The 144,179-nt window shown below is 41.6% G+C and overlaps 1 protein-coding gene across 2 annotated transcripts; it reads right to left on the bottom strand.

The window, feature by feature from the left end:
* Positions 1–85,213: 85,213 nt before the first annotated feature.
* Positions 85,214–128,021, bottom strand: AKR1D1 (aldo-keto reductase family 1 member D1). 2 transcript variants are annotated; one of them, XM_028525974.2, is made up of 10 exons: positions 127,998–128,020; positions 127,107–127,270; positions 112,650–112,817; positions 107,953–108,069; positions 103,303–103,380; positions 97,735–97,857; positions 96,482–96,591; positions 95,623–95,788; positions 88,248–88,330; positions 85,214–86,042 (listed from the first exon to the last, which is right to left on the bottom strand). In XM_028525974.2, the coding sequence occupies exons 2-10, from the start codon at positions 127,197–127,199 to the stop codon at positions 86,000–86,002; spliced, it is 981 nt and encodes a 326-aa protein (XP_028381775.1). In that variant the 5' UTR covers positions 127,200–127,270; positions 127,998–128,020; the 3' UTR covers positions 85,214–85,999. The 2 variants fall into 2 exon arrangements, with proteins under 2 accessions (XP_028381775.1, XP_035866837.1); XM_036010944.1 differs by lacking the exon at positions 112,650–112,817 and having other exon boundaries at positions 127,998–128,021.
* Between the last annotated feature and the right edge of the window lie 16,158 nt (positions 128,022–144,179).

Raw genomic sequence — 144,179 nt, 5'->3', positions numbered from 1 at the left:
GGTGGTATAATGATAAATAAAGTAAGGAAATGATTGTCATCAGTCACGTTAGAAACCACCTTTGGGGAGGGGTTGAGAGCCCAGTGTGAACAGAAAAGGGCTCTTGGAAGGTAGGGGATGCAGGCAATGTTGTCTTTCTTGACTTGGTGATGCAGACACTCCCGCAGTGTCCATGGCGTTATAGATGAGACAAAATAAATTCACATGGACTACCGAGTCCTGTGGAGAAAAAGGGATGGTGTGGCCACTCCCTTGAGGGGAGAGTGCTTCGACCCTTGTCTTGACAAGCTTTAATTGGCTTTCTAATAGCATACATCAAAGAAGGTTTTCATTCATTATGCTTAGGTTTGCTTTAGGTAATTACTTTTTACAGATAGCAACGGAAAGGATGTTACTGATTACTTCTTACAGATTAACAAGGAAAAAATGTTGCAAATGCAAGGGAACAATAAGAGTAATTGGTCTGGTTACACTTCAGTTCTGGGGAGAATTAGCACAGACTTCAGGAAGTTACTTTAAAGATATGCAGTAAACATTTGCTGCCTCAACTCCGGGTGAGCGAGTTTTAGCAAGAGCAAGTCACAAAGCAGCCTAGGTACAATGAAGGCCTGATCTCCCACGGGAGAACCTATCTGTGGGCGTGGCTCCTGTGTGCTGCACCTTGCTCCCCACTGGCCTTTCCAAGTAGGGGATGGGCTCCATTCCCATGCCACACGTAACGGCTCCCTACAGCTTGGGTGCAGTTACATAGGACTCTGCTTTCTAACTATTTATAAATTTATACATTTATATTTTGTGCCCATTTATGTCCCCTGTTTCTTTCAAAGTGAGAAAACTATTCTCTACCTTCATAGGTGAAAAAAGTTTCTTTTTAAAAAAGGAAATGACTTCTAATGCTGGAAATTTTGATGAGGCTTCCTAGGGGACCCTGGGGGGGCCAGGCATTACCATTCCATTTGCTCCCAGGGGAAAGGAAAAGTGAAGGTTGTCACTCGGTATACCCAAGTGGGCTTCTCAGTTATGTGGCGACTGCTCAGTGGTTCTTTTTGTAACCCATCTGGCCAGCATTTCAGCAGATCCAGGTTGATGCTGCTGCTAGACTGAATATAGCTCAGAATGGCCCTACTCCCAACTCTTTGAATAGTGTTTCGCTTGGTCTTGTGATTGCAACCTGTTTTCTATCTAAACAGACTCCAGTTTGCTAGCTGCTTAGATTACATAATGGTTTGCATCCGTAGTTAAGAAACATTAACTAGACCAGCAATCTTTCCTTTAGTATCCTCTGTGTGCCAGATACCTTTCTCGGCACTGGGGTCCAGAGACAAATAGCCCATAGTTCTTTCCTCAAGGGAACTATTGTGTCAGAGGGGAAGGTGTAAGAGTAGATAAGTAATCTTGTGAAAATATCCCTGTGAGCAATATATCACATGGGAACACAGAGGAAGGAGTGCCCAATGTTACCAGGGAGACAAAAAAAGACTTCCTGCAAGAGATAAATGGAATTATAGAGTCAGTGTGGGTTGATTTAGTAAGGAAGAAGGTATTTCAGGCAAAAGGAGAGCTTGTGGCAAGTTAGTGGGGTGAGAAGGGGCATGGCCCATTTCTGAACTTGCTTTAATTCTACTGGCTACATGCAATTGAGAGGCCTGGAGGAGATGACAGAGGGCAGACACAAGATATAGGCATCAGGTTAGAAATCTAGGTGTCAGCCCTGGCTGATGTGGCTTAGTGGATTGAGTGCTTACCTGTGAACCAAAGGGTCACTGGTTCAATTCCCAGTCAGGGCACATGCCTGGGTTGTGGGCCAGGTCCCCAGTATGGGGTGTACAAGAAGCAACCACACCTTGATGTTTCTCTCCCTCTGCTTCTCCCTCCTTTCCCCTCTCTTTAAAAATAAATAAATAAGATATTTTTTAAAAAAGAAATCTAGGTATCGGTGCCGAAGCACCAGACACTAGGGAATACTGGGTAGAAAGAAAAGCAAGAAGCAAGTTTTATGACTCTGAAGCCAACAATAGAGATGTAAGACCACCAGTTCTATTGGATTAGGGCCTCACCCTAATGACTTTATTGGACCTCATTTTCCTTCTTAAGACCCAGCCTCCAAATTCAGTCACACTGAGGGTTAGGGCTTCAACATACACATTATTTTGTATGTGGTGAGGAGTGGAGGGACACAATTCAATCCATAGTACATGTGCAACAAGCATGACCTGGCTCCTGCTTGCATCTCCACTCCTATCTCTTACCTCTCCCCCTCTGTCACTTCCCTCTAGCTGCACAGGGGCCATTTATGGCATTCTCCAGAGCCCCCGCCACAAAGATGTTGTGTTTGAATCCACTCAGTGCATGCTCTGCCCCCAGTGGTAGATTCTGATTCCTTGAAGGTCAACCCTTGCTTGAAGGCCAATCTGCCCTCAGACACAGACCGAAGCCATTGTGACATGGTGGTGTTCTCTGTCCTTGACAGTTGTTCCTGCTAAACGTACAACAGAGCCAGACAATGCCTGGCCAACAGAGCCGTCTTCTGGGAATAACAAATAATTTTGACAGTGCCCTATATTCCAGAAGGATGACATATCAAGAGCCATAAAAATATTCATGCACTCTGACCCACTTTGGTAATTCTGCAACTGGAGTTTTATCTCAGAGCAGTCATTTAAAATAAGAGAGAGAGAAAAAAAGGCTATCTGTATAAAGCTGTTTATAGCACATAATTTGAAACTGTAGGGGAATAGCTAAATACTTCTAAAATGTGAAATAGCAATATATTAGAAGAGTTTATAGCCATTGAAGTAAAAATATGATTACTGTGGAATACATAGAAAACGCTGTGAAATAAGTTTAGATAGATAAAGAAAATTAGAACTCAAAATTTAGACTACAGTATATTTCAGCTATGTAAAAGCTCTATTTCTGTTTGTAAGGACAATAATTGCTCTTTGTTTCTCAGATGGTATTCTAAGCCCCTGGCCTTATCTTTTATCCCTACAAACATTTTTTTTAAATGAACATTATGGTCTCCAGACAACAAATGAGAGGCTGCAAGAACTAGGGTTAACTTAATAAGCAGGTAGAAGAACAAAATTTAAATCCAGATTTGTCTGACTTAAAGCCTCATGCAGCCCTGGCTGGTGTAGCTCAGTGGGTTGAGTGCTGGACTTTGAAGCAAAGGGTTGCCTGTTTGATTCCCAGTCAGGGCACATGCCTGGGTTGAGGGCCAAGTCCCCAGTGTTGTGCGGGGCGGGGCACATGGGGGGCAACCACACATTGATGTTTCTCTCCCTTGTCCTCTCTCTAAAAAAATTAATAAAATATTTAAAAAATAAAAATAAATAAAACCTTATGCAATTTCCTCTCTCAAGAGCCACCTTTCCACACTTGAAAGTGAAAGTAAATAAGCAAATAAAAAACAAAAACCAAAGGAAACTAGCCATGTAAAGGTAGCATGGTTAAAGGAGAAATTTTATTTTTATATTTTAATATATTTTTATTGTATTTCAAAATTGATTCAATACTGTTCTAAAAGGTGCCCACACAAAACACTCAGGGTGAAGACCGTCCACTGCTGGAAACACACCAGGCCTGATGTGTACTTTCCTCTGCTCCGTTTGTCTTTGAATTCACATGCCAATCAGGGGCCAAGACAACAAGTGAAGAGCGTTATTGCAGAAGTACAACCCCCTTTCTGAACACGAACCAGATGACAGCTCCAAGTTCCGCCACGCAAACTGCCAGCACAGTTAGCCTGTTAGGGTCTCTGTCTGCACCTCCAGGGAGAGAGGGGGAGGGCTACTCATCCCAACTGCAGGCCAACAGAAGAAGTCTTCCACAAGATCATTCGGGGGGATTAAGGGTGCCTACAGGAAGAGGAAAGGGCCATTTCCCTGTCCTCCTGGGTGCCTAGTAAACTGCAGAAACTCATGGGTGCATCCCGGGGAAGTCACTGGTGTAGAGGAGGTGGGAAGGTTCTTGGGAGAGGCTGAGATGTGTGCGCTATCATCTGGGAGCATCCATGAGCTGGAAACTGGTGCCTCCTTTTTTGCTGAAGCACAGAAGGTAATAGAGGGGCTGCCTACATACACACCACCTTGTATTCCAAGTTTAAGTGTATTTCCCTTAGCTTAAATAGACAGCAAAGAATGATAACTGGGTCCTGAGTGATCTTCTAAGTAGCCTGTTCCAGCGATGCCTGCTTGGGTGAGGGGACATCAGCAATAGGAGACCATGATTCTAACCCCACGAGTAGTTGCTATGTGGAGAGCATTGCAATTCTATAGCCAGATAGTGTATTGCCCATGCCAGGGTCCAAGCAGAGCTTCTTAAAGAACTCACAGCCTGCATCCTACCAAGAGAGCCAGTATTGGGGCCACAGTACTAGCCAGCTTATAATAACACCAACTAGATAAGTTATTAGTCCCATCTTCTCTAAATTCTTTTTTTAAAAGACTTTATTATTTATTTTTAGAGAGAGGGGAAGGGAGGAAGAAAGAGAGGGAGGGAAACATCAATGTGTGGTTGCCTCTCACATCTCCCCTACTGGGAACCTGGTTTGCAACCCAGGCATGTGCCCAGACTGGGAGTTGAACTGGCAACCTTTGGGTTCTCAGGCCAGCACACAATCCACTGAGCCACACCAGCCAGGGCCCTTCCTAACTATTTTATGTTAAGACTAATAGTAGAATAAATATACAGTCCCTAAGACCATAAAAGTCACATGCTAGGTAGGTAAGAAGGAGGGGAGAGATAGGCATTTGTCACAGAAAACCCACGTACAGGATATATAAATCACTTATGCCAGTTAAGACCACATTCAGTTCCATTTGCCTTATTTATGATTAATACAACACAGGGATAGTACAGAAAATGAAGGCCACTCCTTCAACCTATATTTGCCAAGGGTCTTCATGTCTTTTTCTTGCACTACTTCTCTATAAAAAAAAAAAAAGACAAAAATGTTAGAAAGTCAGATGACGCCATAACCCCCTGTCTTTGGCAAAGTGCCAAAAGAGGGCCATAGCTTGAGGAAAGGAAGAAGAGAAAAGAAAATCAGATAGAACCGATAAGCAGAGACAAGGATCGAATCTGCATGGGCGCTTTATTCAGATGCCAGCCATCTGAGAAAAGGGCAGGTTCTGTGCCCTAAAAATCATCTTATCATCTCATCTTACCATCTTCATGAAAAGAAAAAGGTAGGTCGGTAAAGATTTGGGAAAAGGTTAACCAGATAAGAGCTGCAATCCGGCAGCAGCAATTTTCCTAGTATTTCTTTATTTGCCAGTCAACAATTCTTTACCTGAGTCAAGGATGTTCCTTCCCTGGAGCACAATGGCTCAGATACCATCACCTGCAGACCCTCCGGGGCACAAAGGCCGAAATGCGTGTGGATCTCCTGGAATCACATAGGCCATGCATTCCAGTCCCTGGAATAACAGCTTCCCACATGCATTAGTCACTGATGCCTATCAACTAAGGCTAACATCTTTAACTCTTGAATTCCCCTGTCATTATAACTAAAAGTAAGCCAAAAAAATCATAGGCAGAATGGCAGCTAGTGTTGAGGTCATTTTCTAAGAATAGTAGTACTGGCACTTTGACTGACGTTGGGCTCCTTTATATGAGTAGAATTTTCTCCAGGTATTACAGTAGATTTCTTTAATGTATAAATGACAGAGTGATGCTGTGTCACATTTGCTACCAAGTTACACAGTTTAAATCACTTACATGTGACACTTCAGAGTGACTATTTCTAGGCTCCAGATATGATATCGCTACAGTCCTCCAAAGTTCAGCACTACAAAATAGAGAGTACGGGCTCCTGGTGTCTGGACTGGGTACCATTCTCCAGCCAGAAAAAAAAAATCCTTCTCACCAGGTATCCCATTATGCCTCTATCAAAATCTTCCAAGAAACAAACTGTTAGAAGAAAATGTTTTGTTAACCTGTGGCTTCTATGATTGTGATCAAACAATAGAAAAACAATCGCACAGCATTGGAATGTCCAGCAAGCCCACTGTTGGGTCCTCAGGCAGTGAGAAGGTTGCTCCACTCTATAGACCCGAGACAGGCGAGCCAGCCAGGATAAATGGAATAGGGAAACTGAGACAGAGGGTTAAATTGCCAAGCAGTTTATAGCCAGCTAGCAAATGACAAAGTCCTATCTTCTGTAACTAAGGAGGCTTACGAGTAAATGGTTTACACTTCTCCCCAACCCAAGGGTAAATGGGTTAAATCACCCTACGGAGGGGGAAAGAGAGGAGAAATTCATTTAGTGCCGTGTGTGCCATCCACACCCAAGGAGAGGTGAGGATGAGGGAATAAATCTCATTTTGGCACACTTCAGGATACAGAGGATGAATATTCTATTGAGATCCACCCCTAAGACTTTCCCTAAACTCCCAGCCTTTAAAAATCTTCAAAGACAAAGGTCCCGGCACACTTTCTCCCTCCTGGGAGCACACCCCTGCCTTTCCCTTCTCCCTTTTCCTTCCCCAACAGGCAGGCATCTGCTAAAGTCCAAGGGACCCCAGGATGCGTGAAACCAGGGAGCAGTGGATAGTGGCAGTGCTTATGGGGTTAACTCCTAACCCTGTCCCTGAGGCCCCCTTTTCTCTGACTTCTTAGCCAAAGCAGCCCAGCCTGGGCTCATTTCCACACCTTGCCCCTCTCCTGTACTACTTCCTCTTCTGTCCTAGGCCCGTCCTTGTTTCACTGCCCCAGATCTCATAAACATCCTCTACAAATCACCTGGACTTGCATTGTGAAATCTTTCCTGCGTGAAGCCAAGAACCCACACAACTACTGGCCAGTGTTAGGCAGACCTGCTCGGGGGCAGGTTCCCTTTCTGGTAAAAAGTTATTTTGTCATGAGATTTCACTTAACTTTTACTTTTTAAAAATTGTCTACTCTGTTCAAATTGTCCACAGTCAGCATATGCAATGTTTTATAATCAGAGCAATCACTACAGCTCTTTCCGTTGAGAAAAATATAAGAAGAAAAAGAAGAGGAGGAGCAAGAAGTAATAACTCATTGTAGACAAGTGCCCACATTTAAATTGTTTCAGGGACGGGTAAAAGTTTCTTGTGAACCCACAGGGCCCTGACTGCCTTCAGCTCGAACTAATCCCCATGCCACAGTGGCACATCTTGGGGAGGCCTGCACTGTGCCCCTTTGCTAGCTCCTGAGGTATAGGTGTTGAGAACAAGAAGTGTATTTTCCAGAAAAGACTCAGTTCTAGCCCTGGATGAAGCTGGAAGGGAGAAACATGTCCTTATAGTGTTGTTTTCCTTGGCACACCCCTCTGGCTGTCCCCATTACTTCCTTTTTCCTTTTCCTCCACTTCCCTCTAGTTCTCATTTCACCTCTACACCCTACAGGATATCGCTCACGCTTTCTTTGTTCTCAAGATAAAAGCTCCTGTTATTTCTTTTCTTAATAGCTCTCAGGAAGGGCTTACATTTTCAGCATGCAAAATAGATTTCCTGTTCCTCCAGGGCAGGGAAGACTCCAGCAATTTGTTTAATCTGTCCAAGAGGAGGGAGGTTTCCTTTCCATCTGGAAAACAGTCCTCTCCTCTCCTCCTTCCTTCCTGCCCACGGGGCTGAGTGATTGCATCTATCAGAGAAAACAAGAAAGCAAAGCAAATATTTTTCATACGTAGAAAAACAAACCAATGGGACAATGATAACTGCAATCTTGGAAGCTCAAATAGGAGAGAACCCAATACAAAGCTTTGGGGGAACCTTTCAAGTTATGTTAAAAATAGCAATTTGGGGCGGGGAGCAGATTCTGTCCGTGTGTTTCTAACATTCACATAGCATCAGATGAGAAGGAATGCCAACTTCATCTCCAGAGTTCCAGTCCCACATACTCAACATCTTACAGAACAATTCTACTTTTATTCTTTACATGGGTAACAAGCTAAAAAATTTTTTTTAGGAGGGATGTAGCTGCCACCACATTCTCTTCTCTTTGGGGGGGAGAGATAAGAGACCCTGGCTTCGGATTATACCGTGGAAGCCCAGGACTGTGTGATCTTTGGAACTGTAAACACCTCCCCTTGAAATCAGTTCAGAAATCTCTCAGAAGGTAGAGAGGAGATAATCACAGCACATCCATTTTCTCCTAGGGAGATAAGAGGCATTTTCAATTTTTCTTCTCCTTAACTGTATAAAATTGTGTGAAATTTTTACCAGACTTTGCAGTCACTTTCCTGTTAGCTTACATGTGTGTCAATGTGATCAGGCTTACTCAGTACGTGTTTCCCTCTTTCTTCTATATTAGCACTATCAAAGTAACCACATTGGGCCCAAGAAGCAGTCTTCATGCTAAGCTCCAAATCAGCAAACCCAAACTTAACTCAGTTTCTATGCTCAGCTCTCCCGGAAAAGGAAGGCTTACGTCACTCTGTTGAGACAGCATAGGGACTTGGGTCCAGGAATAGAAAATACCAGGTGGCCAGGAAGCCAAGTGAAGACCAGGTGTTCAGCGAAATGTCACCACTCCTTTGCTACCTACTCAAAATGCAGAGGTAGCTGATTTTATGCCCCTTCTAACTTCCAATGTTAAAGTCACCGACTCCACATACACAGTTGATTGAGGTTTGACCATCATACAACCTTCCATACTGAGCACCCTGCCATCTTGCCTCCATAAAAGGAAGTGACCCAGTCCTGACATAGAAAATTCTAGAAGCTTGTCTTTCTCAAAAGCCTGCCTTTTTCAAAAAGCCCACTCACTTTGCCCCCAGCTTAGGAAAGCAGCCAGCCGAGCCAGCCCCTGAGCCAAGTCACGGGACCTTCTTTCCTCTGTGCTGCCTCCCTAGTGCTCGAGGGTAAGCTTAAAAAAACGTGTCAGGAAATTTCTCTGTGGCTTTCTTTTGATCTCTATCTTGGGGAACCCAAGAAACCCAGTGCCAGTAATACTGTTATCGATTGCCTGCTCAGCACAAGTTACCTAACTCAGCTTTAAGACTTTATTTTGCTCCATATAAGGAAAAAAAAATACCCAGTTTAACCAATCAGAAATGCCAAATATAACTTCCTTCCTTCTGATCACTTTGGTCTATAAAAATCTCTCACCCTGTACAACTCTTCAGAGCTTCTTTCTGTCTGCCAGATTGGATGCTACCCAATTCATGAACCACTGAATAAAGCTATGATGACCTTCAAAATTTACTCAGTTGGATTTTGTTCTTTAACAGTACAGTGGGCTATTCATTGGAAGGGTTGCTTTTATTTCTCCCCAAATTCTCAAATTCATCACTCAATGCACGTAAACCAGGATTCACTAATTTCCTTCTTATTCTAACAATATCTTCCTCATAAGCTTAAGAATGACAACATATCCACTCCTAGACACCAAAGATAAAAACCCACGTCATTCACGGCTTGTTATCTCCTTCATTCACTCAACAAATATTTACTGTGCACATTTTGTGCGCCAGACACTGTTCTGGGCACTAAGAGATAGAGCACTGAAAAAAGCAAAGTCCTTTCCGAGGAGAGAAAGACAATGAACCAATAGTCAATATAATATCAGGTAGTGTACAAGTTGCATGAAGTAAAAACAATCAGGTTGAGAGGACTAGAGAGTAATAGGGAACTAGTAGCTCAAAAAGTCTCCATGTGATATTGGATCAGAGACCAGAATACGCTGATGAATGAACCAGGCAAAGATCTGGAGTGTGGTGGGAGCTCCGTGAGGCCAAGGGAGAGTGGGTAAGGAAGTCTGAAAGATAGGCAGAGTCAAGCTCCATGGACAGGTACACTGTCCAAGGCCTTGACTTTCAATACAATTATATTGGAAACCAGTGGAGGGTTTTGACCAGGATAATAACATGATGTGACAGGGATTTAAAGTGCTTCCTGAATGTCTTCACGTTACTGAACCCAAATGGGGTTTGGCTGCTCACTGCCACTGAAAGGCAAACTCTAGAGGCAGAGGCTAGTGAGAAAGGAAAGAAGGTTTTTATCTGAATACTGAATGATCTGGGACAATGAGGGACTCCCCATCTTAAACCTCATCCCCTCTACAAAACCCAGACAAAACCCAGCTATCTTCAGCAAGACTGAAACCAAAGGCAGTGCCCAGAATTCCTGCTCCATCTTTAAAGTACCATCCTTCGGGACCCAAGGTAGCTGCTAAGTGGCCATCCAGGTAGCCCACTTATTCCCAGCTGCTGTCCAGCTTCAGGCTCCCTCCTGAAGGCAGTGCATGTGGAGCAGCGCTAACACTGACCATGCAGCTTCTAGGGCCACGAAGTCCCTCTACAAAGTCCTGGTCCAGAAAGCACTTGAAGGCACCAGCAAACGCTCTACCAGGTAAGTGAGAGAGAGAGAGAGAGAGAGAGAGACTCCTTCCTGGAGGCCATAGGCCACAGTACCTCCAGGTCAGAGAGAAGAGGGCAGTACAATGTTTGAGTGGAGTTTCCAAGCAGCTAATGATGAGCAAGAGAGAGGCTTCTTTGTTCCCCTGGGTTTATATTAGTTTCAGGTGTGGGACAGACCAGCCACTTTCTCAGAATGACCAATTAACTTCCTAAAATGTCATGCACTTTGGGTGGGTCCATTTCCCAACGAATCCCTTCTTTCCCCTGCCTAGACCGACAGGCCTCTTTGGTCAGAACCTCCCCCTGCCACTATTTTAATGTCTATTGTGTGTGTGTCCACCTCTAATCTGATACCAGAGGGTGGACGAGGGCTTTTGCCATCTTATCCAATTATCTTGCTATCCTTACAAGTGTTCAGTGTAAGAACTTCCTCTTGCCACCATCTTGCCCAGGGAAGGTGGAGCATTTGCTTGGTTATCGGAGCAACGAGGCCCTGCAGTCCCACAGAAGTGCTGCAAAACTCAGTGTGCTTGCCATGGCCATGGGCAGTTCACAAAGGTATTGTCTGGCTGTGCACCAGACCCGCCGTGCCCAGAGCTCTGTTGCAGAAGAGACTCCCAGGTTTCATCCCCGTGTGGATGGTCTATCTCCATTTCCCCCAGCGGCCCCTCCTATTTCCCCATCTGCAGCCTGCTCCCAGCTGTCTGGACAGCCTGTCTCTCGGTATCCATCGCTCCGCAACCAGAGTGCTCTTTTCCATTCTTCCTCTTCTTTCTCCGCCTCCTCCTCTCCTTTCTCTTCTTATTTCTTTTTAATGAAAAGAGCTTCGCTGATTGTTCTGATTGTAAAAATTTCATATGCTTTTCATAAAAAATGTAAACAGATTAGACAATTTCTTCAAAAAGTGTAAATTGAGTGAGATCTCATGTGTTACATTTTGGTACCTCTTACTAGTATTTTAGTAAACACAGAGAAGTTTCTCAGAGTGCAGATCTGCTCACTTGACTCTGTAAATGGAAGTTCTTTCGTACCTTTTCATTGTCTTTGGGTGTATAGATATAGATGTTGTGGCAGGCAAGGGAGGCATATTAACCTGGCAAGGCTGTGGGGAGGCCTGCATGGCGGCCGTACAGACTCAGAGACCTAAGGTAACCCCAGAGAACAGTCTGAAGTTAAAACTTTCTAACTAAAGGCAGTTTATGGCAGATAGTCATGTCCCAAGGGAGTATTTTTCCCTAACAAGGATCAACCTTCACCTTAAAAGAAGACTGTTGTCTTTTTGCATCCAGTATAACATACCTGATAAACAGGCCTTTGCCATAACAAAGTAATTTCTGTTTCTCACACCCCTCTCAGCCCCTCATTGTTATTATTATCATGTTAATGTTGGTTGTTAAATACCCTGTACCTGAAACCAGAAAAGACACCAGAGTTCCAGCTGCCTGTCACTACCAAACCCAATAAGCAATCTTTATGGGCACTTTATTCAGATGGCCCGTGATCTGAGAAGATGACGGGTTCATACCCTAACAGACCATCTTGTATTTTCTTTCCAGGTCAAGGTTTTTATTGCAGGGAATAAACAAGATAACGAGGTGCAGTGAGGGGTTTTGAAATTCAAGGAAAAGTTAATTGGATTAGATAAAAAAAAACCCTTCAGCATTCTCCCCCTGGGCGGTGGTCTTTAGCTGTGTCCTGGGCGGTGGCCATCTCACCCGGGAGCACAATGGCTCAGATATATCATCTTGAATGGCTTGCAGTCCTCCTGCGGAGCAAATGGGGAACTGCTTATGGTCTCCTGCAGTCAGGGTGGGTCATACCTTCAGTTCCTGGAACAAAAGCTTTTATGTGCATTGATTACTAAGCTCATCAGCTATTACTGAAACTAAAATTTCCAACTCTTAAGTCCCCTACCATTCCCACCTGTATAAAAAAGTATATCTATCATTTTACTTTTTAAAAAATAGATTTTATTTATTTATTTTTAGAGAGAGGGGAAATGAAGGAGAAAGGGCGAGAAACATCAATGTGCCAGAGAAACACCGATCAGCTGCCTCTCACACACCCCCAACTGGGGACCTGGCCTGCACCCCAGGCCGGTGCCCTGGCTGGGAATCTAACTGGCGACCCTCCATTTCATAGGCCAGCACTCAGTCCACTGAGCCACACCAGGCAGAGCATCATTTTACTTTTTTATACGATGCCAGAGGTTTCTCTGCTTTGCTTTCTCCCGCCTCCCTAATGGATCATCAGTGGATGTCATGTAACCCACTTATGCCTGCTTCTTTCATTGTAATGCATAAAAAAAGGTGCAAGACTGCCATTTTCTGGAGCGTTTTCTCAACCCATTGAGGTTTTGCTACCCGGCAACTGTCGTCAGTTTGGCTCAGATAAACTCACAAAAATTCTCTACAGCTCTGAATGTTTCTTACGTTGACAATATAGATATAAAACATACGTATCTTCTGTCCACAGCCTCCAGATTGAGCTATTCCCCTTCATCCTCCTCTCTTTTGCATTGAAACCTTGACAGAGACCCAATAGCCCACTCTCCTCCAGCCAGCTAGGCCTCCTTTTCTAGCGTCTCAAACCGTCTGCGCCCGCCTCAGTCCGCCTACCAGCCCAGCTCTCTCCCTGTGGACTGTGAGCTTGGAGGGCGTCAGGGAGTCTTGTCTGCCTTGGCATCCCAGGACCTAGCTAAGGGCCTGAAACATAAGAAGCACGATACATGTTTTTAAATAAGTGCTTGAGGGAGCTCCGATTCTAGATAACCCCTTCAGGTGTCAACTGAACGCCAGATTCTATACTGTTACCCAGATGAGAAAAGATGCTAGGGCGAGCCTCCCCTTCTCAAGCCTTTCATGGTTTCCTGTGGGTCCTTCAGACAGAAATGTCTCCAGACTAGAGAAAGTCAGTTCTTCGAGCCCCATCAGCTTGCTACCAACACCCTTTAAGGATATCACCCTTAGCTGTGATTCTGGGACGCCAAACACTCTTACGATCTGCTATTTTGTCTACGATCCATTTGAGATAAAACAGTACAATGAGCCTTCTCCCTATTTTAAAATTATATATATATATTATGTATAAATATTTTATATTTATCATATGCTATATATGTATATGATATATAATATTTTATATATATTTACCATATATGTGTATATACAACAAAATTTGCCTGTAACCATTTTAAATGTACAATTTCATTGGCATTAATTACATCCACAGGGTTGCATAACCATCACCACCGTCTGTTTCTAAAACGTTTTCATCACCCCAAACAGAAACTCTGTACCCATTAAGCAATAACTCCCCAACCCCCGTACCCCTGGATAACCTCTAATCTACTTTCTATCTCTATACATTTGCCTATTTCGTCTATATTTCATATATGTGGAATCAGAATATGTTTCCTTTGCTGCCTGGCTTATTTCCCTCAGCTGAATGTTCTCAAGATTGCAATGAGACTTTTTATTTTTATTTTCACTTTTTAAAAAAAAATATGTGAGAAAATGTTTTGGTGTACTACCCATTTAGAAATAAATCAATGCAATAATGTTTTCTATTTTCATTTTTGTTTTGAATGTTTTTTTTATAACAGGGAGTAAAAGCTCAAAAGCACTATTGGTTTTTTTTCTCCTTCCTTTAGAGAAAATTGAATTGGTTTTGGCTCACACAGTTATGTTGCTTGCTTTCTGCAGGGGCCTTAGCTTATCTCCCACCCCCATTCCACAGTTTTCTCCTGTTCCTGTGGATGTTTGTGTACACGAACCAGAGTAACAGGAGACCGTGACCCTGGATCTGGGGGAACAGGTGACAACATTACTCATTAGGTATCCTGTTTCCTGTCCCCAGATCTGGGAAAGAAATACCGTGAAGCTGAGCCTGAGAGAAGATTTTGGATTGTCTTCTGTTCATCGCCCTCTAGTTGCTCTTCATATTCAATCAATTCTTTTTTTATCAATGGTCAAGGCCAAGATTGTGGCCATCCTTCAGATTCTTCAGTCCTTTATCCGTGTTTTATGATCAGTTTTCATGAGCACAGACACAGCTGGCTAGCACAGCAATGGCTAAATCTGTCCCCCTGCTTTTTCTCCTTCTCAGCTGGCTTACCTGACTGTAACAGGGTGCAGCCAGGGGGCCCCCCAAAGAGGGATTTGTAATGGGGTACAGAGCTCAGGGTGTCCAGGATTAAAAATATAGTATATCCTCACCTCCACAAGTCTGAACTGGGGGATGGGACACGTGGAGCAGGGCCATTGAGTTATTTTGCATTCCAATAGTTTTGCAGATAACCTCTAGAATGGTCATTTAACATATCTATAGCTTTTAACTGGTTTCATGGATATGTTAAATAGCTGTGACCTTGCTTTGAGTCAGGGGGATGGGAGTGACTTTGACCCAGGACTTAACTGGGAGGCAACAACGCCTGGTTTCAGCACCTGCGGGAGAGCTAGGAGATGATTGGCTCCACACCACAGGGCCACACCTGCTTAGACTTACTCTGGCAGCCCGGAAAAGCTGGAAAAATACGGGAATGCTGGCAGGTGTAGTCAATTGTGGGAGGTGTCGGAAATGGGGCTGCAGAGGAAGGCTGGCGCTGGGATTTAAACGCAGGCGCAGCAGCCATTCAGGTCAGAACCATACAGTTTTGGGTGCCCCTTTTGCTATGTAGCTGAGGAAAAAGGAGGGACCTTGCAGAAAAGGAAAGGGGTAGAAGGACTCTTGCTATGGGCCATGAGAAGGTGACATGGTTTTGGATTAACTGGAGATCGTGGAGGTGACACAGCTGATGGGGCTGGGGACCACGGGAGACCTGCCAGCCGAACAGGATTAGTGGGAAGAACCGGGGATACCTGAGCCATAGACTTCTATGTCTTTTCCTGAGATACAGTACCCTGGACTAAGCAAAGGAGGGGAGGAAGGACCATGTGTTTGTGGGTGTTTTAAGGGACATGCGGATTTTAACGAAGACATTAAGTCATTACTCTAAGTCTGTATAATTTTTGAATAAATAGTTACTTTCTTTTCATCAATCTCTAGCATAGAGAGCTAGAATTCCCTGGTAGCAGGCAAGGCAGACCCAGTACAAGGGGACCCCAGGAAAAGAGGGGTCCATTCAGTAATAGTATATCGTCCCCCCCACAGGTCCATTCTGTAACATGACCCCTGCTCTAACTGTATGTCTTTTGGCAGCATCAGTAAAATAGTAGTGCTATTTGTGTGGAGAAGAAAAAAATAATTTCTCTTCTACCTTTTATTGTTCTTGTCTGAGACCACCCCCCTCCCATAATAAAGAGAAGATTAAAAGAGAAAAAAGAAATTGGAAGTTTATTATGTACATGTCATGTACACATGGTTGCTGCCCAGGAAAGTCTCAGCCCAAGACAAAAGAAAGATGTTCTGGGCAGAGGGAGGAGGGCAGTTACGGCAGGTTAGGGGGGATGCACAGCAAAGAAGGGTTGTGTCTGTTACTCAGATTTTCTTCTCTATTGACAAGATTCTCCCGTTATATAGAGCCAACCTGCTCTTCTGGGTCCAGGGAGGAGACACTATAAATGGAGATTTCCTTTATAAATGTACATTTCTCTTACAAAGGGGTAACTTCTACTGTATTTTTTGACCTCCTCAGGAGGGCTTCTTCTGCAAATAATCAGCTCAAAATATTTTAGGGCAGCATAGTCTGCTTACCTGTTAAAAAACAAACTTCAATTATAAGTATATTTGAATATCTAATTGGTTTTAATAAGTGATTATCGAACTGGGCAGCATCCCATTTAGCAAGCAGAAGGGTGGGGAAAAGGAGCTACTAGCAAAACATAAGAAAGGATTATTTTTGGACTGCAAAATATTTTTCACGGGAGACAGGTTTCTGTCATGCTGATTGCCTCTTCTTTCCGTGGGAGAGCGCCCCCTGGGGTGGGTCACCTTATTGGTGCTTGACCAGAAACTTTCAAACTGGTTGTTAAGATTGTTTCTTGGAGAGGCTGAAACTGCAATTAGATCAGGCAGTAAACCTAGATTTGGTATCATGGCATTTTAGCACGAGTGACACCATCTTGGGACTATGGTTTTTCCTGAACATATTCTTCAGTACCCGTTAATTTTATCCTCAGAACAACCTTGCAGAGGATGTAGGGTGCAGTTTACTTTTCTCCTTTTACAAATGATGAGACATCTATAGAGAATTTAGGTGATCTGCACAAATTCATGCAGCTAGTAAGTGACAGAGCATAAATGGCAACCATGGTTTGTGATTGGATGCTAAGACTTTAGGCCCCTAGGCCCCTTCTCAGCCAGACAAAGCAAGTACTTCCTAAATATTGTTGAATGAGTGAATAAATGAATTATTTCCTCTCATCTGATTGGCCATTCTATTGGCAGACTCTGCATACAAAAAGCCAGCTGTTTCTTTAGTGTAAGCAGAGCTCTCTGACCCCCTACTTACTTCCAGGTGTCTCAGGAATGCTGACTGTTATTTTGGAAAACTTTTGGATGGGAAGTTTATGTCACCCAAGCAGGATGAGATCCTTAACTTATTAAAATTCTCAGAAAATTGTTGGAGGAAAACAACATGAAAAAGTCGAGCACTTTGATCATTATTCATTCACAGAACACTTATATTTAAGAATATTTATCCATCATACTAGAGTGGAAAGGAGGAGGGATATGGGAGTTGAGTTTGAGCCTAAAGGATGAAATATTATTTATTTATTTTTATTTTAATTTTTTTAAAATTTATTCTTTTCTAGAGACAGGGGAAGGGAGAGAGAGAGAGGGAGAAACATTGACATGCAAGAGAAACATCAGTTGCCTCTTGCATGCCCCCTACTGGGGACCTGGTCTGCAACTTAGACATGTTGCCTGACTGGGAATCGAACCAGCAACCATTTGGTTCACAGGCTGGCACTCAACCCACTGAGCCACATCAGCTAGGGCCTTTTAAATTTATTTTTAGAAAGAGGGAAAGGCATGGAGAAAGAGAGAAACATCAATGTGTAAGAGAAATGCAATCAGTTGCCTCTTGCATTCCCTCAACCAGGGACTTGGCCCACAACACAGGTATGTACCCTGACCAGGAATCAAACTGGCAAACTTTTTGGTTTGCAAGAATGGTGTTCAACCCACTAAGCCACACTAGTTAGGGTGAAAATATTTGTATAATTAAGTAGAACAAAGCCATTTGTAGATATAGGGTGATAATGAACTATGAACGGAAGAATATGATAAAATTTTGGCACAACGAAACCATAAGGTGGTGTTTGTGCTGCTTGTCACTACTAGAACTGATGAGTAGAGACAGGAATTTAATTGTTATGGGCACGTTATTCAGATGCTGACAGCCTGAGAAGATGGCGGGTTATGTACCCTAAAAACCATCTTGACATCTAATCTCGAGCTGACCTTTTTGTAGGGATAAGGAAAGGGTAGGTAAGGGTTTGGGAAAAGGTTAATCAGATAAGAGTCACAATCCTACAGTGATTTTTCTAGTATTTATCTGCTGATCAACAATTCTTTATCTGCATCATGGACATTCCCTCCCTGGAACACGCTGGCTCAGATAGTAGGTCAGGCATTCTAGTTCCTGGAAAAACAGCTCTCCACCTGCATTAATCACTGAAGCCTATCAACTATAACTGAAGCTAAAAACTTTAACTCTTGAGTTCTTCTATCATATCCCTGCTGTTAGTTTTTAATTATCTCTATAAGATTAGTTTAATTAAATAAATACAAACTAAAACAACATAAAAGGTAAGATTAAACATTATTTTGCTGTTGAATAAACAGTCTTTCCACAAGTTAGAAACCACCCTGCAGGCAATTTGACATGACTAAAGGCATAAGATAAATAAGTGATGGTGCTGCAATTCATTTAAAACAGTTTTTAGTGCAGTGGACAAAAGTAGCACATTTTCCAGCTGGGACTACATTAGCATTTTTTTAAAGAAAATATTCCCCTGTCCTTTATGGTTACCATAGGTCCTCAATTATCTTTCCAGGGAAATACAAACTCCTACAAGTCATGAAATGAAAGTGTGTTTGACATAGGTTCAGTCCACTTCTAACTGGCTTTCTGGGGATCCTGTCTTCTAAGTCCTAAAGCACCTTATCTCTAGGCTCAGAGGAATTAGTGAACCTGTGGGGAAGAGATCTCTAATATAGCCACGGTCATCAATTACAGCTAAGGTCTGACTTACATGTTATACATATTTCTTTACCTTCACTTCTTTTTATAAAAACTTTTTTAAAAAAGATTTTATTTATTTATTTTTAGAGAGGGGAAGGGAGGGAGAACGAGAGGGTGAGAAATATCAATGTGGGGTTGCCTCTCGTGTGCCCCCTACTGGGGAATCGAACCGGCAACCCTTTGATTCACAGGCTGGCACTCAGTCCACTGAGCCACACCAGCCAGGGCTTTACTTTCACATCTTGATCTATACACATATCTTCTACCCCAACCACAGCCTGAAATGGTTGACCACACACAATTTCATGAGGGCTAATTCAATCCCATTCTGAGAAGTCACCCTCATCCTGAACAGAGCAATAAGTAAAGCTTGATCCCAATGGAGATGAGTTTCTTGGCACAGTTTGATTATACTTTTCTTCAAGGTGTGATTCTTCTTCTTTACTTTCCCAGAAACCTGAGGTCTCCATGCTGTGTGGAGTCTTCACCTGATTCCTAAAAATTCACTAATGTTTTGTGTGATTTCTGAAACAAAAGCAGGTCCATTATTGCTCTGAATGCTGCTGTGTAGACCAAAGCGAGGAATGATTCCCTATAGGAACTCTTTCATTACCTCTGAGGATTTCTCAGTTGTACTAGGATAGGCTTCTACCCATCCTGAAAAGGTATCATCAAAGACCAATAGACATTTCCATCTTTGGACCCTCAGCATCTGGGTAAGGTCTGTTTGCCAGTCCTCAAACAGGCACTGTCCTGGGTATTGTTTTCCTTTCTTCCTTCTGTCTTGGGGTTGTTCTTGTAGTACATAATACATCTAGTGATTGTTTTCCATATGACTTTAGAAATTCCAAGACCTGCAAGCCATGGTTTAATACAGGTGTTTAATGTGTCCCTTCCATAGTGAGTGGCCATGGAAATGCTTCATGACTGGCTCTACTAAATGTTCAGGAAGCAGTATAACTCCTTTCTTATTCTTTCTCCATTTCCTATTGGGGACTCCTTCATCAAAACCCCAGTTCTTAGCTTTCTCTAAGTCTGCAGTTGAATATGCAGGGTCGAATTGTGATGAGTCTAGAACAGATACCAAAGGCATTATCCTTGTTTCTTTAGCAGCCTCTTGCTACTTGATTGGCCAGATTGCTTCTTCTAGCCACTTCAGTGTCCTCTTGCTGATCCCCTGGGCAGTGCATAACTGCCACCTGAAAAGGTACTTGACTAACCTCTAATAATTTAAATTTTCTATTGCATGCTTAATTTCCTTTATACTGAAGGTTAATAGTCCTCTTTCCTTCTAGATACACATTCACTCGCTTTTAAATCAATGCTGCTAGAATAAATTTCATCAGTTATTTCAGAACAATCATGCATTAGCACAGTTGAGTCAGGTTCCAGCAGAAGGGAAGCAGGATTTAACTTACATTTTTTAAATTTATTTTTTATTGCATTTTTCCATTACATATATCCCCTTTATAACCCCTCCCCACTGTAATCACCACACCATTGTCCATGTCCATGAGTCTTTTTTTCCTTTTCGCTAACCCCCCCAATCCTGCTCCCAACTTTACTTTACGTACAGTTTTGAATTGCCCATTTTGTACATGCCCATTCTTCCAGCAGTGGGCCACAAATTTCCGTTTTGCTCCAGCAGACTCAACACTTGGTGGGGTACATAAATGACTATAGGCTGTTCCAAAGAAAACTTTTCAGCTTCCTGTAAACGCTTGCAGGTGGCTGCCACAGCTCTCAAACTGGCTGGCCACCCCCGGACAGTGTAATCTAATTTCTTTGGCAAGTCCAAGAAGATTCCTTTTGTTGGGTTCAAGCAGGAACCCAAGAAACGTGACTGCTTGTTGGCAAATCTGGGCCTTCGGTGCTGATACTTTATAGCCACAAGGTACCAAATGGTTCAAGGTAGCTATAGTCTACATATAGTCTACATATTATAACAGAGTTCCTCCTTCTAGTTTTAGCTCTTTTAAATCCTGGCTCAGGGTCTCCCCCCAAATCCTGAGTGAATTCTTGAACCCTTGTGGTAAGACAATCCTGCAGTACTACTAAGTGTCGACCTGTGATTCTGGGTCCTGCCATTCAGAAGCAAACAGCGGTTGAGAGTCTTGGTCAACCAGAGTGCAAAAGAAACATCTCATAAGTCCATTACTGAACACCAGTGGCTGTCCCCAGTTATATGTTTCTAAACAATGTCATTTACAGTCCATAAATCTTGTATTGTATGAGGAGCAACAAGGCCGAATGAGTCCACATTCCTGAAACTTCTGAATTATTGGGCATATTCCTTCTAGGGTCTCCTTTTGCAAGGGATACTGCTTCTCTTTGGGAGTCCTCACCCCTGGTTTGAGGTCAGCTTTAACAGGAGAGGCTCTCTTAGACTTCCCTGGCCTTCCAGCAGCCCACACAATGGGGTTTACCTGATTCTCAATTTCTTCTGGCAAGGGTCACTTTTCTTCTTCCCACGGTTTCATAAGGAACTGCTGGGCTTGCTCTGGGGGGACCTATAGATGGAGCTGTTGTTCTTCTGGAAGAAAAGTGATTTGAGAGTGGAGTTTTGACAATGAATCCCTTCCCAGAGGTGGACAACAGTGTCTCCCACAGCACGTTCTAATGGCTTCAAGAAAAAATGACTTTTGGAGATGTATTGATCATGTATTGACCATGGAATATGTCTCTCTGGTATCATCAAAAAGGTCTACAATTTGTGAGTTTTACCCAAGGTTCCTGAGGGTAAATTTAACAGGTCATCATCCATTGTCATTGTTCTTTCCTTTCCCAAGCAAAACTCTTGAGTGCTCAGACCCTGACCTCCTTTTCCCTCACTCGGGGCACTCATTTTTTCAGTACCCTTTTCCCTTGTGATATGATTGCTCTACCCCAGTAGGGGGTTGTCCTCCACCAAGTTTGATTTCCTGATGGGTCTGGGCCAGAGGGGCTGTGGGAACTCTGACCATGCTCACAGCAGCCATTCTGATCTTCCTGGTCCCTCTCTTCTGCTATCTGCCACAGGCCAATTCCCCTTTCTTGGGACCATTAATCTATTTCCTTTTTATTTTAAGATTTGATTTATTTACTTTTAGAGAGAGGGGGAAGGAGGGAGAAAGAGAAGGAAAGAAACATCAATGTGCAAGACATACATCAATCAGTTGTCTGTCACACGCCACCAACTGGGGACCTGGCCTGAAACCCAGGCATGTGCTCTGACCGGGAATCTAACCAGTGACCTTTCAGTTCGCAGGCTAACGCTCAACCCACTGAGCCACATCAGCCAGGGCCTATTTCCTTTTAATTCTTCATCTTTATTATGTACAGTCATAAAAGTCTGTACATAAGATATTTCATCCCATTTCCCCAATCTTTGACAAAACTAACTCTAATTGAAGTATAGTATAACAGTTTAAAGATCCATTCAGTGGCCAGCATTCTCCTGAGTACAGATTATGCACAATCTAAACAGTATTACAATAAAAAACCATTTTCTTAGGTTCATAAGCATAGGTTGACCAATCAGCCTGAATTCTCCCCAAAGGGCTGTTTCTTGGAATGGAGCCTCCTTCACTCATTCTACCAGACAGAGCTCTGTAATATCACAAAAACCAGAAGGCACCTTAATTCCTAACAACCATTCTAAGTTGGAATCCTGGACTGCAATATTACACAAACTGGAAGGAGATCAAAAAGAAAAAAAAATTCTGTGTATTAATTCCACTCCTCTTCTCCATACAATAATTAGGAAACAAACAAACAAACAAACAAAAAACCCTAAGCCCACCCCAAAAGATGCAGTTTTTGAATTTCACTTTTATTTTGTAAGTAGTGTCCTGGAGAAGCACAATCTCCAAAGAGAGAATGTTTTATTGGAGCTGCAGTCCTTTTTGTGCTGGTTGCTTGCAAATCCTTTCTGCCACCTGGGGAGTTGCTCTCAGTTGTATTGACTTTGTGTGGCCTTCCTTTATCATGCAAACTAGGACATCAAATGGACTGAACTGAGTCCTCCCCAGCAGATGGTCATTACTCATCACACACAGGCAAGTGAAGGGTAGGGTTATTGTTGGGCTCTCTCTCTCTTGCTACCGCTCTGTAAACCAATAAGCAGGTTCAAGGTTCCAAGATGAGGCAAACATTTGTGAAGGCTGATGTTTTGTCATTCTCTCTGGAATAGATTCCTATTTTAAAACTTTAAATGTTTCCAAATCACAGATGGGGGCTGATCCAATATATTATGTAAGAGCTGGTTTAAATTCTTAAATAATTAACATGTAACAGAAAAAACAAAATGCTATTTCAATACTAGTATAAACTAAAATTCTCAAAGAGATGCAGAAAAAAAGAGACTTTATTCAGGTGAAATACCATATTTTGCTGTATATAATACACACTCACATTTTTGGCCCAAACTTTCAGGAAAAAGACCTTTTGTTTTATGTTTAATTCAATTTCGTATTTATTTATATTTAGAAACAAAACCAATCATCGTATTCCAGGGTATTATTTTGCATACAGATATTGTTATTGCTTTCTGGAGTTACAGTTTTAATGCATAAGCATAAATAAAAGAATAAAAAACATTTAAATAGGTAGAGAATTAATACTACCCATGTATAATGTACATCCTTATTTTTCCCTTAAAAATTTGGGCAGAAAGTGTATTATATATGGCAAAATATAGTAGTTTGGACTCTGGGGAAACACAGCTTTCAGTGGAAACCAAAAGTGTGCTACACCAGAGACAAGGGGGACGGTCCCTTTTAAAGAAAGTTTCCAGCCGGGTCCACTATATGTAAATGAGGTAACCAAGTTTGTGTGGTTTGATTGGTCCAAATTGCACAGTCCTGATTAGTCAGAATTACCCATTCTGATTGGTTGTTATGAAGCAGTTCTGATTGGACCAGGCAGGTCTCTGTCCATTGATCCACAGATGAAACCAGGACTTCCCTGCAGTGGTTGACTGGCAGCTTAAACAAGGAGGTCATAGCATGGGAAGTCAAGAGTTCAGTGTGAAGTTTTCCCCAGTATACAGTGACATGAGGAGTCCCATGTCAGCAAATGACTACTAGGTTCTTACTATTTATAAAATGTGCGCCTTTGGCTGAACATGGGGAGCCCTTGCTTCTTGGGGTTCACATCAAATGAATCTTTCTTCTTGGGGTCCTCGCTAGTCATGAAAGAAAAGAGAAAGCCAACTTATTAATAAAGATACCTTTTTCTTGAAAGCTTTTTCATGAAACATCCCCAGCTTATAGCCAGAATGGTTGTGTGTGTTACATACTATTTCCCTGGAGCCATGCCTGTAGATCCATAGATTCCTGCTCTGTTTACTACAAGCAGTCCTAACCCACCAAGTTCATTTTGTTAGAAGCATTCACTAGAGAAGGACTCCCTGGAGATCAAATACCTTTAGTTCTATACTAATGAGGCAGGCTAGTAAGAAGCTAGGAAAATTCCTTGGCAAGTGGAATGGGGAAACCGAGGCAGATAGCTAAGCAAATGGCTGAGCAATTTATAGGCAGCTAATAAATCGCAAGATCTTATCTTCCCTAATGAAAGACACTTAGGAGCAAATGGTTTACACACTCCAGACTGTGCTAGGGAAGATCCGCCTTGGTCTGATCCCTCTTCCGTGACATTTTTAAAGGTGAAACTCATCAGAGAATGACCCTGATCCCTCTATACACTCATTTTGATGCATCAGCACATCAAAGGACACGCCTAGAAAGCTGATGAACATTCTGATTGAGACCTCCCCTAAAATGACCTCCTTTGGAAACTAGATAAAAACCTTCAAGACCAAGGACAAAATGCGCTCTCTCTTGAGCACACCAGTGCCTCTCCACCCTTCTTTCCTAAGGTATGTATCTTTGCTTTGTTTCTCCTAATCTCTAAGGGTTCCGACAAGACAGGCAACCAGGGGAGCAGCGAGCAATGGCTGCTCTTCCCAAGTTAATCCCTTGCACCTGTCTCCAAGGGCTCTCCCTTTGCCTCTGTTGTTTCCTGAATCCAGGCAGCCCAGCTGACTCGCTTCTGCCTGTGTGACTTCCTACATGAAGGGCCAAGACAGCCTCACCTGGCTAACTCCTGGTGCTATGACCTATCGTAAGCCCTTCCTTTGTTCACTGTCCTCAGCTTTAATAAACACACTCTGGAAATCATCTAGACTCGGGTGTTGAAATCTTTCCTTCACAACGTCAAGAACCCACACATTCTAGACTCTGCTGGGGCAGACCTACCTTGGTCCCTTTCTGGTGACGCTAGGAGGTGTTCGTTAACACTTTTACTAGGAGATTAGGCCTGGTTGTCTGCTTTGCTTCATCCCCACTCTGTTTTCCTCCAGTCGGAGGAGAGAAGAGACTCCTTACTGCTTAACTCTTTCCTTTCCTTAGACATCCCAAATATATTCTCATATTCCCTCTTGTCTATTAATTTCCCCCTAGCGTCCTCCTTTGAATAGAAATCCTCCACCTTGATACAATCGTATACCTCAATAGTTTGCTTTATGCTTGTACCTTTGAACTGTGTATATGGAATTGCTCCCCACCTCAGGTCACACAGATATTCTCCTTTATACTCTTCTGTTTCTCGTGGGTCATGTTTTCTAAATCTCCATTCAGAGTTGGAGCAGACCTCTGAGGGCTGCTTTAAGCGCATGGCGTTGGGCTGCACTCTCTTTCCTGCGTGGGTGTCGTGACTCCGGCCCTCGGCATTGAAGGCTCATCCAGCTCCAAGGACTCTGGGACCCATTGTGGCTTCAGCCTCCTCATGATGATTAGACTCTACATTCTCATTTTTTGGCATCTTGGGTTTTTGTTTTTAGCTGTGTTGTGTTTTTTCCTTTCCCACGTTTTTTCTGTTTAAAGTAAAAATTTTGCAGCATTTCTATATAGGCAGCCTTGGTGACAGGCAATGGTTTCACAAAGACCTTGCTTTTTATGTTGGTTAAGCAGTTCTAATTCCTTTGCGTATAACATCACAGAAGAGAAACCAGGTATCTCCAAGGATGAGAAGCTTTGGGGGGAAATGACAGAACTATCTAAGGAAGAATTTTATTAAGTTTTTGTCTAAAGTGGTATGTGATGTGAATTTCCCTCAATAACACCCCCCACCCCCACCACTCCCCTGAATCTTCAGTAAAATATTCTTTCATCAACAAGCGTGGACCTGGATGTCAGTGAGGACAGAGGCTGCTCACAGAACCCACTCAGGTTACAGTTTGAGGCTCAGATTCCACTTCTCTTACTAGCTGTGTGACCTTGGACAAATTATATAGTTTCTCATAGTTTCAGTTGCTTTATCTCTTCAAGCTGAATCATAACATGTACCTTACCTCGCCCAGCCGTGGAAAACCAGAAGAGTAGGGTGGAAAGATTTCGGGGAGGGTACAGCTCTGTTTTAACTCACATTGCAATTTTGGGCAGGTCCCTTGGCCCTAACCCACTTTAGTTTCTCCATGTATGAAACGACCTCTAGGATTCATTCCAAGTTGAAAAGTTCATGATTTAGGTTTTCCGATCATATTTAACATAACAGCTTGACGAGTTTCCCGTGTAGTTCAGTTTTCCTTTGCAAATATCTCTTTGTATCAGTAAATTTACTAAGTGAGAGAAGGAATTTCATTTGTGAGTTAAATGTCTCACAAGGGAGCATAGGGTATTTCTTAAATTCTCTGGTTTATCCGTATACACATATTGTGAGAGGTGTGTCAATTCATTTGTTTCTAAAATTATGAATCTCAGTGGTAATACAATGGAAGGAAAAAGGAGAGCCAGAAGTGGGGGTTCAGAAATGCTGGAGAATGGGGGGCGGGGAGGCCATGGCTGAAAAAGCTGCTTTCACTTTGGAAGTTTATGTAAACATTAATTTCTTAAAAAAACAACCTTGAGACCAATTTGAGTCTTCTGATGTTAATTTGCCTAACCTGATGATCATGGGAAAATTCTAGTCACTAGTAGAAACATTTTTTTTTTCTTTGCTTCTGGCTCAAAATGACAAAGAACCAAGGGAGACAGAACTGATAAAAGCTCTCTCTGGGTGTGTTTTTACTCGTTTACAAGTCATCCATCTTCAATGAGATTTTTTTTTCTTACAGGTGATCTAGATTGATCCATGGTGATTGAAAAATAACAGGTTATTCTTTAAAAACTGTGAACAGGAGGCCCCAAACCGGCTCCTGTTGGAAAGAGTTGCAGACTGTTCCAGGCCGAGGCGCACGCACACGTACACAAGGAGGCCCCGCTCGGCCATGCAGGAGCGGCCAGACTGCATTGCTGCAGAAGGCCATCCATCACATTTATTACACCGCCGACAGCAGCAATTTTAAGTGAGCCCGGGCTTCCCGAATGAATTCCAATAATTCAAGTTATGATTCCTAAACTGTGTGTCAGACTAATTCAATGTTACTTTTAGGCAAAAAAAAAAAAGTTAAAATTATTAGTCGCATAATATGGATGATGAACCTGATTTTATTACCTTACTCATTACTAGAGATTACAACCATGCGATTATTTAAAAAAAAATAAATAGAGAAATTGGGTGAATTTTACTTACTGCATCATGGTTGCATACATGGTCGAGTTGTTTTGTTTCTTTGTTTTAATATCAGAAGGGGGTTTACTTTGGGGTACACTTTAAACTTTAAAGAGCAGTTTTTTGAGTTCTTTTTCAAAATAGAAAAGTTTGTATTGTATTTGTTGATTATAAAAGTAATTCATGGTCATGAAAAAGAAAATAATACAAGATATGTAAAGTGATATTTTCCCCCAGATAACACCAATTTGGGATATGTAATTTAAAAAAGGTTTATGTTTCTCAGATTTTTAACATAGAGCCTTCTATCCATCTATCCATCCATCTATCCATCCTTCCTTCCTTCCTTTCTTCCTTCCCTCTTTCCTCCCTTCCTTCCCTCCTTCCTTCCTTCCCTCCTTCCTCCCTCCCTTCCTTCCTTCCATCCATACACCCATCCTCCCATCCATCCATCCATCCATCCACCCACCCATCCATGCCACCTTTCTATACTGAAAAGTAGAGAGCTGGGGAGGTGTCCCCTGTTCCCACGCAGGGGAAGACTCACACATAGCACATAGTCAGGGCACCGCTCAGGCTCCACTGCGAGCAAAGGAAGGCAGCCCTGCTGTGGGGTGGGCAGAGGTGAGTACTGGGAGTTTGGGTCTCCACCGCCTCATTTCAGCATGAGACTTTGGGCATATCCCATGACTCATTTGTAAAATGTATGTTCTTTGTCTGTTAGTACACCTTGAATTAGATTCTGCTTTATAAGTGTGTTTGAGCAAGGAATCATTACTTTTTGATGAGAAGTGAATTTCATTTAGAAGACCATCCAATTGGTACATGCTGTGAAGTACTTTAACAGGTGACAACATGTATTTTTTAAAAATATATATTGTTAGGCCACGTTTAAAGCAATTGATGTTTTTGAGGAATAGAGGTAAAATAGATGTCTCTGTCATTCTGAGGAAAAGCTTAAAAAACTGATCATGTCTTGTAATTGATAAAATGACTCTAGCATGGAGATCAGTAACACAGACACGGGTTTGGGAGTGGTTGTCTATGCGTGCTGAATTTCAAAGATGCGGTTTTCAGGAATATGGAGGTTTTTGTATGGAGCTGAATGAACCTTCCACAGTCTGAAAGCCCATCTTTGGGAAACAAATATCTGGTTGCCATGGTGACAACTCAAGGTGGATGAAGGATGGATTAATCAAAACACAGTAAATCCTTTTTACGAGCTTCCTAAGAAATCTGGTGTGACGTGAACCCTCTGGTCTGTCTCCTCTTATTCTTCCCTCCATCACGCAGGAAACCCACCGTGGACGTGCAATGACACACGTTTATTGTGCTGAGTTCTGCGCACACCCTGGTGAATGACACCCTCTCTTGCCGGAAAGGCATTGCTGTACAAGCAGGAAGCCTCCTTCAACGTTTGTGTTCTTTCTAAAAGTCGTACAGAAAAGCTGAGGGAACAAATGTATCCAAGTCTCTCTGTGACAACAAGAGAAGAAAAGGGTTAGGAGCAGCCTCTGAAAATCGTGATTATTTATTAACCGAGCTACATTCCCTGGGGAGTGAAGAATATGAAATACTTTGTGCTGGGATGGGGGCTGCGTTCTGCTCGAGTCTCAGTGCACAGCGAATGTGATCACTTTAACTATCCAGTTTAGTCCCGCACCGAGTCATCTCTGTCCCCCAATTCGTTAAATAAATAAATGAATGAACCTCAATAAATTATGAAGTTGAATAAATTAAGTGAGTAAATAGATTAAATGGCTATTTTCCTCCTTCCCAACAAGCTGACAAGTCAAATGAATCAAAACAGTTAATCCAGTTGTGGGAGACATTTCCAGAAGCCCCCAGTAAATCACCCGCAGGCAGCCAATTCCATAGTAAACCCTGGACTTGAGGGGCCATTGCATCATGTAGATTGGAGGAGCTGGCGCACAGAACCAAGCCGATGGAGGCTGACGTTGGACACCCGGTAAGAACAGATAAAGGTTCACAGTGAAGATGTCGGGTACCGCAGGCGAGGGGCCTGCAGAAGTCCAGAGGGACTCAGTCGAGGGTACCGGCAGGGAGGTTTTCTACACATGCTGTCACAGACTGAAGGGAAGACGGAGGATGCAAATTCCGAAGGAAATCAGTATAGCCTGAAACAGTGGTTCTCACCTGCTGTTGATTTCATTACAACTGGCGGGTAGGAAAGCCTAGGGGGTGGAGCTGGCGTCTAGTGGGTAGAAGCCAAAGACTCTGCTAAATATCCTGCAGGCTCAGGGCAGCCTCCTGCAAAAACAGAAAAGTGCGAATAGCGCTGCGGTTGAGAAATGCTGCAGGAGGAGAAGTAGATAGTTAGTAGATTCTAGGCAGCACCTCGTACTGAGCACAGCTTTGTGGGCTTACCTGAGCAGAAAAAAGGGCTGTAACTCCTGAGCTGAGCGATGTCAGCTCTGGACTTGGAATTTGCAGACCTAGATTGCAATCCAGGCCTTGCTATGTATTATTACCTATAATAAATCAGCTTCTTTGAGGCTCTGTTATTTAATTTGTTAAACAGTGACAGTAATATCAACAGATGGGAAAACAGGCAACCCAGGGCCGGTTCTCAGAAAATAACGACTAGAAACGAAAAAGCTAGTTTATCTTATCTTTATGATTTGTTTGAGGCAAGCCTGGTCAACTTTGACCAATGTGGATCATAAAAAGATTTAAAAAATTGATTTGAAATCTATTATTCATGCTGGACCTTAACATATTGTAGGGGAGGAAAAAGGTCCCTGGCTGGGTGTGAAAATTAAACTGACCTAAGACATTAATAGGAGAAACGCATACACATCGTGTTGAGTTGTTACGTGTACATGGGAGCCTGCACCCGAGAACGAAGACCCAGAGGAGTGACCAGAATAGGAGGCTTTTATACCTGGTGGACAAAGAAACAATAAATCTGTGGAGAACTGACAAGGCAGTGAAGTTTGGGCTGGGAGTAGTGAGTGGTGAAGGACTCACAAGGCAGATAAGGGTTAGTTGAACAAGGTTTATTTACAGAGATCGATCTCTCAGCCCCAAATTCCTAGTCTTTGATGATAAGAATGTTTTCCTCCCTCCGGTACGGGAGCATAGCTCTCACGTGGGAGGTTTATGACTCATTTCTAGAAGAAAGGTCGACGAGGTCAAAGTGACCTGCTTCTGTCGTTTTCTTCGGTGTAGGACATTCAGTATTCCAAAGGGCCACGTTTTGGGGCATCGTGTCTCCAACCCCATCAGTATAAAATGTCCTTTTTTTTTTTTCATAGGGGCTGTTGGGTGTGAGGCTGCAACACTGCAGAAGGCCATATTTCTTTGCACTAGAGAAAAGAAAAGGTAGGAGAAGTGTTAGGGAGAGCCAATGTGGGAGACCACAGCGGGCAAGCTGGAGAGAAAGTGCGCGGTGCAGGTATCCAGTGGGATCTCAAATATGAAGCTTCACTGGGAGTTTTGTGGTGTGACCCTCTCTTCCACTGAGGGGAAGCTGAATTTGCCACTCCCCAAATATGCCTTTTGGGATATTGATTTTCTAAGCTGGTTATTTTTATTTTAAGATTTTATTTATTTACTTTTAGACAGAGGGACAGAAACATCACTGTGTGATTGCCTCTTGCACGCCCCTGCTGGGGATCTGGCCCTGCAACCCAGGCACGTGCCCTGACTGGGAATCACACCGGTGATCCTTCGGTTCGAAGGCCAGCACTCAATCCACTGAGCCACACCAGCCAGGGCATCAGCTGGTTGTTTTTAAGAATTGGAAAGATGCAGGAAGAACCTTTGACCTTCTCGCCACCTGCCTGAAGGAACTGAGGTAGGGGATCTGCTCCAGGAAGGGAGTTATCATCACAGATAACTGCGGTTTAATGCGAACCAGATGTGATAGGGAGGAACCAGAAAGGCCCCTTCGGTAGAGTCCTCTTTGTGTCTCTTCTTTAAAGATGGCCCGGCATTTATTTACCAAATATTGGGTTTTTGGTCTCCACGCGAATTACCTTTTTCCATTTTGGAGTCCCAAACCAAAATCCCCTCTTTCTCCTTAGCTCAAGGTGGCATATGAGACTGAACTGTTTGACTTGTTCTAGGGTCCCAGATTCTTACGGAACCTCTATATGTACATATGTAATACATTTGGTTATTTTTCTCCTGTTAATGCCTTGTGTCAATCTGATTATTATTAGGCCAGCCGGAAGAACTTGGAAGGGTCGAAAGAAAATGTTTCTTTCTTCCCTATACCATGTCTGTTTAAATTCTTTATTAAAGTGTTCCTTATTCCTCTCTGATGCAGGCATTTGGATTTGTTTTGTTTTGTTTTTGATACAACCAAATGTGAATCCTGCTTCAGTGTGAATATGTGAGGCTGCTATAGGCCATGTTAAGAAATTTCCTCCCAACTTGCCCTGGCTGGTGTGGCTCAGTGGACTGAGTGCTGGCCTGTGAACTGAAGGGTCACCAGTGTGATTCTCAGTCAGGGCACATGCCTGGGTTGTGGGCCAGGTCCCTAGTGGGGGGTGCATGAAAGGCAACCACACACTGATGTTTCTCTCCCTCTCTTTCTCCCTCCTTTCTCCTCTCTCAAAAAATAAATAAATAAAATCTAAAAAAATAGAAATTTACCCCAGCTTGGATGTAAAAGTTCTTCTTTTTTAAAAATTTATTTTATTTTTTGACAAGAGACAGGAAAGGATGGAAAAAGAAAGGGAGAAAAATGTTGATCAGTTGCCTCCTATCTGTACCCTGACTGGGGATTGAACCGGTAACCTTTGGTGTATGGGACAATGCTCCAACCCACTGCACCACCTGGCCAGGGCTGAATTGGTTTTATTATCCTGCTAGTTGGCTTATTAATAGGTTTTTAAAATAAATCTTTGACATGTGCCTACTATGTATTTGTATAAGAATTATGTTTTTAGCCCTGGCTGGTATCACTCAGTGAACTGAGCACAGGCCTGTGAATCAAAGGGTCACTGGTTTGATTCCCAGTCAGGGCATATGCCTGGGTTTCGGGCCAGGTCCCCAGTCAGGGGCGCGAGAGGCAACCACACGTTCATATTTCTTTCTCTCTATTTCTCCTTCCCTTCCCCTCTCTCCAAAAATAAATAAATCTTTTAAAAAATTAAAAATTAAAAAAATTATGTTTTTAACATTTTGATACTATGCTCTGGCACCTATATGCAGCCTTTGTGTGAATTAGGAAAGATGTGCCCCTTTCATGAATACATTAGTTTTCTTTTCCTCAAGTACCATTTTAGGACATAGTATATTATTTATTTCTTAATAATAAAAATTACAGCAAGCCTGAAGTAATTCTGTATTAATTCTACAAATTAAATTATTGAACACATAATAAAGGAACTACAAGTTTTTAATCATAATAATACCTCTCTCAAATACGTATGAAATAAGTAGAAATTAATAATTTATTATAAAATAGTTATACATCTTGCTTTCACAGAGACAAAATCTTTTATGACAGTTTCAACGCCTACTTGCCTTACTGCTTAATTTTAAAGATGTGCAGTTTTTCTTGTGACATTGTATATCTTTAATACATTTTATTTTTGGGAAGCTATAAAATTCTCCATTGGCAATTGCTGCCGCAAGGTTAAATTTATTCAGAGAGCCACAAAGATTATCAGAAGTGTGTCGTATAAATTACCGTGGCAAATATACGGCCATCCTTCAGCTGGAATGTTGTAAGCGTCTATTTTAGAAATCAACTTAGGATTTCAGTTCCTTCTCCACTAAATTCCCATCAGTAGCACTTTCATTACTTTGTTCACCAGGCAATTTCGACCGTTAGTGTTTCCGTAATTGCAGTAGTTCATGTTCATTGGAATTCTTTAAATTACATTTGCCTTTTTATAACACTAAACCAGCACTATATTCTTTCCATATTTTAAAACTTTCCCTTGAAGATGGCATTATTATATCTTAGTATAGAAAAAAGAAAGTTTAATTTGAAATTTAGCTTTGGATAGAGAAGATTCCGAGTTTAATGTAAACTTCTTACTCCTTGATGGGTATTGCCAATAGTGGAATTGTCAATGTGAAGAGATCCTGTAATTTGTTTAATATCAGCATAGTTTTCATAAACATTATTTCTTCATTTGTCTTCAGGGAAAACATTAATTCCTTCGATGCTTTTAAGTGCATCGTGTATATTGAATGTTCACTCTTGTATCACTTTGCATTTAACATCAATTGTACTGAAGCTATTATTGCCAAACTGGCACTGAACGCATAAATATAAAAATGATGGTTTTTTCTAAACCATAATTTTGACTTGTATTGCAGAAAAAGATGATTAACATCGCAAATTATTTCTAACTGAGCATTACATTCTTTTTTTAAAAACGAGTCTCTCGTCACTATAGGTCCTGTTTGTCTCTCTTATCAGTTTTTCTAAAATGGCTTTGAATCTTTCTTTATTCAAATTGTTTTCAATAAACTACATCATCGATGCCAAAATATTTGTTGCATGTTTTCTATCAAGTTTTTCAAAAAGCAAGGACTATAGAATGCTTCGTAATTATTTTCGGGGGGGTTGCCGTTGGGATCTCTTACGTTTTCCGTCTGCGTCTGTGGCGTTGCCATGTTCCGAGTCACTCAGGTTATTTCGTCTGGGTTTAGTTCTCATGGGCATGCTACTGAGTTGATAGTATCTGTCAACATTGCTTAAATGTTTTCCTCAGAACAGTCTAGCCCGGGAAGATAAGATTGCAAACCAACTAATAACTGACTTCATCGTTTGCTTCAAGAAATTCCTGCCAGCCAGCCGACCAAGGCCAACAGTGGCCTCACAACGGTAAACAGCTGGTTTTATCAAGAGGGCTGTGTGCTTCCCACGAGGAACCGCTTGCTTATCAGGACTGGTTTCAAGACTTGCTGCGTCCACTAACCCTCAACTATTATGTCACATACTTTGCCCAATTCCCACCGGTTCCCTGCCTCGAAGGACTTGCCTTAAATTACCTGAGCCAGACCCCAGTGGTGTCTCCCCCACTCTGGACACACTAAGACTCCAGGAAGCTGGCACCCTCCCTTGCAGCTGTAAATCAAGTACACTTGACATACCTTCACCAACAGGTTATTCGGGTAATTTTTGTGGGAGTGCCAACAGTCAACAGTATGAAAATATATACAACCTCGGCCAAAGAGATCATCAAATAGTACTTTAAATGCAAAAAATGAACAGAGAAATTTGGCTTTTGTTTCTCAAATATATATATATATATACACACACATACATACTGTATGTCTTTTCTAGTCTTGTCATTTACAGAACAAACTCTCACAAAATGTTCACCTACAGACATGTTTGTCTTTTTGAAATCCAAAACCTGGTAATATAATTTGTTCTATGTAATTTGTATCAGGAGTTGTATCTGAAATGGGTAATATGTAGCAGTTCTTACCTTATTCAAATATTATAGTATATAATTTGCTATTGATGTTTGCATGCTAAGAAAATGCTCTGCATTTAACGTTATCCTTTGTTGTGGCTTCTGCCAGATGAAGAAAATTCCCATTATTGCACTCATGAAGTTCTTGGATCATCTGAATGCCAGCATTTTGCAACAAAATGAATCATTCAGATTGTATTTAATAATTGCACATGATACTTTATCTTATTTTTATATAGTTTCTGTTTTGTAGCATTAATAATTGCAGCTACCACTTGTGTGTTGATTTATTGATGATGGCCATTCTGACAGGTGTGAGGCGATGTCTCGTGGTTTTAATTTGTATCTTTCTGATGATTAGTGACATTGAGCATCTTTTCATATGCCTATTGGCCATCTGTATGTCCTCTTTGAAGAAGTGTCTATTTAGGCCCTTTGCCCATTTTTAATTAGATTGTTTTTTTGGTGCTGAGTTTTGTAACTTCTCTATAAATTTTGGATATTAACCCCTTATCACATGTATGGGCAGATATGTTCTCCCATTCCATAGGTTATCTTCTTATGTTTTTCTTTTCTTTTCTTTTTTAAAGTATTTTTATTGATTATGCTATTACAGTTGTCCCATTTTTTCCTCCCTTTTATCCCCCTCTGCTCTCCATCCCCCTTCCCCCACCATTCCTCCCCCTTAGTTCATGTGCATGGGTTGTACATATAAATTCTTTGGCTTCTACATTTCCTATACTATTTTCAACCTCCCCCTGTCTATTTTGTACCTACCAATTATGCTTCCTATTGTCTGTATCTTTCCCCCATTCTTGCCCCTTATCCTCCCCACTGATAACCCTCCATGTGATCTCCATTTCTGTGGTTCTGTTCCTGTTCTACTTGTTTGCTTGGTTGGTTTTTGTTTTTGTTTTCTAGGTTCAGTTACTGGTAGTTGTGGGTTTGTTGTCAACTTAGTGTTCATAGTTTTCATCTTCTTTTTCTTAGATAAGTCCCTTTAACATTGCATATAATAAAGGCTTGGTGATGATGAACTCCTTTATTTTTACCTGTCTGGGAAGCACTTTATTTGCCCTTCCATTCTAAACGATAGCTTTGCTGGATAGAGTAATTTTGGATGTAGGTCCTTGCCTTTCATGACTTGGAATACTTCTTTCCAGCCCCTTTTTGCCTACAAGGTTTATTTTGAGAAATCAGCTGATAGTCTTATGGGAACACCTTTGTAGGTAACTGTCTCCTTTTCTCTTGCTGCTTTTAAGATTCTCTTATCTTTAATCTTGGGTAATGTAATTCTGATGTGCCTCAGTGTGTGCTTCCTTGGATCCTACTTCTTTGGGACTCTCTGAGCTTCCTGGACTTGCATGTCTATTTCCTTCACCAGATTGGGGAAGGTTTCCTTCATTATTTTTTCAAATAAGTTTTCAATTTCTTGCTCTTCTCCTTCTGGCACCCCTATGATTTGGATGTTGGAACATTTAAAGTTGTCCCAGAGGTTCCTAAGCCTTTCCTTGTTTTTTTGAATTCTTGTTTCTTCATTCTGTTCTGGTTAAATGTTTATTTATTCCTCCTGTTTCAAATGATGGATTTGAGCCCCAGTTTCCTCCCCTTCATTGTTGGTTCCCTGTACATTTTGTTTTATTTCACTTTGCATAGCCTTCACTTCTCCCTTTATTTTGTACCCATACTCAATCATTTCTGTGAGAATCCTGATTACCATGTTTTGAACTATGCATCTGATAGGTTGGCTATGTCTTCATTGCTTAGTTCTTTTTCTGGAGTTTTGATCTGTTCTTTCATTTGGGCCACATTTCTTTGTCTGAGTGTACCTGTTACATTGTAAGGGGCAGAGCCTCAGGTATTCACCAGGGCAGAGAAACCCACTTAGTAGAGTTGGGGAGCTATATGTGGGGGAGGGGTCAGAGAGGAAACAATGTCACTTGCTCGGCTCTTGCCCCACTTTCAGTCACTTCCTCTGCTACCCACAAGTGAATTGGGCCCTTTGGTGCTGATTCCCAGGTGGGTGGGCTCGTGTACATTCTAGGATCCCTTGGGTCCCTCTAGCAGACTCTTCTGTGCGACTGGGAGTTTTCTCAGTATAAAACCCCTCCATGGGTTTTTATAGCTAGAGGTTTTGAGGCTTTAGTTCCCCATGCTGGAGCCCTAGGTTGCACCATCTGTCTTGCTCTCCTGTTGTTCCTCCTGGTTTATCCACACATGAATGTAGACCACCTGGTCTGCCAGCCACTGCCTTGCCACACATCCTCTTTGCCCAAGCTGCCTGTCCCTGCCCTCCTAGCAGTCTGGATGAATATTTCTTCTTTAACTCCTTGGTTGTCAGACTTCCATACAGTTCAGTTTTCTGTCAGTTCTGGTTGCTTTTTGTTTTTAATTGGTTGTTGTCCTTCTTTTGGTTGTGTGAAGAAGCAAAGAATATCTACCTACATCTCTATCTTGGCTGGAAGTCCTTGTCTTTTTATTTTGTCAATTGTTTCATTTGCTGTGCCTGTGAGGATGTGAAGAAAGGGAAACACTTTTGCATTGTTGGAGGGAATGCAATATGGAGATACCTCAAAAAATTTAAAATGAATCTGCCTTTTGGCCCAGCAATCCCACTTCCGGGAAGATAGCTGAAGAACCCAAAACACTAATTTGAAAGGACGTAAGCATCCCATGTTAATTGCAGGATTATTTACACTCACAAAGATATGGAAGTCCCCCAAGTGTCCAACAGTAGATGAGTGGATAAAACAACTATGGGACATTTACTCAATGGAATACTACTGGGTTATCAAAAAAAAAGAAAATTTTACCCTTTGTGACAGCATGGATGGGCCTGGAGAACATGCCAAATGAAATAAGCCAGTCAGAGAAGGACAAATACCATATGATTTCACTCATATGTGGAGTCTAATGATGAAACTGAACTAACAAGCAAAATAAAGGCAGATTCATAGATGGTAGGATGACAGCTATTGGGGTGGGGAGGTTAGGGGGTATAAGGAGGTTAGAGGGTTAGGGGGCGCCCTCTGATGTGACAAAATCCCCTCCCTATCCCCTTCTAGGCCTTGGGATGAATACACAGTCTTAAGGTTTTCCTTTTCCCAGCTGGTGGAGGTGATACACACAGACTTTCAAGGTCTTTCCCCTGCACTATCATAGTTTACTTGTGCTGTTTGGAATGTCTGGCAGCCTAATTGGACCAGGCTCAGGATTACTGGGTCAACTGGTGCCTTTGCTTTTAGCCTCCTGTATTAAGGTCTTCATTAGATTGCAGTGGTGAGGGCCCTGCCATTATTTCCCCTCTGGCCACTCGTTCTACCATAACACAATCGGTGATATTTCAGGGCAACATTCTACAATCTGCTAGTAAATATGAGGTCTTTTCCTTTTTAGCTCCTGCATTTCATTGATTTTCTCCAAAATTTTGTTTAATTATGCAAATCTTTTTCTTTTATTTTCTTTAACGCATTTCTATTTTCTTATACTGGTAATTTTAAAAAATTCTTTTTGACATCTGGGAAGAAGTTATAAATAGTTTAATATTTTATCTTAGAATTTGAAATATTTAAAAATAGTAGGCTCGGGGAAAACATAACTGTAGAGTGTAGGGACCCAGCAGACGGCCCCTTAGCCAAATGATCGAAGTTAATGTCCCAGTAATGAGACATGCCAACACTGTGTGCCTCCTGACACGGTGCACTGAGAGGGGTCAGCATCACCTCTGTGGCATCCTTACCCAAAGTCATAGTCTGAATTTATCATAAGCAGACATCAAATAACTCAGCATGTCACTTGCCAAGCCCAATTTTGTGACACCAGCTGAGTGCTCTTCAATTCAATTCAATTCAATTCAATTCTGACGCCAACTCCCTGGAGTTAGCACTTTAACCTATTGCCTGTAGGTTAGAGGAGCTCATTCCCACAACACTGCTCCCACTTTATTTATTTATTTTTCAAGTACCTTTGATTATTAATTTTTAAACCCTCACCTGAGGATATATTTATTGATTTTTAGAGAGAGGTATGTGCCCTAATTGGGAATTGAACCTGGCATGTTTTGGTGTTCTGGTTGATGCTCCAATCAACTGAGCCACCCGGCCAGGGTGAAGCTGTCTCCACTTTAGACACCAGCTGCATCTCTTGGGTGCTCATCACACTTCTCCCCAGCCAACCACAAATTTGAGGGTTCCCATAAGCACCCCTTCCTCCTCAGGCTTGGTAATTCTCTAGAATGGCTCACAGAACTCAGGAAAGTGCTATGTTTATAATTACAGTTTTATTTATAAAGAATACAACTCAGGAAGAGCCAACAGGAAGAGATGAATGGGGCAAGTATTGGGGGGGGGAGTTGGGGGTGTATAGAGCTTCCATGTCCTCTCCAGGTATAACCCCCCTCCCCGCGTATTAGCATGCTCGCCAACCCAGGAGCTCCCAACACCTTGTTGTTCAAAGGTGTTTATTTATTTTAAAATCAAGACTTCATTACATGGGTGAGGTTGATGAAATCATTGACCATTGGTTGAACTCAATCTCCAACCACTCTCCCATTCACAGAGGCTGCAGTGAACCTTCTAATCACTTGGCTGGTTTTGGGGGCAACAAGCCCCCATCCTACAGCTGCCTAAGATTAGGAGTAACCTTGTTAGCCTAACAAAGATACTTCTCAAGGAACCCCAAGGGTTTTAGCAGCTCAGTGACAAGAACTGGGAACAAAGACCAAACATATTATTTATTACGCCACAACCTTCAACTGCAGGTCACGCCACAAAATAGCTGGTAAGTGCTCTTCGAAATGATCAAAGTAAGAAAAATAAAAACAACAACAACAACAAAAACAGAACAAAACTGTTCCAAATTAGAAGAGACTTAAGAGGCATGATTACTCATTCAAGGTGAGACTGTGGAGTGGATTTGTTTTTCTTGGCCAGGAAACGACATTAGTGGAACAATTGGTAAAACTTGAATAACATCTTTAGATTAGTTAGTATTATTGTATCAATGTTAGTTCCCTGTTTATGATCATTGTATGATGGCTATGGAAGATGTTCACATTAGAGAAAAGTGTATATGAAAGAATTTATACCAGGGGTGTCAGACTCATTTTCATAGGGACCACATCAGCCTCATGGTTGCCTTTGAAGGGCTGAATGTGATTTCAGGACTGTATGAATGTAACTCCTCCTTAACTAGGGGCAGGGAGCTCAGCGCTGCCGCCAGGTAGAAGCAAGGCGCCAGGCCGGATAAAACAAGGTGGAGGGCTGGGTTCAGCCTCTGGGCCCTGAGTTTGCCACCTGTGCTTTATACCATTTTTGCTACCTCTTTCTGAGTCTGACATTGTGGGAGGCAGTGAGACAGGTGTGAGCAGAGCAAGGACAAGGGGCCAGGTAAAGAAGGTCACTAGGCTGGAAAGCCCCGGTTGCCTGGCAATGTGCAAAACTGGGAAAACAAGGACCTTGCCCCCACTTTAGAGCCCCTGACCTTGCTGGGCTTGCTTGACCCTTGTATTGCTGGTCATGTGATTCAGAACCCCTCTCCCCCAACCTTTCCTTCCGCTGGTGTTTTGCTAGTCATGAAGGTTAGGCCCCCTTAGAGAAGGAACCAACAAGTGGGCCAGAGAATAGCCCTTAAGCATTAAGCCCCCAGGTCCATGAGGTTCTGACCCGCATCAGATACATCCAGGCCTCAGCTGTGTTTCAGCTGCAGGCGCAGGGAAGCAGCAGAAGTGGAGAAGCCAAGCCTCAGCTGACCTCCGGGGACAACTGCACTGACTAACGGCCTCCCTGACGCCGGCCTACCCGTGGAGGCCATGACCCTGAAAGGACACCCCTGGGGAGCTGATGGATATTCTATTGAGATCCTCGCCTGGGACCTCCCTTAAAATCTCCACCCTTCAAAGCCCTTAGGATGGAGCACCCAGTGTGTTCTCCCCTTGGGAGCACACCCACAGTACCCTTCCGGTCCCCCCACTCTTTCCCCTGGTGTGTTACCTTCGCCCTTCTCTCTCCTAAGCTCCATGGGTCTGGTCTTTTGACTTTGTAACTTGTTTCCTGAGCCCATTCCTTCTACCGCCCACTTCTCCTACTTCTGTGACTTTCTAACTAAACTTTCGCTTATAGTTCGAGTCTTAGCTCTGAATTCTTTCTTAGCCAGAAGTTAAGTACCCAGGTTGCTGCCCTGAGGTCTGGTCTGACTCCGCCGATCTAACGCTGGTGCTATTTTTGCCACCGCCCACAACATTATTTAAAAATACAAATAAATCAAAAATAGTGTTCATTGTGCACTCTACATCTTAATGGTAGTTATTTTTATACTGATATAATTTTCATAATAAAGAAACACTTTCTGTGAAATACACCATGAATAATCATTTAGTGATGTCTTTATGTCTACAAAATCCTGCTTTGTGAATTTTTAGTGGTAAATGGGTAGTAATTAGTGCATGGTGATTCATGTCGTAATGAAAGAACTTAGAGATCTAAATTGGAAACTCGGTGCTTTGCTGGCACAATAAATAGCTGATGATTTGAACTGCAATAAGAAATGTAAGTTTTAGCCAGTGCCCTAGTACCAATAAGGAACTTTGTTTTAAATTTTATGATACTCCCTAATCAATACATTGGTTGGCAAAGTATATTAAAACACACTCTGTAACAATCAATTACAACAATTTCAGCCTTAAAATTGGTCTGCAGTATGAACAGCAATTGATCGAAAGTCAAAGAAACATTCTTTTATAATCAATTTTACTTATTATACCTGAATACTGTATTTCCGCTATGGCAAATTTAAGTCATTGTTTCCATGGTATGTGCTTTTCAGTTGTCTAACTTTTCCGTTAGACCGCTGACACAATTTTTCAATCATCAGGTAGTTTTCCCCAGGACAAACTGACTCTTCCAATGAATGTTCCAGTGGCCCTGGGACGCCAGATTATCCAGAGAGCTCCTTGGTGAAGCAAACGGGGTTAGCTGACGAACTAGGCTGGGACATTGAGGTATAGTCTCTGAGGATGCAGGATTGTCCATAAAAGCTACTGGGAAGTGTTGGGGACTGAGGTGAAGGGCTGATGGGAAACCCTTCCAATGGGAAATCTGGAACCTGGCTGCAGAGCAGCGAGGAGCGGTTTCAGGCAGGGATCTCCCTGGCAACTGCCAGAAGTCTTGGGTGTCCTCTGTGTCACACCCCCTCGCCACAGGCTGGATTCCAGGTCCCTTGTGGTTGCAGTCTTCTACTGGTGACACCCTTCCTTCCATTGTAGCCAGTGTTCTTGGGCAGCCGAGTGGATGGGGGAACTTGGGCTGGGGAACCAGAACATTCAGGAGGTTGCACTATTACTAGCAAAAATAGTGTGACATACCCAGACTCAGACATTTCACAATGGCCCTGAGGGGGCCATAGGAGAGCATAGCCTAGTACCCTATGGCAACAAGGGGAGGGGTTGGGTGATAGTCTCGAGCCCTGAACTAGAAACAGTCCAGATGCCCATCCTTAGTAGAACCAATACAGAAATAGAGGTGTATTTATATACAACAGAACACCATATGTTAATGACAAGGAATAAAATTCAACTAGAGGCAGATTTAGTTTAAGAGAGCACCACAAGATTATTCAACAAATAGCATTGACAAAACTGTTTTGAAAAATTATAATCCATATGTCTAATAAAATCTCATGCTGTGCACTTTAAAAATATAAGACACAGCTAATAAATTTTGTATATATGTAAACTCTCTGGGTAGATTGCAAACTTTTCAGGGACAGACAATGAATATTACACTTATTTGATTTCCTCCATCAGAATGTATATGGGGAAATGAATGATTAAATAAGAATGAGCAAATGAAGAATGAATTAATGCATGTAAAAAGGTGGGGGGCTCTGTTTCCTCCTCATCACTGCTGTTTTCATTGCCCTGGTCTAGCCGGGCTCTTTCAGTTCGGACGCCGTCGGCAGGCACACCGACAGCCACAGATGAGATGCTGCTGTCCAAAGCAGAGCTGTTGGCTGGAGTCCGGAGAGGAACCAGGGCTCCTGGGAAGTTCTACGAAATCTGATGCCCCATGCAGTGTGAAAATATGAACATTATGGTGCTGAGATGCCAATTAAGTGACCAAAGATGGGAGAAGGCAAAGACACTGAGGAGGAGTGAGAAGTCAAAGACTTCGGTTCCCTTTCTGGGTGTCTCACTAGGGTGGCAACAGGCAGATGACTTAATCTCCCTGAGGCTTTGTTTCCTCATCCGTCAAAAGTGGTCAATGATACCATAACAACAAAGTTCCACTGACAAATGGGAAAGTATATACCAAGGTCACCTAGGGCCCCATCGTATCTAACATACGCCTGCATAAACAGGCAGCCCAAATTCTGAAAGGACCACTTCTGGGTGCTACGAAACCTCTGGTACCCCAGTTGCCTATTGGGTACCCTATTTAGAGGAGGTTCCCACAGCAGGTGTGGCCTGCTCCACAGACAAATGGATTAGCGCCTGACCGGGTTGACTGGGCTACTGCTGCCGTATACCCTCAAGATGGACACAGCATCACCCACGAAGGATGAGCCCGAGAAACCCAGTGAGCAGAGCTGGAGGCTATGTGGTTAGCCATGCAAGCGGCCCTCAAATCCCCTTCATGCTACATCTTCATAGACTCCCCGGCAATGGCCTGTGACCTGGCCATATGGTCATGGAAATGACAAAAAGCCACTGGGCTATCAAAGGCATGCCAGTACAGGGACAAGATCTATGGCAAACATTGGCCTGGTAGGAAGACAAAATATGTGTCACCCAGAGAGGTGAACATGATAAGGGCCCCTACTCAGCTGAGAACAACTGGGACAAGCAAGCCTGTGTCCCCACTAAGGCCCTTGGCTGAACCAGTGGACCAGACATGGGACCGCAGCCCATATGCGGGGCTGAGTCCACGCCTGGAGTCTCCGTCGCCATGAAGCTGAGGCCAAGGACACCGTGGTCACCTGTGACTCCTGCCAAAAGACACACGAAATTTCTCATTAGGTATCCTGGTATATCAATGAACACAATTTTCATAGGAAATATGTGTCCGGGCACAAACCTGGGTCACTGCATGGGTCTCCATTTTTTTTTTTCACTCTCATCATTAAATGTGAAAAGCTGGGTATAATTTTGGTGAGCTTTGAACGCATAACTAGAAGGAAAGTTACATTTTCTTCCTTTCCAGCCATGAAAAATGCAAGAGAAGGATTAAGATTCAAGAGAGTAGCTTGGGAGACAGGGAGAAGGGATGGAGAGTAGTGGGCAAGTAGGTTAGAGACCTGGGTGCTCAGCCTGATTCTGCAGTTCACCCAGCATGACCTTGGACATGACACTTCACCTCCCTGAACCTCAGCTTCCTCAATGCCAAGTTCCCTTCCAGCTTAAACATCCCGTGACAGAGCAAGGTAACTCATGGCAATTTTTGCCTCCTCAAACCTTATCCTAAATGTATTTTAACTGTTTTTCTCATTATTATTTTAAAATGTACATCATGGGTGCTGCTCGTATGTTCCATGAGTGAGGTCCCGGTTCCTCCGCTGTTGGGGAAACTGGCGCCTGGCCACACAGAAGCCCAAGGAAGGAGGAGAGCAGTGAGGCTATTAATTTGAAGGTGACGGGATGCTGGGTGAGGTCACTGAGGGGACGCGACAGCAAGTTGACCTGAGAGCTGGATCCGGACAATCAGAGGCCCCTGGCCCGCCCCTGTGGTCTGTAGACAGGCGTGGTGCCTCCTCCCCCACTCCACTTTCCTTTGCAGCTAAACGCCCACTGGTGTGCTTTGATCAAATGGAGATGTGGGGATGGGGTGGGGAAACCTGACACTGGAAGAAAAGTAGGCCCCATATCCCACTTTTTCCATTTGTGGTATCTAGTTTAGCTTGTTTATTGGGTTGGCCAAAAAGTCCGTTATGTTTTTTTTTCTGTAAAATAAAAGACACATATTTCATTTTCACCAATAACCTGGTTGATTTGGATATTTTGAGTGTGTTGTCTGTCTCCTACTATTTATTGGCTTCTAGTGGGTGGAGGCCAGGGGTGCTGCTAAACGTCTTCCAATGCATAAGACAGCCCCACAGCAAAGAATTGTTTGCCCAAAATGTCAATAGTACCAAGAAACTTCACAAACCACATTTGACACATTTGATCAGTCACAGCACTTTTTCCATACGCTGAATAAATCTTTTGTGTGTGTTTCAGTTGTGTTTTTTACCTTTCTTGAAATAATAAAGCATAATATGCTGAAAATGTTGCATATTTTCTTGCATTTTCGATGTTAAAATGGCCACACAAAAATTCCACAGTTGTGATTTTTTTTATGCATGCTGATATGAGAGCTGTCACAATACAATAGAACAAAGCTGTTTTGAATAAAGATAAAGACAACTAAGCACTATTAGAACCATTGTACAGAAAAAACTAAACGAACTTTTTGGCTAACCCAATACTTTGTATTCCAATGAGTTATGTTGACTTCAAAAAACAAAACAGCTGGTTATTTTTACCAGCAAATGGATTTATTCAGAAATAGCAGAGGAATTGCAATTCAGAACAAGCAAACTGTGGCAACCAATAGGCAAGTTGGAAGGAGAGGAAAGAGGTTTGCTTTTAGAGGGAGAAAAAGAGAGGGTTGGGAAGGGCTCTTTGGAAGTGATCACGATGGTAACGGCTTCTCATTGGCTGAGTGTGGCAGTTGCTCATTGGCTGAGCTGCAAGCAGAAGCTCAAACCTGAAGGCAAGCAGCTTATAATGTTCCACTGATGACTGAGGTGTTTTTTGCTGGGCAAGGGAAAATTCATCTTTCCTCCTGCTGTGGTGTGTTCTCCTGTTTGGGTTCTGGGTGGCAATGTGTGAGAAAACCCCTTTGAAGGCTTCCTAACTTCATTTTAAATGAGGTTTCCTTTATTTATTTTTATCAGTTATTTTGTAATCACTGTTTACCACAACAATGCCAGGAGCAATCCTTGGGATGCTTGTTTCACTGGAGAATTTAAATTTTTTTTTTTTTTTTACTGATTACTATAAAACCAAGGACAATGTTATTACTTCTTTTGGTATGTAGCTGTTTTATGTAGAGCAATTGGCCTTTTGAAGGAGGGTAAATTACATTTTTTGAAAAAAGGAACCCTACGTAGGGTTTTGTTTAGGTCGATTGTGTTATTTAATTACAATTATTGTCTAAAAAATTACTTTTTAAAAAAGATTTTATTTATTTTTAGAGAGGGGGAAGGGAAGGAGAAAGAGAGGGAAATATCAATGTGTGGTTGCCTCTCAAGCACCCCCTACTGGGGACCTGACCCACAACTCAGGCATGTGCCCTGACTGGGAATCCAACTGGCGATGAGTTGGTTTGCAGCCTGCGCTCAATCCACTGAACCACACCAGCCAGGGTTAAAAAATTCTTATACAGAAACATAAAAATGTGAATCGACAGTGCTAAACCTAAAATTTTCTTAATGTTACTTTTTGTTAGATATTTCAAGAAAGATCTCAGGTTTTGTATTTTTTGATATTTCAATAGGAAGAACACTCCGTTTATCATGTTCATTGACAATCCCTAAGAGATACCTGACTGTCTCTCAGTCACTTTTAGGTGAGATTCCTTTGAAGCAACACATCTAGGGAGAAATAATTAACTTACAAGTGTTAATTGCAAATCCAAACTGCATCTGCATGAGCACTGGGTCAAGTTCAGGGCACCTGATTTGCTGATTTTTAGAATCTGAATCCATGAAAGCTTTGGCATCAAGAGTCATGGTATTACCACACACACAGCACGTGGTTCTGTCCAAAAGTGCAATCCATTTCCATGGAAATTCTTACATGTAATTTTTGAAGTTAAAATTTACGTGTTTATTAAGTAGTTATGATAGGGTGAGAAAAATGGCATTTTATCATTAGTATTCAGCTTAAATTCCAGGCTAAACTTTTTGTTCAAACCATGTGAAACAATTAAATTATTCTGAAGCAAGATAAAAATGGAGGAATTTCTTTTGGTGTGATTAGGCTCTATTAATTACCCTCTCATTCTATGTTTAGAACAAAAAGGTGGGCACCATCAGCCAAGTGCAGACAGAGTAACAAAAACAGTCTGCCCACAAAGGAGGGGGAGGGTTTGTCTCAGCCCTTTGAGGATCACGAGAGCTTTTGTGAGTATGCTGATCAGACCTTCTTGAACCCTGTGATGTCTCTGAGAAATAAATGTTCTGTCACTCTGAAAACATTCTTGAGGTGGGTCAAGCATGACCTAATCATAACACAATGGATTCTTTTTGTGAACTTCAGGAGAAAACATCCATGCTAACACGAATGCCTTGCACTATGTACTGCCATTTAAATTTGAAAGCCTGAGAAATTCACTGCCTAGCATGTAACCCAAACAGCATGAAGCAATGCTGGTAACTGCCAAGGTTTTCTTCCCATTCATCTTTAGGGAAGCTCCAAGAGGCAGTTTGCCTTTGGGATTTTTCTCTGTGTATTTGTTTAACAATAATTAAGATAGATTTTGTGGACACTATATTTTGCATTTTCTCCTTCTCTTTTTCCTTTTCCATTTCCTTTTTCCTCTTTCTCCTCTTTCTCTTCTCTTCCTTCTCCTTGGGAGTTTTGATTTCGATGATGTTGCTGTATTCAGTGCAATCTAAGATTGTCCACAGTGTGGGAGTTGGATTTAGGTCACAAGGGGAGCCTTCTAGCCATGAAATGGTAGAAAGAACATTACACTGGAATTTAGAAGATTTGAGTTGGTCCTGGTTTTTAAATATCTGTATCCATTTGGAAATGGAATTCAGGTTTGCTGATTTCACACTCTGCGCTCTCTCAGTCCCACCTTTATTTCTTCTGTTTTTCTGCTGTTGATCTTTGTATTGTTTGTATGTTAAATCCAACAGGCAACTACCAAGCATTGTGGAGTTTCTACCGGAGTAACTGGGTTAGCCCAGGAGAGTGTACAATTTCCTTGGGACGGATGGGTTTGGGTCGGTGCCTATTCAGAAGAGGTGTTTTCCAAAGCAGTTTCATTGTTGAGAGAAGCCCAGATGGGCTTCAGAGAAGCTGGGCTAACGAGAAGTTTGTTACCAGATCGCTTCCGCCCTGGGGGCTGGCCATTCCCTGGTGCATTCTGGGAATGTTCCCATGTCCAGTGACCTCCAGGTTCTTGACAGTCCCAGGAAAAATTTTAAGGAGTGGGAGTGGAAAGCAGCAAGTTTTATTCAGGTAGAGGAAAAGAAGGAGGCCCTGGCACAGGCTCCACTGTGAAAGAAGCAAAAGTGGGCGCTGGCCAGCTAGAGAGTGAGTAGCCCACATGGTCAATTAGTTCTTGGGATCTCATGGGTTTCCTTGGGACTTCATGTGTCTCCAAGCTTTGTGGTGCCCAACTCTGACTCTGTTGTCTGGTTGAGAAGGGGGTCTTGTTCCTCGGATGGAACATTCCAGAAGTGCCATGGTGTTTGTCCCCCTTGGCTCCCCACCTACTTGTTGTATCAGTTTTCATTATATGATGGTATAATGTGCTTTGGGGTTGTTCTCTGGTCAGTTTTCCCCCTCTCTTGGATTAGTCTGGACCTAACTCAGGGGTGTCAAACTCCTTTTCACCGGGGGCCACATCAGCCTCACAGTTACCTTCAAAGGGCCGAATGTAATTTCAACTCCTTAACAGTTAAGGAGTTACATTTATACAGTCCTAGAATTACATTCGGCCCTTTGAAGGTAACTGTGAGGCTGATGTGGCCCCCGGTGAAAAGGAGTTTGACATCCGTGATCTTACTGGTTTTTGTTACCCACCTCCCAGACCACGGTGATTTAAATCACCTGCTCTTCTGCACCTTCAGGTGGGGCGGGTCTTGTGATTTGTTAGTCACTCAGATGTCTGTTCAACCACGTGTCTGTTTCCTCATTTGACTCCACAGGAATTTTTTTATAGTTTCCTACTAACCTGCCTCATATTCTAAAGGGAAAGAGAACAAAAAACACATTAGAATGAACAGTGCGATTAGCTGGGAAGGTGTTGTGGCTTGCGTTGCATCCCCTGAAAAGATACCTTCAAGTCCTAACTCTGGTACCTGTAAAATGTGATGTTATGTGACAATAAGGGTCTTTGCAGATATAATCAAGATAAAATGAGGCCACACTGGATTGGGGTGGGCCCAGTCCAGTGACTAGTGTCCTCATAAAAAGAGTGAAATTTAGACCCAGAGAGCCCCACAGAGAGAATACCGTGTAGTGATAAAAGCAGAGGTTGGACTGATGTATCCACAAGCTGAAAAGGTCAAGAGTTTCCAGCAACTGTTAGAAACTGGGAAGATGAAGGAAAACTTCCCCTCCAGATCCTTGCCGATGCCTCGGTTTAGATCTTCTATCCTCCTTGTTGTCTGAGACAATATATTGCTATTTTTTAAACCACTCAGTTTGAAGTATTTGTTACAGCTGCTCTAGTAAAGTAATGCAGAGGTGATGCGTGGGTCACCGGCCAGCAGTGATCACGGAACGCTGAGGATGGCTCGACGATACCTGAGAAAAAACGTGCACAGAGACAAACTAGTTTCTGTGGAGAAGTAGAGACGAAATGGCCACCCTCTCTAGTGGGGAGCGCACCGATTTACTGTCCAAACCTGCTTTTATTGGGCTCATTTTGCATAATAATTCAGATAAAGTACAGTACTCATTACTAGGAAGTAAGGAACAATAGATAAAAGGAACTCTGCGGGTCTATTGTGAGTCAGGGTCAAAGAGCTGTAAGACTTTGAGGAACAAACTAACTTCCTCCTTGGACCCCTCTCATTCAACCGAGAGCATTCTAAACAAAGAAGGTTTCACAGTAATTTACATGTTCTTTCTTAGGCCTGATCACCCGGGGAATCCACCCTTTCAGCACAGAGCTGCACCACCCTGTCATTGTTCCAGGCTTAGGTGGAGCACGGGAACTAAGGCAACCAAGAGAAAAGGAGATTTTCTCCCAGACGATGAGAACTCAAGCTATGTCAAAGCCGAGGAGCGAGGGTCCATCACCCCCTTTTGCTGAAGCCCTCAAAGTCCTTCTTTTGGGGGGGCCTCCCACGTGATCGTGCCTGTCTTAGGTTGTTCCCCCCCTGGGGAATCTTATCCGTCTTTGGCTAACTGACCAAGCTTTGGGGTTCAATTATGAATGAAGCAGCAGAAGCAGCGTTCCTGCCAGGGAGATAAGCTTTTATCTCCTTGCTGGCTTACGGTTCCAAGGGTGTTCCCTTAGCCTTAGCCTTGGCAGGGGTTACAGCTTCTGATACCAGGCAGGGCAGTTCCCAGCACAGAGGTTTAGGAGTAGGGTGAAGGAGTCCATGGAAGAATTGAATGAAGTAGTTCAGAATTGTGGAAGAATGAAGCCTTGTGCTGTATTTATACTGGGATTTCTCACATAACTTTCTTTTTTTTGTCTAGTTTTATTGATATATAGTTGACATATAGCATCATAAGTTTGAAATGTACAATGTGATGATTGGATATGTGCACATATGGCAAAATGATTACCCCAATAAGGTTAGCTAACGTCCATGACTTCACAGTCAACATTGTGTGTGTGAGTGTGTTGAAAACTTTAAAAATTTACTGTCTTAGCAACTTTCAAGTAGACATGACAGTATTGTTAACAAGTAGACTTTACAGTATTGTTAACAAGTAGACTTTACAGTATTGTTAACTACGGTCACCATGCTGCGCACTGGGTGCCTAGACTTTATTCATCTATAACTGGAGTTTTATGCCCTTTGTCCGCTTTTACTCATTTCCCCAGCGCTCCCTCACCTACCCCAGGTACATTTCTTTATGAATTTGCATTTTGCAACGATATAGGAAGATAACACTTAGATCAGGGCTCTGAGATTTTCTGATAGCATGGAATCTTTCTTCTCAATAACTATCAGTACACCTAGGAAGAGAATTTTTATCTACAAAAACAATATGAAAACATTCATTTTTAATTTTATCACTTAAATAGTTTTAAAGTATTTAATAAAAAGTAATCACCGTCTGCCTTATTTCTGTCCTGCCCATCATTTCCAGTCCTCAGAGGCAGCCAATTTCAATTCATTCTGCTTTTGTTTAACAGTGTTTCCACTCTGTAAAAGAACATGCAGTAATGTTATTTCTTGACTTAGGAGTTTGAGGTATCATTTATTGACTTTCAACTGCAGAAAAGGAGGCATTATTTCTAGGAACTGTTCTACCTTTTCACTCCACATGTCTTCTTTCTCTATCCCCAATAATATTATTTCATTTCCAAATTCTTTGTGAGAAGTATAGATCTCTCAATACATTCACACACACACAAATCAATCAGAATAAAATGACTCAGGAATAAAAACAAAGGCCATGAAAAGACATTTCACAGAAAAGAAATATAAATGTGAAAATATTTATGAAAAGATGTTAAATCTGATTTATAGTTAGATAAATGCCGATTAAAATGGAATATACCAGTCTTACTTCTCAGATAAGCAATAATCTACAAGTTTTACAATGCATTCTGTTAGCCAAGCTGTGGGAAAATAGGCACTTCAGTACGTTGTCATTGTGATTGCAAAGTGTTAGAATCCCTATGTTAGAATTACCCAATTGGGTAATACCTATTAAAATTATAAATGCATGTATTATCTGGCCTGAAACTCCTACTTAAGAGAATTTATCCTAGCAATATACATATGCAATATTATTTTTAAAAATATTCACATTAAGGAAAATTAAAAGGACATGCAAAAATGATAAAAATAGTTATGTACATGGGTGAGGGTGGTCAGGGTGGATGGAGTCACGAGTGGGAATGAGGCACTCTCCTTGTTGCCTCATCAGGTTTATGAACCCTGACACTTGGTGTAGACATGGGCTGTGTAGTGATGTTTCAGTCAATGACAAACCACAAATATGATGGTAGTATACCATGTAGCCTAGTATGCAGTAGGCTGCACCGGCAAGGTTTGTGTAAGTGCACTCTATGATGTTTACATAATGATGAGACAGCTTAATGATGCATTTCTCAGAAGGTCTCCCTGTCATTCAGCAGCACAACTGTATTATCTCCAGTGACATTTCTGGATGAGCAGACGCAATCGTGTACCTGAAGGGGTTCAGAAAAGGCCCCTCCAGGACTTGACACTTTGGCATGAGGATTATTTTGAGCTAAAGGCAATCAAGAGCCTACTATTAGCTCTCCCTGAAATAATTGAGCTTGAGGGCCTTGCCCATAATAAGTGTAATGACCAGAAATGAATTTATATGACATATCTGTCTGGCAAAGCACAGTTCTAATTACAAACGTCTACCCTTCTTATCATCCCATGGATCACCCTTCTTCCTCTGAAGCCCCAAGCCCCTATCCTTTCCTTGGATAAAGATGGCATGTATGTATCTTATTTTACCTCTCTGTCTTCAGAGCTCTCATGTACGTGAGGTTCTCATACATAGGAAATTAAATTTGCTTTTCTGCTGTTAATGTGTCTCAAGTTGATTTGATGACCAATGAAAAGAACCCTTGCAGGGGAAAAAAATTCTTCCTCCACAGCATATTCAATTCACACATTCAACTGGAAACACGTTTGCATGATATAGTGTCAAAGAAAAACTTATTCATGCTTGTGTTAAAAAATAAACTAAGGCTAATTCTTTCTTTTCTTTTCTTTTCTTTTCTTTTCTTTTCTTTCTTTTCCTTTTCTTTTCTTTTCTTTCTTTTTCTTTTCTTTTCTTTTCTTTTCTTTTCTTTTCTTTTCTTTTCTTTCTTTTCTTTTCTTCTCTCACCTGTAGACATGCTTAGTAATTTTAGAGAGAGAGGAAAGGAGGGAGAGAGAAGGGGAGAGAAACATTGATGCAAGAGAGAAACATCAGTTGCCTCTCATAGGCACCCTGACTAGGGACCAAACCTGTATGTAACCTAGGCATGTGCCCTGACTGGGAATCAAACCCATGACCTTTTGGTTTATAGGCTAACACTCCAACCAACTGAACCATGCTGGCCAGGGCAGGCTAATTAAATTTTTAAGAGTTGATTTGAACAAAAATCTGTTATAATAAGGCAGCACTAAAACTGAAGTCATTGGGAGTTCCACTGTCAGAACCTACGGGAAAGACTTTTATAGGGAAGTGCAAAGAATGAAAGTTATCTGATAGGCTATAGGTTAAGGGTTTGCTTATTTGGAAAAACCTAGTTGGCTGTGATTGTCTCTAGGATTTGATCTCTTAACCTTGAGGCACTTTAGGTTTAGGTTTTGGTTTTCTTACATAGGCTACTAAGGAATTACAGCCACCTCAGTCTAATGGTCTGTCTCATTGTTAAATTAACTTAACACCTGTTACAGACACTAAGACAGATTAAATTCAGGACTTTCCCAGTAGGTATCAGGATTATGGTAATGGGGTTTTGCAGTAGAGGAGAGAGATGAGGCTCAGCTCTAAACACAAGGGAAAAAAATAGACATTTTTAGTTGAGAAGCAGGATGGGTGGGGTGGGGAGGGTGTCAGTAGTTGGAGAATTATAAGAGGCAGCAGGGTAATGCTTCTCCAAACTGACCTGACAGCATCCTTGCTAACACTGGGCAATGCGAAGATGGACATAGAAGTCCAAGGTCGACAGATGTCGTTGAGCAGAAGGCTCAGAGGGACCTCACTGAAGGTTGGTCAAGGAAAGAATCTGTTCCTAGTTCTGAAACTGAATCCAGGTCCATCTGCCTGCAGCAATGAAAGTCAAACTCAGGAGACCATTACTGGTGAGAAGGAACGTGATTTATTTGAGTGCCGGCATCGTGAGAAGATGGGGCACTCCTGTCCTGAAATACTCGTCTGTCCATTGCTGGTTCGACCAGCGATTCGTGTAGGGAGTTGGTGGGAATTCAGGAGGGGGACATCTCCCAGGGGGACCGCAGATATGCAGTTTCTGTTGAGAGAGGGAAGCGGGACTGTGGGGCGTGGGCTGCAGCGGGGCTGCGCAGCTCCGGCTTGGGCTTCCCTCGTTCCAATGTTGTCTTTTGATTTGCCTCAATCAGACATGTGTGGTCTCACTGCTGGCATCAGCATTCCTCCTCTTCCTGGTCACCTGTACTTCATCCCCAGGGTGAGCGTTTTTCACGGCTGCAGCCAGGACTCGGCCAGAGGTGAGAGCACAGGGTTGGTTACACACTGTGATTGGTTACAGAATACATAACTTGGGTTACTGAATACATAACTGGTTACAGAATACATAACTTGGATTACTAGCTGGAGTTACTAAATCATGGTTACAACTTAACATTTTAGTGTAGGCAGAGGGTTTTGTTCTAAATCCTCACTGGAGGATATGTTTATTGATTTTAGAGAGAGAGAGAGGAAGGGGTGGGGCATAGAGGGAAGAGAGAGGGAGAGGGAGAGAAACACTGATGTGAGAGAGAAACACTGATTGGTTGCCTCCTATTCTTGCCCTGACTCGGGATCCAACCCTCAGCCTAAGTATGTGTCCTGACTGGGAATCAAACCCGCAGTCTGTTGGTGTCATGGATGATGCTCCAACCAGCTGAGCCACCCGGCCAGGGCATGGGCAGGCAGAGGTTTCCAGGAGGAGGAAGGAGAGGGAGAGCAGAACAAAGAGAAGGGGCGGGGAGGGGCGGTGGACCTGCAGGAGGCAGTGCCCCTCCTGGCCCTGCTGTGGGTCTTTTTGGGGCTGCCTCCTCTCGCTGGCTTTTGTCAGCTCAGCAGGGTTCTGAGATAAGGCTGTTTTTTAGGTTTACACAGAAACTGAACCTGTTGATTCTAGTCAAGTATGCTTGCAAAAGAGACTTTTAACCTATAAACTCTAGTTTTGAAAAAAAAAATCAAATTAGAGTAACTAGCTGGGTTTAATATTTGCCAAGATTAATGTGGATAGCTTTACATGCCTAAAGGGTATTCATTCCTTGTTGCAGTCTTTTCTTTCTTTTTTTTTAAAAAATGGTTATCACCAGAAGGTAGACAATCTTTAGCCAACACTTCCTCATTTGTATTGAGAAAGGTCATGGGCAGCTCGGCATTGGGGATTCCATCAAACTTTTTATTAACTGTTACTGTAACCTAAATTTCTATTATTGTAGTCTGATGAAATCAAAGCTAACATCTTCTGAAATAACTCTGTCATTATCTGCTGTTCTCTGAAGCTTAAAGCCCTTCTGATACACTGTGTTTGAAGGCGGTGTGCAAGGGAAGCCGGCTAGCTTTCAGGGCAGGGTGGCTCTGGTATTAGGTGCTGGTTGCAGGGGCGAAGGAACCTCATAAATTCTTCAACAGAAAGCCGCAAGCTGAGTCCCTGCTGCCTTTGTGTCTGGAATTGAAAACTATTCCCAAAGTGTATGTGAACCTTGCTCTCTCTTCACAGCCCCCTCCCTCGAGCTACAGGGTGATTGCTCACAATCCGTTATCTGTTTTCTTTTGATAGAAAAAAAATTTTTTTTAGTGTTATAACTTTGATTTTTGCTTCTGCTCCATTTGTTCTGATTTCTTTGGTAATGTCCATGTTCCTTTCATCTTTATCGTCTCTTTTTACCAATTTTACTTCAGCTGCTGTGAGTTTTGTCATATTGTTTCTCTTATGAAAGTCAATTCTGATTTAATAAAAGAAAGCAGTGCGTTAGCTCACTGAGAATAAACTGCATGTATTTTATTTGAACAATGTTATGCTTGATGAGGGAACTCGGTTAGCGGCGGGGGTTGTGTGAGATTTTCACAGGAGCCTTTGCTAGCTTTCTCTTCTGTTGTTTGTCATACGGGGTTATTTTTGTTTGCAGTGCTAGGCTAATTTGTTTTTTATCCTATGTTTTTATTTGTTTATTTTGTTGAAATGACCTGCATGTTTTTTTTTCTGGTTTTAAGGCTGGTGACTTAAAATCTGTTTAACCATGGAAAGAGATATTCAGAGACAATATTAGAATAAACTTGGCTTTGAACATTTGCTTTTGGGTTCCCATTCACTTTGGAGGACTCCTTTCTTTCACCGGAGGGCCTCCCAGTGTCTTCTGGGGGAGCAGGAGCCATTCAGTGTTTCTTAGTTCCCTTTGTAGATGCAAATGATCAGTTCAAATCAGTGCAACAAAGAAAAAAGACCTTTCCAAATCTAATCTGAGAAGAAAATCTCAGTTCAGAGAACAAAGGGAGAATAGACCGGAGGCTTATTTACCTTTCACAGCTTCAGGGTGGAGGGAAGCCTGCAAGCATACAGAAGGGGAAAAAAAATCTCAAGGGCTACATATTCTTTATTCTGCTTTTTCTTTCTTCTTATTTTGAAAGATGAGATAGACCTGCCCAGAGGCAAGGGAGCTAAGAGATTCTAAACCTGGGCCACTGGCAATGTGATGGTAGAATTATGGAGGCCTTTGTTAGAGATGAAGGTCAAAGGGATGGTAAAATACAGACTCTGGACAGAAGTCCTGTGGGAATGCAGCCCATGAGTGGCTTGGTTTGGGAAGACGAGTTGTAACTTTCCCTTATTAAGAAACTCTGATCAACCCTGGCTGGCGTAGCTCAGTGGATTGAGCATGGGCTGCGAACCAAAGTGTTGCAGGTTCGATTCCCAGTCAGGGTACATGCCTGGGTTGCAGGCCATGACCCCCAGCAGCCACACATTGATGTTTCTCTCTCTCTCTTTCTCCTTCCCTTCCCTCTCTAAAAATAAATAAATAAAATCTTAAAAAACAAAAGAAAGAAACTCTGATCAGCCAAACTCGGAGTGGGATTCTCTTCCAGTATCTCACATCCTCTCGAGAGTCCCCGACTATATTGATTGGAGATTGTTGTTCATAAGACAAGGCAGGACATGGCTTCCTCTAGTGGTACCTGAGCCTTAACCAGATGTCATTAAAAGCAGGCGATAGTCTCATGGTCTACATGTAATGATGTAAATATTCATGTTGCCTTAAGTCAGACTAGGAGATATAAAACAGAATATCCCCAAGAAATCACCATAAAAAATGAAAGTCTGTGATTAGATTGATTAGATTATTGTACATTTACTTTAAAATGCTTCAGTGTAGATTGTGTGGTATAATGTATCTAAGTTAATTTTACTTTTTTTGTTTTTAAATATATTTTATTGATTATGCTATTACAGTTTCTTCATTTTTTTCTTCCCCTTTATTGCCCTCTTCCCTGTACCCCTCTCCCACCATCATTCCCCCCCTTAGTTCATGTCCATGGGTCATACATATAAGTGTTTTTGCTTCTCCATTTCCCATACTACTCTTAACCCCCCCCTTGTCTATTTTGTACCTACCATTTATGCTTCTTATTCCCTGTACCTTTTTCCCTATTCTCACCCCACCCCCTCCTCACTAATAACCCTCCATGTGATCTCCATTTCTGTGATTCTGTTCCTGTTCTAGTTGTTTGCTTAGTTTGTTTCTGTTTTCATGGTTTTTTTTTTTTTTTTTTTTAGGTCCAGTTGTTGATAGTTGTGAGTTTATTGTCATTTTACTGTTCATATTTTTATCTTCTTTTTCTTAGATAAGTCCCTTTAACATTTCATATAATAAGGGCTTGGTGATGATGAACCCCTTTCACTTGACCTTATCTGGGAAGCACTTTCTCAGCCCTTCCATTCTAGATGGTAGCTTTGCTGAATAGAGTAATCTTGGATGTAGGTCCTTGCCTTTCATGACTTTGAATACTTCTTCCCAATCCTTTCTCACCTACAATGTTTCTTTTGAGAAGTCAGCTGATAGTGTTATGCAAACTCTTTTGTAGGTAACCATTTCCTTTTCTCATGCTGCTTTTAAGATTCTCTCTTTATCTATAGTCTTGGGTCATATAACTATGATGTGCCTTGGTGTGTGCTTCCTTGGGTTCAACTTTTTGGGGACTCTCGGAGCTTCCTGGACTTCCTATTTTCTTTGCCAGAATTGGGAAGTTCTCTTTACTTGACATTTGAAGAACTCTAATTGGAAAACATTTGAAATTCTCAGCTCAGAAGCCACATTCGAGAGGAGTTAGGTCATGGTTTCAGCCAACTTTACCTTATATCTACATCAGAGGTTTTGTAAGTTAATTAGTATAATGAGGTTTGAAATAATTTCTCATTGGTGTGTTTATGCATGAAACGTCCAAACCTGTAAGAATTTTTAGGAGTTTATCTGAGCTAAATTGATAATTGCTGGAAGCAAAATCTCAATGGATTGAGAAAATGCTCCAAAGAATGGCAGTTTTGCACCTTATTTTATATATTACAATCAAAGGAGGAGGTGTGAGGTATTATGTGACATTCATTGGTGATAGATTAGAGAGGCAGGAGAAAGCAAAGTGGGGAACTCTCTGTGACTGGATAAAGAGTAAAACAGATACATACTTCTTTTACTTTGGTGGGTAAGGTATAATTAACAGTCAACAACTGACACAATAATAACAATGAAGGAATTCATGTTCTCTGCTTTGTCGCAGTGGTTTTGCCGTGAAGAATCTGGAAAAAAAAAAGGAAATTATCCTGATGTTCCAAAGGCATGTTATTGTAGATGCAATACGACAATAGACATGAAACCAGAAAAGTTGGTTTTCATGCCGTCTGTCACTACCAGAACCAATAAGCAGAGACAAGGATTGAATCTTTATGGGCACTTTATTCAGATGCCCGTGACTTGAGAAGATGGCGGGTTAGGTAGCCTAAAATCTGTCTTAAAATTTCATCTCAAGCCAACTGTTTTGAAAGCAGAAAAAGGTAGGTAAGAGGTTTGAAAAAAGGTTAATCAGATAAGAGTTGTAGTCTGATGGTGATTTTCCTAGTATCTCTTTATCTGCTGATCAACAATTCTTTATCTGCATCGGGGATGTTTCCTCCCTGAAACACTGTGTTTCAGATACTGTCTCCAGCTTACAGACTGCCTGGGGCACAAAGGTTTAATTGCCTGTCTACCTCTGGAGTTGTGTACTCCAGTTCTTGGAATAACAGCTTTCCACATACACGAACCATTTAAGCCTATCAACTCTAACTGAAGCTAAAATCTTTAACTCTTATGTTCCCCTATCAGACAGGCTCAGTGAAGGTAATGACTGACTTTTGTCAGGGAAGATACAGGCGTAGGACAAGACTACCCACCATGACTCGTGGCTTACTTTAGGTCTCTGAGTTTATAAGGCTGCCATGCAGGCCTCCCCTAAGCCTGTCAGGTTCAGAATTGATCCCTTTTTCATCTACAGGTAAAACGAGTTTCAATTTATGTGCACTGGCTAAAAATGTCTGGGGGGTACTCCTTCCTTTGCATAAAGGGGATTAAAAAAACCTAGCCGGCCTAATGGTTTGTACGCTTTGGATTTTCTCTCCATACTTGGGACACTAAACTGTGTCTAGGTTTATGGTGGGAAGACTTTGTAACGTGACTCCGACTTGAGAGTTGGTTCAGGCTCATCCCAAAGTTGGAACGTTGTTCTCCCTGCCACTAATGCCCGTAGGGTGCTGTTGGAGCACCTTACGGCCAGGGAGTTAAGACTTCATTAAGCTCGCTAAAGAGGCCATGATGTTTAGTGAGGGCTGTTAATAAAATATTTATACATGTGGTATAATGACCTCAGAATGAGGTCTAAGACTTGTTTTCATTATAATATACCATCTGGAAATGAGGTCCCGGTAGTTATCACCTTGTTACCGAGTAGAGTTCGTCCACCTGGCGCTGCAGCTAACCAGTTACACTGACACTGGGGTGCAGTGACAGAAAGTGACATTTATTGTACAGGGCTACACAGTGGAGAACAGGCAGCTTGTGCTGGAAAAAGTCCAAACCTTCCAATGGTTTACAGGCAAGGGGTTTTGTAGAGCAAAATCATGAGTAATTATGAGTAAGGGGTTTGGGGCCGTGGGCTGTGTTGATTGGTCAGTTCTTATGCCTGCTTCAACAATCTGATTTATTCAGCTCCTGGGGACGTTCTGTCTGGCCTATGGGACTATGGCCAGGTGGTCTCAGACAGAAAAAGAGGTTTGTAAGACATCTTGGGATTGTGAGTCAGTGATGTTATTTTAAGAGCAGAAAGAAAAGAAGAGAGCTATACATTTCATTCTTAACAGGCTACAGTCTTCTGTTATCTTAAGCAGAGTACACCTTCTGAAGCTTGCTTTGTAGGCAGGCTTACAGGCCCCATGACATGACTACATTCCAGTGTAGCTATGACTCTTCAGAAGAGCTAATTTAATAATTCTAACTAACAGTTAAATTCTAATATATCAAGTCTGTTATGATTTGCTGTCAGCTTCAACCTGCATCTAGTTATTGAAAGCATGAATATCCATCGAAAGGAAACTAATAACTGCATGGCCAAATTGGCCTTGGTACATTTGAAAGAGCATTGCAGCCCCTTTCTTATGTCACTCATGGTCTTCGGCCACAAATGCGTGTGATAACCAGATGAATGTCTGTAATGCCAATGTAATAAATGTCCAGACCTATAGGGAATTTTGACAACAGTGTATCTGAGGCAAACTGACAGCAACTGCCAGGGAGCAAGATCTGAAATGCTTCTGCAAAGTGAGAGTCTGGCAGTTTCTTTCCTGTCTTTGAAATTAGGGAGGAAATGTAAGGAAGATTACGTGAAGGTGGGAGGAAGCAAAGTAGGGATTGGATTGCAGGAAAGTTGACATGATTATGTGCTCTCTTGAGGGTGGCCACTCTTCCAAGGGGTCTGAAAGGGAGGCATTTCAAAGGTGTGATAACCTGGATGCACAAAAACAATGGACAGGGCTTGCTTAAGGCAAAGATAAACCTTTTACCAAAGAAGGTCCAGGCCTGAGGCTTGAGTGCCCATCATGTCCTGCCCAGTTAGGAAGGTAGGATTAGATCACCATGTGAGGTTACTGTTGGTTACTGGTAGATTTATCACAGTGCTCCCCCTTTTCATGCATCATTTCTTCTCTGGGTCATAAATTAACCTGAAGGAGGCCCTGATGGCCATCCTTTCAGTTGGACAGTGTGGTCTCACAACACTAGGAAGGCTGAGCTCAGCCAATTTATGAAGACATTTTATAAACTCTAGGAGCATAGCTGATAGATATCAAAATCAATTTATTTTTGTTACCCAGGTAGAATATGACTATTATATTTATTATCAATAACTCAAAAGCCAAGCCTATTCTACTTAAGCCAACAAATTTAAACTAACCTTTATTTACTAAAGGGTCATCTTAGCACATGTGTACTTCAGAAGCAGTTGGGTTAGCTTTTATATTTCTGAGAAGTTTAGAATACCTAATCCTTACCAGCACTTGCCTTCAAATCAATTAATTTTAACTTATTCAATTAATTTTAGCAATAAGTAGAAATGATCTCACATTGACAACATACATATATATAGGCACACACAGATAGGCACACACAGAGACCTTTGAGCTGTGAGAAAAACTCAGTAGTTCATAAAAGCACAATTGGAACCAAAATTCTTTTTGGAGGCATTTTCAATGTATATCCTTGACAAGTCATGTTCCAAATGACTTTCCCCTTGTATAACAAGAACAGCTGTTTTTAATACCTCAAGGAATTGGATTGCCACCTAAACAATATCATAGGTTGATCAGTTTATCTATATTCTCTTTTTGAAGCTTTGAGAGACCAATTAAATGTGCTTTAATTCATTCTGCTTAATTCTGTAGCTGGCTTTTTCTAATTGTGCACACAAAAGACTAATTGAGAAGTATCAACTCTGGCTGGTGTGGCTTAGTGGACTGAGCGCCAGCCTGTGAACCGAAAGGACACCAGTTCGATTAGGTCAGGGCACATGCCAGGGTTTCGGGCCAGCTCCCCGGTTGGGGGTGTGTGAGAGGCAACCAATGGATGTATCTCTTGCATATAAATGTTTCTCTCCTTCCCTTACTTTTTCCTCTTTTTCTTTCTCCCTTCTCCTCTCTCTAATAATAAATAAATAAAATCTTTCTTTTTATTAAAAAAGGAAGTATCGAAGAATCCTCCTTTCAGCCATCTTTCTGCAGGAGTATTCATTGGTCTTTCCAAGCTTCATCTGTGTAGGGAACTGATCTGCCTGGCAATGGCAATTGTAGTTTAGCCCTGTGGGAAAGCCCACAGGTATGTGGTGGCACGCCACAAACCCATGGATCAGTTCTCCCATGGGAAGTCAGGCCTGCATTGTACCTAGGCTGCTTTGTGAGTTGCTCTTGCTAAAACTCCCTCACCCTGAGTTGGAGCAGCAAATGCTTACTGCATATCTTTAAAGTAACTTCCTGAAGTCTGTGCTAATTCTCCCCAGGACTGAAGTGTAACCAGACCAATTACTCTTGTGGTTCCCTTGCATTTGCAACATTTTTCCCTTGTTAATCTGTAGGAAGTAATCAGTAACATCCTTTGCGTTGCTATCTGTAAAAAGTAATTACCTAGAGCAAACCTAAGTATAATGAATGAAAACCGTCTTTGATGTATGATCTTAGAAAGCCAATAAAAGCCTGTCAAGGCCCAGGTCGAGGCGCTCTCCCCTTAAGAGAGTGGCTGTGTCACAGGTGGGCACAGGTCACCAGGTTCTTAGTGATAGGGACAAAAAATTAAACCAAACACCCAGAGTTTATAGCAGAGAACATGGGAGCAGGCCAACTCCAAGCAGAGATTGACCTCATGGGCTGGAGGGACTCTCTTCTTATAGGGCAGATCCTTCCTGGCTAGTTTTGGTGGGCTTTAACTGTGCATGTACAATAGTTGTATTACTTTAAAGCTACTGCGCTTGTGGTCTCCCATGATCCTCCCCGATTGACCACCAGGGAAGAGGGGCCCACAATGCTACCGAATTGATCCCCATTTCTCCTGGGGTCCCTCTGTACTAGGTTTACCTTTCCCTAAGCCGGAGAATTATAGCTCTCCATGTTAGAGACTGGTGAAAAGGAAAGGAATTATTTATTCAAGTTATACAGACTAAAAGTAATGACTTAATGTTTTCGTTAAACTCCCAAAGTCCTTTAAAACACCCACAAAGGCACACAGTCCTTCCTTCCCCCCTTTGCCCAGTCTGGGGAACCATATCTCAGGAAAAGAAATAGAAGTCCATGGCTTAGGCAGCTCTCGGTTCTTCCTAGTAACTTGTGCTCAGCTGGCAGGACTCCCTCAGTTCCCAGCACCATCGGCTGTGTTGCCGGGATCTCCAGCTAAAGTGTGGTGGTTCTCTGCTGAAGCCGCATGGTGATTCTCATGATGGATGAGGGGGTGAGGGGTGATCCCCCTCTCTGGGAGAGCGATGCAGCCGTGGCGGCAGCAGTAGCAGCAGCAGCAGCGTGGAGAGGGCTAGCGGGGAGTTCCTCATGTCCTGGCCCCGGGCCTGGAGCAGGTGGCTGTGAGGTTGGCTGGGCCCAAGCAGTAAGAGCGCGGGCGCAGCACGCGGAGGCCTGCCGGTGGCTGCAGCGGCAGGGTGGTGACCTGGTGCTCCCAAGTCACTTACTGGTGGCCCCTTCTTGAGGCCGCTGCTGCAGAGCTGGCTGGGGCTTGGAGCCAGGCTGTAGAGGAGTCACAGGTGGCTACATCTCGGGTGGTGTCTGCGTGGCTGTGGGAGTCCCGACTCTGCTAAAACCGTGTGGTTCTCTCTTCAATGGCTGCCGCGCCTGAGTTTAAATCCCCCCCGCCAGTCTCCCTCTGCAGCCCCATTTCCAACTCCTCCCACACTTGGCCTCACATGCCAGAACTCTCAAAGCCTTCCAGCTTTAGTGGACTGCCACTGTGGGCCTGGGCAGGTGCAGCCCCATGTCATGGAACCAATCATCTCCAAGTTCTCACACAGGTACAGGCACTGTAACTAGGGGGAGTTGCCTCCCAGGAGCTGTAACTAGGGAAAGTTCCTTCCATCTCTCTGGCTCAGAGCCTGGCCACAGCTATTTAACATATCTATGCAACCAGTTAAAGGTTATAGATATGTTAAATGACCACACCAGAAGTTAGCCACAAGGCTGTTGATATGCAAAACAGCTTAAGGGCCCTGCTCCATTTGTCCCTTCCCTCAACTCACAACTGGGTGGGTAGGTGAGGACATCCTAAAATCTGGACACCTTGAGCTCTGGACCCTATTTTAAATGTCCATTTGGGGTCCCCCTCTTGGCTGCACCCTGTTACAGCTGTACTGTCCCTTTTTCTACACAGGACGTGGTAGTCCATGTGAATTTATTTTGTCTCATCCATAATGTTACGGACACTGTGGGCCAGTGTCCACATTGCATCTGCCCTGAAGTATAGATAGGTCAAAAAAGTGATATTGGGTAATCTGATATTATGGGTAAGGCCCCTAATTCAGATAGTTGATGGGGGTGGAGTGGGGTGGGGGAAACAAAGGTTTCTCTTGAGCTGCCAGGGTGTTGGTTGCCTTTAGCTCAAAATAATCCACATACCACAGAGGCACATTTTGGGGTGACTTCTTCCAAATTTCTACAGGTATGTAAAGTTTTATGCAGGTTTTTTTAATTGCATGGGGGTCAGCACTTCTAACCCCTGTGTTGTTTAAGGGTCAATTGTATGCCATCCTGAACTAAGGAAAGGGACAGGTATTTAGGGCTGAGAGGGGGTCAACTCCCAGAAAGGTGAGAGAGAGGAAACATGGTAAATAAAGGTAGCCCTTTAGTTTTAGAAACTAAAACTAGTTTAGAAACTAGTTTAGTTGAGAAACACTTTAGAAAGGTGTCATTCAGATAAGTCTCTCAGGTAAACAAACAAACAAACCAAAAAAAAAAAAAAAGCAAAAAGCAGCCCTGGCTAATGTGGCTCAGTGGATTGAGCACAGGCCTGAGAACCAAAGAGTCTCCAGTTTGATTCCCAGTCAGAGCACATGCCGCGTTACAGGCCAGGTCAGGTCTCCAGTAGGGGGTGCGTGAGAGGCAACCACACGTTGATGTTTCCCTCCCTCTCTGTCTCTCTCCCTCCCCTTCTGTCTAAAATAAAAAATAACAAAAACAACAGCAAAAAAATCAAACTTATCTCTGGTGGTAGCTCTCTTCCTGGTACAAGTGTTCTTTCAAACAGAAATTTTCTTTATAAACATAGATTTCCCCTAAAAATGGGGAAATTTGCACTTTCTTTTAGGGAATTAAGGGGGACATAAGAGCATTTCCTGAGTCTGATGGCTTTGACTGCGTTCAGCTAAAAAATAATCAACATATCAAAGTGGCATATTTGGAGGTGGCATGTTTTGAACCTTTTCAATAGTAATAATAGCCTTTTCCTCATTGCAAAATTACCTCTCAGCATATAAAGAAATGCATTTTACATATATTAAAGAAAGAAATACAAGCACTTTAAAAATCATAGAAGAAACTGATATGTTAATAATCTTGGGGTCAGGGAAGCCTTCTGAAGTATGACAGGAAACCCAGAATCCAAGAAAGAAAAGATTGAGAGATATAATTAGATAAAAGCAAAGCACTGAGGGATGACAAAAGATATCAGAAAAAAATGTTTTTAAAAGGCATCAACCCAGCCAAAAGTATTTGTAACATGTACAAAAGAAATCAGGAAATAATTGCTTCCCATTGCAGTAATCAAATTATGACAGAGATGATGGTCCTTCATCACTTAGAGGGTGCGTCTCTCTGTCATTTATCTCAATACCTTAATTTGTCTTCACTTAATGACATGCTTTAATGCATTTGCATATTCTTAAGTATGCTCCTAGAATGCAGTTGTTACAGCCCCACAGAGTTCCTCGGGCTGAGGGGGTGTGCCAGTTGTGGTTGCTGCATTGGCATTGCTTTGGTGGAAGGAAGCTAAGCATTTTCCTGGCGACCCTCCTCCATTCTTCCTCCAGACTGTGACCACAGCTCCTTTAAAGCAACACTGGACAAATATTCATGAAGTGGAGCCCAAATATTATCCTGTGTGGTGTGCTGGTTCTTCTGGACCAGTACTGCCTACCTCTCTGGGGTCAGTTTTATCAAAACCTTTCTTCTTTCTAAGCAGAAGATGGAAAAAACATACCATAATATGAAGCCAGGAAACGTGTGGAAGCTCCATGACTAATTTTCTCAAATAAGCAGCTTTCACAATAAATATATATGTAGCTGTTTTCATAAAATAATAGGAAACTGAGTTTGACATATAATCAAATGTAATAACTCCCCTCTTCTGATACCCATAATACTTTAATTCACAGAGAATAGTAGATAAAAATCATTTTAAGGGTAATTTCTTATAGATTTTGAAAAAGTTTTGTTAGTAGAGCAAATATATTAAAATTTATTTAACAAAAGGAATTAAAATTATTCTGTTCAGGAAGGTCACTATTTGAAATAATTTTGTTTTCAAATAAAATGTTAGAACTTTTATATTTGTAACATGTTAATTGAAAAGCAATGAGGTTGCTTTAATAAATTTAAAATGCATTCTAAAATACAATATTTCAACATTTTCATAAGTTTATGATGTAATTCTGATTAAAAATTAGGAAATACAATGTGGAAAAAATTCATTTAAAGTCTCCCAAATGTTAATATTTATTATATTTTTTTCAGTCATTTTCTCAGCAGAGGTTCCTCCTGTCTGTGCTTCATCATTGTTACATTACTTTTACAGTGTGAATTCTTCACTTTTCATGTGATATAGAATAATGCATTTTAACAGAATTTTAATTCTGTGAACAGGATTGTTCATGTAAATAATGCACTTTTAAGGCATGGCCCCTGGAACAAACAGCCAGAAATAATACCATGCTAAAGTAGATGTGTTTATAAGTGAATCCTTGTTCAGAACAAACCCTTCAGATTTGGGGGGAGACATTTGGATAACATTTCTCATCACAGCTCCCCTCCCAATGGCAAAGAGAATGACTTTTGGCAGCTCAGTTTGTGATATACTGCCGATCACCAGAGGCAATGCCTGACAATTAACCTAAAAAAACCTCATTGCTTTGGACTAGAAAAGGAAAGGGATACTTCCCAGTTTATAAATATTTGGCTTATTATTGCACGGCAGACGGAAAACAGATTTTGTGAGGAGGTACTGTTCCTGTCACATGCATTCTTCTAAGTAGGGTGGTAAACAGATATCTTCTGTCTCCAGATCAGTGGTAATGATAGTAGACACCCTCTAGGTTCAGGCAGCTCCTGGTATCCATGGCTGATTCAGGCGTTGACTTGGGCATTTACACTTGCTCTTAACCTTAAAGAGGAGTCACTCACTCCATCCCGCATTTCCCTTCAGTGAAGTCTAGCCTCCCTACAGAGAGCCTGCCGTGGAAGGTGTGGCCTTCTCAGATATCAGTGCCTGGACTGCTTCATGCAGACGTGATCAGTAATGCACAGAAAATACAATTTATGCCACTGACCCAAAATATTCATCTATCTCTGGCACTGGAATTCCCTTCCAAGAAGCAGAAACATTGACTCTATGAAGAATGAAAAGTACACCGTGTTAGGACAAAATTCACAGTGCGCACAAAGCACTGCTTTGGAATAAAAGATGGCAGCTGCAGAGAGGAAGGGTAGCTGGTTGCCATGGTTACCAAGGCTCTGATTCAGCCACCATATGCCACCTGGTGTTCTCAGCCTGCAAAAGCAGGCCTGTGGTGTCCTGGATTGGAGATGGAGTCTTGGACACAGTTCTTCAGGGGAACAGGTCTGGCCTTTGATGTGACACAGTGTTTGTACTCTTTCATCTGGTGATAGAAAGAAGATTATGGAGCTTAAAGTCTTATCACTTATAGTAGGGATTTAGGTGGGGAAACAGACATGCTCCTCCCCTTTAAAAAATCATTCTCTTTCTCTCATGGAAACATTGCTTCATGGACATTTATTCTCAAAGATCATTCTTTATCTTGTTCTCAGGGCAAATTTGATACTCAAAAACGTTAGGTCATGCAATATTGCAATAGCAACAAACTCAAAATGTTGGCTATAATGATTGCACAATATTAGATTATACCAATTTTCAGCCATCCCAAATCTTTAGCACCCTTCCCTCCTTCTAAAAGTGATATGTGGCAAATAACAGCCATGTGACTTTATTTTAAGGCTGAATTGTGTCCAAATTTAAATATATATTACAAATCTATAATAATTTTTACACTGCTCCACAATAGAAGATAGAGATTCTGTGCACTTGTCTTGGGATTCCTTGAGAATGTTCATAGTCATTTGTTTTCTGTCATTATGCAGGAGTAAGGAAATACACAGCACACCATGTAATGAGAATGTCATGTAAAAATTTCCGCCTCTATTGTAAGTTTTGGGGGCATATTTCATTTTTATATTTATGATAAAAGATACCACTTAGGTATAGATATTGCTAGTGATTCAACTTTGAAATAAACCCTTCATGTTACCCTTCTCTCCAGTTTTGAGAGGTATTAAAAAAGTGATGACTGATTTCATACTAATGATTTTGGCATTCAAAATTATATGTTATTTTGCTGTCATTTTTACCAATGTTATGGAAACAATTACAATAAAAAATAAGATGATTAAAATATTAGAAAAGTAACTGTTACTCATTACAACTATTCCTGCATGTGTCAATATTTTTAATACTGTGCAATTTAAAAAAATTGGTCTAGAGATTTCTATAAATCAGGGTGGGGAAAGGAGGTTTACAGTTGTATGTGAAACACAGGGTTTACTCTTGTATTATTATTTATTAATTATTGTATTTTCCATACAAACAACTGTAAACCTACTTTTAACCCACCCTGTATTTAGTATTTTTAATTTGGGGGTTCATTAAAACAGCTTTATTGTCCTAATTAACTGACTTTATAATAAGTAAATATTACAAATTTGAATTTGTAAACTGCATTATGTCCATTGAAAATAACTTTTATTTCTCATATATTGGAGTCTCCAGTGCAGTTTTTTTGCATCATCATGGGTTCTACTGCTAAAAATAAGTCTGAGAGTCACTAGACTCGATGTCAGGCCCCTAGTCAAACACCTTTTGAAAAAGAATTGACCTAGTCTCAGTGAACACATCAGTTGAGGGAATTTCAGGTGAGTTAGCCTCCTTTCTGATCCAGGTAGAAGTGCCAGGAGATTTAATCACCCCCAGAAGAAACTCTCTTAGCAGTCACTCCCTATTTCTTCGAATCTTCCAACCCTATGTTAATGGGAAAAATCTGGTTCTTCTTGCCGATGCAGTAAAGAATTACAGATCAGCAGGTCTATTTGATGTAAGCAAAGTTTATTAGTGATGCATTTTCATAGAAGAGAATGGGTCTTGCTGAGGTGGGAGTGAAAGGCAAGAGCATGAGCTCCTTTGTTCTGAGAACTTATATAGGTGGCAGGATGGGGGTGAAGAAGTTACACATTGATTGATGGGTAAAGGTGGTGCCAGCTATCCTGGAGTGGGGCACTACACAAAGTTAGGTATGTGTGGGGCGTCTGCTAGCCTGAATCCTCATCTTGCCCCAGATTTCATCTGTTCATTTTATTGTAAAACAGATATGTGACAGGAGGCAGTTAATTAAAGTTGGGGCAGTCACCCGAAGTTATTTATAGGCTCTTTCTGTAAGCATTAGGGACTCCCTCATAAAACAGATAGTGACCAGAGGTAGGCAATTAACCAGGGCTGTTTTATGTGCTTTTTTGGGCACTGTGGGCCCTTTCCCACCTTTCAGGCCTTGAGATGAAAGCACAGCTTCAAAGGCTTTCTTTCTCAGAAAGTGGAAACAATACACAGAATTTCAAGGACTTCCCTCCTCCCATGTCAGCATGGTGTTTCTTGTGATGTTGGAACACCTGGCAATATTGCTGGACCAGACTCAGGGCTGCTGAGTTAGTGGGTGAGACATGCCTTCCTCCTCCCCCCTGCCTTGGTTTGCTATCCATCCTACCTAAGTGCTAAAAGGTGTTGGCTGGAAACCAGGACACTGACTGCTGGCCAGCAACAGCAGCGCAGTCTCAGAGTTCTCCCTGTGCTGTCTCCTGCCTCAACTCCCCCCTGAGAGACATGGTTCTTAAAAATTATTTTTTGGGTTGCTGAGGGGTGGTGATGGTCCATCTTCTGTAGCTACTTCAGGCTTGGATGGAACATTAGACCTTGCCTATTGAGAACCATGAAACTCTCACCCTATTCTAACTAAGAGTTGGTGAGGAATTCCTAAGATTGTCAGGGATTCTGCATGTGGGTCAGAGGAGGTGGAGGGAAGTGTCCTTCCATTCATGGTCATGATAGTTGTCCAGAGCCTGAGATCTTAGGCCTAGATAGTAACCACCTAGAGGCAACAAATTTGATGAGAAGATTAGTGGAGGACTTGGAATCTTGTCTGATAAGGGTTGAAGCCAACAGAAACAGAGAAATTCCTCTCTGGGGAGGAGGCTGTGCATATTGACAGGCTGGTAGAGTATTTGAAATATGGGAAAGATGATTATATTGGGTTCAGTTTTTAGGTTACTTATCGTAACAGGTTTTTGTTTCTTGAAGAGGAGTGTGGGGTCCTTGATGGGTTCACAAGTGTAGGTCTCAGGTTGTGGTTCCTGTCAGCACAGCTGATGACCCGTTATGAGGTGTCCAGTGCCAGGATGTGGGGTGCTGGAAGGAGCACTAATTCAGCTAGTTATCCTTAGAGTCCTGTAGATTCTTGTCCTGTTTAAAGGTATGACTTGCAATTTTATTTTTGGAATAAGTCCAAGGATGTAATATTTTGTAAATGCATTAGTAAAACAATGTCCTTAAATGAGGAAATACCGAAAATGATATGGCTCTAGATTAGAATATCATGCAATTAACAAAGGAAATTGCTTTTTGTAACAACATTTTAAATCAATTAATTTGTTGCCCACAGACCCTCTGCAATATATACAATCCTTCAGAATTGCATTTTTCATACCTTATGCCTTCTATTATTAAAAGCATACACTTCTGCCAACTTAATTTGAACTGTTAATTCTTAGAAACCTTTATTTCCAATGATAGAATGTAAGCAACTGGCATCCCTTAGGTTGACTTTTATTAATGCTTTTTATGACCTTTAGAAACATAGGTTGCTCTCCTGACAAATGTGACATACTCTCACTTTAATTGAAGGAGGTCTCTTCTAAATAGGGGGGTCAGGCACTCTGGGACTTATGAGAAAAGAATGAGTGAAGGACTCCCTGGCAGGTGTGGCTCAGTGGATTGAGAACCAGCCTTCGAACCAAAGTCACCAGTTCAGTTCCCAGTTGAGGTGCATGCCTGGAGTGCGGGCCAGGTCATATCTCCAGTGCGGGGTGTGCAAGAGGCAGCCACATATTGATGTTTTCCTCCCTCTCTTTATCCTTCCCTTCCCCCCTGTCTAAAATAAAGAAATAAAATCTAAAAAAAAAAAAAAAAAAAAAAGAATGAGTGAAGTTAGTATCTGACCTAGAGGCAACTTAAAGAAAGGGTGAAGTTTCTCTTGGTGGGCTTTCCTGCTATACCCAGGACAGTGCAAGTTGGGAGGAAAGGGGTCCAGAGAAAAAAGTAAGGACAGAGTAGGTGGCTCCTATGTCCAATAAAAAGGTTATTGTTCTACCTGCCACATCCATGCATACTCCAGGCTCTAATCCAGTACTGGTGGCCTTTTGTGGTGAAGCCAACTGGTGTGGACAGCTTCAGTCTTGAGTTTCCATTTGCAAGTGTGCTGTAGCCTCAGGCCAGGGGCCCTGAGGCTCCAGGAGCAGAGGGCTGCCCAATGGCCTGCAGGCTTGCATTTGTAGCACGGTGTTTGAGGAGGCTTATTTCAACTAGGACGCTCCTTTGCCCAATGCCCTTTCTCTTGGCACACACGACACTGAGTGTCATTTGAAGCAGGCTGTGCAGGGCCCGTAGGATGGACTTGCCTAGTCTCCTTCCATCTCTCCTTTTCCTGAGCCCTGGCCTTCCTCTCCCACTTGTGGGTAACTTGGAAAATGTCATCTGTAATATCACTGACAAGCCCCGAAACAGATGTTTTCTTCCATCCAGAGCAAAGAGATGGAGCATGAGCAAGAAAAGCTCGCATGTAGGGAAACCCTGACTGCTGGCCTAACCTATATGACAGAATAGATGTAATTGGAGTACAGTGTTGTAATTCGTACTCTCATTTTTGGGCCATATTTCTCTATCCCCCAGCTTATACTGAGGCCAGGCTCTACTACACAAAAAAGTCAGCCCCCTTTTCTTGAGACTTTCAGGGTCAAACTTATCCTAGTTCCTAAGAATGCATCCCAATGGGAATCCTAGGGGGATAGAGGGTGTACTTCCCATCTGGTCCATGTGCACCTAGGAAAAGAAAACAAAGAATGCCTGGTCTCCAAGAGGCATCTCCCGTCTTTGCCCCAGGAGTCACCCAGAGGGTATAGGGCGACCCCAATTTTCCCACTGTAAAGCCACCAGGTGCCTCTGGTGACACGAAGCTCAGAGGTGCTGACCAGTGAAAGACTAAGACCTATACTTACCATGGACTATTTGTATCCCTTTTGCTACTGGTAAAGTCCACAGCTTTGATTAAACTGGACCCTTTTTGCAGATCTTAAGGCTTTTGTAAGTTTGTCTCCTCCCCCGTGAGCAGTCAGAGAGAGGGGATGGCACTGGTCATTTGGTGTATTTCCTGCAAGGACTGGAGGCCAATATAATATTGTTCAACCCAATAAGAGAGGACCTTACTGTGGCAAAGTATTTGCCATCTGTATGGTCCTGGCTTACTCAGGTGTTGGGGACCTACTGGATTAAAATACAGAAGGTGTCTAAGGAGGACAGGCAAGCCTATCTCTGTAAAATACCAGGGAGGTGGTGAGCTGGGAAGCAGGCTGTCCTGCCCTTAGAGTCGCCACCCCCCAACCCTCTGCTCTTCTCAGGGCAGAGGCTGGAGAAAAAGTGGCAGACATATTAGGCTTCAGTCTCAGGCAGTGGGTGAAAAACAGCCTGAGTTTTAATTAAAATGAGGCATTGGCCAACAGAGATGAATGGAGAACAAAACACAATGACGATAATGCTGTGGATGATAATTCTCATCCCCTGTCTGCCTTGGATGAGAATAAGTCTACCAAGACATGATCTGCCTGGGGAGGAAAGGTGGCCAATCTCTCAAAGGAGAAGGGCCAAAAGCCCGTTCCTCAGTCGGCGTTTATTGGGTTCAGTTTGCACAGGAATACAGATAAAACTCATCAATCATTGTCTGGCAGCAAGGATCAAACAATAGATAACACTCAAAGAACTATCAGGGCTTATTCTGAGTCAGGGTCAGATAGCTAAAGGGCCATAAAACTTTGGGAAACAAACTCATTTCATGCTTGGACCCTTATCAGAAAATTGAGGGCATTCTTAGCAAAGCAGTTTTAACGGGATTTTATGCATTCTTCCTTAGGTCTGATTGCCTTGGGAACCTCTCGTTCTTGCCCAGGGCTGCACCACCCTCCGGCATTGTTTCAGGCTTAAATCAGGCAGGGGAAATAAGGCAGCCAAGAGATTAGGAGACTTCTCACAGACAGAATGAGGACTCAGGCTATGTCAAAGCTGAGGGGCGAGGGTTCATCACCCCCTTTTCCTATAGTCCCCCAAGTCCTTCCTGAGGGCCCCTTCATGACCATGCCTGTCTTCCCTCCCTTGAGGAATCTTACCCATCATTGGCTAACTGGTCATCTTCCTGGGGCCAAGCAGGATAAAGTAAAAGGGGGCAGAGGCAGCATCCCTTCTGGGAGGATAAGTTTTGTCTCCTTAGTGACTTATGGTCCCAAGGTCTTTTTACTCAGCCTTAGCCATGAGGCGGGGGTGTTACACCTTCTTAAACCAGGCAGGGCGCTTCCCAACATAATGCTAGAAGTGAAATTTGAGTCAAACATGGAGTTATTAAAGAGATCCCGACTATAGGAATGTGGACACCATTTGAGAGCCTCCAGATATGCAGCACGGAGACAAATTTATCAGCATAAACAAGGACAGTGGTTGTGAGGACAAGGATGATGACCTAGAGGAAGTCACCAAAAAATCATATTAAAGGATCTCTCAGATGTTTCATGACATTGAAAGCATAAAGGATGAAATGCTGGGATCTGATCCAAATGTAGAAAGCAGTATGACAATTTTCCAAAGTACAGGAAAGTCTTTAGGTAAGAAAAAAAGAAAAAAGCTATTCAAATTACTCTTGATAGGCTTTCTACAAAGAAATAAAACACTTTAGTCCTCAATTAAAGTTTCTAAAGTTTAAAATTAAAGCATAGCAGTTAATATTAGTTCTATTTTTAATTTGACTATACATTTACAAACAAGAGTAAGAAATTTCTTTTTTTCTTTATTTGTTTTTAGAGAGTAGAGAAGGGAGGGAGAAAGAGAGAGAGAAATATTAATGTACGAGACATACCCCAAATGGGTTATCTCTCCCCACAACTGGGGACCTGGCCCACAACCCAGGCATGTGCCCTGACTGGGAATTGAACTGGCAAACTTTCGGTTTGCAGGTAAATACTCAATCCACTGAGCTATACCAGCCAGGGTAAAAATTTTTTGTTTTGACAAAAATTTTAAATGTTACAGGCAATTGTAAGTTTTTCTGTTAATTATTAATATTGCTCTGTATAGTTTTAGCTTGCATGGTCCTTTTTTAAATTCCATGCTAACAAGCAAAGGGAGGATTACCTAGTTGATCTAATATTGCTTATTGGTATAAATTTATGTACATTTGTCTTATTTAAAATAATTTAATATTATTTATGCTTTTTTACATTAAACTTTAAGCTTTTTTGTTGTGTCTGGCCTTGTGCTTTGTCCATAGAAGTTGCCTAATATATACAGCTGATTTATTTTATATATGAAGAAATTATTTTTCCAAATACCTCACTATGTTTATATTTACTTCTGAATATAACTTATATATTGGTGAACTAAATGCTTTAAAATTTTCCAGTGTTTAAACATTGGAAAAATTCTGCTTGTGTACATGTAAAATTGAAATAGTTTGAATCTAAATTCCCTTTTTTTCTTGCTTACTCTAAAAGGAAAACAATGACCAGTCATCTATCACCTTCTGAAAACTGAACATCCAAGATATTCAAACTTAAAAAAGACTGAAACCGAGCAAATCAGAGCTTGGCCACATGGCACCTTGACACATGACCCAACCATTAGTGTGGAAGGAAACAGGTTTTTATTAACAGGGTTCCAACCTGAGGGGAGGGGGTGGCAGAGAGCACTGCTGCTCAGAGTCCTCCTCTCCTGTGAGACCCAGCACTTCCCTTGCTCCCTGAAAAGCTATAAACCCAAACCATGCCCAGAAGTTCCCTATTTCCCTATCTGGTCTTAAGCTGGCTGTGCAAATAGGTCTCCACCCCCTGTGGAATGTGCACTTGTGGGTTTCAGAGTCGCCATCCTCTCACAGGAGCTCTCTCCTTCAGGATCTGGGGTGCGCTGTCCTCAGCCTCCGTGCATTGGTTCAGGGAAACATGTGCCGTGTTACACTGAGTCATGGTGGAGTCCAGGGAGCTCCATGTCCCAAGAAAATGACTTCTCCATAGGTTCTTTAGAGGAGCAGAAGTCTGCAACTTAGCATTCCTGGTCACAGTTCAGCTCCACGCATCTCCCATGAATCCATGCTTGGCTTGTCAGGTCCCTGCACAGCTCCCTCAGCCCTGCCGCTGTCTTCTCCAGGCAGGCTTCCCAGCTGGCCTCCGCTCTCTTACCCCAGACCTCTCCTCCCAAGCACCAGACCTCACGGCAGGCCCTCTCTCTTTCAGCCCACGCTCATTTAAATGCTGGGCCTGGAACTTCCTGTGTGACCTCATATCCGGCCCCTCCCATGATGTGCCACTTTTTCCAGTTCCCTCGTATTTTTTACCTTTTTTCGGCTGCCATCTTTAGTCAGGGCAAGAGTTCCCTGTGACACAGGGGTAATTGGGGTGGACATCCGGCTCCCCTGGCTATGTCACGAGTCACTATATGCTCTTAAAGTCACTACACCTTTTGCGCTGGGCAGCAGACCTCTTCCCTTCAGGAAAGGCACAGCTACTAACTTGCCATTGTTATGCAAACTGTCTTAAGTGCCGCATCATTCACTTTCCCTTTCCCCAATCATGGGTTATGGGGGATAAGCTCTGCTGTTTTCGGGGTACCCTCACCCTGTACCCTGTTACAGTACCAGCATAAAAATAGTCTTTTTATAATAGCATCTTAGTTATAAATGAAAATTTTAAAAAAATTTATAGTTAAAGTATAAACTACCCAAGAAAATATTAAACAAGAATTGTGAAATACTTGTCTGAGAAACACTATACAATTTCACTGGAAGACATAAAATAAAATGTGAACACAGAGACACACCATGTTTTTGGGTGTGAAAATTTAACATAATAAAGTTGTCAGTGTTTCCCAAAATAATATATACATTTTATACAGTTCCAAACAAAAGCCAAATGAAGCCTTTGGGGAGATCTTGAAAAGTTTCTACTTTTATCTGAAAGGAAAAAAATGTGGTAATTACCAAGAAAGTGTTGAAAAAGAATAATAGTGAGGGAGGACCTAGCAGACACTAAAATGTGTTATAAAGCAAGACTAATTAGTGGTTTGGTGGAGGAATAAACAGAAAGATCAGAGGAATAGAGGAGAACCCAGAAATAGACTTACGGACACATGGGAGAGAAGCGGCTGGTAAATGGGCATTGAATCAGTGAGGAAAGGACGGCCCCTTGAGTAAAGTGCATTGGGACAATGCGATTTCCATTAAAAAATGCAAAGTTATGACCGTATTGCGTAGTAAATGAAAAAGTGTTTTTTACATGAAATAAAGATATAAATGTAAAAACAAAACAACCAGAACTGATTAGAAAAATAAAGGTAATTTATACAATTTTAAAATTGGGTGAAAGAAGTCAGAATGTCTAAAGGAAAATACTGACACATTCAACTACAGGACGCTTTATTTCACATCTGTTTTTCTTAGTTGGACTTCACGCACAGGGGCTGAGTTAACCGTGTGCCTCAGTTTATGGCGCTAACATTAATAGCTTGTGTGAGGCTTTTCTTTGTTTTTTATATATGAACATATGTATTTTATATGATCACATCCCTTTTATCTTTTCCCTCCCCTACATATGTAACTGTTCTAATATTTTACTTATTTATTTTTAAAGATTTATTTATTTACTTTAGAGAAAGAAGGAGGGAGGGAGAAAGAGAGGGAGAGAAACCTCAGTGTGTGAGAGATACATGATCAGTTGCTTCTCACACGCCCCCTACTGGGGACCTGGCCGCCAGCCCAGGCATGTGCTCTGACTGGGAATTGATCTGGCAACCTTTTGGTCTACAGGCCAGAGCTTAGCCCACTGAGCCACACCAGCCAGGGCCTCTTTGGTTATTTTAAATACATATTCTTTTGTCTGTGCTGCTCTAAAATGGGTAATGTTGTTCAGAAGGCATGTCTCTAATTATGTAAAGTATATCATGTTATAGACTCTTCCCATTTCTTTTTGTAAATTTTAGAGTTGGTATATATTTTTATGACTTAAAGCTTTTTAAAAACTATTTTTAAGGTATAGTTGGCATACATTATTATATTGGTTTTCATTCCATTTCTTATTTTATTTTTCCCCCCACCATGATTTCAAGCTCCAAATTGCTATGTTTACAGTTAGCCTGTTGCTGCTTCTGGCTGCACAGTGCTCCATCGTGGCATTTACTGTGTTTTACTCAGCCTCTTCCCTGCGATAGGCTCCCAGATTGCTTCTAACGCTGAGCCACAGCAAGCCAATGCTTCTATGAATAGCCTTGTGCATGCAATCTCATGGACATAAGTGGCTATTTCTTTGGGATAAATCCTCAGATACTGTGGACTAGCTGCACCAGAGTGCTGCACAGATTTAATCTGGACAAGTGCCAGATTGCTCTCCAGAATGACTGTGCTGGTAGAATACACTTCTATCAGCTGTTCATTAAGGCTAGAATCCCCCAATTTTTCTAATTTAATAGGTGTAAAAGGATGTCGTATTTATTTATTTATTTATCTATTTTTAAAGATTTTATTTATTTATTTTTAGAGAGAGGGGAAGGGCAGGAGAAAGAGAAGGAGAGAGAAACATCGATGTGTGGTTGCCTCTCACATGCCCCCAACCAGGGACCTGGACCACAACCCAGGTACGTGCCCTGACCAGGAATCGAACCAGTGATCCTTCAGTTTTCAGGCTGGCACTCAACCTGCTGAGTCACACCAGCCAGGGCAGGGATATCATTTTTTTTTTTAATTTCTATTTAAAGTGAGTTGTCTGTAGGTAGCATATAGTTGGGTCTTATATTTGTATCAAGTCTGACAACCTCTGCCTTTTATTTTGAATTCTGGGACAAATTACATTAGTCATAATTATAAGTTTGACCTAGTTTGACTCTACCATCTTGTTTTAAACTTTCTATTCCACCTGTTTTTTTGGTCCTTTTACTTTCTTTTCTGCCTTCTTTGGGATTAACTAAATATTTTTAAGGTTCCACATTTCTTCACAATTGCCTTATTAGCTCAATTAAAAAAGAAATGGTTCCTCTAACTAGAATTTCCCTGATGCGTGTTTAACTTAAAGCAGGATATTGTCTAATGACTTCATGTTCCACAGAAAAGCCTATTACAGTGTACCTCCATTTCCCACAGGACAGTTACAGTCATGTGTAGTTTGTTATGTAAATTCCTCCCATGCCACCTCCCACTGATAAACACCTGAAGTTCTCTCCAGTGATTAATTTGTATCTTTCCCGGTAGAGAGGGAATAATGAACTCTTTGCAAATTTATGTCCTCCTTTTAGGCAAATAGAGCTTTTCTAGTGCTTATTTCTTCTCAGTTGCCTCCCGCTGAAAATAATTCTTATGCCGAAGTGGCATGTTTTTAGAGGTGGTAAATTCTGTTTCTTTCAGTCATAATGCACTAGTCCTTATGTAGCCAAGGGTCTCCTTTGATACTCTGTTCTTCTGTTTACTCCTTCTTTTAATATATTTTATTGATTATGTTATTACAGTTGTCCCATTTTTTTCCTCTCCTTTATTCCCTTCCATCCTGCACCCCACCTCCCACCAGCATCCCTCACCCTTCGTTCATGTCCATGTACATATAAGTTCTTTGCCTTCTCCATTTCCCATAGTATTCTTAACCTCCCCCTGTCTATTTTGTACCTACCATTTATGCTTCTTATTCCCTGTACCTTTTCCTCCATTCTCCTTCCACCCACTCCCTGCTGATAACTGTCCTTGTGATCTCCATTTCTGTGATTCTGTTCCTGGTCTAGTTGTCTGATTAGTTTGTTTTTGTTCTTAGGTTAAGTTATTGATAGTTGTGAGTTTGTTATCATTTTACTGTTCATATTTTTGATTATCTTCTTTTCATAGATAAGTCCCTTTAACATTTCATATAATAAGGACTTGGCGATGATGAACTCCCTTACCTTTACGTTATGGGGGAAGAGCTTTATCTGCCCTTCCATTTTAAATGATAGCTTTTTTTGTAAACTCATTTTTTGAAGATTTTATTTGTTTATTTTTAGAGAGAGAAGGGAGGGGGAGAGAGAGAGAGAAACATCAATGTGCGCTTGCTGGGGGTCATGGCCTGCAACCCAGGCATGTACCCTGACTGGGAATCGAACCTGCGACACTTTGGTTCGCAGCCTGCGCTCAATCCACTGAGCTATGCCAGCCAGGAAATGATGGCTTTGCTGGATAGAGTAATCTTGGATGTACATCCTTGCCTTTCATGACTTTGAATACTTCTTTCCAGCCTCTTCTTACCTGTAAGGTTTCTTTGGAGAAATGAGCTGATAGTCTTATGAGAACTTCTTTGTAGGTAAGTCTCTCCTTCTCTCTTGCTGCTTTTAAGATTCTCTCCTTATCTTTAATCTTGCATAATGTAATTATGATGTGTCTTGGTGAGTGCTTCCTTGGATCCCACTTCTTTGTGACTCTGAGCTTCCTGGACTTTCTGGAAGTCTATTTCCTTTGCTAGATTGGGAAAATTCCCGTTAATTATTTTTTTCAGATAAGTTTTCAATTTCTTGCTGTTCTTCTGCTCCTTCTGGCACCTCTATGACTTGGATGTTGAAACATTTAAAGTTGTCCTGGAGGTTCCTAAGCCACTCCCCATTTTTTTGAATTCTTGTTTCTTCATTGTGTTCTGGTTGAATGTTTATTTCTTCCTTCTGGTCCAAATTGTTTATTTGAGTTCCAGTTTCCTTCCTGTCACTGCTAGTTCCCTGTACATTTTCCTTTATTTTACTTTGCACAGCCTTTACTTCTTCCTCTATTTTGTGACCACACTCAACCGTTTCTGTGAGCATCCTGATTACCAGTGTTTTGAACTCTGCATTTGATAGGTCGGCTATCTCTTCATTGCTTAGTCCTATTTTTTGAGCTTTGATCTGTTCAGTCTGTTCTTTCATTTGGGCTGTATTTTTTTTGTCTGGGTGTGCCTGTGTGCCTGTTATGTTTTAAGGGGTGGAGCTTTAGGTATTTGGTGGAGCAGGGCAACTCTCCTCCCTGTGTTGTGGCTCTGCGTGTGTGGGAAGGGTCCAAGAAAGAACAATGCTACTTACTAGGCTCTGTGCTAGCTTTCAGTCACTTCCCCTGCAACCCACAAGTAAATTGGGCCCTTCTGGTGTTGATTCCTGGTGGGTGGGCTTGTATAGGTTCTAGGATCCTGTGGGTTTCTCCAACAAACTCTCCTGTAAGACTGCGGGTTTCTCCCACTACCACCTCAACCCCACAGGTGTTTTCAGTCAGAGGTTTTGAAGCTTTATTTCCCCGTACTGGAACCCTGCGTGGGTCTGTCTCACTCTCCAGTTGTTCCTCCCAGTTTATCTGCATGCAAATGTGGGACCGCCTGATCCACTAGCCACTGCCTTGCCACAAGTCCTCTGCACCCTGGCTGCCTGTCTCCGCTCCTCTGACTAGTCTGGGTGAACGTTTCTTCTTTAACTCCTTGGCTGTCAGACTTCCATACAGTCCAATTTTCTGGCAGTTCTGGTTATTTTTTGTTTTTTAGTTTGTTCTTGTCTTTCTTTTGGTTGCGCAAGGAGGCAAAGTGTATCTACCTATGCCTCCATCTTAGCAGGAAGTGCCGTTTCCTCCTGAAAGAGTCAGAATCGCTTTGATTTTCTTGTTTGAATCTTGTCTTTTGTGTGGTTCTTTGAAGTTATTGCAGGCTTGATCTGTTTCTCAATCCAGTTTTAATATTGTGGTTCCTGCCCTCTTCCAGAATAGCATTCACTTGGATTTGAAAGAAGTGGTTTCTCAAATGGTAATGACAAAATAGTCACAGGGAAGTAAAGTACAGCATAGGCAATACATGTATAGTCGATGACATTGCAGTAGCTGTGTACGGTGCCAGGCGGGAACTAGACTTTTGGGCGGAGTTACTTTGTAAATTATATGTGTCTAACCACTATGTCTAAGAACTGAAACCAATACAAAATAATGCTGAATGTCAACTGTAATTGAAAAATTATTATTATTGTTTTAAAGAAAGAAGTGGTTTCAGCCAGAAGAACAAACATGGGTGTTGGCAGCCTCTCAGGACAAAGTGTGTGTAGGAGGAAACAGCCGTGGTGCAGTGTGGGGTGATGGAAACTTCTACTTTTTTTTTTTTTTTTTACATTTTTTTGACTGTAAGTTCTAAGCCTGTCTAAAGTTGCTATTATCTTTGCAGCAGTCGTTTCCTGCAAGTACTTTGGCCTACAGTTTTTTACTCTTATTTCTTTGTCAATCCAATTACTTCTGCTCTCTATCCTTAGGGAATTTTGGGTCACTGACGTACCCTTTCTTTACTCTAGAGGTGCTATGGGTTTGGTCTGTTCAATTGGCCCTCTGCTTAGTTATTCAAGAAAATTGGGGCAGGAAAAAAAGTAGATTACCATCTTAATCTAATCTCTCTGGTTGCTTCTATTTTTCTATAGCCGTCAGAGCTATAGAAAGATAGCTCTGAAAGATAGCTCAGTTCTGATAAAGAAAATAAACGGATAAAATACATAAATTTTATTTATGAGAGCAATTTCCCCTTGACTTTACTGAAGGAATCATCATTTCTGTTTCCTGCATTAACTCACTTTCATCAGGACTCAGTTGCCCATGTGCTTTAAACTCTAATACTGACAGCATGAAACTCGTTATTAGTTTAATGATCTGGGAAAAGATAAAATGCATAAGAAAAAAAACAGATAAATTATAAAGAATGGGAGGGTTATTCTAAGCACTAAACATGAGCCTAATAAATGGGTTAGTTCCCAGTTATATGCAATTAACTGAAATTATGGCATGGGGATGAGCACGTTTTCACTTTTTCAAGAAAGACTGTCATGTTAGCAGGGTTTCCCATCCTCTGCACTATTGACACTTTGGCCCAGATGAGTCTTTGAAGGGGGGTGGAGCTGGGGGGGGGCTGCCCCATGGAGGATGTTTTGCGGCATCCCTGGCCTCCACCTGCTGAATGTCAGTATCACCTTCCCCCACCTCCCACTGGTTACCACCATCAAAACTGTGCCCAGACGCTGCCAAACATACTCTGGAGGAGGGCGGGACTAAATTGCCCCAGTTGAGAACCACTGTTAGGGGGGCAAAGGGGAAAAAAGTGGGGCAACTCTCATAGCATAAACAATAAAATATAAATGAAAAAACCCACTGTGGAATGAAAGAACCACTCACCCAAAAGAGCTTTTCTAATATTAGATGATAAACTATATAACACAGAATTGTATGTCCATTATATCCAACTCAATAATTTACAATAGACTGTGTCTTATCACAGTCCCATGAAATATTGAAAATACTGATGCTGTCTGAGTTCAGCATGGTTAAAAGTAGAATGTAAAAGCTAGGAAGAAAGCTCTAACACTAGAATTAAAGTAAGACAGGAACTCTTGTAAAGAACTATTAACCAAAGAATAAAGAAAAACCCAATTCGAGAATATCTAGAAAATAACAAAATTGATTTATAAAATCTTAACTAAATCAGTGCGCAAAGAAAATTAATGTAGTCAATGTTTATATTGTAAAACAAGAAAAAGAAAAACAGACAAACAAAAATTAATGAAATTGGCATTCAACCTGAAAAGTTAGAGGTCTATTGAAAAACTAAGAAAAATAGACAAATCAGTAAAAGAAAATGAGATATTAGTGAATTAGGAAACAGAAAAACAGCAGAACCAATTAATGAATTTGCTTTTCCTTTGGGTAATTTCCTCTAAGTGAAATCCAGAAGCAAGCAAAAATGACTTGATAAACTACTAATTAATTAACAGGAAAACAACAGAGAGACATACAAAATAAGATCAAAAAGGGGGAAATAACCACAGGTTTAGGAAAATTAAAGGAATCAAGAGAGTTCACATGTGTGGGAGAGCTTGGTGACTTTTGTTTACTGATCTGTCCCAACGGCCCAGGATAGAGGCCAGCAGAGTGGCACACGAAAAATGTTGGTTGACTAAATGAATGACTATATTTACATTTGCTAAACTATATACAACACTGAAAAATTTCAAGGAGAAAAATGTGAAAAATTGATCCTAGATGAGATAGAAAGTATACAGTTTCTTTGTTGACAGAGATGAAATTCTCAGGTACATTCCACCAACACTTTAAGGAACAAATAATTTACATTGAGTTTAATTTGTTCCAGAGCAGAGAGAGTGAAAGAAAATCTTGCTCTCTCTTTTTAACAATAGAGTGAGCACAACTTGATAATAGAAATGAATTAAAGAGTATACATAAAGAAAACTACAGAATAGCCTTATATATAAATATCAATACATAAATGCTCAATGGAGCATTATCAAATCGCAGCACAGTTGTTAAGAAACCTGGGCAGTTATTTCTGTGTGCTTCCGGTACAGCTGCCCCTCCCTGACCTCCATGTGGCCTTTGGCAGGACTTAACCTGAGGTCTATCCAGTCTCTAGTCTTCTGGCAACTTTCCCCCTTCCTGACCACCCCCACATGCTCCTAGAGATTCCACATAGCTCTGTACGGCCTTTGAAGGAAGTTTACCAATAGCCAAATCTAAGGGGGACCCTACAGAAGTCCATGTATTTACTACTCCTGGCCAGCATATGCTGCACCTCAAACTGGCTAAACCACTAGTGCCCAGAGGAGATTAGGATTAAAAGTGATTATCTATTCTTCCTCACCCCCAGCCCTAGCCAAGGTAAGTGAAAACTCAGGGATTTGGTATCTGGAGGTAGAAATATGAAGTCTACCGTTCAGATTTGGTGGGGGGGGGGGGGGAGGGGGATTCCCATTCAAGATTCAAGGGCCAGGGCTCCACAAAACATCCAGATTTAGTTAACCAGTCTACAGTGATCAGAGATGAGAGTCAGATGCCTGAAACTATTAGGGAGTTCCAGAGAAATACAAAGTGTGGGGAATTTGATTTTGCTCAACCTTCCTTAGTTCTCATCACTGTGGTCATCAAAGCATGCGCATCTCAAAGAGTTGAAGGCTGCAGACCTGGGATCGTTGTTTAGGTCCCCCTCTTGGCCTCTCCCTGCCCTCAGTGTCATTACCTAGGGAAGACGGAGCCTGAGGGAGGTCCCCTAGGAGCACAGTCAGGGTGGGCAGGTCAAGATGCCTGCTGCAGCCTGGGGCAGCAAGCCCTGGCTGCTCCTGTCCCTGTGTTTTTATGGCCCAGTGAGCACGGCATGCTTTCGGCCTCCTCTCCTTCTCCTGGCAGGTTACGTCCCTATTGATGTGTCTTACTGCCTAGCAGGTCAGAGGCACCCGATTGGACAGGAGATTGATTTGGGTTAATGAACATCTCTGGGGTCCCATAAGGCCCCAGGAGGGTCAACGTGATTGGTCGTCAGTGCCTGAGCTCAGCAAAGCTCTGACCGAGTGAGGCCACTTTTATCACTGATGTCAATCAGAGAGGCTGGAAATCTTGACAGAGGGATGGTGTGTTGGTGTGCTAGGGCTGCTGTAATAAAGCGCCGCAAACCTGGCGACTCACATAGCACAGGTATTACCTCACGGTTCTGGAGGCCAGGTCCGAGATCAGGGTGTCAGCCAGGCTGGCTCCTTCTGAGGGCTGTGAGGGAGAATTTGGTCTATGCCTCCTCCTGAGCTTCTGGTGGCGTGCGGTAAATCTCGGAGGTTCCTTTCCTTGTAAAAGCATCACCCTCACCTCCTCCTCGGTCCTCACATGGCATCCTTCCTGTGTGAGGGTCAGCGTTCAAATGTCCTCCCCTTACAAGGACACCAGTCACATTGGACTAGGGTCCACCCTGATGGCCTCACCTTAACTAATGACATCTGTAATAACCTTATTTCCAAATAACGTCACCTTCTGAGGTACTGGGGGCTAGGACTTTAACGTATACATTTTGGGGATATAATTCACCCGGACATAGAAGGGAAGCATGAGAGGACTGAGAGGGGAGGGGGAACTGACCTGCAGAAGCTCATACCAGACTGTCACTCTTCCCTGGCCTTCCTGCTTTCTGTCCCCGGCATCTCTGTGGTGACTAAGGGAGGGTTCCCCCCTTCCAGTCTTTAGAAACACATGCATTTTCCCTCTGACTATTGGTGGGACTCTTTTTCCACTGCTTGCCTTTTAAAAATGGTTGGATAGGTGTGGTCCCTCCTCCCCACCGGCCCCCTCAAAATACTTTGAAGGGGTTTGAGGACAGAGATCAGGACTCAGGTTTCTGCTCTCCTTCTCCTTCGCTCTCTTCCCAGAGCTCAGTGTGCAGTGGGAACCCGATCAGAGGCCTTTCCATGGAATGACGTCACACAACCAGCTTCGGCCACCTCCCCCACCCCCACCGCCTCCAGCAACAAAACAGAGATTCACATGGTGGTGCAAATCATCACACTTTAATATTAATTTTTTTGAACAGAACATTTTCCAGAGGACAACATTGGAAGTATTAATATTGGAACCAGTGGAAATAATTAGTAGAGATCATTTTTTTAAAGTGATAATTTCTCAGAAGTGTATATTTTCACATCATTGAAGATTATCTGTTTGCACAAACATTAATTTTTGAAATGATACCCTGTGAAGGTGACCTAATGTGAGTGAATCAAACATATTGCTTGAGTTGAATTGAAAATAACCATGTCTCTATTGAAAAATTCTAATAATCTTACTCACTTAAAAAAATTACATACGGGAAAATGGCCAGTGTTGTTTTGAACTTGCTATCTCGAAATGTACACAATTATCTCAAAAACACTTTAAAAAAGTCTTTAGTATAATAATTTTATAAAGTTTCTTTTTTCAATTTTCCCCCCAAAGCCCCCCTTTTAAAAATGCCTTCTTTTAAAATAGTCATCTTTGGACCATCTCACAACACAGGGTTTTATTTGCCTATGGGGATAGTCTCAAGACGGCTTGCATCATGGTGGTTGTGTGATGCGTGGGGGAAAGAGCAACAGAGGGTAAGTAAGGGGCACCAGATGTGTGAAGCTCAGGCCTTTTAAAGTATACAGGAGAGAACTAGTAGTTATCCATCCTTAAAGCTGGGTAAAAACTAATCAAACACTGGATGGAAATGGTCACCAAATCATTATGGCTTTGCTGATGCCCTAATTGCTTCCAAACCATTATTTCAACAGGTCTAAACCTTTTTCAATATAGCTAAGTCAAAGCCATATATTACCCAGAAGTTAAACCCACCACCACTTCGTCTGAGGGGAAGCACCGGCCAAAGGTTCTGGCACACACGGGAGGGAACAAGCGTTCCGGAGCTCTCGAAGTCAGTATTCCTCATGAAATGGGTATTCAGGATGGTCGCTCCACCTGCCAAATCAAGTCCCCAAAGGGAAAAATTTCACTCCAAAGTCGCACGGCTGCATCTGTTACCAGCATCCTTGGACCATTTCAATGACCACTCCCTGGCTCTCTTAATCATTCCCTCTGTTTCTGACGCACCCTCCGCCCCGTTTTCATCCAGCCAGCTCATCCACCAAAGCCCCAAACAGCACCTGGGTTTAAGTGTGTGTGTTTGGGGCTTGGTGGGGGCGGCACTGGCTGCCGCTACACCAACAGTTTGCTCAGAACAAAACCACAGGCGGTGAGTGATGCCCACCGCGTCCCCCCACCCCACCACTCCCTTCTGCTGCCCTGATACAGGCTGCCCCCCAGGCCAAGGGTCCACGGAGCGCTCCTCTTCACCACGCTGCCACCAGTCAGGGTCCCCTCTTCTCCTCATAGCCCTGCCTTGCCTCTCTTACTAGGCCTCCCAAGAGCTGATCGTTTGCGATCTGGAATGATGACCAGCAAAGTAAGTTTCTGCTATAGTGATGGCAGTGGTGATGGTGAACCTCTCTCTTAAACAGCGTTGGTGGAATAGCCTTTAAAAGGACAGGAGTGCATCTGTGCGCATGCGCATGTGCGCGTGCACATGCGTCTATTGTGGGCCGCGTCTAAGACTCAGTTCTTTACAAGTACTCTGAGCTTTAAAATAAAATATAAATTGAAATAAAATATAAATTAAATTAAAAGAAAAAAGGGCTCTGAAATTCAGTCAAGGATTAATTGAATGAAAGACAGAAAAGAATCATGCATTACCCTGCATACCTAAATAATACATTTTTTTGACCCCTGGGGCCTAATTTCTGTTCCTCTTTACTGATTTTTCCATTTATTCCTTGGGGCAATTAGTAATTTTTCTCAGTGTTTCTAGAATTAGGTATTAAATATGTCAACTGTCCAACCAAATAATGTCATCAATTAACTGTAAAATATATTAGTACTTGGTGGATTGACTATATCTTACTCTTATTAATGGAATAATATCTATTCACTAGAAATCATTCATCTTCAAGAGCTATTAATTAACCTATAAGTGTTTCTTAGCTCCAAGTTTGTGTTCACCCCTTCATTCTCAAGACCAGGTGGTACATTTGATGTTGATGATTCCCCCCCTCCCCCCGGGAGAATTCCCATTAGGAAGCTGTTCCATTAATTCAGAAATCTGATGTTAACACAGAGCAGTTTCTGACTCTGGAAAAAAAGTGAGGCCCAAAGTGTCCAAATTATATGAACCATTTTAATGAGCATTTATCACTGTTCCCTGAAAGAGCGAGAAAAAAAAAAGGTGACTATCCAGGTGATCTGAAGAACAGGAAATAGGAATAAAGAATGATTAAGAAGATAAAATATGTGTGCGTATCTGTACAATATCTATACAGATTGTGTGTGTGTGTAGAGGATATATATACTGGGTCTAGCAGAGGTAGTGCCTACTTGAGTGTGGTTGGTAAGGTAAATAATATGGGCATAATAATAATAATTTATCATTTTAATTTGAACATGTCACCTAAAATAGGGTGTGCTTGAGTGTGATATTATGTTACAGAATTCCATGTAACTTACTTGTACCAGAACCTGTATGTACATTTGGTTTTTCTTTTCAAGGACCCATGGCTGACTCTGGGAACATTTGAAGGAGGGTGGGCAATGCTGCTTGTGCAAAGTCCCCTGACAGGGGGAGCTAACCCCTTCGAATCTCACGGCGAGCATTCCTCTACAGCTGACTACTTTCTGGGCTCCCGCCCTGGTGCCGTTTCTACCACACTCTCATGTCTCTGCCCCAGGAACTGCTGTTTGCTGCTAACTTTGCTCTAACCTGTGCATCCCTTTGATTTTTAGGAAGAAATACATATGGCATTGGAATAATTGTGCCACTACTGTATTAATTTGTATTGTATTGTATGCACACTATGACTGCATTCTCCTCAAAGTCTTTAGCTTGCCATGCCTTCACCGGTCATGACATGTCCTAGAAATGCCAGAAATCTTTGAAATAAAAATGTAGACTTGCAGTAAGTTCCTAGAATGAATATAATTTACCCAGGTCTATTTAATATGCAGAATATGCTGCCCAGTGGCCTGTAGCCTGGGCTTCTGTGGACGTAGGTCCGGTTCCCAGAGCCCTCTTGGCCGACGCTGGACGACCCAGCACCCCATGTGGCACCTGCCCAGTGATCCCCCAGAACTCACATGCTCAGTTCCACAAAGCGGACATTTTTGTTCAAGGTTTCAATGCTCTTCATTTCTTCTTCAGTGAGAGAGAAGTCAAAGATCTGAAATAGCGACAATAAAAGACAGACTTTGGTAATAATAGAAAATGGGTCAAGCTTGGTGCCAGAGAGGGAGTGGAGCCAGCCGTCGGAAACCTTCAAAGATTTAGGACCATCTCTGCAAATTCTCAGGAGAGTCGGACGAGGGCTGGGGGGCTGCCCCACCCGTGTGGAGCAGGAATTTTCTTCTGCGCTTTGTCTTTAAGACAGGTCTGCTGGGGACACCTTGCAAGAAATTCCAAATGCCAGGAAACATTAGTTGAGGACATCTGGAATTCCAGGAATAAAGAGTTCTTATTATTTCTGGATAAGATACTGAACTTTTGATTCTGGATAGAGCCTTTGAATACTTAAATCATATTCCCTTGTGTCTAAATTCACTTCTGTACTTGGAAAAAACTTTTAGCTTGCTTTATTTTGTCCTCCTGATCACGTCTCCTGTCATTTTCAATGCCTCTTTTTCTAGCTTTTAATTCTTACTACATTTTTATTTTTATTTTTTAGCTGGTACACTTTGTACTCTGGTTTTATAATTGTCTTTTGTTAATATTTTATATTTTATTTTAGCTTATTTGTATTTCTAACACTTGGTTTATCTGTTTACAATTTATCTTTATCTTTTTTATCTTTCTATCATTTAAATTTTATTTTTGTATATTTAACCATTTCAGTCATTTATGTTAGTATGTTTCACCATTTCAATCACTTATATTAGTATATTTAACCATTTCAATCTTTTATGTAAGTACTACATAAGTAATACTTTTATATAAGTAATATGTATTACTCAAGGAATAAATAGTAAAAGTTGTTACCCACCACCCAGCCCTATTCTCTACCCTAGATATTCTTTCCAAACATTCAACCCACAGTAAGAGTAACCTGCAATAATTGTATTATATCTTTATTATTCTGCAACTTTCTTTCATTTATAGAATATGTCTTGGTGATTTTTCCTGTCAAAATATACAGACTGACTTTATCCATTGTTTACTACTGTACCCATAGTATAGATGTAACACAATTGACGTAATCATTCTACCACAGATTGCTTCCAAGTGCTTTTTCCCCCCAGGCAAACCTTTCTTCGATTATTTATTATCCAAATATTAAAAATAAAATAAAAAATTAAATAAAGTGAGTAAAATTACTTTCATAAATTTCAGTTTCCATTTTAACATAAATTTCTAAATTCCCTTTCCCTCCATTATTTCTGTGCAATGTGTTTCCTTCTCATGTGGATTGATTTCAGCAATCTTTTTTTTTTTTTATGGCCCAAATTATCCTACGTGAATGAGGATCTCATATTAGAAAACTGAGCTCCTGATGTTTCTTCCCAAACTTGCTTCTCTTACAGTAAATGATTCAAGGAGGAGAGAGTATTAACTGATTGAACTGCTCTGAAGGATCTGGCAGGACAGAACTGGGAACTAATGATCGGGCTTGGGAATGGGGGGGTCCCTGGAAACCTCAACGAGAGCCGTTTCAGTGGGACGCTCAGGGAGGAAGCGTGGTTTCAGTGGGTTTCTATGGGGGAAGGGGCTTGGAAGCCATGACAATAGAATGCTGCTGTAAGGGGTTGGCTGTCAACAGAGAGGAATGGACACTAGCTGGAGAGGAACTCGCATCTAGATTGGATCTGATTTTTTGAGACTGGAGGTGATAGCATGTGTATGTTGACGGCAGTTCAGCGGTAGAGAAAGACCATTGATAATGGAGAGAGGGCGGGAGAGAGGGCGGGACATCTGAGATTATGGAGAAGTCATGACACAAGAGTAATCATAGTTTCCAAGGAACACTGTGGGTGTCAGTGGCTGAACTATATAAAACAAGGTCATCGGGGGAGAGGAGGTCCAAAGACTGTCCCGCCAGGTGACGGAAAGGGCCATCTTCTCTGTGTTCACTAAGAGCTGTGACAGGGGGAGTGTTGGGGACAGTAACAGTGGGACAGGAAATAGAACCTTCAAGGAGTGGGGCCAGTGGAGGCTGCATTGTGGGTGGTGTAATTTGATATATTTTATTGTTGTTTTAACATTAAAAACGTTCTGCTTCTTTATTAGTTTCCTTCATTTTACCTTGAATTCTGTTTAGTTTTTTTAGCTGTTGCTAACTTATAGTTTAATTTTTCACTACATAATTTTTATTTCTCTGGCTTTCTCTTCTTTCACAGTAAATGCATTTAATGCTTCCTTTGCTCTTTCTGTCTTGTGGATCTTTACTATTCTTTTAAACTATTTTCAGGGTTTATTTCTACCTCAGTTCTAAAAGGGCACTGCGTTGGTTTTTGGTTTTAACACCCAGCGAAGTTCGTTGTTATCAGGTGAGCCTAGAACTTAAAGAGTGAAAATTGGCTGTGATTTCCACCCTCATTTTTCTAGTAAATCTGCCCCCCTTTCATATTTTCTCATGGTGTGTGAATCTCTGAACTCCATCCCTCATTCTCAGGGGTTTGGAAATCTATGAAATAAAACATCATTAGCTGCAATGAAAATTTTAAAGAGAATGACAGACCCTTCAGTACAAACGTGTATTAGCTAAGTGACTTTTCAAGTTCAAAGACTTTAACCTTCCGCTGCACAGACCATGTGTAACCACTCTCAATTTTTGAACAGGAAAACCGTGAATCCATGAAAACATCTGTTTCAGGTGCGTGCATCAGAATTTGTTTTTTTAAAAAATTTCAATGATTCTACACATTAGCCGTGCTGTGGTTCCCTTTTTCTGTTAAGTGGGCTGACAACAGTGTCAGTGACGTTTTACCGTGAGGTGATTTGGTGTTACTATACTGTCAGTAGTTGATACACATATCTAGCATCCCTTCCTCTCTTCGATAATCACAGAGTCCTTTCTTTTCCTTTTATGAACTTTCCACCACCTCATAGGGCTGTTTGTCACACCCTCAACTCCTGCCCAGGAATGGGGACGTAGCCCAGGGGACCAAATGAATTATCTCACTCACTGGACACAGTGAGCAATAGGGGGTGGCCCACAGCCCACCAAGGAACAATTGGGGATTGACAGAGCCCTGACAGAAGCCTTTCTCTGGGAATATCAACCCTATGAGACCGAGAGGCAGGTGGACTCACACTTGAGAAGGTTACTGATGAAAACCCAGGTGAGGGATTTGATGGAGGTGGACCACTGAGAGGATGTGAAGGCCCAGGAGCAGGGCCTGTGGAGCAAAGACAGACACAGTCCCAGGAACAGAGTTTTTGACTGTTTTGACCGGAGAGGGAAACAGGAATCTGAGACATATGGTGGGAATGACAAAACGGCAAGCAGAACTGAAGACAGCATGTGTGGGTGCAGGGTTTGCTCCTGGGGGTCAGGCAAAGACACCAGATACGGTGCAGGTGCGTGTGCACTGGGTGGCCCTCCAGTGAGGTGGAAATCTCATCTTTATTTTCCCCTCATGAAAGTGACGTCCTCCCTTGTGCTCGCGGTGTCTTTATACTGTGTTCCCTTAAGTAGAGACTAAGTAGAGACTGATTTTAGGCTTTTGTTTAGTGAGATGACTTCACAAAATGGGTTTGCTCTGTTGCAATAGATTTGAAAACTTTTTAGAATTCTTTCACCAAAATTTATAGAGAACTTACAAAACTCAACACCAAACGCCCCCCCCCCCCCCCCAAAACAATCCAATTTAAAAAATGGACAAAGGACCTGAATAGACACTTCTCCAAAGAGGGCTGACAGATGGTCAACAGACATGAGAAAAGATGCTCAGCGTCACTAATCATCAGAGAGATGCAAATTAAAACCACAATGAACTATCACCACACACCTGTCAGAATGGCTACCATCAGTGAATCAACAAACAACTGTTCGTGAGGATGTGGAGAAAAGGGAACCCTTGTGCACTGTTGGTGGGAATGCAGACTGGTGCAGCCACTGTGGAATGCAGTATGGGGTTTCCTCAAAAATTAAAAACAAAACTGCCTTATAGCCCAGTGATTCCACTTCTGGGAATTTATCTGAAAACCCCAAAACACTGATTAGAAAGAATGAATGCACCCCTATGTTATTTACAATAGCCAAGATTCGGAAGCAGCCCAAGTGTCCGTCAATAGTGTATAAAAAAAGCAGTGGTACATTTACACAATGGAATACTACTCAGTCATAAAAAGAAGGAAATCTTACCCTTTGCAATAGCGTAGATGGACTTGGAGAATCTTATGCCAAGTGAAATAAGCCAGTGAGAGAAAGACAAGTACCATGTGATCTCACTTATATGTGAAATCTAATGAACAAAATAAACTAACAATATAGAAAGAGACTCATGGACGCAGAGAACAAAGTGACAGTGGTCAGAGGGGAGGGGGTTGGGGGGCTGGGTGGAAAAGGTGATGGGATTAAACCCTTCCCCCCAAAACCCCACACAACAAAGCTCAGAGATGACCGAGTGGTGATGACCAGAGGGAAAGGTGGGTGGTAGGATGTAGGAGAGGGTAAGAGGGGATAAATGGTGATGGAAGGAGACCTGGCTTGGGGTGGGGAACACACAATACAGTGTACACCGTGCTGTGCTTTATCACACTTCACAGATAATGTGCATGTGTGTGTGTTCACAAATGAAAGGTTTGTGAAACCTCGCGTCAAGCAAGTCTCCTGGTGCCATTTTTCCAACAGCATTAGCTCACGAATGTCTCATTGTCACATTTTGGTAATTTTTGCCATATTCACACTTTTTCATTATTATTATACTTGTTATAGTGACCTGTGATCCATAATCTTTGATGTTATTATTATAACTTGTCTGGGGTGCCACGAACGGCACCCGTGTAAGACGGCGAACTTACTCGGGTGTGTTCTCATGGCTCCTTCGTCCAGCTGCTCCCCAGTTTAATAACCTGGCCATGGCCTCTAAGTGCTCAAGTGAAATGAAGAATTCGCGTCTCTTGCCTTAAATCAAAAGCTAGAAACAGCCCTGGCTGGCGTAGCTCAGTGGATTGAGCGCGGGCTGGGAACCAAAGTGTCCCAGGTTCGATTCCCAGTCAGGGCACATGCCTGGGTTGCAGGCCATAACCCCCAGCAACCGCACATTGATGTTTCTCTCTCTCTCTCTATCTCCCTCCCTTCCCACTCTAAAAATAAATAAATAAAATCTTTAAAAAAATTAAAAAAAAAAAAAAAGCTAGAAACAGTTCAGAGTGGTGAGGAAGGTGTGTTGAAAGCCGGGATAGGTTGCAAGCTAGGCCTCTCGTGCCCAAAAGCCAGACTGGGAAGGCCAAGGCAAAGTTCTTGAAGGAAATTAAAAGTGCTACTCCAGGAAACACAGGAATGATAAAAGAGCGAAACAGTCTTATTGCTCATGTGGCAAAAGTTCTAGCGGTCTGGATAGAAGATCAAACCAGCCACAGCATTTCCTCAAACCAAAGCCTAATCCAGAGCAAGGCCCGAACTCTCTGCAGTCCTGCAAGGCTGAGGGAAGTGAGGAAGCTGTCAAGAAAAATCTTCAGCTAGAGTGGCCAGCTCATGAAGTTTAAGCAAAGAAGCCATCTCCTCCATTGTGATAAAAATGTGTGAAATATTGCAAGAATTGCCAAAATGTGACACATAAAAGGGGCAGGTGAAGCAGCAAGTGACCCCGACTCTCTAGCTCAGGCCTTGGTTGAAGGTGGCCACGCCGGGTAATGCATTTTCAGCGCAGACAAAACAACCTTCTGTTGGAAGGAGATGCCATCTAGGACTTTGGTGGCTGGGGAGAAGTCGGCGCCTGGCTTCAACACCTCACAGAACAGGCTGACTCTCTCCTTGGGGGCCAATGCAGCTGGTGACTTCAAGTTGAAGCTAATGTTTACCATTCTGAAAAACTAGAATTTTAAGAATTATGCTAAATCTGCTCTAGGACAACAAAGGTGGGATGACAACACATTTGTTTACAATGTGATTTGCTGAATTTTTCTTTGTGTTTTAGAGAGAGGGCAAGGGAGGAAGAAAGAGAGGGAGAGAACATCAATGTATGAAGGAAACATTTATCGGTTGCCTCTTGCACACCCCTAACTAGGGACCTAAATTGCACCCCAGCATGTGCCCTGACTGGGAATCGAACCTGTGACCTTCTGGTTTGCAAGGCAACACCTAACCAACTGAGCCACAGTGGTCAGGGCAATTTGGTAAATGTTTTGAGCCCACTGTTGAGACCTACTGCTCAGGGAAAAAAAGAAAGATTTCTTTCAAAATATTACTTCGCATTGACAATGCACCTGGTCACTCAAGAGCTCTGATGGAGATATACAATGAGATGCATGTTTTATGCCTGGTAACACAATATCCCTTCTGCAGCTTATGGCTCCAGGACTAGTTCTGATGTAAATTGAAAACCTTCTGGAAAGTATTCACCATTCTAGATGCCTTTAAGAACATTCTTGATTCATGGGAAGAGGTCGAAATGTCAACATTAACAGGAATTTGGAAGACATTGCTTCCAACCCTCATGGATGGCTTTGAGGGGTTCAAGACTTCAGTGGAGGAAGTAGCCACAGATGTGGAAATAGCATGAGAACTACACCCAGAAGTGGAGCCTGAATACGTGACTAAATCGCTGCAATCTTACGTTAAAGCGCTAGTGGATGAGCATTTGCTTCTTATGGTTGAGCAAAGACAGTGGTTTCTTGAAACGGAAACCCCTCCTGGTGAAGATGCTGTCAATACCGTTGAAACGACAATGAAGGACATAGAATATGACATAGACTTAGTAGATAAAGCAGGGTTTGAGAGGATTAACTCCAGTTTTGAAAGAAGTTCTGTGGGTAAAGCGCTATGAAGCAGCATCAGATGTAACGGGCAAATTGTCTATGGTAGAAAGAGTAACCAACACGGCAAACATCATTGTTTTCTTGTTTGAAGACATCTTGTTTGAATTCAGCAGCCACCAGTAGCCCATCCACATTGGGGCAGGACCTCCACCAGCAAAAAGATTGTCTCACTGAAGGCTGGAATGGTAGCTAGCATTTCTTTGCAATAAAGTGCTTGTCAATTAAGGTATGTACTTTTTTGACATATGCTATTGACTTGCTTTATTGTGTTACACACTTTTTTTTGTGGTGATCTGGAACTGTACCTGCAATATTTCCAAAGTATGCCTGTCATATACAAGTAGCAAAGCAATCCCCAAAGTACTAGGAATTGTCTCAAATTCAGCTACAATTAAACCCAGATATGGACAGAGTGAGTCGGGGAGCTGGTATACAATAAAACAGGGAGGCATTACAAGTTTCTTATGAATCTAAGCAGAAAATTCTCTAAATAAAAAAATACCCTACTTTTTATATTTTCAGAAGCTGTTCTCTTACCTGAAAGTTGTCTTTGATCCTTTCAGGGTTAAAGCTTTTCGGAATGACAGCCACCCCTCGCTGGACGTTGAAACGCAAAGCAACTTGAGCTGTTGTCTTATTGTACTTTTCCCCCAGTGCTTTTAGGAGTGGATCCGTTAACAAAGGTGGGGAAGATAGATTCACCCTGAAAAACAGAAACATGCATTATGTTTAGCTTGATCAGTGAGAACCAAGGGTTCATCAGGCCGTCTCCTCCTCTGCCTGCCCATTCGCCTGGGAACCCACGGGGCCACTTCAGATAATCTGTAACCAGTGTCTCTGACTGCGGAGTCCTCAGTGAAGAGTTGCTCTTGGTGTGGGGAGATCAAAAGAGGCAAATTTATAGAGCTGCCTTTTTCATGAAGTAAATGATATTTTTTTTGATGTCTTACAGAGAGAACTGGGTTAAAAGCAGGCATGTGTGAGAATACACAGAGGCACAACTCTTGGAATCAATTAGGGCAGAAAACTTTCTCCTTTGGTCTGTGGAACACAGCCCAGTAGACATGTTGCCATTGAATACAGAGATCAAAACATTCTAAAATTTCAGAGTATGGCCATAAAGACTCCATTGAATAATACCTAAGCTAACATTTATGGAGCATTTCTGTGGCGGGCACTGTGAGGTAATTGCATACATGTAGCATAATCAATTCTTACATCTAAGTGAGGAAGATTTTATTAGCTCAGTTTAAATATGCAGAATGATTTGAAGAGATTAAGTAACTTTCATAAGTTCACACAGTCAAGTAGAGCCATTTCACTCAAATAATTCACAGGAGCCTCGCACTCCATATCAAAGGAAACAATTCCTGAGGAGACACGCAGTCTTGCTTACCATGTTGGATCCCGACTGGTCCCCAGCGGGCTATATGCGACAATGACAATGTCGTGTTGTTGGCAAAATTTCAGGAGTTTCGTCTGGATGAAATATGGATGGCACTCAACCTGTGTGGATACATTGAAGAATGGGGCGCAAAATCAAGGCCTTGGAGGTGAATGCAAAGGTACATACTTTTTAAAAATCCTTGAATAAAATTCATTTAAAAGTATTAGGATAACGAGATGACTCGTAAGTATTTTTCCTAACAAGGAAACTTATACAGTTTGTATCCCGGTGAGATTAATTACAACAAGTTTAGTGAGAACTTTGTATTAAAAAATAAAACGAAAGCTTCGCTAATTAGGTAGACAATATAGAGATCACATTTAAATTTAAATTTTGGTCATTACTGGTACGACTAAACATTTTCATGTGTTTACCAGTCTTGCAATTTGTCTTCTGTGAATTTCTTTAGCCCATTTTTCTGTTGAGTCTTATATTTTTTCTCACTATTTTTTTCATTGACTTTTTATTAGTTTTTAATTCACAAGGATATGAACCTCTTTTTCTATTACATTTTTAAAAATCTAGTTATTTTTGCTTGCTCTTTGTTTCTGATATTATTTTTAGATTTACCATTTTTATACTACTAAATCTAACCTTTTCTTTATCGTCTTCCCATGGCTTCCTGTTCTATTTATAGCTGCAGAAAACTGAAATTCTTGTGCAGTATTTACAAATGACTTCCTCTTTCTTTTTAACTCTTGATCATAGGGACATTCACTTTGGAGTATGATATAAGGCAGAGATCTATATTGTTTCCATATAACTGGGCATTTCCCCCACACCATTTAGTGGAAAATCCATCCTTTTGTGACTAGTTTGTGCTACTTTATTTTATATCAAGTTCTTGTACTGGGGCCTGTTTGTAAGGTACTCCTTATTTTCTATTTTATCTGTATTCTCGCTTCTTGCACTAACCTTACATTATTATAAATATTCTATATGTCTTGATATCTGGCAGGTCTTATTCCCCCTCATTATTGTTCTTCAAAATTTTGGGGGGAGGTTAGTTACTTTTGTCTGGATTTAAACTTCCAAGTCTTTTTTTTTTTTTTTTAAGAAACATAAATTGAGAGAAGTTAAAAGACTCGCCCAGGGTTTTATGTAGATTGACCACAGAACTTTCTGGCTTCTAGTCTGGGGTTCTTTCTATTAAGTAACTGTTGGAATCCCTGGTCACATCCCATCCGCCTGCCAAACTGTACCTGGTTGCTGACTGGCTTGTATTTGAGTCCTGGTTTGTTCAGAATTAGCTCCAGCTGCCTGCGGTTAAAATTGGACACACCAAGAGATTTCACCAAGCCAGCATCTTTGCAAGCTTCCAAAGCCTGTGGAGTAAATGCCAATGAATCAAACAAGAAAAAATAAAACAAGAGCTTTGCTAATTTGATATACAATATCAACGAATTAAGAAAGAAGTCTCGAAACAAGCAAGAATGAATGTTTATAAGGGTTAATATAAATTCTTTTTTATTAAAAACATTTTTTTAGAGTGGAAGGGAGGGAGGAAGAGAGGGAGAGAAACATCGATCAATTGTCTTCTGTACCCACCTTGACTGGGACCAAACCTGCAAAGCAGGCATGTGCCCTGACCAGGAACCAAACTGGTGACCTTTCCGTTCATGGGATGACACCCAACCAACTGAGCCACACCAGCCGGCACTTAATATAAATTCTTTAAAACCGAAAGTCCCTGGGTATGTCAATGGGCATTCTGTGAAGCACAGAAGTGGTGGAGACAAGCAGGAATTGTGTGACTGAGTTTGAGGTGTATTGTATACCATATCTTCCCCCTGTAATGTATATAATGATCCTATTTCTTGAAATTTGTTGAGGCTTTTTTATGGCATGGCACCTAATCAATTTTTATAAGTGTTTGATATGTGTAAAAAAATATATTCTCCTATTTTTGGATGCAAATCTCTCTCCCCTCTCTGTTTCTCATTCTCACACATATATGTATATATATACACATACCAGTACATATACACACATATATAAAATTAGAGCTAGCTTTTCCTAGTATAAACTTTCATCTCCTCAATAATTGGCTTCTCAGTAATTTAAAAAAATAGGTCAGAAATCTCCCATTATAACACTGGATTTATCAACGACTCCATGTATTCCATTTTTAAATATATTTTCCTATCATTTTTGCTTTATATATTTTGAAGATATTTTATTGGATACATATGTGTTCAAAATTGATACATCTTCTTGGTAAATTTAATCTTTTATCATTATAAAAGATTCCATCCCTAATAATGATTTTGAATTTTAAGCTCATTTTGTCAGATATTAATACAACTATACAACTTTTTCTGATAACTATTTGACTGATAAGATTTTCCTCCAACCTTTAAGTTTTAACTTTCAGCCACAGACCACTGTGGCTCAGCTGGTTGGATGTCATCCTGCAAAGTGAAAGTTTGCTGGTTTGAGTCCTGGTCAGGACACATGCCTGGGTTGCTGGGTAGGTCACCAGTGGGAGCATGCACTAGAGGCAATGGATCAATATTTTCTCCCCTTCTCTTTCTCCTTCCCCACCCCTTCTCTATAAATAAATAAATAAATAAATAAATAAATAAAATTAAAAAATAAATGTTAACTTTTACATGTCTTTATGCTTGATGTGCCTAATTCTAATTAGTCAATCTTTGTATTTTAGTTGGTGAGTTTAGTTTATATTTACTGCAACTATAAATATATTTGGACTGTTTCTACCATCTTAATTTCTTATTTCAGTTTATCCTAATTTTTCTGTTTCTTTTTAGTACTTTCAAAAGGTTATATCTTTTTTTAAACAAAGACAAGAACTTAACATTCCCATACATTTCTTGGTTTTCCCCCTCCCCAACATCTATGAGGTTTATAGTCTATGTAGAATTTAATTTCCAATTACTAAAGTTATATTTTTCTCTTTTTATTTGAACTTAGAAAGTTTTATAGATAATAAAAACTATATAAAGTTGACTTCATATATTTCTTGGAGCATCTTTTAGATTTTTGCTTCTCTTATTTAGCAATGGTTTTCAATGTTGGTCTTTATGTGCAAAACTTCTGAGCAGTGTGTAGATCAGAAAATGTTTTTATCAAAGCATCATTTTTAAGTTTGATCTTTATTGTATTTCCCATTACCATTTAGTCCACTTATACCCTCCACCCCCAGCAATTACCACACTGTTGTCCATGTCTATGCATCCTTTTTCCTTTTGGCTCAATCCCTCCACCTCCTCACTAGCTGTCATCTGTTCTCCATCTATGGATCTGTCTCTGTTTTGCTTTCAAGTCAGTTCATTCATTCGATTCCTCAAATGAATGAAATCGTATGGTATTTGTCTCTCTTTGACTGGCTTATTTCACTTAGCATAGTGTTCTCCAAGTTCATCCATACTATTGCAGAGGGTAAAATTTTCTTCTTTTTTTATGGTTGTGTAGAATAACATTGTGTAAATGTCACATAGTTGTTTTATCCACTCATCTATTGATGGACACTTGGGCTGTTTCCGTACCTTGGTGATTGTAAATAATGCTGCAATGAACATTGGGTTGTTTATGTTCTCTTAAATTACTGTTTTCTGTTCCTTCACATATATTCCCAGAAGTGGGATCACTGGGTCAAAAGGCAGATCCATTTTTAATTTTTTGAGGTATCTCCATACTGCTTTCCACAGTGGCTGCACCAGTCTGCATTCCCATCAAAGGTGCAAAAGAATTCCCCCTTCTCCACATCCTCACCAGCACTTGTTTGTTCATGCATCATTTTGCCATACAGTTTGACCAGACATAAGCTTCAAAGTCAATGTTCTTTATCTTTCAATACTTCAAAAATATGATTCTATTGTCTCTTTTCCACCCTGTGCTGTTGATAATAAAATAGAACCTATCCAAATAAAACCGATACCAATCTCATTATTATGACTGATTCTTTCTTTCTTACAGATTTATTGAGGTATTATTGATATGCAATATCTACACATTTGAGTGTACATTTTGATGAATTTTGACATATTTATGCACAGTAAAATCACCACCGTCAAGATCATGAACATAAGCAATGGAAATACAGATAAATGTTTAACAACCAGTTGTCCAGGGGAAATAAAGGTGCCCCAGGGTGTGGTGTTTGTCAATTTCTGCAGTGTAACTGCTCTCACCGGGCACACTGAGCTTTACAAAACCACGTCACCCAGTGGGGGGTGAGGAGGAGGGATGCACAGTCAGGTCTTGCAGGCTGCAATGTGCCAGCTCCTGTACACCCCTGGAAACATGATCCTTTGCCCGCTGAATTGCTTGGCACCTCTGCTGAAAATCAACTGACCATATACAGGGTCCAGCAGAAGTAAGCTTGCTTGAGTGAGGTTGGTTGTAATAATTTATAATTTAATTTGAACACTTGACCTAAAATGTCATATGGTGTGCTTGAGTGTGATATTGTTATGTTACAGAATTCCATGCTTATGATTTTGTAATAAAAGGGCATTATTTGTGCCGAACCGTGTGTGTGTGTATGTGTCTATTTTGGCACTCTCTGTTTTGTGCCATTGATCTGTATGACTACCTTTATGCCAACATAGCAGGGTCTCGGTCACTGTAGTTGTATAATATTTCTTGAGATTAGTTAGCATAAGTACTCAAAAATTTATCCTCCTTTCTCAAAGTTGTTTTGGCTCTTTGAGTCATTTGCATTTTCCTGTACATTTTAAAATCAGCTTTTCAATTTCTATTGAAATTTTCATTGGGACTGCATTGACTCTACAGAGAATTAATAGCATCTGTATTGAGGCTCTGGTCAAAGCACATGGTATATCTCTTGTACATATTTTGTTAAATTTATCTCTAAATATTTAATATTGTTTTTTATTTTTATTTTTCAATTTTGCTTTTAAAGAGTTCAATTCTAATTGTATGTCACTAGCCTCCATACTAGAGATAGATTCGGTATTTCCTTTGTCCTATGGGTTATTTATGTGTATGCTTCTTAGTTTCAAAGTATTTGATGGTTTTTTCAGATTTTTGTTATTAATATCAAATTTAATTCCAATTTTAATTAGCCTACTTTGCATAGTTAGAATATTTTGAATGAACTGAGATTTAGTTTTTGTCTCATAAAATGGGCTCATTAAATGTTCAATGTACACTTGAAAAATAGTGTTCTATTTTGGCGAAGTATTCTATAAATGTCAATTAGGTCAAGTTGAATGGTATTGTTTAACTCTCCTACAATCTATAGATTTTCTGTTTGCTTTTTATCTCATTTATTGAGATGGAAGATTAAAAATTGTTGGCTATAATTGTGGATTATTGTCTTTCCCTTTTCAATTCTCTTAGTTTATGCTCTATGTAGTTTTAGGGTTCTGTAATTAAGTACATAGATATTTAGGATTGATTTCTTTTTTATTATAAAAAAAACTTCTTTATCCCTGGTAATACTTTTTGCTCTGAAACCTTTGTTGATATTAAAATAGCTACTCCCCTCTTCTTTTAATTACTGTGGGCCTAGTATATCTTTTTCTAGCCTCTTAATTTTTTTTAACCTTTAATTTTTTAAACAAACATGTGTGTGTGTTTATTTAAAGTGGATTTCTTATATATAATATATAGTGGGGTTTTGCTTTTGCTTTTTCCATTCTGGCAACCTCTGCCTTTGAACTGGATTGTTCCAACTGTCTACATAGACTGTGATCATGGATATCACTGAGTTCAAATCTCCCACCTTGGTATTTGTCTCCTATTTTCCCCCTTATTCATTTTCCTTCTGCTTTTCTTTTCCTGCCTTCTCTTGGATTGATTGTGTCTTATTATTTCATTTTTGTCTCCTTTTTTGGCTTGTTTGCTAGACTCTGGAAGCATTAACATCTTCTCTTCATATTTGATATTCTGAAATTTCTCTATAATGTGTCTTGATACAGGTTTCCTAGGTATGAGTAATCTATGCCCTTTTGGTATCTCTGTTTTTCCCCTTTCAAACATTACCTCTTTCCTTTTTTCTCCTTTCTTTTTTCCTGAGCTTTTTATTATGTGAGTGTTGTAAATTCTGATTGTACACTGTATATCTCTTAGCTTTGTTTTATATTTATTTTTTTCTTGTCTTTTTCTTCTTTATATTGGGAGATTTTCTCATCCTGATCTTTTAATCCAATAATTTTTCCTTATTTATATCCATTTCACTTTTCTCTCATACATTGCATTGATTTTTATTTTTCCTGATTATTATGGAATACTTTTTTAAAAAAGTTCTCTTGTTCTTATTTCTCATTGCTAATATCTTTTCTTATACTCTTTAGTATATTAATTGGCTAATTTGAAAGTTCTTGGTCATCTGTTCTGTTTGTGTAGGGATCTCTGATGGAGATATGTTATTTCCTTATGAGATAAATACCCTGCTTTTTTTGAGCTGTGAGCTCATTTTCTCTTGGCGATACTGTCTGTCCTGTCCAGCAGACCCTTAGAGTGAAATACCAGACTCCAAATCTAGCCAGCGCCGGTGAGGCAGGAGTGAGTAGGTGGACTCTCAGGCGGAGAGCCCCAGGCACCAGAATCAGTAACTGCCTCCCCACCCTTCAGTGCGGCTTCACTCTTCGGATCGTCAGGTGTCCCCTAGATGGGGACCGCCATTGGGAAGGGGCACTGTACCCGTTAGAGTGTATTCCAGGTCTTTGGAGCTTGGAATAGGAGCGTAAAGCCTGCACTTCCACATATATCAAACAGGAATCATCAGATCACAATTTAAAAACAGAGTTTTTTAAAATAAAAGGCCCACTTGAACTTACCTCCCAAGTGGCACACAGATTTGTCTTGTGGTATAACCACCTGCCATTCTCATCTCTAGGATAGATTTTATCTCCAGGCTTAAAAAAACAAAACAAGTGTGATTCATTGTATTTATATCTGGGAATTAAAATTATGGAATCTGAATTGTCATTATGCAAACATACTTCAGCACTGGGAAAGCAATTCAAGTTTAATTATTTATATGTTTATATAGTAATGTAATAAATTGCATATATTTTCTTACCTTTGTGGGACGGCCCAGAAATTCATTTTTCTAAAATATATGACACAGTAATCTCCTTATCCTTATCCTACCCTGCCATTAATTTCCCCTTTACTTACCGACAGATTACTGCTCTTAAGTCACGAACAAATCACTCATAAGAAAAAAGTGGCGGTTAAGAACGAGGACTTTCAGACTCAGTGTTGTCACAGTCCGTCCAGCCTTGACAAAGGTGCGGACAGCACGGTACGTGACTTCTCAGTTTGGCGTCACCTCCTCACTGGTTCTTTTCCTTCCACTTTCGGACCCTCTAGGGGTTCGGCATCTCTTTTTCCTACTGCACACATTATCTGAGGGCCAAATTTCCTTCTCTGGGTTTTGGGTGATCCTTGCCCAACTAAGACTAACTCTGGTTTGGAATGTTGTCTCTCAGAGTTCTCATTTTTGGCTATTTCTAAAAATGGGACCCGTTCCTTATGGGCTTGGAAAAGGAATAGAGAAAAATATGATTCCTAGGCTCCTTGGGTGGATGGTGGTAATCATTTCCTGAGGTTAGCTAAGGAATCAAGAGTTTTGTTTTGAAAACAAAAACAGACTAAGCAAACAACTAGAACAGGAACAGAACCACAGAAATGGAGATCACATAGGGGGTCAGCAATAGGGAAGTGGGAGGAGAGGAGGGGGGAAAAGGCACAGAGAATAAGTAGCATAGATGGCAGGTAGAAAATAGATGGGGGGGAGGCAAGGGTAGTATGGGAAATGTAGAAGCTAAAGAACTTATGACACATGGACATGAACTAAAGGGTGGGGGGAATGTGGGTGGGAGGGGGTGTGCAGGGTGGAGGGGAGTGAAGGGGGGAAATGGGACAACTGTAATAGCATAATCAATAAACTATTTTTTTTTAAAAGTTTTGTTTTGGATGTTTTCCATTTGAAACGACCACATCTAGTTCAAGTGGTTATTTGAGGAGGCAATGAAACAGAAGTCTCAGAAAGAGGCCCAGAAAGAGGTCCTGGCTGCAGACAAAATTTGGTCGCTCTCAACATATAAAACGGTATTCAATCCATGCAACTGTACGAGATCACTTACATAGAAAGTGTGTCTCAGTAAGACAAGAATATTGAGAATAGAGGGACTGGGCCTCACAACGTTTGGAGGTTGGCAGGGAAGAGGCTGCCAAAGAATCATGATAGGGTAGCATTCTAGAAGCCACAAAAAGCACATGTGTATAGGAGGCAGTGGTCGGCTGTGTTGAAATAGGTCAAATAATAGGAGGATAAAGTGTCTGTTGTATATGGTTGGCAGCATGGAAGTCTTTTTTAAAAGATTTATTGCCCTGGCTGGCGTAGCTCAGTGGATTGAGCGCGGGCTGCGAACCCAAGTGTTGCAGGTTTGATTCCCAGTCAGGGCACATGCCTGGGTTGCAGGCCATGACCCCTAGCAACCGCACACTGATGTTTCTCTCTCTCTCTCTTTCTCCCTCCCTTCCCTCTCTAACAAATAAATAAAAATAAAATCTTTTTTTAAAAAGATTTATTTATTTATTTTCAGAGAATGGGAGAGAGAAAGAGAGGGACAGAAACATTAATGTGTGGTTGTCTCTCAAGCACTCCCTACGGGGGACCTGGCCCCCAACCAAGGCACGTGCCCTGATTGGGAATTGAACTAGCGACGCTTTGGTTCATGGGCTGGCCCTCAATCTCCTGAGCCACACCACCCAGGGCCCCTGTTGATGGATTTTAAGCCTGAGTTAGCTACTTCATTGCCTGGGGCCTCAACTTCCTCTTGTGTGAAATGAAGATATTCTGTATATTGGGATATCTATTTCTACCTGAACATTTCACAACATTGTCTTTTATTATTTATGAAATGTCAGGCACTATGTCGGTAATTTCACATATATAATTTTAATGACTCCTCACAAAACTCAGCAAGTCAGTTATTATTGTCTCTGATTTACCGACAATGGAATTGAAGTTCAGAAATATTGAAGTACCATGCTGGTAAGTAATAAAGCTGAAAGTCAGTCCCTGTTCTGTGTGACTCCAAAGCCCATACTCTTTCCAATGCACCATGCTTAGGGGGTGTGTTACGAGATCAGGTAATAACTTGACCATGTTACCTGGCTCACGTGCCACAGAGCTGGGAGTCAGACCAGGCAGCCTGGGTCTAGAGATCTGCTCCGTACCCCTGCGCTTGCTAAGTGACCTCCGGTGAGTGCGGTGGGAATCTGTTATGTTGTTTTCTACCACCCTTATGCCATCTTCTACAGAGAAGCTCATTCCACATTGTTTGTGTGGGCCCGCTCAGCTCTAACTCTTGGCCATACATGTCAGTCAGTCACTCAGACCCTGAACAGATACAAGACCAGCCAGCAACAGGTACAATAAATACATGACCCAAGTAAGGCTAACCGTATTTCTCTATGAGGTTCAATGTGTAGTCTCTTGCTCCCTGAATTCTTAAGCTGTATTGAAAATGTAGGCTTGCCACGTCAGTGGGCATTTACCATCATGTGGAAAGGGATTTTTGAGAATGAAGCCAACCAGTTGAAAGAGAAAGGGCCAGAGTGTAGACACGTAGTTTAAACTTCTGGATCCAGTTGTGCCTGAACTAGATGTCCCTAAGAAGGACTTCTTAGTTTTTCTTTTTGCTAATGCCAATTTAAGTTGGACTTTGCCATTTATAACAAAAGTCCTGACTTACACGGTGTTGGGGAATGGCAAGTAATGGGCCAAAAATGTGGAATGAACTAGGTCCGTATGGGGTTGGGGATATGAGGATTTTCCCATGTCCAGCTGATAATTGGCTATTCTTTCTATGCAATAGCACGTCATCTTGTTACACTGTTGCTTTGTTGTGTCTTGAGACTCTGACAATGGGTCTCAAGATTGGCCTTCTAAGGCCATTGAGACTGAAGCTTTAGGGGACTTAGTAGAAAAACGTTGGGTGTTAAAGTTTATTGGCCATTTCTGTAGTCTTCAGTAAGGTCCTAAAGAAAGATATGGGTGTTTATTGCTCCTTGGTTTGTAAGATGAGAGGTAAGATCGTATTTTGCTAAAACAGCTACTTTCTGCTTCTGGATGCCATCAAAACATCAGAAGTTGAGCTCTAAAGCCCAAAGTCAGTGTCAGCCAAGACAGGGAGGGGAGAATCCTAGAGGGAAATAAAACTGGACTTTGGGAGAATTCTTGTCCATATATCTCCGAAGGCAAGATCTCGGCCCGTGGATGTCCTACCTGACAAAGGAGCACCATCCAATGAGGAGCAGACTGAGTGCGAGGAACATGTTAGCTGTATCTCCCTGTTTTATATTATTTCAAGCCAGATGGGGGCTCGTGAGCTGAAACCTGAGCAGATGAGCCGAACAAGCATGTTCTTTACTAAGGTGCAGAAACCATGGGTTGAGGACTAGATACAAGAAATTGACCTTATAAGGTTTCTACTTTTATATACTCTTTTATGGAGCTGACTGAATGTAAATTTACTGAAAGCCTAACAGAATTTTATCGGATATTGTCTTGTCCGTGAAATCCCAACCTGACCAATGAAAGCCTGGGATTACCAAGACCATTGTGAAGCCTGAAAACCCGTATGCATCTCCATGGAGGAGAATGCGAAAGGGGAATTTTTCCCAGAGTTCATCTTGCCTGTGACCACAGAGGAGAGTCACCATGGAAAGTGCTTCCAGAGGACAGAACAGCGGCAGCCAGGTTGGTTGCATAAAGGAATCCCGGCCACCGCAGTGGGAGAGGGTCCTTGTTTTTCCTGACCAGCAGGGTCTGATTTGCCTTGTGCACAAGCGTCGAGTTTCATTTTCAATCTCTCCTTCCCTCGGTGAAAATTTAAAGCAGTTACTTCTCTTCAGCAGTGTGTGTGGGATGTGCTGTTGGTAGCTAGGTGAACACTGAGTCAACAGATGGAAAAAGTTCAAGGAAGAAGTGCGATTGAGCTAGAAGAATATCAAGCACCCTGATCTTGTTGCTAACTCCAAAACACCTGACCATTCTTTGGGCTATTTCCCCTTGGAGGGCAAATACATTTTCAGCTGTACATATTGCATTATTTTGCATTATGTCGCGCAGGGACATTTTTATGACTCAGCGAGTGGCAAGAAGGGTGTGTCTGGATGCCAGGCAACTAAAACATGGACCGCTCTTTGGGGAGTATGTGATGGTTTCATGTAGGGAGTTTAAACTATAGGTGTAAAGACACGATATAATAAAAGGAGCATTGGATTGTGAGTGAAGAAACATGGGATCCAAGCCTGAGACTGTTACACATAATCCTTTTGGCCACTTGTTGGGCCAGGTCAGTGCTGTCTGATCTACGGAAACAAAACAGTGACATTCTACGGAGCTGACGAACAGACTAGCTCACGGTCACCAAAGAGCGGAGGGCAAAGCTCTAGGTGTCTGGACTCACCTGAAAAGCCATGGGTAACTCAATAATGTAAAGGTCGACATAGTCCAGCTGGAGGATCTTGAGTGTCCTCTCCAGGCATGGGCGGACGTTCTCCGGGTCAAGAGCTGTACACCAAAGCTGAGAGGGTCCAAAGGGGTTAGTTAACTAACATGCATGCTGTGTCCTTTTGAAAATAATAATTCAGCCCATTATTCTTTACAAAGCCTTCATACACATTTTATTCATTCATTTAACTGCACAAAGATATGTTTATGATGAAGTTTTACCTGAGTACAAGATAAACTGATAAACTGATATTACTCTTGATGTCTGTATTATAGCTTTATCAGAATAAAGTGCCAGAATATACATCCGTATGTTCATTGCAGCATTCTTTATAATGGCCAAGATATGGAAGCAACCTAAGTGCCCATCAATAGATGAGTGGATATAGCATTCACGGATACATCTGATAAGGGGTTAATATCCAGAATTTATAAAGAATTTATAAAAATCGGCCCTGGCTGGGGTAGCTCAGTGGATTGAGCGTGGGCTGTGAATCAAAGTGTCGTAGGTTCGATTCCCAGCCAGGGTACATTCCTGGGTTGCAGGCCATAACCCCCAGCAACCACATATTGATGTTTCTCTCTCTCTCTCTATCTCCCTCCTTTCTCTCTCTAAAAATAAATTAAAAAAAAGAATTTATAAAAATCAACAACAACAAAAAAACAAACCAATCAAAAACTGGGCAGAACATCTGAATAGACACTTCTCCCAAAAGGACATGCAGTTGGCCAGTAGACCTAGGAAAAGACGCTAGACATCACTAAGATCAAAGAAATGCAAATTAAAATCACAATGAGATATCACTTCACGCCTGTCAGAATGGCCATCATCAGTAAGTCAATAAGCAAGTGACACAAGGATGTGGAGAAAAGGGAACCCTCATGCACTGTTGGTGGGAATGCAGACTGGTGCAGCCACTCTGAAAAGCAGTATGGAGATACTGCAAAAAACTAAAAGCAGAACTGCTGTCCTGGCTGGTGTGGCTCAAGTGGGGTGAGTACTGACCTGTGAACCAAAGGATCAAAGGGTTGGATTCCCAGTCAGGGCACATGCCTGGGTTGTGGGCCAGGTCCCCAGTAGGGGATGCATGAGAGGCAACCACACATTGATGTTTCTCTTCCTCTCTTTCTTCCTCCTTTCCCCTCTCTCTAAAAAGAAATAAAATCTTTAAAAAAAACAGATGAGTGGATAAAGAAGTGGTGTATACATACAATGAAATATGACTCAGCCTTAAAAAAATGAAATCTTGTCATCTATAACAGCATGGATGGACCTACAGGGCATTGTGCTCAGTGACATAAATCAGACTAGAGGAAGACAAATGCCATGTGATTTCATTTATATGTAGAATATAGCAAACTAAATAAAATAAAGTCATAGATGTAGAGAACTTTTGACGGTTGCCAGATTGGGGTGGGGGATGGGTGAAGAAGGTGAAGGGTTGGCAGTGGGGAAGGGGAGGGAGGGATGGGGAAAAGGATACAGGGAATAAGGAGCATAAATAGTCAGTACAAAATAGACAGGGAGGTTAAGAATAGTATAAGAGATGGAGAAGCCAAAGGACTTACAAGTATGACCCATGGACATGAACTAAAGAAGGGGGGGGATGTGGGTGGAAGGGGGTATCTAGGGCAGAGGGGAATAAAGGGAGGAAAATGGGACAACTATAATAGCATAATTAATAAAGTATATTTTAAAAATGAAGTACAAATTGATAGTTATAGAATGGTCATGGGGGTGTAAAGTACCACATAGGGGATATAGTCAGTAATATTGTGATAACTATGTGTGGTGTCAGATGGGTACTAGATTTAATCACTTCATAAATTACATAAATGTTTCATCATTGGGTTGCACACCTAAAGCCAGCAGAATATGGTACATCAACTACAATTGAAAGATAAAAATTATCTGAAAAAGGAATACAGGACCAGAGACTTAAAGATGCCCCAGAGCCACAGAGGGTGTAATCTGGAGACGAAGTCTTCCCCTGCTCAGTGCTCATCTCCCACCCGACTCTCAGCCCTTGAACTTCTCCTCGCTGTGTGTGACAAGGGAGCGGAGGGTGTATCAGAACAGCGTGCTGACCTGGGCAGGCACTTCCTCTCCATGTCACTCTGACAAAAGATGTGCTTCATCTGAGCAAGAAATAGACTTGTGTGAGCCACTTCACTGGATGCTTCCCACGTGACGGGCAGTACAGAAGCTGGTGAAATTTTATATTACGGCCAAGATTTAGATTCTCTCTCTCTCACTGCTCCTTTGTTCTCATTTCCTACTTGGACCCCAGGGAAATTCTGCCAGTCCCTGCTGAGAACTTACTGGATGTCTGGCTGAACTGATAGTGTCACCAGAATGGCGGGCTAGGGGAACCCAGCCTTACTCCACCACAAGGCCAACAAGGCGACAGCTGTGCTTGAATGAAAATGGGGAGGCGGCGGTCCCAGGGCACAGACTCCAGCTGTGAGAGAAGCAAGTCCAGGGGATCTAATGCACAGCATAATGGTTATATCAACAATGCTGGATTGTGTACTTTAGAGTTGCTGAGAGAGTAGGTCTCCCATGTCCTTACTACAAACAAGGAGTGGGAATTATGTGAGGGGTGGGGTGTTAGCTGACGTTAGGGCGGTAATCCTTTTGCAATATATAAGTGTATCAGGTCAACATGTTGCACACCTTAAATTCGCATAATGTCCCATGTCAATTATACTTCAATAAGTAGGGAAAAAATACAGTCAATAAAATAAACTTAGATGGCTTGACAAAAAAGAAAAAGAAATGGCTCGATCTTAAAGTGTTAGGTGTTGGAAGATTAAGGTTTGGATTGTCAAGTTGGAGCCAGCGTGCCCTTGAAGTCAGGAAAACCTAGGTTGCTGAGCGGTACTCAGATGCTTGAAATACATTAGTACAGCTTCTTGAAGCATCAGATCTGCCGAAGAGGACACTTCAGGTGGAGAGAGTAGTGGCAAAATGGGTTTGGCTGTTACTGTGGGTCTGTGGGTGTTTTTGCTGCCAACTCACTGCAGTGGAAATTCTGTTTCATGCATTTTAATTATTTTTATTCAACAGACCCATATAGTTCCAGCTTTGTAACGGGTCCTGTGTAAGTATTCTGTAAATGTTAGCGCATAGTGACTTTATGAAATAGCTGACTTAATTCGGTTCAGTTTTTGCAGCGTGATAGATGATGCAACGACTTTACTGTTCTCCAAAGAGGTAAGAAGGAAACTTTCAGGGTCTGTTTCTCTTGGTGGTTATTTAAAACCTCCTTCTTACATGAAACAAACAAGAAGAAATTGTGGAGGCAATGTAAAAGTTAAAAAAAAAAGAATTTTAAGATAAGTCAAAGTGTCCAGAAATATTTCTGGCTGTGGGCAGGCTGCTTTGGCATAGGTCCTCAGGTTATGAAGTCAAGTTTACTCTTGTTCAGGAACAGGGGCAAGCGCCTATTTAAGGGTTAATGTTTTACTCTAATGAGAGACTGTGTAATAATAAAATCTTTAGGAACCAGAATTGTTAAGCTTTAATACAGTGAAAGCTCCAAGCTGATATTTTGGGACAGTGGCTCCATGTGGCCCTTGGACCAGAACGATAAGTAGCTGGTGATTTGGGGAATCGCAAACCCGGGAAACTTGGCAGGAGCCGAGTGGGGAGCTGGAAGGAGGGGAGGTCTAGGGGGTGGGCGAAATCAGCAGCAGTGTCTTTTTCTCTTTTGAACCCTCAAGAGAATTGTATTATGTCCCTACAGAGCTGCCTGTAAATATACATCCCATCTTCCCACTGTCTTTCATTTGAGTCATGATGCTTTATCTTCCTGATTGTTCTTCAATGTGTATGGATTTCTAACACTGGAGATTTAAATTGCTCACAAGGTAGTGATCTAAACAAAGGAGGTATTTCCACACAATGGCATCTTATTCGGCCGCTAGAAGAAATGATATTCTGATAGACATTACAACTTGGATGGACCTAGAAACATTCCATGGAGGGAAAGAAACTAGACACAAAAGGCCATATATTGTATGATTCCATTTGTACGAAATGTTCAAAATAGGAAAACCAAGGAGACAGAAAGTAGGTCCGTGGTTGCCAGTGTTGGGGGTGGGGTGGAGAGGGATCAGTGGAAAGTGACTGCTAGTGGGCATGGGCTTTGGTTTTTATTTTTGGAGCGACGAAAATATTCTGAAATTAGGTTGTGGTTATGGTGGTGCAGCTTCTGTGAATTTACTAAAAACCACTGATTTAAAATGGTGAACTTTATGGTACACGAATTAGAGTTCAATCAAGAAATTCGTGATCTATGAACAAATAAGTAAACACAAAAGAAAAAAAAAAAGCTGCCCCTTTCAAGAAAGCCTTGGCAAATGCTTCTGTAATATGAACCATCTCCTCCTTTTCCTCCACTCCCCAGATTTTTGCTTTGTGGATGTGGTTCTTTGCATAGGTTTTAAATCCTTGGCCATGTATGGAGAAGGAGTTTTGCCTTAAGCCTGCTTCAAGGGGCTTATTAGTCCCTAAGTCGCTGGCACGAGTAAGGAAGTAGGAAGTTGAAAATGCCGTCCTCTTGCTGAGTCCAACATTCTGCGGCAGAGAGAAGGGGGGTCAGGCCCACCATTAGCATGAGGCGATGGAGGGAGGAGGGAAGCTCTCACCTTCCCGCAGTAGAAAATGTCCTCTCTCCGCACCTTTCCTTCTGCTATCTTCTCTCTGATGGCCTCCCCCACCTCGTGTTCGTTCAGGTAGACGTAGGCCCCGTCGATGTGCCGGTACCCCACGTCAATGGCTGCCTTCACCGATGTCTTGCAGGTCCCCTCAGGGGTCTGAAATGACAAAGGGGTTGGGATTTAGGAGAAAAGAAATGGGTCTTTCCTTTAGTGGAATCGTTATTAACCGGGACAGTTTGCTGTACGTGGCTTTAGAGTGAGCATGACAAATTCCCAATTCCATGCTGTTGTTGTGATTGGAAGTGGTACCCGGAGGCTGGAGAAGCTGGCCTCCCAGGGAGCATCCTGCCCTCAGCGGGAGACTCCATCCATCCCAGGACCACCCCCAACGTTTTTTAACCAGTGACAGCAGACTTCACAGTATCCGGGCTGTAGGAGGGCGCAAGTTCACGGACAATTGCTCAGTTAAAAACCAAAGGTTTGGCTGAATAAACTGAGACATATATTCACACAATGGAATACTAGCCAGTAATAAAAAAGGAATGAACTATTGATACACACAGCAACACGGATGAATATCAAATAATTATATTGAAGGCAAGAAGCCAGACCAAAAGGAAAAGACACTTTATGATTCCATGTATACAAAACGCTAGAAAATGAAAACTAATCTATAGCAACAGACACAGATCAGTGAGTGCCTGGAGTGCGGGCTGTGGACGTGGGATCACCAAGGAGCACGAGGAAGCTTGGCAGCAATGGGTACCTTCACCATCTTGAATGTGCTGATGGCTTCATGGGTTTGTGCTTGGGCCAAGGGCGTTTGATTGTACACTTTAAATGTGTGCAGTTTTGGGGGATGGCTGGGGTGGGGGGGGCAAAAGAAGTAGGGGGAAAAGGCAGACAACTGTACTTGAGCAACAATAAAATTAAAAATCGGTGCAGTGTTTTTATACATCAATTATACTTCAGTAAAGCTGGGGAAAAAGGTTGTTGAGGGGCATGCTAGATTTTTCAAGATACGTTTTTATCAAATTTGGTAGCTAAAACTCTGTTCATTTCATTCACCTGCATGAAGCATTAGAATGAGAATATCCTCTCCCCTGAACGTTGACAGGAGAAAAACGTGCAATTTCTTAACATGAGATATAAGTTATCCATTTTCCAGATTGCACATAAATTACTGTTCTTTAGTTACGATGACATTTATTTTTTATTTTGGTAATGTTGATTAGTAACGTATAAATTTCAGGTGAATAACATTATAATTTGGTACCTGCAACTCTATTGTGTGCTTACCCCCAAAAGTCTAGTTTCCTTTCATTATTATATATTTGACCCCCTTTACTAATTTTGCCCTTGCCCTCAACCACCTTCCCTTCTGGCAACCACCATTCTGGTGTCTGTACCTGTGAGTTACTTTTTGTTTTATTTTGTTAGCTCATTACACTTTTGTTTTCTAGTCCACATATAAGTGGTTTCTGTCCTTTTCCATCTGACCTATTTCATTTAGCACAATACCTTCAAGATTTATCCATGTTGTCACAAATGGCAACATCTCATCTTTTTTATGGCTGAGTAATATTTCATTATATATAAATATATGTAATTTCATTACATATAATTATATAATATACAATATAATATACAATGCAATAATATAATGATATATAATGTATAATCATTATAAATAATTTATAAATATATATGTAAAACTATCTTTATCCATTTTTCTGTTGATAGATACTTAGGGTTTTTTCCCTGTCTTGGCTATTGTAAATAATGCTGCAATTAACATAGCAGTGTGTATGTCTTATTAAATGAGTGTTTTCATATTTTTTGGATAAATACCCAAAAGAGGAATTTCTGGATCGTATGGCAGTTGTATTCTTTTTTTTTTTTTAATTTATTTTAGGGAGGGAAGGGATGGAGATAGAGATAGAGAGAAACATCAATGTGCGGTTGCTGGGGGTTATGGCCTGCAACCCAGGAATGTACCCTGGCTGGGAATCGAACCTGGGACACTTTGGTTCCCAGCCCGCGCTCAATCCACTGAGCTATGCCAGCCAGGGCTGGCAGTTGTATTCTTAATATTTGAGGAACCTCCCTACTGTTTTCATAGCAGTTGCACCAATTCACAATCGCTCCGACAGTGTATCAGCATCCCCTTTCCATCGCATCCTCTCCAACACTGTCTTTTGGATAAAAGCCATTCTAACGGTTATGAGGTGGCATCACATTGTGATTTCGATTTGCATTTCCCTAATAATTAGTGAGGATAAGCATGTTTTCATATGCCTATTGGCCACCTTTATGTTTTCCTTGGAAAAATGTCTGTTCAGGTATCTGCCAATTTTTAACTGGGATTTTTGGTTTTATTTTTTGGTAGAGTTGAGTGACTAGATGTGTATGTGTGTGTTTGTATATATAATCTTCTCTCATTTATTTGGTTGCTTTTTTGTTATTGATGGTTTCCTTTGCTGTAAAGAAGCTCTTTAGTTTGATTAATCCCACTTGTTTATTTTTGCTTTTGTTTCCTTGCCTTTGGAGTCAAATTCACAAAAACGCCATCAAGACCAATGCTCAGAAGCACAGTGCCTATGTTTTCTTTTATGTATTCCATTGTTTCGGGTTTTAGCTTCAACTCTACTGTAATCCACTTTGAGTTAATTTTTGCTTATGGTGTAAGATAGTGGTCTAGTTTCATTCTTTAGCATACAACTCCCCAGTTTTCCTAACATCACTTATTGAAGAGGCTTTTCTTTCTCCATTGCATGTTCTCGGCTCCTTTGTCATACATTAGTTACCCATGTATGTGTGGGTTTATTTCTGGGCTGTCAGTTCTGATCCCTTATTCTGTTCATCTGTTTTTCAGCCAATACCATGCTGTTTTGTTCACTATAGCTTTGTAGGATAGTTTCAAATCAGTAAGAGTAATACCTCTAACTTTGTTCTTTTTTTCTTAGAATTGCTTTGGCTATACAGGATCTTTTGTTGTTCCATACAAATTTTAGGATTTTTTTGTTATATTTTTGTGAAAAACACCATTAGTATTTTGATAGGGATTGCATTGAATCACTAGATTACTTTGGGTTACATGGGCATTTTAATGCTGTTAATTCTTCCTATTCATGAGCACAGCATAGTTTCTTCAGTGTCTTATACTTTTTCAAGTACAGGTTTTCTACCTACTTGGTTAAATTTATTCCTAGGCATTTTATTTTATTTTTCTGAGGCAGTTGGGAATGGGATTCTTTTTTTGTTCTCCTTTCTGATTGTTCATTATTGGTGTATGAAAATGCAACTGAAATTTTAGAATATTTATTTTGTATTCTGCTACGGTGATTTCATTTATCACTGCTGGTAGTTTCTGGTGGAATCTTTAGGGTTCTCTGTATACAGTATCATGTCATCTGCAAATAATGACAGCTTGGCAGGCAGGGTCCGCAGGAAATCATGAAGGGTGGGAAAGTGGATATCCCCAGGCTGATGCTGTGTGTGTGTTGGTGGGGGACAGACGGGGGGATTGCCAGTCAGGCTAGTGGGTAAAAAGGCCCTCGCCCCAGAAGCATACAGCTCAGTCTCTTCCAGTGTGTCTCTAACAACCCCTGAGACTAAATGAACCTCCTGGAGAGCCTTATAAGAAACCCTGCAGCAGACCCAGGCTGCCTGCAACTAGCTAATTTTTTCACAAGGCAGGATCTTGACAGGGGTCAGCCACAGGGAGTCAGGAGGATGCGGGGAGTATACCTCTGCAGGCTGATGCCTTATGGAGGGGAGTGCAGAAAAGATGGTGTCTGTGGCAGCCTGGGAGAGGGACTCAGCTCAGGGGCAATGGCGGCTGTCCCTCTAGCCCTCTCCCTGAAGCCACACAACCTAATATCTCCCTCTATGGCTCCAGTTTGCTCTGAGTTGCCGTCCCTCCCTTAGAGCCCAGGGGGAATACTTGTGAATGCAGTATTGTGTGTTGGTGCTTTGGGAGGGTGCGTGGGTTTCTAGCAGCCTCCATGCTGTCCTGGCAGATGGACTCCCTGCTGATTTTTATAGACAGATGGTATATGGGTTTCTCTTCTCAGCACTGGTGTTCCCGGCTCGGAGCCTGGAGTGGAGCTGAGCCCTTGTCTCCTCAGGGGGGTCCTTTGCAGCTGAGATATCCCTCCGCATTCCCAACCACACCACATATCAGCACTGGGCCAGCCATGTTCACATCTGCACCCTTCCTTCTAGTCTCCACGTGGTGCTTCTGTGCGTCCTCAGTTATCAGAGTTCCGTTCAGCTAGTCTTCAGCTGGTCATTCAGGTTGATTGCACTATAATTTAGTTGTAATTCCAGTTTGTTTCTGAGAAGAAGTGAGCGAGATTTCCACCTCCTCTGCCACCGTCTTGGATCTCCAATAGTTTTCTTTTACCATCATTTGTACTTCTGTGGTATCTGCAATAACTTTTTCTCATTCATCTCTGGTTTTATTTGGCTCATCTCTTTTTTCCTCAGTGACTCTAGCTAAAGTTTTATCATTTTTTTTTATCTTGTGAAAGAACCAATAGACAATTTCTATTGTCTTTTTATTCTCTATTTCTTTCATTTCTGCTTGTATTTTTACTATTTTCATCCTTCTAATAACTTTGGGCCTCATTTGTTCTTTTTCTAGTTCCTTAAGGTGTAATGCTGATTGTTTATCTGAGGTTTTTCTTATTTCTTGAGGTAGGCCTGCATGGATGTAAAGATCTCTTTCAGCATCGCTTTTGCTGCATCCCAAAGATTTTGGTATGTTTTGTTTTTATTTTCATTGGTGTCTATGCATGATTTGATTTTTTTTTTCTGATTTCTTCATTGACCCAATAGTTGCTGTTGTTTAATCTCCACATAGTTGTAGTTTTCCAGCTTTCTTCTAGTAGTTGATTTCTAGTTTATATTACTGTGGTTGGGGAAAAAATGCTGGCATCATTTCAATTTTCTTAAATTTATTGAGATTTTTTTGTGTCCCAACATATTGTCTACCCTTGAGAAGGTTCCATGTGCAATTGAGAAGAATGTATATTCTGTCACTTTGGGGTAGAAAACTCTATAAATGTCTATTCAAGTCCACCTGATCTAATGTTGATTTAAGACTGATTTTTTTTGTTTACTTTCTGTCTATATGATCAATCCATTGGTGTAAGCAGGGTGCTACAGTCTCCTACTATTATTTATTATGTTATTATTCATTTCTCCCTTTGGGTCTATTAATAAGTGCTTTATATATTTTGCTGCTCCTAGGTTGGGTGTATATATGTTAATAAATGTATGTATTCTTGGACTGTCCCCTTTATTATCACAAAATGTTCAGTTTTGTCTTTTTTATTTTTTTGTCTTGAAATCTATTTTGTCTGATATCAACGTGTCTGTGCCCAGTTTTCTCTGGGTCCAATTTGCTTAGAGAATTAGCTTTCACTTCTTCCCTTTGAGTCTATGTTTGTCTTTGGAGTTGAGATTGGTCTCTTACGGTCTTGTTTTCCAATCACCTGCTCTGTTGTGCCTTTTGATTAGTAAATTCGGTCTATTTACATGTAGGGTGATTATTGATAGATGAGGACTTACTGGTAACTGTCACTATATATTTTATTTTCTGATTACTCTGTATCTCCACTGTTTCTTTCCCCTTGTTTTTCTATCTGCTATTTTAGTTTAGTGGTTTCCTATGATGTTTCTCTCTGTTTCCTCTACTTTTATGTTTTTTATCTCAGCTCTGGATTTTTGTTTTTGTGGTTACCATGAGGTTTTGTCTCGTAGATAAAAGTCTTTTTTCTTCTGATAACATGTCATCTTTATTTACCTATACAAATCACATCCTTTTACTCCTCCCCTTTTATGTATTTGTTTCCACAAATTATCCTTTTTTAATGTTGTGTGTTCATTATCGAATTGTAGTTGTTGTATTTTTAATGCTTTTTTCCCCTTTAACCCTTATGTTATAATTGTTTAACACCCTATTCCTAAACAGAGTTGCAATTTTCTTCTCTTTGTCACCTTACAGTTTTGTGTATCTTTGTCTTTCTATTTTAGGTAGAAGTGCTCCTTGCAACATTTCTTATAACACGGGCCTTGTAGTAAATTCCCTCAGCTTTTGTTTGTCTGGGAAATCCTTTATTTCTCCTTCATATCTAAAAGATGACTTTGTTGTATATATTACTCTTGGATGGTGATTTCTACCTCTCAATATTTTGAATCTATCATTCCACTCTTTCCTGAGCTGTAGGGTTCCTGTTGGGAAATCTAATGATATTCTGTCGGGGTGTCTTTTGTAGGTCACTGTCTTTATCTTTTGACCATGTATTAACTTCTGACAGTTTTAACATAATGTGTCTTGGAAAAGGTCTTTCGACTTGAGATAATTAGGTGCTTTGTTAGTTCCTTGTACTTGCATGTCCAGTTCCTTCCTTAGGTTTTGGAAATTCTCAACAATTATTCCTTTGAATAGCCTCTCTGTTTCCTTCTCCCTTTCTTCTCCTTCTGGGACACCCATTATCCTTATGTTGCCCTTTCTGATAGAGTCGGATAGTTCTTGCAGAGTTCCTTCACTTTGAAAACATCTAGGTTTTCTTTCTTCTTCCATCTGAATCATTTCTGGATTTCTATCTTCAACCTCACTAATCCTCCCTTCCATATGATCTACTCTGTTGGGCACCATTTTGATTTGAACAGCTCAGCAGGTTGGTAATTAGAGGTCTTTGCTGTGTTTTCCAGTAGATGGCACTGTAGTGCAAACTTTTATCTTCTCTTCCCTATGCTACTTGCCCCTCCGGGCAGGGGTTGTTACTGTGGTCATGGGAGTTGCCGCTTGTGTGACAAGGTGGTGAGTGTCCCCGCTGATTTTGGGTCACTGGGTCTCAGTGGTGTGAGGAAGTGGTGAGCGAGGGGAGGGAGCAGGTCCTCAGATGCTAATGCTGTTTGTCTCTCTCTTACCCTCTACTGGGCCATAGTGTAGGGCTGCACCCTGACTCCTGCACCACTACCCCCATGAGCTGGAGCCACAGGCCAGCCATGGTGGCTATGGAACTGCATCTTCAGGAACCAACCCTGTATTCTCCCTCATCCTGCCTCCCCTGTGTGTGCCGATACAACCTCCTTCAGATGTACCAATGTGTGGATCTCCCAAGCCTGCTAGTGTGTGGAACAGAGGAACCTTTGTTGCATTATAGATTTAAGGGGAGATACACAGGGATCTATACACTCTGTCATCCTGCTCTCTGGAGGCATTTTAAATATGTAAGAGTATGTCTCAGTGTACAGGTGGCCAATAGACGCATGAAAGGATGCTCAGTGTCACTAGCGATTAGGGAAATACAAATGAAAACCACAATGAGATGTCACCTCACACCTGCCAGAATGGCTATCATCAACAAAGCAACAAACAACAACTGTTGGCAAAGACATGGAGAAAAGCAAACCCTAGTGCACTGTTAGTGGGAATGCAAGTTGTATAGCCCCCTAAGTATGGAGGTTCTTCAAAATACTAAAATAGAACTACCTATGACCCAGCAATTGCATTTCTGAGTATTGGGCTGAAGAAACACAAAGCATTAATTCGAAAAGATAAATGTATTCCTATGTTCATCGCAGCATTATTTACAATAGCCAAGATGTAGAATCAACCTGTATCCATCAATAGACAACTGGATAAAGAAGGTGTGTTACATATATACACTGGAGTATTACTCAGCAATAAAAAGAATGCAATCTTACACCTTGTGACAGCATGGATAGACCAAGGGAGTGCTATGCTTAGTCTCTGGTCCCTTTAGGTAGAGACTGTGAAACTACTCTCTTCTCCGACAGAAATGCTTTCACTGATCCAACCCTAATCATGCCCCTCTGGAACCCTTTCCAACACGGACTTTCTTGCTCATCTCTGCACTAGTCAATTTGAGCAAAATCCTGCTAAGCCAGTTTAGCAACACCCCCTGCCCCACCCTCCCTGTCTGACCACCTTTCATATCCAGTCAGGTTCCTTCCTCATCCTCCACCACCCTCAGTGATGCCTGTTCATCCAGTTCTGTCTTCAGCAAGAATCCTGTTAGGTTGGTTTAACCAGAATACTCCTTACCCCCTGATGTCTGCTCTTAGTGATTTTCTATCCACTGACCCCCCATTCTGCTCCTTGGCTATAGGTCCCACCTGCCTTTGCTGTGTTCAGGGTTGAGCCCATCTCTCCTACTGCAAAATTCCATCACAGTAGTCCCTGTGCCTATCAAAGCAGTCCCTCTCCTTGAATAAAGTCTTCCTTACCATGCTTTAACAGGTGGCACTGAATAATTTTTTTCTTTAACACCCTGTCCCCAGTATTAAAAAAATACTTGACATAAGAACAGGACTTTGCCTTCTCCAAGTGAAACAATGTTCCCTGGATTGAGAGGAAGAGAGAGATTAGGTAGACATTGAGGAGAAAGGAGGAAATTTTAAAGGATGGCATACTTCTGGCACACTGACCACAGTGTGGCTCAGCGGATTGAGTGCCAGCCTTTGAACCAAAAGGTCACTGGCTAGATTCCATTCAGGGCACATACCTGGATTGCATGCCAGGTTCCCATTTTGGGGTGTATGAGAGACAATCCATCAATGTTTCGCTCCCTCTCCTTCTCCCTCCAAAAATCAATAAAATCTTAACAGGTGGCATAGTTCCAAGAAGGGGTTCTGAGCCTCGTGCCCTCCGCCTCCTCCAACCCAGGGGCAGAACGGACTTGACGACACAGGCTCCTTTGGTGTTCATTAAGGCCTTGGATTTCACCTCACCTTTGCCCCATATGCAAAGCCATTGGCTCACTCTCCAGGTTGTAGAAACTATTTACAATTACAGAAATCTCAACCAGGACCATCCAGAAAGAAATACTGGATCAATTATGGCCCCAATCCACCTTCCTGGCTTACTCCCTCCACCCTTGATGACTAGATTATTTTCATGGCGGCTTTCATCTGTGAACCAGTGTTCTCTCAGAGGGCTCCAGCTTTGCCTTATACTGTGGTTACACGTGCATTTGCTTTTGCTGCCACACTCATCCACTCACAGACTTTAAATGCCTTGTTTCTAGCCCATTGTTTTGATTCCTGCATCATGTACAAAAATGCCTCCCATGTGGTAGGCACACGATAAATATTTTTTGAACTGAATGATTGGCCATCTTCCAAAATGGTTGCCATTGATCCTAGATCTGTGTCATTCGCACACCTGGTAATATTCTCGAGTTTCACTTGAAGTTTTTGATTACTATTAGCTACTAACTCTATGAGCTGATACTCGTACAAAGTGAATTAATTTCTATCAAAGCAAAAACAAACAAAAAAAGGAATAAGACTCAAGACTGTCGCTGATGGGACGTACCAGATGGAGCTGTGGGGAGAGAGCTGGAAACAAGGGAGATGTGTTGGGAGGCTATTGTAGACCGTTTCATCCCTGTGTGAGAGCATTCTGGGGAGCTTTCATAGAGAAAGGTCACACAGATCATTTGTGCGCTTGAGGTTTTTCATTAGTGATCCCTAGGCGAGATAATACACAGAGTGCTTAGTGCTACTAATCTTGGTTCATCTCACATTCCCTGAAGTCACAGGCATGAAGCACCTTTACAAGAAAGTTGGGCACACTGAGAGAGGAGAAAAAAAAGGCTTTGCAAGTCAGGAAAACCTGGGTTGGTCAGCCTCACACGGCCCCATGAAACTACGTTTCCCAGCTGCTTCCCCAGAGTTCCTGTCTCCGTATGTTCCAGTGGAACCTCGACCAGGCAGAAGTTGGGAGAGATAGTGTTAGTCTTCCCTATTTTAGCCTCGCTTCTCTGCTCCGACCCCATCCCCCACGGAAGACATGTGTAAACCTTCCCTCGGGGCCCTACTGCTCTCTAACTCCTGTATCACAACTGAACAGGATCCCAGGAAAAATATTGACTGGATTCGCTATGTACACAAAACACGAATGAGTTCCAGTTAAAGAGTTATCTGAACTTGGCATTCCCCTTGTGTCTCTTGTGGAGTGAAAGGTTTTGAAGAGACTCCTGGGCCGGTGAAGCAGAGAAGGCTAAATTTTGGCATCAGCCTCCAACTCCAGAAATAAGACTGATTCTGAGGTTAAACCTAAATCAGTACTTTTGCTTCGGGGTGACCAGGTTGGGCACAGGGGGTTCTAAGGCTCTGCCTCATCAGCCCTGGGTAGATGATAAAGCAGTTTGCAGTTGTTCAGCTGGGAGCAGAAAGCCAGGAGTCCACTCTATCCGAGACACTCCATTCCCTCTATTCCCATTGTCCCTCTTTATTCCAGCTCCGCCTCTTCCCCTCCTGGAGATCTGTCGGACGCATGTTGTGTATTTTTTTTCACATTAGAGTTTCTGATTTTGTGAGATGCACTGTTACCTCCATACATTATTTTACAACCGACAACGTTTCTGATCACAAACGTGGTCTGGGCACACATGATCACTTCCAGGAGAGTTCCTCTCACGTCGCATTCTTTGATTGGTGCATATTGTATCTTGTGAAGTAAGTTACAGCTCTTTTTGGGAAATGGCACATGACTGCTTTATAGCACTTATACATCCTAGGATACATATTGCAGGGCATATGTTCCTACATACTTTCTTATACAGAAATGTACACAGCAAGTCCCAGTGAGAAATACGCAGCTTTATTAATAGAAGATATATTCATAACAGGTAATATAATATAGGGATTAAAGGATAAGATCTGAACCCAAACTACATTGGTTAAAATCCCTGCTCTGTCCCTTAGTAGGGACCCCATTATAAGTTTGGGGCAATTTATTTAACTCTGTTTTGTCATCTATAAAATTTGTTAAATGGTATTCCTTTAAAAATATTGTGAGAATTAAATTAGAAAATACATGTAGCCCTGGCTGGCATAGCTCAGTGGATTGAGCGCGGGCTGTGAACGAAAGTGTCGCAGGTTCGATTCCCAGTCAGGGTACATGCCTGAGTTGCAGGCCATGACCCCCAGCAACCGCACATGGATGTTTCTCTCTCTCTCTCTCTATCTCCCTCCCTTCCCTCTCTAAAAATAAATAAATAAGCCCTGGCTGGCATAGCTCAGTGGATTGAGAGCGGGCTGGGAACCAAAGTGTCCCAGGTTCGATTCCCAGTCAGGGTACATGCCTGGATTGCAGACCAGAACCCCCAGCAACCGCACATTGATGTTTCTCTCTCTCTCTCTCTCTCCCCCCACTTCCCTCCCTAAAAATAAATAAATAAAATCTAAATAAATAAATAAATAAAATCTTAAAAAAAGAAAATGCATGTAATGTGAAGCACTTAAAAGAGTTCCTGGCACATGGTTAAGTGTCCCCCCAAATTTAGCTATGATTATCGTGTCCATCTGCATCTCCGTGTCCTCCGATGCTCACAGACGTACGCATCTGCTTTCAGAAACTCACTCACTAAGTGGACAAGCATCGGCTGAACACCCATATCTACTAGACACATTACGCTGGGAATAGAGAGCTAAACAAGACATTATCTCTTTCCTGATGAATTTCACGGTCTTGTGAGGAAGATTGCAGAGAAACAATGATTACAATGTAGTTTGATAAGAGTTACAATAGAGTCGAGCCCAAGAAGCTATGTGAACACGCAGAAGGGGCAAGCTGTGGTGGCTGAGACATGGGCTTCTAAGGAGAGAGGTCCTTGAGCTGCATCTGGAAGGTCTAGTAGAAGTTAGCTGAGTGAACAAATGAGGAGAAAGGGGGTTCCAGGTAGAAGGCAGCATGTTCAAAGGCAGGGAGATGAGGATGATGTTCGAAGAACTTAGGTTATTATGCTTTCCACATAGGGAGAGGTTGGAAGAGTGGTGGTAGATGCTGTTGCACAGGTGGGTCTTGAATGAACCATAAAGGCCCAGTGTGCAAGGTAAGGGGTGTGGACTTGATACTGTAATTGGTAGGGAGCCATTGAAATGATTAAACAGCAGAGCGCCGTGATCAGATTTGGGCCCGAGGAAGCCCCCGAGAGCCCCACTTTGGATAATTAATTGGAAGGGAACAAAATTGGAAGGATAGCCCAAAGATACACTAAGAGCCTAAACTAAGGCAGTGACAATGGATAAAGAGCAGGCTGTGAAATGAGGAGATATTACTGGAATAAATTCAATAGTTATTTAGCAACCTTTAGCATGTAGTGCAGAGAAGTGACGAAGAGGGCAGAACGAGGAAATACACTTAGATTTCTAGTTTGCATGGCTGGCGGTGGTGCTGTTTGCTAGGAGCAGGAGTATTTGGGGGGGGGGAGGAGGGATGAGTATATTTTGCTATATTGACTTACAGTTGCCTGTGGAGGTTGGAGTGCCTATTTGATTGTACACCAGAATTACCCAAGGAGCATGTTAAATGTGGATTCTTAGGCTCTGTCCCTAGAGATCCAGATTCTGTAGACCTGAGGTGAAGCCTAAGGAGCTGTACTTTTCAAAAATGCCCCAGGTGGTTCCGTCATAGCCAGTGTACAGCTGTATAGGGAGATATAACAAACAGAATAGGAAATATTGATTTAGGAGTCTCTGCATTTATGTGCTTGCAGCAAGGATTATGAATGAGGTCATACAGAGACAATGGGCAAAGCAAGAAAAGGAAGGGGCTGATGACCAGACTCTTAGAATTGTTCCAACAGTGACTTTCCTTGGCATTACCAAAACAGTGGAGGGTGACGTGGAATGTGGAATTCTGGCGCAAGTGCTAACTGCTCTCGGTATCTGTAGTTCAGTTCTCTTCTCTCCTCCATTCTCCATGCTACCCCAGAATTATCTTTCAAAAACACTGATCTGAGGATGCTATCCTTCTGTTCCTAAACTTTAAATAATTCCTCTTTTTCTACAATCCAGTCTCAACTTGCATTTCCGGATCCAGCTGCCTTTCCCTCCACCACTAATTCTATGTGTCCGCCACTGTGGACTTGACCTTTCCTGGACATGCCATAGGTCTCGTGCCTCTACACTCCCCCTTCTGCCTGAGATGCCTGACCTCCGCTCTGCGTCTCTGCCCGACAACCTCGTTCACAGCTGTCCAGAGTTCATTCATTCATGATCACTCAAATTGCAGTAGCGTTTCTACACATACCACTTTTTGTTTTGGTAATCAGCCTTAGGTGTTGAATCACAATGAGAACGGCAGAAAGACTTAAGTAGGAACTTTATCATGTTTTAATGGAAACCCACTTCACTCTCCATGGTCAAATGTAACTATGCCCTGACCCAGTGGTTCCACATTTGGGAATATATGTGAAGAAACACGAAACACTAGTTCAAAAGAAGATATGCACCCCTATGTTCATTGTAGCATTATTTACAATAGCCCAGATATGGAAGCAACCCAAGTACTCATCAATAGATGAGTGGATAAAAAAGCCCTGGTACATTTCCACAATGGACTATCACTTGGCCATAGAAAAGAATAAAATCTTACCATTTGCTACAGCATGGACCTGGAGCAGCAATTTTCAACTGGTGTGTTACGAGAATTTTTAAAGCATGCAACACCTATTTTGTCAGGGGCACTGACCTCTTTTCCCTTGGATTGTCACATAAAAATCATGACAACAGCCAATACAACAATAGCTGTCCAGTGTGAATGAATCAAAATTATACCTATTTTTTTTTCAGATTGGCAAAAAATATATTTTTGGGTGTGTGCAGAATTTTAGTAATTAGTTTATGTGTGCCATGAGATGAAAAAGGTTGAAAATTGCTTGTCTAGAGGGTATTTTTGCTAAGTGAACTAAATTAGATAAAGAAAGGCAAATATCATATGGTTTCACTTCTAAATAAACTCTAAAGAACAAAATAAACAGACAACACAAAAGCAGACTCATAGACACAGAGAACAAACAGAGGGTTGATAGTTAGGAAGGGGATGGGTTGCTGGCTGAAAAAAAAAAAGAAGGGCTTATGAAATACAAATTGGTGTTTTCCGAGAGATGCTGTTTGTATCATTTACTCTCGACTTCACTTTTCAGTAGTTAGTTATTAGAAAGCGTGTCTCTTCGACTAGATTTTTAATCCCAAGGTAGCAGAGACTATTCTCTTCATCTGTGAGGCTTCTGGGTTTCATGCTTCATACACGGTAGGCTTTCACTGTCTGTTTGTTAGACTGAACTAAAAATTCTCAAATATGAACTTAAAAAAATGACAGGCCATAAACTCCATAATTTCACGTCCTGGAGATCAATCAAATAATAAACAGCCAGCTGCACTTTAGTAAAGGAAGCAGAAAGGTCCCCTCCTCTAATCCAAGATCATTTTTAAATCACAAACTGATTCAATTTCATATTTGCCTCAATACTCATTCAGCCAAATATGAGCTCTTGGAGGTTGCTTTCCTTGTTACAAAAAAAGGAAATCAATGAGATCCGCTCAAAACGAATTGCAGATTATGCTTTAGGAAAGTTTCTTATGAGAAAAAGCAAATAGAAAGACAGATAAACTTACCACCCGAGGATTTGAGTAGGTACCAAGCCCGATGATAGGAATGCTGTTTCCATCACTGAGAGGTATACGGTGATCGGCGGCACTGAGGTCCATGGGGCAGACAGCCTGGGACTTCAGATTTCCAGGAGCGCTTCTACACAATTTTTGAACAAGTGTCCTAGGGCCTGTTTAATCAAAGAAACGGGGGTCAGAGGGAGGAGCAGTGGGAGGGAAGACAGATGGACAGACCTGTTTCTCAACCTGTTTTCTTCTACGTCATCCTGGAAATCCTAACCGAGATTGGCCTTTGAACCGTATCAGAGATGTATAAATAACTCATTGAGGGTTTATGCTTACTCTTGTTCAGAGAAAAGGTGGGAAAAAAACCTGAAAGGAAACAAATCAAGCTGGGTCCTATCAGTTACGATGCTCTCGTTGCCAAATGACAAGTTTATCTCAAATACTTTTAAACTATAAAGGAAATTTGCTGGTTCATATTCCTGAAAACTTCAACATTAGGGCCAGCGTCAGGTGAGACTGCAGTAGTTTTCCAGGACTTCCCTGGAAATTCTGATGCAGAGGACAGGGAAGAAGTCTGGGATTTTTATCTCCTAATTAAACTGGGGAAACACTGGGCTAGAGGAAAGACCAGAGGGCTGTAACAGAACACTGGGACCAAGGGGGTAAGATAAACTATTACGGAAATGACCTCCCACTAGGTTTGTTTGTCCGCTGGCAAAGGAAAGACGTCTCTCAATGCCAGAGATTTGTGGAAAGGACACGAAATGTTTATTTAAGGCTATACAGACTTAAAGTAGCGACCTAATGTCTTCATTAAAATACCAGAGTCCTTTTGGATACCCACAGACGCCCACAGTGCTTCCTTCTCCCCCTGCTCTAATTCAGGGAACTGTATCTCAGGAAAAGAAGCAAACGTTGGGGATTCGGGCTCCTGGCAGCCATGTGGTCCTCTCTTCGCCAAGGCTGTAGGGAAGTCTCCACTCTGCCAAAGCCACGTGGTTCTCTCCCCAATGGCTGCTAAGTCTCGGTTTAAATCCTCGTGCCAATCCTCCTCTGCAGCCCCAATTCTGACTCCTCTCACAATCGGCTATACTTGCCAGCACTCACATATTCTTCCAGCTTTACTGGGCTGCCACCGTAAGTCCAAGCAGTTGTGGCCCCATGGCGTGGAGCCAATCATCTCCAAACTCTCACACAGGCTCTGTAACCAGGGGGAGTCGCATCCCAGTTACATCTTGGGTGGAAGTCACTCCCATCCCCCTGGCTCAAAGCATGGCCACAGCTATTTAACATATCTATGCAACCAGTTAAAGGTTATAGATATGTTAAATGACCACACCAGAGGTTAGCTGCAAAACTGTTGCTGTACAAAACAGCTCTCAATGGCCCTGCTCCCTGTGTCCCTTCCCTCAGCTCACACCTGTGCAGGGGGAAGGGGTGAGGACATCCTAATATTTCCTGGACACCTTGAGTTCTGGACCCCATTCCAAATCCCTATTTGGGGCACCCCTCTGGGCTGCACCCTGTTACAGGGCCAGGAATCAGTTCCTCGCCTCTCCAGTTCTTTTCTTTGCCTCCTAGCTCTCTCAGATAACGCTCCCCTTCTCGACCAAAGGTAGCAATAAGTCCCTGAGGCGGCTCTGTTCTAGGTTCAAGCCCAAGAAAAAGGAGAGTTTCCTCTGTAGCTCAACAATGACCCAGGAAAGGAATCTCTCTCTTTTTTTTTTTTTTGCTTCAATCGACTGTCTTGGTTGAATGGTTATTGCTTAAATCACTCATAGTGGTCAAAGGAAATAAAAGACTGATTTGATTGACTTCAGAGAATTAGAAGCCATTTCTACATGTGGAATCGGAGTTCATCCCTCCTGGGAAGATTCCAGATATTGTTAAGAAAATGAAAAGCATATGGCGGGGGATCTAAGATGGAGTCGGAGTAGGAAGGAGCAGATTTGGCTTTCCTCTGCTCAGGGGAGAAAATCCTGACCAATCTATGGAGTAGAAAGGCAAGCAACCAACATATTTCAGCATTTTTGAAAACAGAGGACCAAGGATTGTGGCAGAACTGAAAAAACAAAGAACGGATCCATAGGGGAGTGCTGCAACAAGGTAGGGTCCCAGGACAGGCGTGTGGTCCTGGGGCTGCAGCCCCAGGCCCGGGGCCCGCGGCTGGGTTTACCATAGGGTTAGTGGGAGAGAGCCAGGTCAGCTGCTCCCTCCCCAGCCGAGCAAGGTCTGAGCGGCTCTGGGAGGAATCCAGGTGCTGGCAAACACACCGGGTGGCGAGCAGCAGAGGCGGTGCCCTGGAGGCAGTGCCCTGGAGGCAGTGGACACCAGAGCCGAGTCACGCAGTGGACCCGGACTCCCAGGGTCACCGTTCTGGCTGGAGCTTTGGCGGTGAGAGAAGCCAGGCCACTGTGGGGAGCGGCGGGCTCGATAGGGAGGAATTTCTCAAGAGGAAGGAGTGAATAGACACAGACACTGTTTGGGGAATTCTCCTAAAGTGATTAGTGGCTCTAGCCTGTCTGCTCCCCAGCTGTGAGAGCGCAGGCAGCGGACGGGCCATGCCCGCTCGCGGGAGCACCGGTGTAGGGGAGGTGCCTGCAAGGAGAGCATCCCTGCACACCAACCCACAGCAGTAACCCTGGGGAAAGACCTGATTCCCACACCCAGGGCCCAAAGCTGAGGAGCCAGTGCGAACTCCACGGGCCAAGGAAGAAAAGCCAAACAAATCATCCTTCAGTCTGCCTCAACCAGCAAGAGCAGAAAAACCGGTTTGGCCACTTTGAAATCAAGAGACTTTTTAATTTGATTCTATTTTTTTTAACAATTTTTAAGTTTTTAAGTTTTATTGTTTTTATTCTCTTTTGATTTCTTTTTCCTCTCTTACCTGATTTCTTGTTTTATTCCTTCCTCCTTCTTGTCCTCCAATTTTATCTCTTCTTCCTGCCTTCATCTGCCTTTTCTATTTTTTACTTTTTAAAATTTTTTCCTAAATACCTACAAGTGAGACAAAATCCTGGATCGGTGAAAAGACCAAAGTTGAACCCAAAGAAGGGGCATCACAACAGCTGGGACAGTGAGATAAATGTCACTCTGCTATTACAGAGAACCTGCAAGTTATTGCATATTTGTATTATTATTATTTTTCCAGTGTTCCTACATCTTTTTTTTTTAACAGTATTTTTATATCCCTCTTATTTTTGTATAGCCTGCTTTGCTAGGCTGGTTTTATTGTATGACCTGACAGCTTTCCCCTGATATCTCTTTCTATACTGTATTACTAATCTACTGTCCATTAACTCACCTGTGTCCCATCAGCATACTACTCGATGTTCTGTACTCCCTATCCATGTTACCTAGATCTCATAGACTCTGCCATATGAATGTTGCCATAATATTATTGTAAATAATTGCTGTTCCATGCAATTGTAATTACTTCACAACACCCCTCCCAGATCTTAGCCCATTTCAAAGTTTCCTGAACGCTATTACTGTAGTGGTTAACTCTATTCTCTCATACACTACACCTATTTACTATCCTTTACTCTCACCTTACCCCAGAATCTGACCGCCCACAACCTCTCTGCTTTATAGATCCAACTCACAATCCTTCCTCCCCCAACAAGAGTCTTATCTTCTTTCCATCCTTTCTAAAAATCAGCTAGCTGGGTGGAAGACCATGGTTAACACTATACATAGTGAAAGGATCTCCTATATCTTCCCTACTTGCTACTATTGTAAATAGCATAGAATTCTCTGTTGCTGTCTTAAACCATTTTGCCTTCCCCTCCAACTGATGACAAAAAAGAATAGGTGGAGGGGGTGAACACCAGGATACCCACTGGAAGAGGAAACCCAACAACAAAGGAACCACTAACAGATAACAGCAGAAGAAGGTGAAGGAGGGAGTAGTAACCACACAAACCTCAATCCAGGACTTATCTGGAAATACAACTAAACAGTAGAGACAGTACCCAATACAAACAACTGAACAAGATTTCTTTAAACCTTGTACACACAGAAGAACCAGCTTCAAAACAACCTGCCCTCACCAGCACAGCAAAATACAGAAAGTGGTGGACAGAGTGACCCACATTTAACCAGCTGGCGGGAAGGAAACACCAAAGAAAGACTCAACAACAATCAAAACCCAAAGGAAAACATAAAGCCAACTTAAACGACAGCCCAAGACCAGCGAGCTTGGGGTGTCAAGGAAACAGCACCACTGAAACTCACTGCTACTCTACTAAAGAAGTTCACATCATAAACCCAGAGATCCAGAACAGATCAATATAAGAAGCTGAGGTGAACAAGAAGAGTCTCACAAACAATGGGAAGACAAAGAAATAATCCCCAAATGAAAGGAAAGGAGGAAGCCTCAAAAAGAATGCTAAATGAAACAGAGGCAATTCAACTATCAGATATTGAATTCAAAGCAGTGATTGTCAGGAAGCTCAATGAGCTCACAATGAGCTACGAGAAACTACAGGGAAGCTACAATGAACTCAATGAAAACTACATCAGCATAAAAAAGGAAATAGAAACTCTCAACAAGGGCCAAGAGGAAATGAAGAATACAATTTCTGAACTGAAGAACACAGTAGAAGGAATGAAAAGCAGGATCGATGAAGCAGAAGATCAGATCAGCGAGCTAGAGGACAAAATAGAAGAAAACACCCAGAAAGAGCAAGAAAAGGAAAAGAGGCTCAGAAAAAATGAAGAGGAATTAAGAGAAATGCAAGACAATATGAAACGTAATAATATCCGCATAATAGGGGTACCAGAAGGAGAAGAAGAAGAACAAGGGATAGAAAACCTAGTTGAACAAGTGATGATGGAAAACTTCCCTAATTTGATGAGACAAAAAGTCACACAAATACAGGAAACACAGAGAGTCCCAATCAAGAGGAACCCAAAGAGGCCCACCTCAAGACACATCATAATTAAAATGGCAAAATTTCAAGACAAAGAGAGAATCTTAAAGGCAGCAAAGGAGAAAAAGGAAGTAACATACAAGGGGGCCCCAATAAGGCTAACAGCTGACTTCTCAATGGAAACACTCCAAGCCAGAAGAGAATGGCAAGAAATAATCCAAGTAATGAGAACCAGAGGCCTGCAACCACGACTACTTTACCCAGCAAGGCTCTCAATTAAGATAGAAGGCCAAATAAGAAGCTTCTCAGACAAAAGAAGTCTAAAAGAATACACTTCCACTAAACCAGCTTTGCAAGAGATGCTGAAGGGACTGCTTTAAGGAAAGAAAGGAAAAGAGAGAGTCAGAGAGGATCACACGTACATAAAAGGCAATGAATAAGTACCTATCAATAATAACCTTAAACGTAAATGGATTAAACGCTCCAATCAAAAGACATAGAATAGCTGATTGGATAAGAAAACATGACCCACACATATGCTGTCTACAAGAGACCCACCTCAGGATAAAAGATCTGCACAGGTTGAAAGTGGAGGGCTGGAAACAAATTTTCCAAGCAAATGGACAGGAAAAAAAAAGCCGGGGTAGCAATACTCATATCTGACAAAATAGACTTCCAAAGAAGGTCCATAAAGAGAGACCCAGAAGGTCATTTCATAATACTCAAGGGAAGAATTCACCAAGAAGACATAAATATTGTAAATATATATGCACCCAACATAGGAGCACCCAAATACATAAAGAAAATCTTAGAGGACTTCAAGAAAGATATGGACAGCAACACAATTATTGTGGGGGATTTTAACACCCCTCTATCAAAAATGGACAGATCTTCCAAACAAAATATCAACAAAGATATTGAGGCATTGAACAATACACTAGACGAACTGGGTTTTACCGATATTTACAGAACCCTCCATCCCAAAGAAGCTAAATACACATTTTTTTCAAATGTACATGGAACATTTTCAAAGATTGACCACATGATAGGACACAAAACAAGCCTCAACAATTTCAAAAAAATTGAAATCATACCAAGCAATTTCTCGGATCACAAGGGACTGAAACTAGAAACCAACCCCAAGGAAAAAAACCCAAAACACTCAAATTCATGGAGATTAAACAGCATGCTATTAAACAATGAATGGGTCAAGAAAGATATTAGGGAAGAAATCAAACGGTTTTTGGAAACAAATGAAAACGAACTCACAACAACCCAAAACTTATGGGACACAGCCAAGGCAGTCCTGAGAGGGAAGATCATAGCGATACAGGCCCACCTAAAAAAGTTAGAAACATTTCAAACAAACAACCTAACCCTACGTCTACAAGAACTCGAGGAACAACAACAAAGACAGCCCAGAGCAAGCAGAAGGAAGGAAATAACCAAGATCAGAGCAGAATTAAATGACATAGAGACTAAAAGCACAATTCTAAAGATCAATGAATCCAAGAGTTGGTTCTTTGAAAAGATAAACAAAATCGACAAGCCTTTAAGCAGACTCATCAAGAAAAAAAGAGAGAAAACCCAAATAAACACAATCAGAAATGAAAGAGGAGAGATTACAACAGATACCACAGAAATACAAAGGATTGTAACAAATTACTACAAAGAGCTGTATGCCAAGAAATTTGAAAACCTAGATGAAATGGACAAATTTCTAGAAAAATATAACCTTCCAAAACTCAATAAAATGGAAGCAGAAAGCCTGAACAAACCAATAACAGCAAAAGAAATTGAAGCAGTAATCAAAAACCTCCCAACACACAAAAGCCCTGGACCAGATGGTTTCACAGGAGAATTCTACAAAGCATTTAAGGAAGAACTAACACCTATCCTTCACAGACTATTTCAAAAAATCCAAAAAGATGGAGGACTCCCAAACTCTTTTTATGAGGCCAACATCATCTTAATTCCAAAACCAGATAAAGACACAACAAAGAAAGAAAACTACAGGCCAATATCGCTGATGAACATTGACACTAAAATCCTCAACAAGATACTGGCAAACCGCATCCAACAGTACATTAAGAAGGTCATACACCATGACCAAGTGGGATTCATTCCAGGTATGCAAGGATGGTACAATATCCGCAAATCAGTAAATATAATACATCACATAAACAAAAGCAAAGACAAAAACCACATGATCATATCAATAGATGCAGAAAAAGCATTTGATAAGGTACAGCACCCATTTATGATAAAAACATTCAGTAAAGTGGGAATAGAGGGAGCATTCCTCAACATAATAAAGGCCATATATGGGAAACCTACAGCCAACATTATACTCAATGGGCAAAAATTAAAATCTTTTCCACTAAGAACAGGAACAAGACAAGGATGTCCACTTTCACCACTTCTATTCAATATAGTACTGGAAGTTCTAGCCACAGCAATCAGACAAGAAAAAGAAATAAAAGGAATCCAAATCGGAAAGAAGGAAACAAAACTGTCACTGTTCGCAGATGACATGATAGTGTACATAGAAAATCCTATAGACTCCACCAAAAAACTGCTTGACCTAATAAATGAATTTGGTAAAACAGCGGGATACAAAGTCAATATCCAGAAATCAAAGGCATTTCTGTACACCAACAATGAAACAGCAGAAGCAGAAATCAAGAAAAAAATTCCATTTGAAATAGCAAAAAGAAAAATAAAATACCTAGGAATAAACCTAACCAAAGAGGTAAAAGACCTGTATTCAGAAAACTACATAACACTGAGGAGAGAAATCAAGGAAGACACAAACAAATGGAAACATATACCATGTTCATGGATTGGAAGAATTAATATCATTAAAATGTCCATACTACCAAAAGCAATTTACACATTCAATGCAATACCTATTAAAGTACCAATGGCATATTTCACAGACATAGAACAAACACTTCAACAATTTATATGGAACCATAAACGACCCCAAATAGCTGCTGCAATTTTGAGAAAGAAGAGTAAAGTAGGAGGAATCACAATACCTGACACTAAACTATACTACAAGGCCACTGTAATCAAAACAGCCTGGTACTGGCATAAAAACAGGCACATAGACCAATGGAACAGAACAGAGAGCCCAGAAATAAACCCAAGCCTCTACGGTCAATTAATATTTGACAAAGGAGGCAGCAACATAAAATGGAATAAAAATAGCCTCTTCAACAAATGATGTTGGGAGAACTGGACAGTATGTGCAAAAAAATGAAACTCGAGCACCAACTTACACCTTATACAAAAATAGATTCAAGGTGGATAAAAGACTTAAATATAAAACGTGACACCATTAAAGTCCTAGAAGAGAAGGTAGGTAGGAAAATCTCAGATATTTCACGCAGAAACTTTTTCACTGACTTGTCTCCTAGAGCAAGGGACATAAAGGAAAGAATAAACAAATGGGACCTCATCAAAATTAAAAGCTTTTGCACAGCTAAGGAAAACAGTATCAAAATAAAAAGAGAACCAACTGTATGGGAAAACATATTTGCCAATGATACCTCAGACAAGGGTTTAATCTCCAAAATATATAAAGAACTTACATGACTCTACTCTAAGAAGACAAGTAACCCAATTAAAAAATGGGCAAAGGACTTGAACAGACACTTCTCCAAGGAGGACATACAGAAAATCCAAAGACACATGAAGCGATGCTCAATATCGCTAGCCATCAGAGAGATGCAGATTAAAACCACAATGAGGTACCACTTCACACCAGTCAGAATGGCCATCATAAACAAAGCAACAAACAACAAGTGTTGGAGAGGATGTGGAGAAAGGGGGTCCCTAGTGCACTGTTGGTGGGACTGCAGACTGGTACAACCACTATGGAAAGCAGTTTGGAACTTCCTCAGAAAACTAAAAATGGATCTGCCTTTTGACCCAGCAATTCCATTGCTGGGACTCTATCCTAAGAACACTAAAACACCAATACAAAAGAACCTTTGCACCCCGATGTTCATAGCAGCACAATTTACAATAGCTAGGTGCTGGAAGCAACCTAGATGCCCATCAGTAAATGAATGGATCAAAAAACTGTGGTACATTTACACAATGGAATTTTATGCAGCAGAAAGAAAGAAGGAGCTCATACCCTTTGCAACAGCATGGATGGAGCTGGAAAGCATTATGCTAAATGAAACAAGCCAGGCAGTGAAAGACAAATACCACATGATATCACCTTTAACAGGAATCTAAACAACAAAACAAAACAAAACAAACTAGCAAAATATAACCAAAGACACTGAAATAGGGGATAGTCTGACAGTGGCCAGAGGGGAGAGAAGAGGGAATTTCAGGGGGGAATGGGTAGGGATTACAGGAACAAATTTGGAGGACACATGGACAAAAACTAGGGGTGGGGGGTAACGGGGGGAAGGGGGGTGGGTTCGGTGGGTGGGCTGGAATGGGAGTAGGGGGAGAAAACTGTACTTGAACAATGATTAAAATAAAATAAAAAAAAATGAAAAGCTTACAATTAACAATTGTTTCCCATAGTCTTTCTCTAAAGCAGTAATTTTCAACCTTTTTATCTCATGGCACACAATAACTAATTACTAAAATTCTTTGGCACACCAAAAATACATATATTTGCTGATATGACAAAAAATAGGAATAATTTTGATTCATTCACACCATTCAGTTATTGCTGTGTTGGCTGTTGTCATTTTTTTTCTAATTTCACAACCTAAGTCAGTGTTCCTGACTAAAAGTCAGGCATTACATGTTTTTAAAAAATGCTTCCAGAGTTCTGGTCAAAATGGCAGCCTCTGTCAACATGGTACTCACCTCCTTCCTGCAACCACATCAAAATTACACGTACACTACAGAACAACCATCATTCAGAACAGCCTGAAATCTGGCTGAACGGAAGTCCTACAACTAGGGAATTCAAGAAGAAGCCACACTGAGACTGGTCGGAGGAGCAAGACATGGAACGGGCTTGTCCCACACCCACAGGTATGGTGGACAAAAGTTGGGAAGGCTATCTCAGCTGCACAGGTCTCCCCACAGGGAGCCAGGGGCTCCAGCCCCACACCAGACCCTTCTGCCCAGGGTTCCAGTGCCAGGAAGAAAAGTCACCATAACTTCTGACTATAAAAACCAGTGGGGCCTTGACCAGTGTGGCTCAGTTGGTTGAAGCATTGCCCCATAACAAAAAGGCTGCAGGTGCAATTCCCAGTCAGGGCACATGCCTAGGTTGTAGGCTCGGTCCCTGGCCCAGGTGTATATCGGAGGCAACTGATGAAAGCTTCTCTCTCCCATCAATATTTCTCTCTTTCCCTTCCTCTCTCTCTAAAAAGCAATGAAAAAATGTCCTTGCGTGAGGATTAAAAAATAAAAGCACAGTGGAGATTGAGGCTGAGAGAAGTGGAGGCTGCTGGAGTCCCAGGTAGGGGACACATGTAGTCCCTCTCATGTGCCCCCTGCTGGGGACCTGGTTGGCAACTCAGGCATGTGTCCTGACTGGGAATCCAACCTGCAACCCTTTGATTCACAGGCCCATGCTCTCAATCCATTGAACCACACCAACCAGGGCATATTATCTATATTTTTTCACTTTAGTCATTCTTGTAGGCTTGTCATGGTGTCCCATGGTTATTTTTATTTGCATTTCCCATGTGAATAATGATGCTAAACATTTTTTAATGTATTTATTTGACATCTATATCTTTTCCTGGTGAGGTGCCTGTTCTTGTAGTTTGCCTATTTTTTAATTCAGTTTTTGTCTTAGGGTTGAGTTTTGAGATTCCTCAGTAAATTTTTGATGCATGTTCTTTACTGAATACATGATTTACAATGTTTTTCTGTCTGTAGCTTGCTTTTTCACTCTCTTAACTGTGTCTTTCATGGAGCAAAAAAAATTAACTTGGATAATGTTCAATTTTTTTGAATTGTGTTCAGAGTCTGACCTCTAGATTTCAGGTCATTAAAAGAAACTGCACATGTCGTTAATTTGAAAACCACGTTTGCACCTGTATACTGCGAGATAACTTGCATTTTGTCATCTCAGCATGCAGACAGGCAAAACCTAGGACCAGGGGGAAGTTGCTACATGCACAGGGTGGTCTGGTATTGGCTGATAAAAGGGAGAGCTGATATCATTAAAGTGAATGGGAACAGCTTGGGATGTGGAAATTCTAGTCTCTGAGAACTTGGATTATTTTTAGTTTTAGAATTTGTTTGCTCTACATTTTTCTGAAGATTAATGATAAGGACATTAAAAGTTTTTGAGTAAAAGGTAAAAATTTTCTAAGACTGGCAAAAAAGCGTTATCTACCCTAAAAATAAGCCAAGAGTGATCAAAGCTTACTGGAAAATACTGGTTCAACCAACATGTGCTCTTTTATTTTGTGCTATTTATGGCAAGCTGGCCCAGATAACTATTACCTGCAGGGAGTTTACTTTGGAAGAGGCTCATATGCCAGGAGGGAATTCAAATTTGCAGAAGCACAACTGCTTGACAAGCTTTAGTGTTTGTGTTTAAGTATTAACTGTTAATGTACACAATTAAATGAAGGTTTTTCAAAAGGTGTATTTCCGTGTTTGATTCAGTGTTTGATGACTGAAAGTAGTCACGGAACTCAATTTACATGTTACAGGTGACAAGTATAATACGGCAATGTCAGGAGGAGGAAGTGTACCGGGAGGGGTCAGGTGCCAGCGTTCTTACCCTTCTACCACTTGTGAGTGCTTAGACTATTCTAGAATATGCTTTGTCTTCAGGCCATGTGTATGAAGCACTACTACTACAGCCGTATGTGTGAAGCACCTTGAGACCAGGAAGCCCAAACTTGTTCAAGGTGAGCTTGTCACCCAAGCATATTCCAGCCCCATGATCAACCTAGACTCTCAACCCTCCACAAATCAGGCGCAAGTTATCAACTGAATTACGAATACCAAACATTGCTGTTCCGTATGCCCCCAAACAACTTACTGACCCACTGTTACAGAACTGAATAAGTTCCATAGTGATGTCAAGGTTGGCTTATTTTTAGGGTAGATAAGGCTTTTTTGCCAGACTTAGAAAAATTTTACCTTTTACTCAAGTGATGCTCCGTGCTGTTCTGGAGGTAAGCATTTGGTCAATGCAGCCCCGTTGAGATTAACCCATGGTATACGACAGGAATATTTAAAACTGTCAATGAGGCACAGACCATTTGCTTACACAGGTCAAATAATCAAGGTAGGGAAGGAACATTGTTGGGTTCAAAATGTCACAGCTCCCAATAGTGATGGAGAAGCAATGATGGTGATATCCTATCTTCAGGGCATTTAATTCATCTCATAAAATGCACTATCATCATTTCCAACTGACAAGAATATTTAAATCTAAAATCCTGAAGCAAAAAAAGAAAATTCTTTTAACATAGTAATTTCAACAGTTTTCTGTTTAAACATGAGTACGTTTCTTTTAACCTGAAAGCACACAATTGTGTATATGTATTTATGTTAATATATTTCACCCAAGAAGATAAACTTCCTTTTTTATTTACCTGGCTCTCCCTCCTTTTCCACCTAAGTTTGGTGAATGAGAGAGTTTGCACAGTCACTCCGAATTAATGAAACTTTGGAGAATGCCAAGCAAACGTTATTATTTTTACTTGTTTTATTTGTTAAAAGGTTTTATTTATTTATTTTTAAAGAGAGGGGAAGGGAAGGAGAAAGAGAGGGAGAGAAATATCAAAGTGTGGTTGCCTCTTGCACATTTCCTAGTGGGGACCTGGCCTGCAACCCCGGCATGTGCCCTGACTGGGAATCAAACTGGCGACCCCCTGGTTTGCAGCCCACACCCAATCCACTGAGCTACACCAGCCAGGGCTACTTTTACTTTATTTTTTCTCCCTCCATCTCTGCCCCACCCCCGCCGCCACCTCTGCCTGCCTGCCCTGGCGATATTTTAAAAGCACACCACAACCAGAAACAATAATTAATAGAGGCTTTTAATTCTGTTAAGCAATATGGAAATTTTTGTTGAAATGATTTAAGTGTATGCCAGAAGTATTGAGGGCTAACAGGATATTGTGACAATAAAAAAAGAACCTCAATGACACAGAATAACTGACTCATTTTGCAGAAAGAGGGCCCAAACTGTAATTTTTTTCTCCTTTGGTTCCCTATTTATGTAATAATTTGTAATGAAGGATTTACCAATACCCCCTTATATGTAAGTATTAAGACACAGAGAAATATATAAATATACAAGGTGATAAACAAGGATTTTCATTTTAGTCTTAATATGTAATTACTTTATAAGCATATTAAATAAAATTATATTTCCCATATTGAATTTATAATCTTAATCAGCAACAGTTTCTTTGAAAAATAGACAAATTCTATTTATTATCCTGTCCCTATGTTTGTATTTTTCTGTATCTATTGGACATAAGATGGTCAACAATTTACATTCATTTTTATATTTAACAAAGTAACCGATTCTTTCAAAGTAAACAATTCAAAAAGTTTTGGGACATACAGGAAACTGAAAGACAGGAAACCAAGCACTGTCTTGCTACTTCTTTTTTAGGTGAACACATATTTTATATAGTTTATCTCAAAAAGAAACATATTTTATAACATGATTCAAAAGACATTTATACATACTCTTAATACTATAGAAAGAATGAAGTAACAGTGTTCCATTTGCAGACAAATTTTTCAACTGGAAATATGTAAAACATTTCTTTTCCTGGAAGCCATGTACTGTACATGATTTTGGGAAACTTTTGCCCTCTCCAAGAATATCCCATAAAGTCCTTTCTTTGTCTATCAATTCTTATGATTGTCAAGTTTACACTGTGGGAAAACATACAAAGTGCTCTGTTACCAATTTCTCACCAGCGAGATGTGTTCTGTTCTTCTTTACTCATGCCGAAAGTTTCCATTTATGCTCTGCCAAATGCCCTGCCAAGCACGAGCCCCCACAGTTCTGCAGTGTTGGGAAACATTTGCTCTTGATGGTTATGTCAGGCTCATGGGTTTATCATGATTCGGTGAAGAGAATGATAGCTCAGGCCCGAGGAGCCCCAGGGCACGATGTGGTGCCTCTTGATCACCAAAAAGAGCCACCGATTCAGTCCCAAAGTGCCCAAGACTGTTCTGTTTATGTGTCTGCTTGTCACCTTGTTGCAAGCCCAACTAACCTCGTACAGACTGCCTCTACAGCAAAGCCTAAGAATCCATAATAAAAAAAACAAACAAACAAAACGCTCATCAGTACTGCAGAGACAAATCAGCTCTGGTGGGCATCTATTGTTTTGCCTGCCTAGCACTCCCAGCATCTTCTGCGGGCCGTCCTCCCTTCCTCTTTTTGAAAATTCCTCCTCCGCTTACGCTAGTCATGTGGTTGTTTTAGAAGCCGCAAATCATAGTGTCTCCTCCGCTTCCTGGCCAGTGTCCATTGGTCCAGAGGTAGGCCTGTAAAGTAGGTTGGCTCAATCAGGGTATCTTGTAAATTTAAAAAGCTCAAGCTGATTTGTACGTGATGAAGCAGGTGGTGTGGTTCCTGCCACCAGGAGCACGATGATGTGAGAGAATGTCACTGATGAGCAGAGAAAAGAGCACAGACAAGTGACGGAGAGTGTCCCGGCGGTGTCTGTGCTCTGTGAATCACGCATCTCCAAGGTCCCGCCCTCCTCGCTGTTACGTGAATCCGAAGGCTGTGTGTAAGAGACCTTTTAAGGAGAAGGATGTGAAAGATAAGATTATAGGAAATATATTTGGTTAAAAAGAAATCCGGAACTTTTTTTAGTAGACACCATGAAAGTGGGCAAAATTAGCAGGTTCAGAATATGTGTTGCATTATGTATGATGCAACCCATTATGTACGATGTCATCCATATTCCATAACTAAGACATTATGTTTTTTTCATATCAGACTGGAGAACAGTCTGCCCAGGTGCAGAGCCTGAGGGCGAGCAGGCACGCGCACGCTTTGACAATGGAATGCAAGACGGGACACCCCAATGGCGGGAAATTTGGCAACAAATAGCTAGTGAAATCACACACGCATTTACTCATTGATCCAGCAGGGATCTATCCATAGATATATCATTAAAAACATAAAAATTATATGTGCACAAAGCATTCGCTTAATAAATCATTTGTGAAATGCTAAGAAGATTCTCAAAAAACCCCACTGTCATTCTGGGCCCATTGGCTGAGCCTTCTGCAGACCGTTCCACAGTTTCATTAAGCCGGTGGTTTCTGGTTGATGGTTAAACCGTGACTTGTGTGCACATCAGCCTCTCTTGCTATAATCCCGTTGCCAATAAATGTGATCTTTAGTCAGAAGCATGGTTATGTGGCATTACATAAATCTGCACATTCCGGAAGAAGTATCAAAGCGTGCATTTCAACGAGGACAAAACACGGTCCGTACAGTGACGGGGAGCTGACCGATGATCCCCTGGGGTCTGGGACGGAAGGTTGGAATTCACTGGGAAGGGGCACCGGGGGGGGGGTCTTTGGAGATGATGGGGATGTCCCCTGTACCTAATTGTGATGGCAGTATATATTTTGGCAAATATTCTCTAACTATACTCTTAAAAGGGGTACATTTTATTGCATGTAAATTATACCCCGATAGGGTTGCTTTAAAAGGTATTAACTGTACTTTTAACCTTTCCTCAGGGGTTTCACTTTGACTCCATTTACCACTGTCCTGATTTTTATAGCATTGTTATCAGGAGCTGTATTTTATATGGGTTTCACTAGCCCCACATCGTTATAGTTGTTTTATTTTCAGTCGATGAGTGTTTAGATTTACCCAAATGATTGATTTTGGGAAGCTTATGTCTGCCCTTCCCCCACCCCCTCCCTTTTCTCCTTCCTTCCTTCTTTCCTTCCACCCTGCTTTCCCTCTCCTGGCTTTCCCAGCGATAATTGAGTTATTGCACTTTCTTTCTTTCTTCTCCCAGTGGTTGCTGACCTCCACGTCCAGGCTAGTGAAGGGCTGCATAGTCATCCTTGTTACCTTTACCTTATGTTTATCAAGTAAACATGACATTGATCCAGGGTACATCTGAACCGGTTCCAGACCTCAGAGGCCAAGCCGAATCAATGCACTTTCAAAGGTTCTTTCCATAAAATCTGCTGAATATTGCAATACTGTAAAAGAAGGAAGTATGTTATTGATTGAGACCCATTATAATAAGATTATCCATGGATGTGTCCCTGTGTCCTAGACCGTGAGCTCTTGGAAGTGAGGAACACGGTCTGAAAAATTCTCCGTGATTAGCGTGGTTTCTATAATATTATAGCGGCTGAAGAAAGGGTATTCCAATTTGGTTTACACGGATGGCATAGCCTCTGGATAATGAAGCCAATAACTCTGAGTGAAATAAACTTTGTGAAGATATTACAATACTAACAGTAGCACAGTATTAATGTCCTAATTGCATCACTTATTAAAAAGACTATTTCCCTTCGTTTAATGGTGTGGCACCCTTGTTGCAAATCAGTTGACTATAATAGATTCATGAATCTATTTTGGGACACTCAATTACATTCCACTCATTTTCCTATCTATTATTACACTAATACGAAACTCTCCTGGCTTCACAGTAAGTTTTGATGTCTGTAAATGTGAGTCCTTGTAATTTGTGCTTTTTCAAGATTGTTTTGGCTATTCATTTGCCCTTGCAACTCCACCTGCCTGTGGTGCTTAGTTGTTCCAGTATTTGTTGAGAAGACTTTTGTTTTGTCATTGAATTGCCTTTGCTCCTTTGTCCAAGTCAGTTACATACGTTTGTGCACGTTATTTCTGGGCTCTTAATTTTGTTCTAATAATTGATTCATCAATTCTTCCATCAGTGTCACACTCTTTTTATTACTTACATATTTTCAATATGCAACAATTTTTTTCACTGCTGGCTTTTGTGGTGGTGAAACCAAAGGGTTTTTATTCTTGTGTCATGGTTTGTAAGAATGGACTTTATTAACAATAACTTAGGGAAGGGTAAGTTGTCAGAATAAACCTGAATTAACTCTGCCTTTGATTTTTATAATGTACAGCTGTAAGTTTATAAGATCAGACAAAATATTTAGAATGAATTCAAATCCATTATCATGTGAATCAGTAACATTTTTTATTTTGAAATGTATAATTTAAGTGGTGAGGTGACAGTTTTTTTCAATTCACAGA

The sequence above is a fragment of the Phyllostomus discolor genome, chromosome 10 (genome assembly GCF_004126475.2).
Source record: "Phyllostomus discolor isolate MPI-MPIP mPhyDis1 chromosome 10, mPhyDis1.pri.v3, whole genome shotgun sequence".
NCBI classification, from domain to species: domain Eukaryota; kingdom Metazoa; phylum Chordata; class Mammalia; order Chiroptera; family Phyllostomidae; genus Phyllostomus; species Phyllostomus discolor.
The sequence above is the reverse complement of the archived record's forward strand: the minus strand, read 5'-3'. Positions and strand labels throughout refer to the sequence as shown.

Coding starts and splice junctions, on each gene's coding strand:
- AKR1D1 (XM_028525974.2), bottom strand. CDS start 127,199: ATGGACCTCAGTGCCGCCGATCACCGTATACCTCTCAGTGATGGAAAC. Junction 95,789..96,481: donor ACCAGTCGGGATCCAACATG/GTAAGCAAGACT, acceptor TCTGTTTTTCAG/GGTGAATCTATCTTCCCCAC. Junction 86,043..88,247: donor CGCTTTGTGGAACTGAGCAT/GTGAGTTCTGGG, acceptor TTGATTTGGCAG/GTGGAGCGACCATCCTGAAT.